The sequence below is a fragment of the Chiloscyllium plagiosum genome, unplaced genomic scaffold (assembly GCF_037043375.1).
Source record: "Chiloscyllium plagiosum isolate Xiang-an unplaced genomic scaffold, Cpla_swu_hap1 HiC_scaffold_22, whole genome shotgun sequence".
Lineage (NCBI taxonomy): Eukaryota > Metazoa > Chordata > Chondrichthyes > Orectolobiformes > Hemiscylliidae > Chiloscyllium > Chiloscyllium plagiosum.
Window position 1 is genome coordinate 62837223 of NW_028270160.1, and position 125669 is coordinate 62962891.

The following is a 125669-nucleotide window of genomic DNA, read 5'->3' on the forward strand; positions in this document are numbered from 1 at the left end:
TGTCAGTGCAGTCATTGTGTGTGTATATGTGTGTTTGTCGTGGCAGTGATTGTGTGTGTATGTATGTGTGTGTGTGTCAGTGCAGTGATTGTGTGTGTATATATGTGTGTGTCAGTGCAGTTATTGTGTGTGTATATGTGTGTTTGTCAGTGCAGTGTTTATGTGTGTATATGTGTGTGTCAGAGCAGTGATTGTGTGTGTATATATGTGTTTGTCAGTGCAGTGATTGTGTGTGTATATGTGTGTTTGTCATTGCAGTGATTGTGTGTGTACATATGTGTGTGTGTCAGTGCAGTGATTGTGTGTGTATATATGTGTGTGTCAGTGCAGTGATTGTGTGTGTATATGTGTGTTTGTCAGTGCAGTGATCGTGTGTGTATATCTGTGTGTCAGTGCAGTGATTGTGTGTGCATATATGTGTGTGTATATGTGTGTGTGTGTTTGTCAGTGCAGTGATTGTGTGTTTATATGTGTCTGTGTGTCAGTGCAGTGATTGTGTGTGTATATGTGTGTGTGTCAGTGCAGTGATTTTATGTGTTTCCATGTGTTTGTCAGTGCAGTGATTGTGAGTGTAAAATGTGTGTGACAGTGCAGTGTTTGTTTGTGTATGTGTGTGTGTCAGTGCAGTGATTGTGTGTGTATATGTGTGTGTGTCAGTGCAGTGCTTGTGTGTGTGTATATGTGTGTTTTTCAGTGCAGTGATTGAGTGTGTGTATATGTGTGTGTGTGTCAGTGCAGTGATTGTGTGTGTATATGTGTTTGTGTGACAGTGCAGTGATTGTGTGTGTATATGTGTGTGTGTGTCAGTGCAGTGATTCTGTGTGTATATGTGTCCGTGTCAGTGCAGCAATTATGTGTGTATATGTGTGTGTGTCAGTGCAGTGATTATGTGCGCATATGCGTGTTTGTCAGTGCATTGTGTGTGTGTAAATGTGTGTGTCAGTGCAGTGATTGTGTGTATATATGTATGTGTGGGTCAGAGCAGTGATTATGTGTGTATATGTGTGTTTGTCAGTGCAGTGTTTATGTGTGCAAATGTGTGTGTCAGAGCAGTGATTGTGTGTGTATATGTGTGTGTGTCAGTGCAGTGAATGCGTGTGTATGTGTCAGTGCAGTGCTTGTGTGTGTATGTGTGTGTGTCAGTGCAGTGATTGTGTGTGTATATATGTGTGTGTCAGTGCAGTGATTGTATGTTTTTCCATGTGTTTGTCAGTGCAGTGTAAAATGTGTGTGACAGTGCAGTGTTTGTTTGTGTATGTGTGTTTGTCAGTGCAGTGATTGTGTGTGTATATGTGTGTGTGTGTCAGTGCAGCAATTGTGTGTATATATGTGTGTGTGTCAGTGCAGTGATTGTGTGTGTATATATGTGTGTGTCAGTGCAGTGATTGTGTGTGTATATGTGTGTTTGTCAGTGCAGTGATTGTGTGTGTATATCTGTGTGTCAGTGCAGTGATTGCGTGTGTATATATGTGTGTGTGTCAGTGCAGTGATTGTATGTGTATATGTGTGTGTGTTTGTCAGTGCAGTACGTGTGTGTCAGTGCAGTGATTGTGTGTATATATGTGTGTGTGTGTCAGTGCAGTGATTGTGTGTGTATATGTGTGTATCAGTGCAGTGATTGTGTGTGTATATGTGTGTATCAGTGCAGTGATTGTGTGTGTATATGTGTGTGTGTGTCAGTGCAGTGATTATGTGCGCATATGTGTGTTTGTCAGTGCAGTGTTTGTGTGTGCAAATGTGAGTGTCAGAGCAGTGATTGTGTGTGTATATGTGTGTGTGTCAGTGCAGTGATTGTGTGTGTATGTGTGTGTGTGTGTCAGTTCAGCGCTTGTGTGTGTATGTGTGTATGTCAGAGCAGTGATTGTGTGTGTATATGTGTGTGTCAGTGCAGTGATTGTATGTGTTTCCATGTGTTTGTCAGTGCAGTGATTGTGAGTGTAAAATGTGTGTGACAGTGCAGTGTTTGTTTGTGTGTGTGTGTCAGTGCAGTGATTGTGTGTGTAGTGCTTTTTGTGTGTTTTTCAGTGCAGTGATTGAGTGTTTATATGTGTGTGTGTGTCAGTGCAGTGATTGTGTTTGTATATGTGTGTGTGTGTCAGTGCAGTGATTGTGTGTGTAGTGCTTATATGTGTGTTTTTCAGTGCAGTGATTGAGTGTTTATATGTGTGTGTGTGTCAGTGCAGTGATTGTGTTTGTATATGTGTGTGTGTGTCAGTGCAGTGATTGTGTGTGTATATGTGTTTGTGTGTCAGTGCAGTGATTGTGTGAGTATATTTGAGTGTGTCAGTACAGTGACTGTGTGTGTATATGTGTGTATCAGTGCAGTGATTGTGTGTGTATATGTATGAGTCATTGCAGTGATTGTGTGTGTATATGTGTGTGTATTTCAGTGCAGTTATTGTGTGTTTATGTGTGTGTTTGTCAGTGCCGTGATTGTGTGTGTATATGTATGTGTGTCAGAGCAGTGATTGTGTGTGGATATGTGTGTGCATTTCAGTGCAGTTATTGTGTGTTTATGTGTGTGTTTGTCAGTGCAGTGATTGTGTGTGTATATGTGTGTGTGTGACAGTGCAGTGATTGTGTGTGGATATGTGTGTGTCAGTGCGGTGATTGTGTGTGTATATGTGTGTATCAGTGCAGTGATTGTGTGTGCACATGAGTGTGTGTGACAGTGCAGTGATTATGTGTGTATATGTGTGTGTCAGTGCGGTGATTGTGTATGTATATGTGTGTGCCAGTGCAGTGATTGTGTGTGTTTGTCAGTGCAGTGATTGTGTGTGCATATGTGTGTGTGTCAGTGCAGTGATTGTGTGTGTATATGTGTGTGTGTCAGTGCAGTGATTGTGTGTGTATATATGTGTTTGTCAGTGCAGTGACTGTCTCTGCATATGTGTGTGTGTGTGTCAGTGCAGGGATTGTGTGTGTGTATATGTGTTTGTCAGTGCAGTGATTGTTTATGTATATGTGTGTGTGTCAGTGCAGTGATTGTGAGTGTTTTTGTGTGTGTGTCAGTGCAGTGATTGTGCGTGTATATGTGTGTTTTTCAGTGCAGTGATTGAGTGTTTATAGGTGTGTGTGTGTCAGTGCAGTGATTGTGTTGGTATATGTGTGTGTGTGTCAGTGCAGTGATTGTGTGAGTATATTTGAGTAAGTCAGTACAGTGACTGTGTGTGTATATGTGTGTATCAGTGCAGTGATTGTGTGTGTATATGTGTGTGTCATTGCAGTGATTGTGTGTGTGTATATGTGTGTGTATTTCAGTGCAGTTATTGTGTGTTTATGTGTGTGTTTGTCAGTGCAGTGATTGTGTGTGTATATGTGTGTGTGTGTCAGTGCAGTGATTCTGTGTATATGAGTGTGTCAGTGCGGTGATTGTGTGTGTATATGTGTGAATCAGTGCGATGATTGTGTGTGTATATTTGTGTGTCAGTGCAGTGATTGTGTGTGTATATGTGTGTGTCAGTGCGGTGATTTTGTGTGTATATGTGTATATGTCAGTGCAGCGATTGTGTGTGTATATGTGTGTGTGTGTCAGTGCAGTGAATGTGTGCATATATGTGTGTGTCAGTGCAGTGATTGTGTGTGTATATGTGTGTGTTTTTCAGTGCAGTGATTGTGTGTGTATATGTGTGTGTATGTCAGTGTGGTGATTGTGTGTGTATATGTGTGTGTCAGTGCAGTGATTGTGTGTATATTTGTGTGTTTCAGTGCAGTGATTGTGTATGTATATGTGTGTGTGTTAGTGCAGTGATTGTGTGTGCATATGTGTGTGTGTCAGTGCAGTGATTGTGTGTGTATATGTGTGTGTATTTCAGTGCAGTGATTGTGTGTTTATGTGTGTGTTTGTCAGTGCAGTGAATGTGTGTGTATATGTGTGTGTGTCAGTGCAGTGAATGTGTGTGTATATGTGTGTGTGTCAGTGCAGTAATTGTGTGTGTATATGTGTGTGTCAGTGCGGTGATTATGTGTGTATATGTGTATTTGTCAGTGCAATGATTGTGCCTGTATATGTGTGTGTGTCAGTGCAGTGCTTGTGTGTGTATGTATGTGTGCCAGTGCAGTGATTGTGTATGTATATGTGTATTTGTCAGTGCAGTGATTGTGTTTAAAAATGTGTGTGTGTCAGTGCAGTGATTGTGTGTGTATATGTGTGTTTGTCAGTGCAGTGATTGTGTGTGTATATGTGTGTGTGTGTGTCAGTGCAGTGATTGTGTGTGTATATATGTGTGTGTCAGTGCAGTGATTGTGTGTGTATTTGTGTGTGTCAGTGCAGTGATTGTGTGTGTATATATGTGTGTGTCAGTGCAGTCATTGTGTGTGTATATGTGTGTTTGTCGTGGCAGTGATTGTGTGTGTATGTATGTGTGTGTGTGTCAGTGCAGTGATTGTGTGTGTATATATGTGTGTGTCAGTGCAGTTATTGTGTGTGTATATGTGTGTTTGTCAGTGCAGTGTTTATGTGTGTATATGTGTGTGTCAGAGCAGTGATTGTGTGTGTATATATGTGTTTGTCAGTGCAGTGATTGTGTGTGTATATGTGTGTTTGTCATTGCAGTGATTGTGTGTGTACATATGTGTGTGTGTCAGTGCAGTGATTGTGTGTGTATATATGTGTGTGTCAGTGCAGTGATTGTGTGTGTATATGTGTGTTTGTCAGTGCAGTGATCGTGTGTGTATATCTGTGTGTCAGTGCAGTGATTGTGTGTGCATATATGTGTGTGTATATGTGTGTGTGTGTTTGTCAGTGCAGTGATTGTGTGTTTATATGTGTCTGTGTGTCAGTGCAGTGATTGTGTGTGTATATGTGTGTGTGTCAGTGCAGCAATTGTGTGTATATATGTGTGTGTGTCAGTGCAGTGATTATGTGCGCATATGTGTGTTTGTCAGTGCAGTGTTTGTGTGTGCAAATGTGTGTGTCAGAGCAGTGATTGTGTGTGTATATGTGTGTGTGTCAGTGCAGTGATTGTATGTGTTTCCATGTGTTTGTCAGTGCAGTGATTGTGAGTGTAAAATGTGTGTGACAGTGCAGTGTTTGTTTGTGTATGTGTGTGTGTCAGTGCAGTGATTGTGTGTGTATATGTGTGTGTGTCAGTGCAGTGCTTGTGTGTGTGTATATGTGTGTTTTTCAGTGCAGTGATTGAGTGTTTGTATATGTGTTTGTGTGTCAGTGCAGTGATTGTGTGAGTATATTTGAGTGTGTCAGTACAGTGACTGTGTGTGTATATGTGTGTATCAGTGCAGTGATTGTGTGTGTATATGTGTGAGTCATTGCAGTGATTGTGTGTGTATATGTGTGTGTATTTCAGTGCAGTTATTGTGTGTTTATGTGTGTGTTTGTCAGTGCCGTGATTGTGTGTGTATATGTATGTGTGTCAGAGCAGTGATTGTGTGTGGATATGTGTGTGCATTTCAGTGCAGTTATTGTGTGTTTATGTGTGTGTTTGTCAGTGCAGTGATTGTGTGTGTATATGTGTGTGTGTGACAGTGCAGTGATTGTGTGTGCATATGTGTGTGTCAGTACGGTGATTGTGTGTGTATATGTGTGTATCAGTGCAGTGATTGTGTGTGCACATGAGTGTGTGTGACAGTGCAGTGATTATGTGTGTATATGTGTGTGACAGTGCGGTGATTGTGTGTGTATATGTGTGTGCCAGTGCAGTGATTGTGTGTGTATATGTGTGTGTCAGTGCGGTGATTGTGTGTGTATATGTGTGTGTGTGTCACTGCAGTGATTGTGTGTGTATATGTGTGTGTCAGTGCAGTTATTGTGTGTGTCTATGTGTGTATTTTTCAGTGCAGTGTTTGTGTGTGTATATGTGTGTGTGTGTCAGTGTGGTGATTGTGTGTGCATATGTGTGTGTCAGTGCAGTGATTGTGTATGTATATGTGTATTTGTCAGTGCAGTGATTGTCTTTAAAAATGTGTATGTGTCAGTGCAGTGATTGTGTGTGTATATGTGTGTTTGTCTGTACAGTGACTGTGTGTGTGTGTGTGTGTGTGTCAGTGCAGCGATTGTGTGTGTATATATGTGTGTGTCAGTGCAGTGATTATGTGTGTATATGTGTGTGTCAGTGCAGTGATTGGGTGTGTATATATGTGTTTGTCAGTGCAGTGATTGTGTGTGTATATGTGTGTTTGTCATTGCAGTGATTGTGTGTGTACATATGTGTGTGTGTCAGTGCAGTGATTGTGTGTGTATATATGTGTGTGTCAGTGCAGTGATTGTATGTGTATATGTGTGTTTGTCAGTGCAGTGATTGTGTGTGTATATCTGTGTGTCAGTGCAGTGATTGTGTGTGTATATATGTGTGTGTGTCAGTGCAGTGATTGTATGTGTATATGTGTGTGTGTGTGTCAGTGCAGTGATTGTGTGTGCATATGTGTGTGTGTCAGTGCAGTGATTGTTTATGTATATGTGTGTGTGTCAGTGCAGTGATTGTGAGTGTTTTTGTGTGTGTGTCAGTGCAGTGATTGTGCGTGTATATGTGTGTTTGTCAGTGCAGTGATTGTGTGTGTGTAAATGTGTGTGTGTCAGTGCAGTGATTGTGTGTGTAGATGTGTGTGTGTCAGTATAGTGATTGTAAGTGTTTCTATGTGTTTTTCAGTGCAGTGATTTTGTGAGTAAAATGTGTGTGTCAGTGCAGTGTTAGTTTGTGTATGTGTGTGTGTCAGTGCAGTGAATGCGTGTGTATGTGTGTGTGTGTCAGTGCAGTGCTTGTGTGTGTATGTGTGTGTGTCAGTGCAGTGGTTGTGTGTGTATATATGTGTGTGTCAGTGCAGTGATTGTATGTGTTTCCATGTGTTTGTCAGTGCAGTGATTGTGAGTGTAAAATGTGTGTGACAGTGCAGCGTTTGTTTGTGTATGTGTGTTTGTCAGTGCAGTGATTGTGTGTGTATATGTGTGTGTGTCAGTGCAGTGCTTGTGTGTTTGTAAATGTGTGTTTTTCAGTGCAGTGATTGAGTGTTTATAGGTGTGTGTGTGTCAGTGCAGTGATTGTGTTGGTATATGTGTGTGTGTGTCAGTGCAGTGATTGTGTGAGTATATTTGAGTAAGTCAGTACAGTGACTGTGTGTGTATATGTGTGTATCAGTGCAGTGATTGTGTGTGTATATGTGTGTGTCATTGCAGTGATTGTGTGTGTGTATATGTGTGTGTATTTCAGTGCAGTTATTGTGTGTTTATGTGTGTGTTTGTCAGTGCAGTGATTGTGTGTGTATATGTGTGTGTGTGTCAGTGCAGTGATTCTGTGTATATGAGTGTGTCAGTGCGGTGATTGTGTGTGAATATGTGTGAATCAGTGCGATGATTGTGTGTGTATATTTGTGTGTCAGTGCAGTGATTGTGTGTGTATATGTGTGTGTCAGTGCGGTGATTTTGTGTGTATATGTGTATATGTCAGTGCAGCGATTGTGTGTGTATATGTGTGTGTGTGTCAGTGCAGTGAATGTGTGTATATATGTGTGTGTCAGTGCAGTGATTGTGTGTGTATATGTGTGTGTTTTTCAGTGCAGTGATTGTGTGTGTATATGTGTGTGTATGTCAGTGTGTTGATTGTGTGTGTATATGTGTGTGTCAGTGCAGTGATTGTGTGTATATTTGTGTGTTTCAGTGCAGTGATTGTGTATGTATATGTGTGTGTGTTAGTGCAGTGATTGTGTGTGCATATGTGTGTGTGTCAGTGCAGTGATTGTGTGTGTATATGTGTGTGTATTTCAGTGCAGTGATTGTGTGTTTATGTGTGTGTTTGTCAGTGCAGTGAATGTGTGTGTATATGTGTGTGTGTCAGTGCAGTGAATGTGTGTGTATATGTGTGTGTGTCAGTGCAGTAATTGTGTGTGTATATGTGTGTGTCAGTGCGGTGATTATGTGTGTATATGTGTATTTGTCAGTGCAATGATTGTGCCTGTATATGTGTGTGTGTCAGTGCAGTGCTTGTGTGTGTATGTATGTGTGCCAGTGCAGTGATTGTGTATGTATATGTGTATTTGTCAGTGCAGTGATTGTGTTTAAAAATGTGTGTGTGTCAGTGCAGTGATTGTGTGTGTATATGTGTGTTTGTCAGTGCAGTGATTGTGTGTGTATATGTGTGTGTGTGTGTCAGTGCAGTGATTGTGTGTGTATATATGTGTGTGTCAGTGCAGTGATTGTGTGTGTATTTGTGTGTGTCAGTGCAGTGATTGTGTGTGTATATATGTGTGTGTCAGTGCAGTCATTGTGTGTGTATATGTGTGTTTGTCGTGGCAGTGATTGTGTGTGTATGTATGTGTGTGTGTGTCAGTGCAGTGATTGTGTGTGTATATATGTGTGTGTCAGTGCAGTTATTGTGTGTGTATATGTGTGTTTTTCTGTGTAGTGATTGTTTGTTTATATGTGTGTGCATGTGTCAGTGCAGTGATTGTGTGTGTATATGTGTGTGTGTCAGTGCAGAGATTGTGTCTGTATATGTGTGTGTGTGTGTCAGTGCAGTGATTGTGTGTGTATATGTCTGTGTCAGTGTGATGATTCTGCGTGTATATGTATGTATGTTTGTCAGTGCAGTGATTGTATGTGTTTCTATGTGTTTTTCAGTGCAGTGATTGTGTGTGTAAAATGTGTGTGTCAGTGCAGTGTTAGTTTGTTTATGTGTGTGTTTCAGTGCAGTGATTGTGTGTGTGTGTCAGTGCAGAGCTTGTGTGTGTGTATATGTGTGTTTTTCTGTGTAGTGATTGTTTGTTTATATGTGTGTGCGCGTGTCAGTGCAGTGAGTGTGTGTGTATATGTGTTTGTGTGTCAGTGCAGTGATTGTGTGTGTATATATGTGTGTGTCAGTGCAGTGATTGTGTGTGTATATGTGTGTTTGTCAGTGCAGTGATTGTGTGTGTATATCTGTGTGTCAGTGCAGTGATTGTGTGTGTATATATGTGTGTGTGTGTCAGTGCAGTGATTGTGTGTGTATATGTGTGTGTGTGTTTGTCAGTGCAGTGATTGTGTGTGCATATGTGTGTGTTTGTCAGTGCAGTGATTGTGTGTGTATATGTGTGTGTGTCAGTGCAGCAATTGTGTGTGTATATGTGTGTGTGTCAGTGCAGTGATTATGTGCGCATTTGTGTGTTTGTCAGTGCAGTATGTGTGTGTAAACGTGTGTGTCAGTGCAGTTATCGTGTGTATATATGTGTGTGTGTGTCAGAGCAGTGATTGTGTGTGTATATGTGTGTTTGTCAGTGCAGTGTTTGTGTGTGCAAATGTGTGTGTCAGAGCAGTGATTGTGTGTGTATATGTGTGTGTGTCAGTGCAGTGATTGTCTGTGTATGTGTGTGTGTGTCAGTGCAGTGCTTGTGTGTGTATGTGTGTGTCAGTGCAGTGATTGTGCGTGTACATGTGTATTTGTCAGTAAAGTGATTGTATGTATATATATGTGTGTATGTCAGTACAGTGATTTTGTGTGTATATGTATGTTTGTCAGTGCAGTGATTGTGTGTGTATATGTGTGTGTGTCAGTGCAGCGATTGTGTGTGTATATTTGTGTTTGTCAGTGCAGTGATTGTGTGTGCATATATGTGTGTGTCAGTGCAGTGATTGTGTGTGTATATGTGTGTTTGTCAGTGCAGTGATTGTGTGTGTATATGTGTGTTTGTTAGTGCAGTGTTTGTGTGGGTATATATGTGTGTTTGTCAGTGCAGTAATTGTCTCTGTATATGAGTGTGTGTCAGTGCAGTGATTGTGTGTGTGTATATGTGTGTCAGTGCAGTGATTGTGTGCGTATATATGTGTGTGTCAGTGCAGTTATTGTGTGTGTATATGTGTGTTTTTCTGTGTAGTGTTTGTTTGTTTATGTGTGTGTGCGTGTGTCAATGCAGTGATTGTGTGTGTATATGTGTGTGTGTCAGTGCAGTGATTGTGTGTGTATATGTGTGTGTGTGTGTGTCAGTGCAGTGATTGTGTGTGTATATGTTTGTGTCAGTGTGGTGGTTCTGCGTGTATATGTGTGTATGTTTGTCAGTGCAGTGATTGTATGTGTTTCTATGTGTTTTTCAGTGCAGTGATTGTGTGTGCAGTGTTTGTGTGTGTATATATGTGTGTTTGTCAGTGCAGTGATTGTCTCTGTATATGAGTGTGTATATATGAGTGTGTCAGTGCAGTGATTCTTTATGTATATGTGTGTGTGTCAGTGCAGTGATTGTGAGTGTATACGTGTGTGTGTCAGTGCAGTGATTGTGTGTGTATATGTGTTTTTGTCAGTGCTGTGATTGTGTGTGTGTGTCAGTGAAGTGATTGTGTGTGTATATGTGTGTATGTCAGTGCAGTGATTGTATGTGTTTATATGTGTTTTTCAGTGCAGTGATTGTGTGTGTAAAATGTGTGTGTCGGTGCAATGTTAGTTTGTGTATATGTGAGTGTCAGTGCAGTGATTGTGTGTGTGTGTCAGTGCAGTGCTTGTGTGTGTGTATATGTGTGTTTTTCAGTGCAGTGATTGTTTGTTTAAATGTGTGTGTGTGTGTCAGTGCAGTGATTGTGTGTGTATATGTGTGTATCAGTGCAGTGATTGTGTGTGTATATGTGTGTATGTAAGTGCAGTGATTGTGTGTGTATATGTGTGTGTGTGTCAGTGCAGTGATTATGTGTGTATATGTCTGTGTCAGTGTGGTGATTCTGCGTGTATATGTATGTATGTTTGTCAGTGCAGTCATTGTGTGTTTAAATGTGTGTGTGTTTGTCAGAGCAGTAATTGTGTGTATGTGTGTGTGTGTCAGTGCAGTGATTGTGTGTGTGTATATGTGTGTGTGTGATTGCAGTGATTGTGTGTGTATATGTGTGTTTGGCAGTGCAGTGATTGTGTGTGTTAATGTGTGTGTGTCAGTGTAGTGATTGGGTGAGTATATGTGCGTTTGTCAGTGCAGTGATTGTGTGTGTTAATGTGTGTGTGTCAGTGCAGTGATTGTGTGTGTATGTGTGTGTGTGTCAGTGCAGTGCTTGTGTGTGTATATGTGTATTTGTCAGCAAAGTGATTGTCTGTATATATGTGTGTATGTCAGTACAGTGATTGTGTGTGTATATGTGTGTTTGTCAGTGCAGTGATTGTGTGTGCATATGTGTCTGTATCAGTGCAGTGATTGTGTGTGTATATTTGTGTTTGTCAGTGCAGTGATTGTGTGTGTATATATGTGTGTGTCAGTGCAGTGATTGTGTGTGTATATGTGTGTTTGTCAGTGCAGTGATTGTGTGTGTATATATGTGTTTGTCAGTGCAGTGATTGTCCCTGTATATGTGTGTGTGTGTCAGTGCAGTGATTGTGTGTGTGTATATGTGTTTGTCAGTGCATTGATTGTTTATGTATAAGTGTGTGTGTCAGTGCAGTGATTGTGAGTGTTTTTGTGTGTGTGTCAGTGCAGTGATTGTGTGTGTATATGTGTGTGTGTCAGTGCAGTGATTGTGTGTGTGTAAATGTGTGTGTGTCAGTGAAGGTTTTGTGTGTGTATATGTGTGTGTGTGTCAGTGCAGTGATTGTTTGTGTTTCTATGTGTTTTTCAGTGCAGTGATTTTGTGTGTAAAATGTGTGTGTCAGTGCAGTGTTAGTTTGTGTATGTGTGTGTGTCAGTGCAGTGATTGTGTGTGTGTGTCAGTGCAGTGCTTGTGTGTGTGTATGAGTGTTTTTCAGTGTAGTGATTGTTTGTTTGTATGTGTGTGTGTGTGTCAGTGCAGTGATTGTGTGTGTATATGTGTGTGTGTCAGTGCAGTGATTGTGAGTGTATATGTGTTTGTGTGTCAGTGCAGTGATTGTGTGTGTATATATGTGCGTGTAAGTGCAGTGATTGTGTGTGTATATGTGTGTTTGTCAGTGCAGTGATTGTGTGTGTGTATATCTGTGTGTCAGTGCAGTGATTGTGTGTGTATATATGTGTGTGTGTGTCAGTGCAGTGATTGTGTGTGTATATGTGTGTGTGTATGTCAGTGCAGTGATTGTGTGTGCATATGTGTGTGTGTGTGTCAGTGCAGTGATTGTGAGTGTATATGTGTTTGTGTGTCAGTGCAGTGATTGTGTGTGTATATACGTGTGTGTCAGTGCAGTGATTGTGTGTGTATATGTGTGTTTGTCAGTGCAGTGATTGTGTGTGTATATCTGTGTGTCAGTGCAGTGATTGTGTGTGTATATATGTGTGTGTGTGTCAGTGCAGTGATTGTGTGTGTATATGTGTGTGTGTATGTCAGTGCAGTGATTGTGTGTGCATATGTGTCTGTGTGTGTCAGTGCAGTGATTGTTTGTGTATATGTGTGTGTGTCAGTGCAGCAATTGTGTGTGTATATGTGTGTGTGTCAGTGCAGTGATTATGTGCGCATATGTGTGTTTGTCAGTGCAGTGTGTGTGTGTAAATGTGTGTGTCAGTGCAGTGATTGTGCGTAGATATGTGTGTGTGTGTTAGAGCAGTGATTGTGTGTTTATATGTGTGTTTGTCAGTGCAGTGTTTGTGTGTGCAAACGTGTGTGTCAGTGCAGTGATTGTGTGTGTATATGTGTGTGTGTCAGTGCAGTGATTGTGTGTGTATGTGTGTGTGTGTCAGTGCAGTGCTTGTGTGTGTGTGTGTCAGTGCAGTGATTGTGTGCGTATATACGTGTGTGTCAGTGCAGTGATTGTGTGTGTATATATATGTGTGTCAGTGCAGTGATTGTGTGTGTATATGTGTGTTTGTCAGTGCAGTGATTGTGTGTGTATATGTGTGTTTGTTAGTGCAGTGTTTGTGTGGGTATATATGTGTGTTTGTCAGTGCAGTGATTGTCTCTGTATATGTGTGTGTGTGTCAGTGCAGTGATTGTGTGTGTGTATATGTGTGTCAGTGCAGTGATTGTGTGCGTATATATGTGTTTGTCAATGCAGTGATTGTTTATGTATATGTGTGTGTGTCAGTGCAGTGATTGTTTGTGTGTAAATGTGTGTGTGTCAGTGCAGTGATTGTGTGTGTATATGTGTGTGTCAGTGCAGTGTTTGTTTGAGTATGTGTATGTGTCAGTGCAGTGATTGTGTGTGTGTCAGTGCAGTGCTTGTGTATGTGTATATTTTTGTGTGTCAGTGCAGTGATTGTGTGTGTATATGTGTGTATCAGTGTAGTGATTGTGTGTGTATATGTGTGTGTATTTCAGTGCAGTGATTGTGTGTTTATGTGTGTGTTTGTCAGTGCAGTGATTGTGTGTATATGTGTGTGTGTGTCAGTGCAGTGATTGTGTGTGTATATGTGTGTGTCAGTGCGGTGATTGTGTGTATATGTGTGTATCAGTGCAGTGATTGTGTGTGTATATGTGTGTGTGTATATGTGTGTGTCAGTGCAGTGATTGTGTGTGTATATATGTGTATGTCAGTGCAGTGATTGTGTGTGTATATGCGTGTTTGTCAGTGCAGTGATTGTGTGTGTGTAAATGTGTGTGTGTCAGTGATGTGATTGTGTATGTATATGTGTGTGTGTCAGTGCAGTGATTGTATGTGTTTCTATGTGTTTTTCAGTGCAGTGATTGTGTGTGTAAAATGTGTGTGTCAGTGCAGTGTTAGTTTGTGTATGTGTGTGTGTCAGTGCAGTGATTGTGTGTGTATATGTGTGTGTGTCAGTGCAGTGTTTGTTTGAGTATGTGTATGTGTCAGTGCAGTGATTGTGTGTGTTCCAGTGCAGTGCTTGTGTATGTGTATATTTGTTTGTGTGTCAGTGCAGTGATTGTGTGTGTATATGTGTGTATCAGTGTAGTGATTGTGTGTGTATATGTGTGTGTATTTCAGTGCAGTGATTGTGTGTTTATGTGTGTGTTTGTCAGTGCAGTGATTGTGTGTATATGTGTGTGTGTGTCAGTGCAGTGATTGTGTGTGTATATGTGTGTGTCAGTGCGGTGATTGTGTGTATGTGTGTGTATCAGTGCAGTGATTGTGTGTGTATATGTGTGTGTGTGTCAGTGCAGTGATTGTGTGTGTATATGTGTGTGTCAGTGCAGTGATTGTGTGTGTATATATGTGTATGTCAGTGCAGTGATTGTGTGTGTATATGCGTGTTTGTCAGTGCAGTGATTGTGTGTGTGTAAATGTGTGTGTGTCAGTGATGTGATTGTGTATGTATATGTGTGTGTGTCAGTGCAGTGATTGTATGTGTTTCTATGTGTTTTTCAGTGCAGTGATTGTGTGTGTAAAATGTGTGTGTCAATGCAGTGTTAGTTTGTGTATGTGTGTGTTTCAGTGCAGTGATTGTGTGTGTGTGTCAGTGCAGTGCATGTGTGTGTGTATATGTGTGTTTTTCAGTGTAGTGATTGTATGTGTATATATGTGTGTGTGTCAATGCAGTGATTGTGTGTGTATATGTGTGTGTGTCAGTGCAGTGATTGTGTGTGTATATATGTGTGTGTCAGTGCAGTGATTGTGTGTGTATATGTGTGTTTGTCAGTGCAGCGATTGTGTGTGTATATCTGTGTGTCAGTGCAGTGATTGTGTGTGTATATATGTGTGTGTGTGTCAGTGCAGTGATTGTGTGTTTATATGTGTGTGTGTGTCAGTGCAGTGATTGTGTGTGTATATGTGTGTGTGTCAGTGCAGCAATTGTGTGTGTATATGTGTGTGTGTCAGTGCAGTGCTTGTGTATGTGTATATTTGTTTGTGTGTCAGTGCAGTGATTGTGTGTGTATATGTGTGTATCAGTGTAGTGATTGTGTGTGTATATGTGTGTGTATTTCAGTGCAGTGATTGTGTGTTTATGTGTGTGTTTGTCAGTACAGTGATTGTGTGTATATGTGTGTGTGTGTCAGTGCAGTGATTGTGTGTATATGTGTGTATCAGTGCAGTGATTGTGTGTGTATATGTGTGCGTGTGTCAGTGCAGTGATTGTGTGTGTATATGTGTGTGTCAGTGCAGTGATTGTGTGTGTATATATGTGTATGTCAGTGCAGTGATTGTGTGTGTATATGTGTGTTTGTCAGTGCAGTGATTGTGTGTGTGTAAATGTGTGTGTGTCAGTGATGTGATTGTGTATGTATATGTGTGTGTCAGTGCAGTGATTGTATGTGTTTGTATGTGTTTTTCAGTGCAGTGATTGTGTGTGTAAAATGTGTATGTCAGTGCAGTGTTAGTTTGTGTATGTGTGTGTTTCAGTGCAATGATTGTGTGTGTGTGTCAGTGCAGTGCTTGTGTGTGTGTATATGTGTGTTTTTCAGTGTAGTGATTGTTTGTTTATATGTGTGTGTGTGTCAGTGCAGTGATTGTGTGTGTTTATGTCTGTGTGTCAGTGCAGTGATTGTTTGTGTATATATGTGTGTGTCAGTGCAGTGATTGTGTGTGTATATGTGTGTTTGTCAGTGCAGTGATTGTGTGTGTATATCTGTGTGTCAGTGCAGTGATTGTGTGTGTATATATGTGTGTGTGCCAGTGCAGTGATTGTGTGTTTATATGTGTGTGTGTGTCAGTGCAGTGATTGTGTGTCTATATGTGTGTGTGTCAGTGCAGCAGTTGTGTGTGTATATGTGTGTGTGTCAGTGCAGTGATTATGTGCGCATATGTGTGTTTGTCAGTGCAGTGTTTGTTTGTGTATGTGTGTTTGTCAGTGCAGTGATTGTGTGTGTATATGTGTGTGTGTCAGTGCAGTGCTTGTGTGTGTGTATATGTGTGTTTTTCAGTGCAGTGATTGAGTGTTGATAGGTGTGTGTGTGTCAGTGCAGTGATTGTGTGTGAATATGTGTGTGTCAGTGCAGTGATTGTGTGTGCATATGTGTGTGTATTTCAGTGCAGTGATTGTGTGTTTATGTGTGTGTTTGTCAGTGCAGTGAATGTGTGTGTATATGTGTGTGTGTCAGTGCAGTAATTGTGTGTGTATATGTGTGTGTCAGTGCGGTGATTATGTGTGTATATGTGTATTTGTCAGTGCAATGATTGTGCCTGTATATGTGTGTGTGTCAGTGCAGTGCTTGTGTGTGTATGTATGTGTGCCAGTGCAGTGATTGTGTATGTATATGTGTATTTGTCAGTGCAGTGATTGTGTTTAAAAATGTGTGTGTCAGTGCAGTGATTGTGTGTGTATACGTGTGTTTGTCAGTGCAGTGATTGTGTGTGTATATGTGTGTGTGTCAGTGCAGTGATTGTGTGTGTAGTTGTGTGTGTCAGTGCAGTGATTGTGTGTGTATATATGTGTGTGTCAGTGCAGTCATTGTGTGTGTATATGTGTGTGTATTTCAGTGCAGTTATTGTGTGTTTATGTGTGTGTTTGTCAGTGCTGTGATTGTGTGTGTATATGTGTGTGTGTGTCAGTGCAGTGATTGTGTGTGTATATGTGTGTGTCAGTGCGGTGATTGTGTGTGTATATGTGTGTATCAGTGCAGTGATTGTGTGTGTATATGTGTGTGTTAGTGCGGTGACTTTGTGTGTATATGTGTGTATGTCAGTGCAGCGATTGTGTGTGTATATGCGTGTGTGTGTCAGTGCAGTGATTGTGTGTGTATATGTGTGTGTCAGTGCGGTGATTGTGTGTGTATATGTGTGTGTATGTCAGTGTGGTGATTGTGTGTGTATATGTTTATGTCAGTGCAGTGATTGTGTGTATATTTGTGTGTGTCAGTGCAGTGATTGTGTATGTATATGTGTGTGTGAGTTAGTGCAGTGATTGTGTGTGTATATGTGAGTGTGTTTGTCAGTGCAGTGATTGTGTTTTTAAAATTTGTGTGTCAGTGCAATGATTGTGCGTGCATATGTGTGTGTGTCAGTGCAGTGATTGTGTGTATATATGTGTGTCAGTGCAGTGATTGTGTGTGTATATGTGTGTGTATTTCAGTGCAGTGATTGTGTGTTTATGTGTGTGTTTGTCAGTGCAGTGAATGTGTGTGTATATGTGTGTGTGTCAGTGCAGTAATTGTGTGTGTATATGTGTGTGTCAGTGCGGTGATTATGTGTGTATATGTGTATTTGTCAGTGCAATGATTGTGCCTGTATGTGTGTGTGTGTCAGTGCAGTGCTTGTGTGTGTATGTATGTGTGCCAGTGCAGTGATTGTGTATGTATATGTGTATTTGTCAGTGCAGTGATTGTGTTTAAAAATGTGTGTGTGTCAGTGCAGTGATTGTGTGTGTATACGTGTGTTTGTCAGTGCAGTGATTGTGTGTGTATATGTCAGTGCAGTGATTGTGTGTGTATATATGTGAGTGTCAGTGCAGTGATTGTGTGTGCATTTGTGTGTGTCAGTGCAGTGATTGTGTGTGTATATATGTGTGTGTCAGTGCAGTCATTGTGTGTGTATATGTGTGTTTGTCATGGCAGTGATTGTGTGTGTATATATGTGTGTGTGTGTCAGTGCAGTGATTGTGTGTGTATCTATGTGTGTGTCAGTGCAGTTATTGTGTGTGTATAAGTGTGTTTGTCAGTGCAGTGATTGTGTGTGTATATCTGTCTGTCAGTGGCGTGATTGTGTGTGTATATATGTGTGTGTCAGTGCAGTGATTGTGTGTGTATATGTGTGTGTGTTTGTCAGTGCAGTGATTGTGTGTGCATATGTGTGTGTGTGTCAGTGCAGTGTTTGTGTGTGTATATGTGTGTGTGTCAGTGCAGCAATTGTGTGTGTATATGTGTGTGTCAGCGCAGTGATTATGTGCGCATTTGTGTCTTTGTCAGTGCAGTGTGTGTGTGTAAATGTGTGTGTCAGTGCAGTGATTGTGTGTATATGTGTGTGTGTGTCAGAGCAATGATTGTGTGTGTATATGCGTGTTTATCAGTGCAGTGTTTGTGTGTGCAAATGTGTGTGTCAGTGCAGTGATTGTGTGTGTATATGTGTGTGTGTCAGTGCAATGATTGTGTGTGTGTGTGTCAGTGCAGTGCTTGTGTGTGTATGTGTGTGTGTCAGTGCAGTGATTGTTTGTATATGTGTATTTGTCAGTAAAGTGATTGTCTGTATATATGTGTGTATATCAGTACAGTGATTGTGTGTGTTAATGTGTGTGTGTGTCAGTGCAGTGATTGTGTTTGTATATGTGTGTGTGTCAGTGCAGTGATTGGATGTGTATATGTGTGTGTGTGTGTCAGTGCAGTGATTGTGTTTGTATGTGTGTGTGTATCAGTGTAGTGATTGTGTGTATCAGTGTAGTTATTGTGTGTGTATATGTGTGTTTGTCTTTGCAGTGATTGTGTATGTATATGTGTGTGTGTCAGTGCAGGGATTCTGTGTGTATATGTGTGTGTGTCAGTGGTATAATTGTGTGTGTATATGTGTGTGTGTCAGTTCAGTGATTGTGTGTGTATATGTGTGTGTGTCAATGCAGTGATTGTGTATGTGTGTGTGTGTGTCAGTGCAGTGATTGTGTGTGTATATGTGTGTGTGTCAGTGCAGTGATTGTGTGTGTATTTGTGTGTGTGTCACTTCAGTGATTGTGTGTGTATATGTGTGTGTGTCAGTGCAGTGATTGTGTGTGTATATTTGTGTTTGTGTCAGTGCAATTATTGTGTGTGTATGTGTGTGTGTCAGTGCAGTGATTGTGTGTGTATATGTGTGTGTGTCAGTGCAGTGACTGTGTGTGTATATGTATTTGTGTGTCAGTGCAGTGATTGTGTGTGTATATGTGTGCGTGTGTCAGTGCAGTGATTGTGTGTGTATATGTGTGTGTCAGTGCAGTGATTGTGTGTGTATATATGTGTATGTCAGTGCAGTGATTGTGTGTGTATATGCGTGTTTGTCTTTGCAGTGATTGTGTATGTATATGTGTGTGTACCAGTGCAGTGATTGTGTGCATATATATGTGTCAGTGCAGTGATTGTGTGTGTATATTTGTGTTAGACAGTGCAGTGATTGTGTGTGTATATGTGTGTCTGTGAGTGCAGTGACTATGTGTGTATATGTGTGTGTGTCAGTGCAGTGATTGTGTGTGTATATGTGTGTGTGCCAGTGCAGTGTTTGTGTGTGTATATGTGTGTGTGTCAGTGCAGTGATTGTGTGTATATGTGTGTGTGTCAGTGCAGTGATTGTGTGTGTATATGTGTGTGTCATTTCAGTGATTGTGTGTGTATATGTGTGTGTGTCAATGCAGTGATTGTGTATGTATATGTGAGTGTGTGACAGTGCAGTGATTGTGTGTGTATATGTGTGTGTGTCAGTGCAGTGATTGTGTGTGTATATGTGTGTGCGTGTCATTTCAGTTGTTGTGTGTGTATATGTGTCTGTGTCAGTGCAGTGATTGTGTGTGTATGTGTGTGTGTGTGTGACTGTGCAATTATTGTGTGTGTATATGTGTGTGTGTCAGTGCAGTGATTGTGAGTGTATATGTGTGTGTGTGTCAGTGCAGTGTTTGTGTGTATATGTGTGTGTGTATCAGTGTCGTGATTGTGTGTGTATATATGTTATTGTCTTTGCAGTGATTGTGTGTGTATATGTGTGTGTGTCAGTGCAGTGATTGTGTATGTATATGTGTGTGTGTCATTGAGTGATTCTGTGTGTATATGTGTGTGTGTCAGTGGTATAATTGTGTGTGTATATGTGTATGTGTGTCAGTGCAGTGATTTTGCGTGTATATGTGTGTGTGTCAGTGTAGTGATTGTGTGTGTATCTATGTGTGTGTCAGTGCAGTTATTGTGTGTGTATAAGTGTGTTTGTCAGTGCAGTGATTGTGTGTGTATATCTGTGTGTCAGTGCGGTGATTGTGTGTGTATATATGTGTGTGTCAGTGCAGTGATTGTGTGTGTATATGTGTGTGTGTTTGTCAGTGCAGTGATTGTGTGTGCATATGTGTGTGTGTGTCAGTGCAGTGTTTGTGTGTGTATATGTGTGTGTGTCAGTGCAGCAATTGTGTGTGTATATGTGTGTGTCAGCGCTGTGATTATGTGCGCATTTGTGTCTTTGTCAGTGCAGTGTGTGTGTGTAAATGTGTGTGTCAGTGCAGTGATTGTGTGTATATGTGTGTGTGTGTCAGAGCAATGATTGTGTGTGTATATGCGTGTTTGTCAGTGCAGTGTTTGTGTGTGCAAATGTGTGTGTCAGTGCAGTGATTGTGTGTGTATATGTGTGTGTGTCAGTGCAATGATTGTGTGTGTGTGTGTGTGTCAGTGCAGTGCTTGTGTGTGTATGTGTGTGTGTCAGTGCAGTGATTGTTTGTATATGTGTATTTGTCAGTAAAGTGATTGTCTGTATATATGTGTGTATATCAGTACAGTGATTGTGTGTGTTACTGTGTGTGTGTCAGTGCAGTGATTGTGTTTGTATATGTGTGTGTGTCAGTGCAGTGATTGTGTTTGTATGTGTGTGTGTATCAGTGTAGTGATTGTGTGTATCAGTGTAGTTATTGTGTGTGTATATGTGTGTTTGTCTTTGCAGTGATTGTGTATGTATATGTGTGTGTGTCAGTGCAGGGATTCTGTGTGTATATGTGTGTGTGTCAGTGGTATAATTGTGTGTGTATATGTGTGTGTGTCAGTTCAGTGATTGTGTGTGTATATGTGTGTGTGTCAATGCAGTTATTGTGTATGTATATGTGTGTGTGTGTGTGTGTCAGTGCAGTGATTGTGTGTGTATATGTGTGTGTGTCAGTGCAGTGATTGTGTGTGTATTTGTGTGTGTGTCACTTCAGTGATTGTGTGTGTATATGTGTGTGTGTCAGTGCAGTGATTGTGTGTGTATATTTGTGTTTGTGTCAGTGCAATTATTGTGTGTGTATGTGTGTGTGTCAGTGCAGTGATTGTGTGTGTATATGTGTGTGTGTCAGTGCAGTGACTGTGTGTGTATATGTATTTGTGTGTCAGTGCAGTGATTGTGTGTGTATATGTGTGCGTGTGTCAGTGCAGTGATTGTGTGTGTATATGTGTGTGTCAGTGCAGTGATTGTGTGTGTATATATGTGTATGTCAGTGCAGTGATTGTGTGTGTATATGCGTGTTTGTCTTTGCAGTGATTGTGTATGTATATGTGTGTGTACCAGTGCAGTGATTGTGTGCATATATATGTGTCAGTGCAGTGATTGTGTGTGTATATTTGTGTTAGACAGTGCAGTGATTGTGTGTGTATATGTGTGTCTGTGAGTGCAGTGACTATGTGTGTATATGTGTGTGTGTCAGTGCAGTGATTGTGTGTGTATATGTGTGTGTGCCAGTGCAGTGTTTGTGTGTGTATATGTGTGTGTGTCAGTGCAGTGATTGTGTGTATATGTGTGTGTGTCAGTGCAGTGATTGTGTTTGTATATGTGTGTGTCATTTCAGTGATTGTGTGTGTATATGTGTGTGTGTCAATGCAGTGATTGTGTATGTATATGTGTGTGTGTGACAGTGCAGTGATTGTGTGTGTATATGTGTGTGTGTCAGTGCAGTGATTGTGTGTGTATATGTGTGTGCGTGTCATTTCAGTTGTTGTGTGTGTATATGTGTCTGTGTCAGTGCAGTGATTGTGTGTGTATGTGTGTGTGTGTGACTGTGCAATTATTGTGTGTGTATATGTGTGTGTGTCAGTGCAGTGATTGTGTGTGTATATGTGTGTGTGTGTCAGTGCAGTGTTTGTGTGTATATGTGTGTGTGTGTCAGTGTCGTGATTGTGTGTGTATATATGTTATTGTCTTTGCAGTGATTGTGTGTGTATATGTGTGTGTGTCAGTGCAGTGATTGTGTATGTATATGTGTGTGTGTCATTGAGTGATTCTGTGTGTATATGTGTGTGTGTCAGTGGTATAATTGTGTGTGTATATGTGTATGTGTGTCAGTGCAGTGATTTTGCGTGTATATGTGTGTGTGTCAGTGTAGTGATTGTGTGTGTGTATGTGTGTTATTTGTCAGTGGAATGATTGTGTGTGTGTCAATGAAATGATTGTGTGTGTATATGTGTGTTTGCCAGTGCAGTGATTGTGTGTGTATGTGTGTGTGTGTCAGTGCAGAGATTGTGTGTGTATATGTGTATTTGTCAGTGCAGTGATTGTGAGTGAATATGTGTGTTTGGCTTTGCAGAGATTGTGTGTGTACATGTGTGTGTGTCAGTTCAGTGATTGTGTGTGTATATGTGTGTGTCAATGCAGTGATTGTCTGTGTGTATGTGTGTGTGTATCAGTGTAGTGACTGTGTGTGTATATGTGTGTGTGTCAGTTCAGTGATTGTGTGTGTATATGTGTGTGTCAATGCAGTGATTGTGTGTGTATATGTGTGTGTGTGTCAGTGCAGTGATTGTGTGTGTATATGTGTGTGTGTCAGTGCAGTGATTGTGTGTGTATATGTGTGTGCGTGTCATTTCAGTGATTGTGTGTGTATATGTGTCTGTGTCAGTGCAGTGATTGTGTGTGTATATGTGCGTGTGTGTGTCTGTGCAATTATTGTGTGTGTATATGTGTGTGTGTCAGTGCAGTGATTGTGTGTGTATATGTGTGTGTGTCAGTGCAGTGTTTGTGTGTATGTGTGTGTGTGTATCAGTGTAGTGATTGTGTTTGTATATGTGTTATTGTCTTTGCAGTGATTGTGTGTGTATATGTGTGTGTGTCAGTGCAGTGATTGTGTATGTATATGTGTGTGTGTCATTGAGTGATTCTGTGTGTATATGTGTGTGTGTCAGTGGTATAATTGTGTGTGTATATGTGTATGTGTGTCAGTGCAGTGATTTTGCGTGCATGTGTGTGTGTGTCAGTGTAGTGATAGTGTGTGTGTATGTGTGTTGTTTGTCAGTGGAATGATTGTGTGTTTGTCAGTGAAATGATTGTGTGTGTATATGTGTGTTTGTCAGTGCTGTGATTGTGTGTGTATGTGTGTGTGTGTCAGTGCAGAGATTGTGTGTGTATAGGTGTATTTGTCAGTGCAGTGATTGTGTGTGTATATGTGTGTTTGGCTTTGCAGTGATTGTGTGTGTACATGTGTGTGTGTCACTCCAGTGATCGTGTGTATATATGTGTGTGTGTCGGTGGTATGATTGTGTGTGTATATGTGTATGTGTGTCAGTGCAGTGATTTTGCGTGAATATGTGTGTGTGTCAGTGCTCTGATTGTGTATGTTTATGTGTGTTTGTCAGTGCAGTGATTGTCTGTGTGTATGTGTGTGTGTATCAGTGTAGTGATTGTGGGTGTATATGTCAGTGCAGTGATTGTGTGTGTATATGTGTGTGTGTCAGTGCAGTGATTGTGTGTGTATATGTGTGTGTGTGTCTGTGCAATTATTGTGTGTGTATAAGTGTGTGTGTCAGTGCAGTGATTGTGTATGTATATGTGTGTGTGTCATTGAGTGATTCTGTGTGTATATGTGTGTGTGTCAGTGGTATAATTGTGTGTGTATATGTGTATGTGTGTCAGTGCAGTGATTTTGCGTGTATATGTGTGTGTGTCAGTGTAGTGATTGTGTGTGTGTATGTGTGTTGTTTGTCAGTGGAATGATTGTGTGTTTGTCAGTGAAATGATTGTGTGTGTATATGTGTGTTTGTCAGTGCAGTGATTGTGTGTGTATGTGTGTGTGTATCAGTGTAGTGATTGTGCGTGTATATGTGTGTGTGTCAGTGCAGTGATTGTATGTATATATGTGTGTTTGTCAGTGCAGTGATTGTGTGTGTATATGTGTGTGTGTCAGTGCAGTGATTGTGTGTGTATACGTGTGTTTGTCAGTGCAGTGATTGTGTGTGTATATGTCAGTGCAGTGATTGTGTGTGTATATATGTGAGTGTCAGTGCAGTCATTGTGTGTGCATTTGTGTGTGTCAGTGCAGTGATTGTGTGTGTATATATGTGTGTGTCAGTGCAGTGATTGTGTGTGTATATGTGTGTTTGTCATGGCAGTGATTGTGTGTGTATATATGTGTGTGTGTGTGTCAGTGCAGTGATTGTGTGTGTATCTATGTGTGTGTCAGTGCAGTTATTGTGTGTGTATAAGTGTGTTTGTCAGTGCAGTGATTGTGTGTGTATATCTGTCTGTCAGTGCCGTGATTGTGTGTGTATATGTGTGTGTGTCAGTGCAGTGATTGTGTGTGTATATGTGTGTGTGTTTGTCAGTGCAGTGATTGTGTGTGCATATGTGTGTGTGTGTCAGTGCAGTGTTTGTGTGTGTATATGTGTGTGTGTCAGTGCAGCAATTGTGTGTGTATATGTGTGTGTCAGCGCTGTGATTATGTGCGCATTTGTGTCTTTGTCAGTGCAGTGTGTGTGTGTAAATGTGTGTGTCAGTGCAGTGATTGTGTGTATATGTGTGTGTGTGTCAGAGCAATGATTGTGTGTATATATGCGTGTTTGTCAGTGCAGTGTTTGTGTGTGCAAATGTGTGTGTCAGTGCAGTGATTGTGTGTGTATATGTGTGTGTGTCAGTGCAATGATTGTGTGTGTGTGTGTCAGTGCAGTGCTTGTGTGTGTATGTGTGTGTGTCAGTGCAGTGATTGTTTGTATATGTGTATTTGTCAGTAAAGTGATTGTCTGTATATATGTGTGTATATCAGTACAGTCATTGTGTGTGTTAATGTGTGTGTGTCAGTGCAGTGATTGTGTTTGTATATGTGTGTGTGTCAGTGCAGTGATTGGATGTGTATATGTGTGTGTGTGTGTCAGTGCAGTGATTGTGTTTGTATGTGTGTGTGTATCAGTGTAGTGATTGTGTGTATCAGTGTAGTTATTGTGTGTGTATATGTGTGTTTGTCTTTGCAGTGATTGTGTATGTATATGTGTGTGTGTCAGTGCAGGGATTCTGTGTGTATATGTGTGTGTGTCAGTGGTATAATTGTGTGTGTATATGTGTGTGTGTCAGTTCAGTGATTGTGTGTGTATATGTGTGTGTGTCAATGCAGTGATTGTGTATGTATATGTGTGTGTGTGTGTGTCAGTGCAGTGATTGTGTGTGTATATGTGTGTGTGTCAGTGCAGTGATTGTGTGTGTATTTGTGTGTGTGTCACTTCAGTGATTGTGTGTGTATATGTGTGTGTGTCAGTGCAGTGATTGTGTGTGTATATTTGTGTTTGTGTCAGTGCAATTATTGTGTGTGTATGTGTGTGTGTCAGTGCAGTGATTGTGTGTGTATATGTGTGTGTGTCAGTGCAGTGACTGTGTGTGTATATGTATTTGTGTGTCAGTGCAGTGATTGTGTGTGTATATGTGTGCGTGTGTCAGTGCAGTGATTGTGTGTGTATATGTGTGTGTCAGTGCAGTGATTGTGTGTGTATATATGTGTATGTCAGTGCAGTGATTGTGTGTGTATATGCGTGTTTGTCTTTGCAGTGATTGTGTATGTATATGTGTGTGTACCAGTGCAGTGATTGTGTGCATATATATGTGTCAGTGCAGTGATTGTGTATGTATATTTGTGTTAGACAGTGCAGTGATTGTGTGTGTATATGTGTGTCTGTGAGTGCAGTGACTATGTGTGTATATGTGTGTGTGTCAGTGCAGTGATTGTGTGTGTATATGTGTGTGTGCCAGTGCAGTGTTTGTGTGTGTATATGTGTGTGTGTCAGTGCAGTGATTGTGTGTATATGTGTGTGTGTCAGTGCAGTGATTGTGTGTGTATATGTGTGTGTCATTTCAGTGATTGTGTGTGTATATGTGTGTGTGTCAATGCAGTGATTGTGTATGTATATGTGAGTGTGTGACAGTGCAGTGATTTTGTGTGTATATGTGTGTGTGTCAGTGCAGTGATTGTGTGTGTATATGTGTGTGCGTGTCATTTCAGTTGTTGTGTGTGTATATGTGTCTGTGTCAGTGCAGTGATTGTGTGTGTATGTGTGTGTGTGTGACTGTGCAATTATTGTGTGTGTATATGTGTGTGTCAGTGCAGTGATTGTGAGTGTATATGTGTGTGTGTGTGTCAGTGCAGTGTTTGTGTGTATATGTGTGTGTGTATCAGTGTCGTGATTGTGTGTGTATATATGTTATTGTCTTTGCAGTGATTGTGTGTGTATATGTGTGTGTGTCAGTGCAGTGATTGTGTATGTATATGTGTGTGTGTCATTGAGTGATTCTGTGTATATATGTGTGTGTGTCAGTGGTATAATTGTGTGTGTATATGTGTATGTGTGTCAGTGCAGTGATTTTGCGTGTATATGTGTGTGTGTCAGTGTAGTGATTGTGTGTGTATCTATGTGTGTGTCAGTGCAGTTATTGTGTGTGTATAAGTGTGTTTGTCAGTGCAGTGATTGTGTGTGTATATCTGTGTGTCAGTGCGGTGATTGTGTGTGTATATATGTGTGTGTCAGTGCAGTGATTGTGTGTGTATATGTGTGTGTGTTTGTCAGTGCAGTGATTGTGTGTGTATATGTGTGTGTGTGTCAGTGCAGTGTTTGTGTGTATATGTGTGTGTGTATCAGTGTCGTGATTGTGTGTGTATATATGTTATTGTCTTTGCAGTGATTGTGTGTGTATATGTGTGTGTGTCAGTGCAGTGATTGTGTATGTATATGTGTGTGTGTCATTGAGTGATTCTGTGTGTATATGTGTGTGTCAGTGGTATAATTGTGTGTGTATATGTGTATGTGTGTCAGTGCAGTGATTTTGCGTGTATATGTGTGTGTGTCAGTGTAGTGATTGTGTGTGTGTATGTGTGTTATTTGTCAGTGGAATGATTGTGTGTGTGTCAATGAAATGATTGTGTGTGTATATGTGTGTTTGTCAGTGCAGTGATTGTGTGTGTATGTGTGTGTGTCAGTGCAGAGATTGTGTGTGTATATGTATATTTGTCAGTGCAGTGATTGTGTGTGTATATGTGTGTTTGGCTTTGCAGAGATTGTGTGTGTACATGTGTGTGTGTCAGTTCAGTGATTGTGTGTGTATATGTGTGTGTCAATGCAGTGATTGTCTGTGTGTATGTGTGTGTGTATCAGTGTAGTGACTGTGTGTGTATATGTGTGTGTGTCAGTTCAGTGATTGTGTGTGTATATGTGTGTGTCAATGCAGTGATTGTGTGTGTATATGTGTGTGTGTGTCAGTGCAGTGATTGTGTGTGTATATGTGTGTGTGTCAGTGCAGTGATTGTGTGTGTATATGTGTGTGCGTGTCATTTCAGTGATTGTGTGTGTATATGTGTCTGTGTCAGTGCAGTGATTGTGTGTGTATATGTGCGTGTGTGTGTCTGTGCAATTATTGTGTGTGTATATGTGTGTGTGTCAGTGCAGTGATTGTGTGTGTATATGTGTGTGTGTCAGTGCAGTGTTTGTGTGTATATGTGTGTGTGTATCAGTGTAGTGATTGTGTTTGTATATGTGTTATTGTCTTTGCAGTGATTGTGTGTGTATATGTGTGTGTGTCAGTGCAGTGATTGTGTATGTATATGTGTGTGTGTCATTGAGTGATTCTGTGTGTATATGTGTGTGTGTGAGTGGTATAATTGTGTGTGTATATGTGTATGTGTGTCAGTGCAGTGATTTTGCGTGTATGTGTGTGTGTGTCAGTGTAGTGATAGTGTGTGTGTATGTGTGTTGTTTGTCAGTGGAATGATTGTGTGTTTGTCAGTGAAATGATTGTGTGTGTATATGTGTGTTTGTCAGTGCTGTGATTGTGTGTGTATGTGTGTGTGTGTCAGTGCAGAGATTGTGTGTGTATAGGTGTATTTGTCAGTGCAGTGATTGTGTGTGTATATGTGTGTTTGGCTTTGCAGTGATTGTGTGTGTACATGTGTGTGTGTCACTCCAGTGATCGTGTGTATATATGTGTGTGTGTCGGTGGTATGATTGTGTGTGTATATGTGTATGTGTGTCAGTGCAGTGATTTTGCGTGTATATGTGTGTGTGTCAGTGCTCTGATTGTGTATGTTTATGTGTGTTTGTCAGTGCAGTGATTGTCTGTGTGTATGTGTGTGTGTATCAGTGTAGTGATTGTGCGTGTATATGTCAGTGCAGTGATTGTGTGTGTATATGTGTGTGTGTGTCTGTGCAATTATTGTGTGTGTATAAGTGTGTGTGTCAGTGCAGTGATTGTGTGTGTATATGTGTGTGTGTCAGTGCAGTGATTGTGTATGTATATGTGTGTGTGTCATTGAGTGATTCTGTGTGTATATGTGTGTGTGTCAGTGGTATAATTGTGTGTGTATATGTGTGTGTGTCAGTGCAGTGATTGTGTCTGTATATGTGTGTGTGTGTCTGTGCAATTATTGTGTGTGTATAAGTGTGTGTGTCAGTGCAGTGATTGTGTGTGTATATGTGTGTGTGTCAGTGCAGTGATTGTGTATGTATATGTGTGTGTGTCATTGAGTGATTCTGTGTGTATATGTGTGTGTGTCAGTGGTATAATTGTGTGTGTATATGTGTATGTGTGTCAGTGCAGTGATTTTGCGTGTATATGTGTGTGTGTCAGTGTAGTGATTGTGTGTGTGTATGTGTGTTGTTTGTCAGTGGAATGATTGTGTGTTTGTCAGTGAAATGATTGTGTGTGTATATGTGTGTTTGTCAGTGCAGTGATTGCGTGTGTATGTGTGTGTGTATCAGTGTAGTGATTGTGCGTGTATATGTGTGTGCGTCAGTGCAGTGATTGTGTGTATATATGTGTGTTTGTCAGTGCAGTGATTGTGTGTGTATATGTGTGTGTGTCAGTGCAGTGATTGTGTGTGTATATGTGTGTGTGTCAGTGCAATGATTGTGTTTGTATATGTGTGTTTGTCAGTGCAATGATTGTGTGTGTATATGTGTGTGTGTCAGTGCAGTGATTGTGTGTGTATATGTGTGTGTGTCAGTGCAATGATTGTGTTTGTATATGTGTGTTTGTCAGTGCAATGATTGTGAGTGTATATGTGTGTGTACCAGTGCAGTGATTGTGTGCATATATGTGTGTCAGTGCTGTGATTTTGTGTGTATGTGTTTTTGACAGTGCAGTGATTGTGTGTGTATGTGTCAGTGCAGAGATTGTGTGTGTATATGTGTGTTTGTCAGTGCAGTGATTGTGTGTGTATATCTGTGTATCAGTGCCGTGTTTGTGTGTTTATATGTGTGTTGTTTGTCAGTGGAATGATTGTGTATGTGTCAGTGAAATGATTGTGTGTGTATATGTGTGTTTGTCAGTGCAGTGATTGTGTGTGTATGTGTCAGTGCAGAGATTGTGTGTGTATATGTGTATTTGTCAGTGCAGTGATTGTGTGTGTATATGTGTGTTTGTCTTTGCAGAGATTGTGTGTGTACATGTGTGTGTGTCACTCCAGTGATTGTGTGTATATTTGTGTGTGTGTCGGTGGTATGATTGTGTGTGTATATGTGTATGTGTGTCAGTGCAGTGATTTTGTGTGTATATGTGTGTGTCAGTGCTCTGATTGTGTATGTATATGTGTGTTTGTCAGTGCAGTGATTGTCTGTGTGCATGTGTGTGTGTATCAGTGCAGTGATTGTGTGTGTATGTCAGTGCAGTGATTGTGTGTGCATGTGTGTGTATGTCAGTGCAGTGATTGTGTGTGTATATGTGTGTTTGTCAGTGCAGTGATTGTGTGTGTATATGTGTGTGTGTCAGTGCAGTGATTGTGTGTATATGTGTGTGTGTGTCAGTGCAGTGATTGTGTTTGTATATGTGTGTTTTTCAGTGCAGTGATTGTGTGTGTATATGTGTGTGTACCAGTGCAGTGATTGTGTGCATATATGTGTGTCAGTGCAGTGATTGTGTGTGTATATGTGTGTTTCACAGTGCAGTGATTGTGTGTGTATATTTGTGTCTGTCAGTGTGTGTGTATATGTGTGTTTGTCAGTGCAGTGAGTGTGTGTATATGTGTGTATCAGTGCCGTGTTTGTGTGTTTATATGTGTGTGTGTCAGTGCAGTGATTGTGCATGTATATGTCAGTGCAGTGATTGTGTGTGTATATGTGTGTGTGTGTCAGTTCAGTGATTGTGTGTGTATATGTATGTGTGTCAATGCAGTGATTGTGTGTGTGTCAGTGCAGTCATTGTGTGTGTATATGTGTGTTTGTCAGTGCATTGATTGTGTGTGCATATTTGTGTGTCAGTGCAGTGATTGTGTGTGTATATGTGTGTGTCAGTGCAGTGATTGTGTATGTATATGTGTGTTTGTCAGTGCAGTGATTGTGTGTGTATATGTGTGTGTCAGTGCAGTGATTGTGTGTGTATATGTGTGTTGTGTGTCAGTGCAGTGATTGTGTGTGTGTATATGTTGTTTGTCAGTGCTGTAAGGGTGTGTGTGAGTGCGTGAGAGACAGAGAATCAGTGCATTAAGTGTCTGCGTCAGTGCGGTAAAAACCTGTGTCTGACTGTCAGTGTGGTATGTTTGTGTGTGAAAGAGAGCGTGTTTGCTGCATGTGTGTGTGTGTCAGTGCAGTAAAGTGTCAGTGCAGTACGTCAATAGTATGGCAGTTTATCAAGTACCTGTTGGAAGTGCATATTCACCACATCGTCTGCCTGACCATTGTCAACCCTCTCCTTTACCTCATCAGAGTACTCAGTTACACAGAATTTACTTTTAACAAATGCACACTGTCTTTTTTACATTTGTCTGAATGACTGCTCCTGGTGTCTCAAATTACCATTTCCAGATGCTTCCCCATTTTGATGACTGCTTTGTACTTGCTGGACTTAATACTTCTTTGAAGAGGAGTGTAGCGTTTGTAGCTCTCCAACCCTCTGGCACCATGCCGAAGTCTGAAAAAGGACTAAACGATCAGTGTCACTGCAAATTCCCTTTCACTTCCCTCAGTAACTGATGTTTATGTTTATCAACTTGAAGTAAAGTCAACCTCTTTATCAATTTTTATTCCATCTATAGTCTCAATTATTTCCTTTCTACTATGGCCTAGGTTGCAGCTTCTTCCTGCTGATTGCAGTCACTTATGCCCTTTAGGGAGCGAAATCTGATAGCCTCACCTGGTCTGGCCTACACGTGACTCCAGACCCACAGCACTATGGTTGACTCTCAATTACCCTCTGAAATGGGCTAGCTTAGGGGATGCTGGTAGGTGAGGAAGTGGGGACAGTGGATTGAACTTTATTTGTTCCATTGTAAAGAGACTTGAAGCTGAGTTCGCTAACCATAAGCACAGGTGTGGGATTTTGAATTTTCTTCCCGACACTGAATGCACTCAGGGATGTATTGGTTTTGTTGACCTTTATGCATCTGCTCCTGTTGCCTCTCAGCCTGAACAGCTTCCTGAGGGAAGAAGATTTCACATCTCCTAAATCATCTTTCTCTCTCTCTCTCTCTCTTTACTTCCTACTTAGACGTTCTTCTTTAAGTGGTTCCAGAACTGCTGCAGCCAGAAAGCACCTTCCTCTTCATGTGGCGTGAGTCTCACATGAACCTGAATTGGAATGTGCAGTTATACGCCAGTGTGGGGTGTACTGAACCCTGAGCTCCTCTCATCTATGTTCACTGGCAGCCCAAGGTATACCCACCGTGACTCCTGCATCTATTTCTGGGCCTCATCCAAACTTTATGATCCCTTTATGATCCCAGAATACTTTAAATACCCATCCCAAGGGGCAGCACGGTGGTTCAGTGATTCACACTGCTGACTCACAGTGCCAGGGACCTGGGTTCAATTCCAGCCTCGGGTGACTGTGTGGAGTTTGCACATTCTCCCTGTATCCGCGTGGGTTTCCTCCGGGTGCTCCGGTTTCCTCCCACAGTCCAAAGATGTGCAAAAAAAGATGCGTAGGTTAGGTGGATTGGCCATGTTTAATTGCCTAAAGTGTCCAGGGGTGTATAGATGAGGTGGATTGGCCATGGTAAAAGTGAGGTTACAGGGATAGTGTAGATCTGGGGTGAGATGCTCTTTGCAGGATGACTGCAGACTCGACGGGCCAAATGGCCTGCTTCCACACTGTGATTTGGTAAGCAGAGAAATAAGTGTCTGAATCTGTTGGCAGGAGGAATTGACAATGACAAACTATCCTGTCAGACCTCAGTCACTGGAGATATAACAACATATACAATGATGAATAGGCAATGAGGGCAGAGGGATATTGTGAAAATAGAGTTACTCTTAATGAATTCACAAAAGGTCAGAAAAATCACCTTAAGAAGCAGTTTGTTGATGTGTTGTGGGTATAATGGAGAGTTGGCAATGGCAGTATTGAATTCCATTAGGTATGCACTTTGAATACATCCAGCATTGTGACCTGTGTGAGGTGATAAGGTGTTGTGACAAGATGCACAGTGTGGGGAAATGACAATGACTGGTGTAATGGAGTTTGGCACACATGGAGTGCACATTCTATTACATTCTATTTATGGACCAACATGATGCACTGAAACACAGATCACAGCAGATCAGATGTCAAAGTCTTTCTTACTCTAAGAACAGGAGAACTTGCAGTTTTCAGGAAGGCATTCCTTTCTATCAGGCCTGTGTAAACTTCCAATTTTCACATGGCATTATCAATTGCCTCCCATTTTCATAACAATACCTCTTTTCCTTTCATATTCTTCCCTTTCAAATGATTACAATTCTTTTCTAAAGTATATTATTGCATGACTCTATATTCCCCAGTCTCCTGCCTTGAGCCAGATGGTGACATAGTGATAATGTCACAGACTAATTAATGCACTGAGGCCATGGGTTCAAATCCTACAAAATCAGCTGGTGGCATTTAAATTCAAATAATAAATCTGCATTCAGGAATAACATAACAATTGTTATCAATTGTAGTCAAAAAAAAATTAACCTATCTGGCTTGCTTTAGGGAATTATGGCTGACATGTGACTCTAGACCAACAGTAATGTGTTTGATTACCAAGAAAGTCACTCTATACAAGGGTAATTAGGGGTGGGCAACAATACCTTGTCAGCAATGCCCATATGACATGGAGTCATAGAGATCTACAGCATGGAAACAGACCCTTTGTTCCAACTCGTCCATGCCGATCTAATATCCTAAATTAATCTCGTCCTATTTGCCAGCAGTTGGCCCAAATCCCTCTAAACACTTCTTATTCATATACCCATCCAGATGCCTTTTAAATGTTATAATTGTACCAGCCTCCACCAATTCCTCTGGCAGCTCATTCCATATACACACCACCCTCTGCGAGAAACATTTGCCCCTAGGTCCCTTCTAAATCTTTTCCCTCTCACCTTAAACCTATGCCCTCTAGTTTTGGACTGCCTTACCTTGGGGAAAGGACCATGTCTATTTATCCTATCCCTGCCTCTCATGATTTGACAAATTTCTATAAGATCACCCCTTAGCCTCTGACACTCCAGGGAAACTAGCCCCACACTATTCAGCCTCTCCTTATAGCTGAAGCCCTTCAACATCCTTTTATACCTGTTCTGAACCCTTTGAAGTTTCACAACACCCTTCCTCTAGTTGAGAGACCAAAATTGAACGCAGTACTCCAAAAGTGGGCTAATCAATGTCGTACATAGTCGCAACATGACCTCCCAACTCCTAATCTCAATGCACTAACCATTAAAGTTAAGCATACCAAATGCCTTCTTCATTATCCTGTCTACCTGTGATTCAACTTTTAAGGAATTATGAACCTGTACTCCAAGGTCTCTTTGTTTAGCAACACTCCACAGTTGCCAGTAAGTCGTGCTTTGATTTGCCTTTCTAAAATGCAGTACCTCACAGATATCTAAATTAAACTCCATCTGCCACTCCTATTGGCCCATCTGATCAAGGCCCCATTGTACTCTGAGATAACCTTCTTCCCTGTCCACTACACCCCCAATTTTGGTGTCATCTGCAAACTTACTACTATCCCTCCTGTGTTCACATCCAAATCATCTCTATAAATGATGAAAAGCAGTGGACCCAGCACCGATCCTTGTGGAACATCGCTGGTCACAGGCCTCCAGTCCGAAAAGCAACTCTCCACCACTACCCTCTGTCTCCTACCTTTGAGCCAGTTCTGTATCCAAATGGCTAGTGCTCCCTGTATTCCATGTGATTTAACTTTTTTCACCAGTCAAACACCTTACTGAAGACAGCATCCAATGCTCTGCCCTCATCAATCGTTTTCGTCACTTCTTCAAAAAACTCAATCAAGTTAGTGAGACATAACTTTCCATACACAAAGCTATGTTGACCATCTCTAATCACTCTTTGAAAGTACTGAATTGGCCATGGAGCATATCGGGATGTTGTGAATTAAATGATAGAATCGCAAACCTCCCATTCTCACTTACTTTGATACAACTACATTTTGCTGTCCATTAGGACAAAGGGCCGAGTGAACAGATATATTCAGGGCTATCTACAGACAATGCCAAAATCTGACCAAGACTTACAAAGCACACTGTGGAGGAAATGTTATTTCCTGTGATAAATGAAATTCAAAACAATTTTGGCTCCTGGCATGAACTCTGACCTATCCCACTGCTTTTATAAACAAACAGAAGATGGATCTGCTACAAAAAGGCTGAAGCTGACTCTTGGATTATCAAATGTAAAAATGAAAGTCACTAGAGTCCCAGAGCACCTTAAACTGCGCTCTCATTAGAGAGAAGTAACTGGTGGGGGGTTTGACCTGAGAATCACCACACTTCATGCCTCAGTTGAGGTTGAGAAGGTGTCAATGTCAAAATTGAGGCTTTCTTTCAGAGGCATCATAACATCAGGTTATGCCAAAGGATGTCCAGGCAAATGCAGTACTATTGATGTGCAGAGTGTGTAAACTGTGATGGCAGCACACACAGGGAGCAACAGAGGGAGTCAATAATATAATGGTGATGATATGGAACTAGTAACCCAGTGACCCAGACTTATGCTCTGGGTCATGTGTTTGAATCTTACCATAACAGGTCTTGGAAATTAGATAGAATTAATAAATCTAGAACTGAAAACTAGGCTCAGTGATGAGCTCAGAAAACTACCACCAATTCTCAAAAAAAAACCTATCTGGTTCCCAGCCTGAAGGAAGAATAGAGGAGCTGAATGTTATTTAAATGTGAAAGTCTGCAGAAAGCTGCAACAGAGGGGGATTGGGAGTCCATGTGCATGAATCACAAAAATCTAGCAAATATTCAGCAGGTAAAATGGAATGTTGTCCTTTATTTCAAAGGGAATGAAGTATAAATATAGGGGAGGCCTTGATTAAACTATACAAGGTGCTAGGCAAAAGTGAGGACTGCAGATGCTGGAGATTAGAGTCACAAGTGTGATGCTGGAAAAGCACAGCAGGTCAGGCAGCATCCGAGGAGCAGGAGAATTGACATTTCAGGCAAAAGCCCTTCATCAGGAAAGAGGTTGTGAGCCAAGGGGGTGGTGAGTTAAATGGGAAGGAGGTGGGGCTGGAGGTGCTGAGTTGGAAGGTTGGAACTGGGATAAGGTGGAGGGAGGGGAAATGAGGAAACTGGTGAAATCCACATTGATGCCATAGGGTTGGAGGGTCCTGAGGCAGAAGGTGAGGCGTTCTTCCTCCAGCCATCAGGTGGTAAGGGAGTGGCGATGTAGGAGGCCCAGGACCTGCGTGTCTTTGGTGGAATGGGAGGGGGAGTTGAAGTGTTCGGCCACAGGGTGGGTTTGGTTGGTGCAGTGTCCCAAAGATGTTCTCTGAAGCTCTCTGCAAGTAGGCATCCTGCCTCCCCAATGTAGAGGAGGCCACATCAGGAGCAACAAATACATGTGTGGAAGTGAAGGTGAAACTTTGATGGATATGGAAGGCTCCTTTGGGAGCTTGGACGAAGGTGTGGTCGCAGGTTTTGCAATTCCTGCGGTGGCAGGGAAGGTGCCGAGAGGAGAGGGTGGGTTGGTGAGGGGTGTGGACTGGAGGGGTGAGGGAGTCACGGAGGGAATGGTTTTTACGGAAAGCGGATAGGGGTGGGGAGAGAAATATACCTCTGGTGGTGGAAATGGCGGAGGATAATGTGAGGTATATGGATGTTGGTGGGCTGATGCGAGGTACTATACAAGGTACTAGTCAGACCAACTGGAATGCAGTGAACAGTTTTGGGCTCTTTAACTAAGAAAGCATTGGAGGCAGTCCAGAGAATATTCATTAGATTGATACCAGGTATGGAGGAGCTGTCTTATGAGAAGAGATTGTGTAGATTGAGCCCTGTACTCATTGGGATATAGAAGAATGAGAAGTGACTGTATTGAAACATACAAGATTCTTGGCTTGACAGGATAGATGTGGAGAGATTGTTGGTCTTTATGGAAGAGTCGAGGACCAGCAGGCATCATCTCTCAGAGGCCCATAACTAAGAGATACAAAATGGCTGACGGCTAGCTCCCTCCAGCCATGCAGAAAATGGCTGACATAATTAAAAACTTAGGAAAAGGCATTTGTTAAAGGCAGCCTCCTCAAGAAGGACAATAGAAAGTCCAAGTTACTGAGCTCAGATAGTAGGTGTAGCTGCAAAACAACAGATAAGAACATTTTACAGTAGTTAGTATTTTCTAACTATTCATAATATTAGTTAACGATAGTTTTAGTTAGCGATACTTCAGATAATCACGGAGATAGATTATAGTATTTATAGATACTCATGCGTACAAAATCCAAAAATCACTAAAAGCATTAGAGGAAAAATTCAAATAAAAATATGAAAGTTAACCAGACTCAAATAGTAAAATGGCCCCTCCTTATCATTAAAGGAGAGTCTGGTACACATACTAAGAAGCAAATTGCTCACAATTCAAGAGCTAAAGAATTATAACAGTAGGAGTAGACATAAATCTTTACATATAACTAACTTTATAGTAGAGTTAGCATTATGAATTTTATAGCAGTTAGTAAGAGGTAACTTCTTTTGAATCTCTTGTAATTAGGGCCATCAGAAATATAAAATGAATAATAGAATTTGAGCAACCCTTAGAGATAAGGAAGTTTACAATGATTTAATTTGGATCAGAAATTGGCTGGCTGAAAGAAGACAAAGGTGGTGGTTGATGGGAAATATTCATCCTGGAGTTCAGTTACTAGTGGTGTACACAAGGATCAGTTTTGAGTCCACTGTTGTTTGTCATTTTTATAAATGACCTGGATGAGGGCATAGAAGGATGGGTTAGTAAATTTGCGGATGATACTAAGGTTGGTAGAGGTGTGGATAGTGCTGAAGGATGTTGAAGTTACAGAGGGACATAGATAATCTGCAGAGCTGGGCTGAGAGGTGGCAAATGGAGTTTAATGCGGAAAAGTGTGAGGTGATTCACTTTGGAAGGAGTAACAGGAATAGAGATTATTGGGCTAATGGTAAGATTCTTGGTAGTGTAACTGAGCAGAGAGATCTATGTACATAGATCCCTGAAAGTTTCCACTGGGTTGAATGGGTTGTTAAGAAGGCCTTCGGTGTGTTAGCTTTTATTGGTAGAGGGATTGAGTTTTGGAAACATGAGGTCATGCTGCAGCTGTAGAAAACTCTGGTGTGGCCACACTTGGAGTATTGCATACAGTTCTGGTCTATAGGAAGGATGTGGAAGCTTTGGAAAGGGTTCAGAGGAGATTTACCAGGATATTGCCTAGTATGGAGGGAAGAGCTGAAAATGTGATGCTGGAAAAGCGCAGCAGGTCAGGCAGCATCCAAGGAGCAGGAGAATTGACGTTTCATGAATGAGCCCTTCTTCAGGAATGAGGAAAGTGTGCCCAGCAGGCTAAGATAAAAGGTAGGGAGGAGGGACTTGGGGGAGGGGCGTTGGAAATGCGATAGGTGGAAGGAGGTTAAGGTGAGGGTGATAGGCCGGAGTGGGGGTGGGGGCGGAGAGGTCAGGAAGAAGATTGCAAGTTAGGAAGGTGGTGCTGAGTTCGAGGGTTGGGACTGAGACAAGGTGGGGGGAGGGGAAATGAGGAAACTGGAGAAATCTGAGTTCATCCCTTGTGGTTGGAGGGTTCCTAGGTGGAAGATGAGGCGCTCTTCCTCCAGCCGTCGTGTTGCTATGGTCTGGCGATGGAGGAATCCAAGGACCTGCATGTCCTTGGTGGAGTGGGAGGGGGAGTTGAGGTGTTGAGCCACGGGCTGGTTGGGTTGGTCCAGCATCTGCAGTCCTCACTTTCTCCTGGTATGGAGGGAAGGTCTTACAAGGAAAGACTAAGCAAATTGAGTCTGTTTTTGTTACAGAGAAGAAGGTTGAGAGGTGACATAGTTGAGACATACAAGATGATCCGAGGGTTAGATAGGGTTGACAGCAAGAGCCTTTTTCCTCGGATGGTGATGGCTAGCATGAGGGGCCTAGCTTTAAATTGAGGGTGAAAGATATAGGGCAGATGTCAGAGATAGTTTCTTTACTCAGAGAGTAGTAGGAGTGTGGAATACACTGCCTGCAACAGTAATAGACTAACCAGCTTTAAGGGCATTTAAATGTCATTGGACAGGCAAATGGACGAGAATGGTGTAGGATAGATGGGCTTCAGATTGGTTTCACAGGTCAGCAGAACATCGAGGGCTGAAGGGCCTATATGGCACTGTAATGTCCTATGTTCTATGAGGTAATGGGATGCATCACAAGATCCCAAGGCCTAGTGATCACAATGTCTGGTAAACATTATTGAGGTCATGCTGTCCATAGGAGTGTCCATCATTGATTAGGTGTTTCATGGGATTGGCTTAATAGATTAAGGGGGAAGGCACAATGACCATTTTGTATGTGATTATTGTAACATGGAATGTATAAAAATATTGTATCTCAAAATCAGAGCATCATTGACCTATCTTCCATTCTGAACCAAAGATTAAAGGAGTAATTGAGCCCTCGCATTGAGGCTGGATTTGGAGTGGTCTTTGGCTGCTCTCTGCAATTGCTTGAATAAACTGCCATGTGCCTGAATCCTGCCTCCTCCTGAATCTTTGTCTCCAGTCTGGGTGTTCGCTGCAAAAATCACAGGTGGTCTCCTTAAGACAGAGTTAAGGAGGAATTTCTTCTCAGAGGGTAATGAATCTAGAGTCCCTACAGTGTGGGGACGGGCCCTTCAGCCCAACAAGTCCACACCGACCCTCCAAAGAGTATCCCACCCAGATCCATTCCCATACATTTACCCTTGACTAATGCAACTAGCCTACACATCCCTGAACACTATGGGCAACTTAGCACAGCCAATTCACCTAACCTGCATATCTTTGGACTGTGGGATGAAACCCACGCAGACACAGGGAGAACATGCAAACTCCAAACAGACAGTCACCCAAAGCTAGATTAGAACGTGGGCCCCTGACACTGTAAGGCAGCAGTGCTAACCACTGAGCCACCATGCCTCACTTCTCTGTGAAGCTGTATACTCTGGCAGAGGGCTGTGGAGGCTGGATGGTTACGTATGTTCAAAGCTGAGATAGGTGGATTTGTAATCTGTAAGGAAATCAGAGCAGACTCAATGGGCTGAATGGCCTGCCTCTGCTAACCCAGTGGATTGCTGTGGATCACACTATCACATGAAGATAAAAGTAGCAGTATTCCTTTCTTAACGGACATGAGTAAAGCAGATGAGTTTTTAATGTCTGAAAAGTGATTGTTTCATAATCACCATCACTGAGATTAGATTCAATTCGAACGTATTTCTTAGTCGAATGTAAATAGTGCAGTAATGACATCACTTAATATCCAGCCTTACATTTCACTGGGCCAGGGATGACAGATCATTCAGTGAACCTGAGCTGACTACATAGAATATGTGAGAGTCGATGTTGTAAATCCATCTGCTAGTAAACACACGATCAGGAACAGAGGGTTTGCTCCAATCTGCTATTTTTAATGAAACCTCTCTGTTGTTAAAGGCTGAATCTGTGGATTGCTGTCAACAGACCCTCTCACAACAGATACAACAGATCTGGGTCCCTCCAGCAAACTAATGGACTGTTTTCTTCCTTCCCCAGCGGGAAGATTTACAGTTACATTTTCAGACAGTATAAATACTTCCCATCACATTATTTTATATTGTGGCATTGCTGTGAAGTTCATTTAATCTGACAAGGCTACTCCTGGGAACTCACAGTTTCCTGAAGACCTTAATTTATGTATTAGAAACTGGACAGAAATAATGGCATTCAGGCTGTTCAGTTAGGATTAACTTGTTTGTTACACTTTCCAATTTACATTGGGATCTTAAAACATCACCATTTGCACTGACATCCATTTTAAATATCAAAATCGCAATGTCCTATTAGACTGAATGCAACTATAGTCATTAGTACGTTCTAGAGTTTAAACAGTAAGGCAAAGCCATCAGTCTGGTATCTCTGGCTGAGGGGTCAAGTACAAAAGATGCTTTTTGGCCCATCAAGTGTGTACCACCAAAAATACACTACTACTAACATTAGTTTCACATCCTTGCAAATCTTTTTTGCACCCTTTCCAGTTTAATAACATCCTTCCTATAGCAGGGTGACCAGAATTGTACACGGTACTCCAAATGTGGCCTTACCAATGTCTTGTACAGCCGTAACATGACATCCCAACTCTTGTACACAAAACCTCTTCACTACTTGTCTATCTGCGATGCCACCTTCAAGGAACTATGTACCTGCACCCCTAGGTCTCTCTGTACAACATTCTCCAGGGCCTTACCACTAACTGTGTAAGTCCTGCCCTGGTTTGTCTTATCAAAATGCAACACCTCACGTTTATCTAAATTAGACTCCATCTGCCATTCCTCAGTCCATTGGCCCAGTTGATCAAGATCCTATTGGATAACCTTCTTCACTGTCCATTATACCATCGATTTTGGTGTCATCCACAAACTTACTAACCCATGTGTCTTATATTCTCATTTCTACAGATGAACAACAGTGCACCCAGCACCAATCCATGCAGCACAACCCTCTACCATTACCCTCTGTCTCCTACTGTCAAGCCAATTTTGTATCCAATTGGCTAGCTCTCCCTGAATCCCACATGACATAACTTTGCTAACCAGTCTATCGTACAGAACCTTATTGAAGACATTCTAAACTCCACGCAGACAAGGTCTACCACTCTGCCATCATCGATCTTCTTGGTCACCTCTTCAAAAGTTCAGTCATGTTTGAGAGACACAATTTCCCATCCACAAAGCTATATTGACAATCCCTAATCAGTCCTTGCCTTTCCAAGATGTAGATCCTGTCTCTCAGAGTCATCTCGATGAACTTACCCACCCCTGATGTCAGACTCACCAGACTCTCGTTGCCCATTAGGCCACTCTTTACAGTCTTTCTTAAATGATGGCACAGCATCAGCTAACCTTTAGTCTTCCAGGACCTCACCCCTGGCTGTAGATGATACAAATATCTCTGCTAGGAGCTTTTCAATCTCTTCCCTAGCTTCTCACAATGTCCTGGGTTACACTTGATTAGATCCTGAGGGTTTATCTACCTTTATGCATTTTAAGACTTCCAGCATCTCCTCTTCTATACTATCAACTCTTTTCAAGACATCACTATTTATCTCCCTGCATTCCCTAGCCTCCATTTTTTTCTCCACTGTAAACACTGACACACAGCATTTGTTTAGTATCTCACTCATCTCCTGCGGTTCCACACATAGATAGACTCATTTTTCTTTAACGGGTCCTATTCTCTCCATAGTTACTCTTTTGCCCTTGCAATATACTTGTAGAATTCCTTTGGATTCTCCTTAACCTTATCTGCCAAAACTATCTCATGTCCCCTTTTAGTCCTCCTGATTTCACTCTTGAGTACACTCCTACTGCCCTTATACTCCTCAGGGGATTCAATCCCAGCTGTCCATACCCTACATATGCCTCCTTCGTTTTCTTCATCAGAATCTCAATATCTCTGGTCATCCAGTGTTCCTTATTTCTTGCCAGCTTTTCCCTTCACACTGATAGGAACATGCTGGTCCTGAACTCCCATTGTCTCACTTTTGAACGCCTCTCATTTGCCAGACATCTGTGTCTGGCAAATTTATCTGTGAACAGCCTCCCCGAGGCAACGTTGGAAAGTTTCTAATATTATCAAAATTGGTCTGACTGTAATTGTGGACTTTGACTTGTGGACCAGGTTTATCCTTTTCCATAACTATTTTAAAACTAAGCGAATTATGTCACTGGTCCCAAAATACTCCCTCACTAACACACTTGCCCTGCCTTATTTCCCAAGAGGATGTTGAGTTTTGCTCCTTCCATAGAAAGGCCATCTATATATTGATTGAGAAAGTTTTCATGAACACACTGAATAAATTCCTCCCCATCCAAGCCTTAACATTATTGCAGTCCCAGTCTGTGTTTGGAAAGTTAAAATCCCTTACTATTACAACCAAATTATTCTTATTGCTACCTGCAATCTCTCTACATATTTGCTCCTCAATTTCTCATTGACTGCTGGTGGGCTTAAAGTATAATTTCATCAAAGTGACCACACCCTTCTTATTTCTCAGTTCCATCTATAATAGTTTCACTGGATGCTCCTCAGGAAAATTCTCTCAAAGCACTGTCGTGATCTTTTCCCCTGATCAGTAATTGCCACTCCCTCTCCTCTCTTGTCTCTCCTTCTATCATTCTGATAGCCTCTGTACCCGTAATGTTGAGCTGCTAGTCCTGTCCCTCCCTCAGCTATTTTTCTGTAACAGCTGTGATACCCCAGTCCCATGTTCTCATCCATGCCCTAAGTTCATCTGCCTTATCTGTCAAGCCTTTTGCATTGAAGTAAATGCAGTTTAATTTATTAGCCTTCCCTTTCTCCCTGCTGTGCTCTTGCCTTCCTTGTCTATTTAACTTGCTCTCTTAAACTTCTGCACCTGCCTCAACCTTCTCTCTTTGCCTCACTTCAGCTTTTTAAACAAGAAAGGTTATTGAGGGATTTGAGTAAAGTACTGTGGATGCTGAAAATCTCAAACACAAACACTCAAAGAACAGTTATATTGAACTGAAACATTCAATCTGTTTCTCTTCACAGACACTGAAAGGCTTGCAGAGTTTTGCCAGTCTGTTTTGCTTATGTTGGTTGAGGATTAAGAACTGGCCGCAATGCTAGGCAGACTGTCCTGTAGTTTTCTCCTGACAGTTTGTTGCAGAAAGTAGCATTGTAGAACCGAGAGACCTAGGGGTTCAGGTACATAATTGTTTAGCACACTCGCCTTTGTTGCTCAGACTCAGGTTATGAGTTGGGGTTGAGGTTGTATAGGACAGTGGTGAGGCTTCTTCTGGAGTATTGTATCCAGTTCTGGTCGCCCTGTTATAAGGAAGATTATTATTAAACTAGAGAGGATTCAGAAAATTTTTACCAAGATGTTGCCAGGAATGGAAGGTTTGATTTAAAAGGAAATGTTGGAAAGGCTGGGACTTTTTTCACTGGAGGGTAAGAGATTGAGGGGTGACCTTATAGACATTTTAAAATCATGAGGGGTATAGATAAGGTGAGTGACAGGTGTCTCCTCCCTAGGGTGGGGGATTGCAAGACTAGGGTCATCATTTTAAGGTGAGAGAAGAAAGACACCAAGGGCAATGTTTTTATGTAGACATTTGTGTGTGGAATGAACTTCCAGAGGATAGGGATACAGTTACAACATTTAATGGCCATTTGGATATGTGCATGAATAGGATAGGTTTGCAGGGACATGGACCAAGTGCAGGGTAGGCCAGAACAATGACTGCAGATGCTGGAAACCAGATTCTGGATCAGTGGTGCTGGAAGAGCACTGCAATTCAGGCAGCATCCGACGAGCAGCAAAATCGACGTTTCGGGCAAAAGCCCTTCATCAGGAATAAAGGCAGAGAGCCTGAAGCGTGGAGAGATAAACTAGAGGAGGGTGGGGGTGGGGATAGAGTAGCATAGAGTACAATAGGTGAGTGGGGGAGGAGATGAAGGTGATAGGTCAGGGAGGAGAGGGTGGAGTGGATAGGTGGAAAAGGAGCTAGGCAGGTAGAACAAGTCAAGGGGACAGTGCGGAGCTGGAAGTTTGAAACTAGGATGAGGTGGGGGAAGGGGAAATGAGGAAGCTGTTGAAGTCCACATTGATGCCCGGGGGTTGAAGTGTTCCGAGGCGGAAGATGAGGCGTTCTTCCTCCAGGCGTCTAGTGGTGAGGGAGCGGCGGTGAAGGAGGCCCAGGACCTCCATGTCCTCGGCAGAGTGGGAGGGGGAGTTGAAATGTTGGGCCACAGGGCGGTTTGGTTGATTGGTGCAGGTGTCTCGGAGATGTTCCCTAAAGCGCTCTGCTAGGAGGCGCCCAGTCTCCCCAATGTAGAGGAGACCACATCGGGAGCAACGGATACAATAAATGATATTGATGGATGTGCAGGTAAAACTTTGATGGATGCGGAAGGCTCCTTTAGGGCCTTGAATAGAAGGTAGGGTGCAGCTGATCAGTCACCCTGGTGTGATACTGGAGCCAGGTTCCCCTGAAGCAGCCAGCAGCACTGAGCTCCACAGTCCCCTGTGCCTGGGCTGCCCTACTCTGTCAGAATGCTCTCCTGTTCCCATTCAGGACATGGAGAAGAACTTCTTGTCTCTCCTGGACAGCCTTCAGGAGAGCCGCTAGTCAGGCCTCGCTCCTGCTTTATCCCCCAGTCCCTGCCATCTCCAGGGATGGCCTGAGGCTGATGGCCTGAGGTGGGTGATGCTCCTGGGTTGAGGAGAATGATCAGTCTTTTGAATTTATATCCACCTCAATATCAGGAGGTCTTGGAGGAGGTAGCCCATTCCACATCCCACCCACTCTTTGTGTCAAAGCTTTACCTCTCGTCACTTCTGAATTTTTCACTGGCAAGTAACTGAAAAGGAGTTTAATCTGAGTCATCTCATGATCAATCCTTCAGCCAATGGAGACAGTATCCATAGATTCAGTCTAGACCCTTCCTAATTTTATACACCTCCATTAAATCCCCCAGGACTCTTGGCCCATCACCTTTCTGCAATCCATCAATCCTGATAAAATTCCAGCAAATCTTTTCTGAATCCTTTGTAAATCCTTTGTGTCCTTCAGCTGCCCAGGATTAGAAACCATTGTCACAATGAGGTTGAACTGTTTTTGATCAGCTCAGGAAAATAAACTTCTTCACTGTTGTGCTTGCTGCTTCTAGTAAGCCGCAGAGACAGTGACAGAGCGAGAGAGAGAGAGAGAGAGACAGACACCAATAGTGCAATAGAGAGACAGAGAAAGAGAGAGGGAGAGAGAGAGAGAGAGAGAGAGACAGAGATGAAAAAAAAGAGACAGCAACAGCTCGATAGAAAAGAGACAGCAACAGTGGCAGCAGTACAGTGAAGGGACTCAGGCTTGGCCAGTAGCAGAGCATTTAGTAAGAAGGACTGTGAAGTTTAACAATGTTCTTTTATTCTTCTGCTTTTATATTCCTTTTTTTAGATTCCCTACAGTGTGGAAACAGGCCCTACGGCCCAACAAACCCACACCAACCCTCCAAAGAGTAACCCACCCAGACCCATTCCCCTACCATATATTTACCTCTGACTAGTGCACCTAATACTCAGGGCAATTTAGCATGACAAATTCACCTGGCCTGCACATGTTTGGATTGTGGGAGGAAACCGGAGCATACCCATGCAGACATGGGGAAAATGTGCAAACTCCACACAGACAATCACCCGAGGCAGGAATCAAACCTGGGTTCTTGGCACTGTGAGGCAGCAGTGCTAACCACTGAGCCACTGTGCTGTCCATTTTGGTTTATGTTTCTGTGTTTTAAGATATCGATGGAGAGTGGCATTGCGACACAACACTTTTCACTGTATATTGCAACAAAATACTCATGACAATAAATAAATAAATAAATGCATACATACATAGATCTTATCAAAAGCTCACTTTTCAGTCTGGTACTTTACAACAACAGCTTGATCAGAGAATTTACACACAACTTGATCGTTCATATTATGCAAACAGCTCCGTTTCTTTGAATCTAGCCCTCAGTCAAAATCATTTTTGTTTGGTCATTTCTTAGATTACTTCAATCACAACTTTAATGTTTCCAGAGGTTACCTTTTCATTCTCAATACCTTCTTTATTCGTTGATGCAGTCAGATTGTAACAATACCTTATGTGTTGAAATTAATATCAACTCACACAGAATTAGAAAAAATCAATCATATCCTCAATTATCAACTCTCAAAGAAACTTAAAGCCACAATACACAGGGAAAGTGCAATTCCCAGGACACCACGGTCTTTTTAATTAGCATGAGACCATGGGCATTACGTAGCAACAAAGGAGGTTGTGATGAAACGATGGATCAAATGGCCATTTTCTGTACTGTGAAATTCTGTGATTCTATATTATTGTTACATTACTCCAAAATGATTTAGGAACCACATTGCAATGTATATCCAGAGAGCCGCATCAGTCACTATTACTGGGTCAGTGCATCGAGGCAACAGTCTTTTTACCATATCACATGCTAAAACCTGGATGAATACCATAAGATCATGAGACATAGGAGGAAAAGTAGGCTATTTAGCCCATTGAGCCTGCTCTGCTGTTCAATGAAATCATAGCTGATCTAATAATCTACAGCTCTCCTTCTTCCCATAATCATTGTTTCCCTTCCCGATTAAAAACCTGTCTTGAGTATACTTAGTGACCCAGCCTTGATAGCCCTCTGTGCATAGAGTCACTGCCCTCTGACAGAAGAAATTCCTCTTCATCCCTGTCTTAACCATGCAGCCTCTTACTCTGAGATGATGCCCTCCATTCCTAGACTCTCCCACAATAGGAAACAACCTTTCACTATCTACCCTCCCAAGCTCCCATAAGGATCTTGTGCATTTCAATAAGTTCATCTCTCATTCTTCTAAATTCAGACACGTAAAGGCCCAATCTCCTCGAGCCCTCCTTATAAAGATGTGCCCTCCATACCCGGAATCAGCCGAGAACTGTCTCCAGTGCCAAGATAGCTTTCTGTACATGAGGGGAACTAACTGTTCACAGTATTTTCAATCTAGTGCCTTGTATGATTATAGCACAACTTCATTATTTGCTGCAACTTTAGAAAATGTCACAGTTATATTCCTTTGCACGTCCTTCACATCTCAGTTCCGATTGTAACAGGGAGACAAATCATTAAATGTGACTGTAAAGCACTTAGATCAAATTCTGAAAACCAATAGAATCAAAAGTATGAGTCTTCATTCACTGGAAAAGCTAATGTTCCCCCAAAGACAGGCTGAAAGCTGAGAGTAGAGTGAGTGTGGGTAGTCTGTTTAATGGAGAGGGATGGTATAGGCTGGAGATCAACATCTTCCCAGTGACGTCCAGTGGGTATGACCATAAGCTCCTCCAACAAGGGTCAATCGTGGGACCCATCTGCAAGAATGAAGGCACCCTAGGAAAGATAGCTGCCCCACCCCCAACATTGACAACGAGCTCCCTCCCCTTGCCTCCATCACCACAGGCTCTCGGTTTGACCTTCTCCCCTTCCTCCGTCGACCCCACACTGCTCCTCCTGGTCCCGGGGCTCCGATGGGAATCAGACTCGGTGCAACACCAGGAGTGCCCACCAGTCTCAGGCATGGTTGGCACTGGAGGAAGGTCGGCCTCTGATTGGACAGCAGTTCTCAGGGGGTGGGACATCAGCCCATGCTGGGAACCGAACAGCAGCAAGGTGGGTGGCCCAAGCAGTGGGGTGCCTGTAAATGATCCTCACAGAGACTGGTTCTGCCACAGCCACTACATTCCACCCAGTAACTCTGTTTCTCTCCCCATAGACAGGGCCAGACCAACTGAGTACTATCAACATTTTGTTAAAAGGAAACTATAATTTGAAATGAATTCCTGTTCTGATGAGTGCAGGATGAAAAGTCATAACTTCCCACTTCCTGTTAACAATATTCTGGCATGTTCTGATTCTTTTATATTTATAATAACAAGGGCATTGTTACCAATTCATCCTGATATAGTGACCTTGGTGATCAGGTTTTGCACAGGCCTCAGTTAATTGGTTAGATTGTTAACCGTTTACTTTAAATCAGTTATTCTATGTTTGTACTGCACTGTAATAACATTCTAAGTTCTATGTGTCGTTCAGCACATTAACCATTTAGTTTTCCAATGCAACATTGAAGCCAGCCTGCATCTCAATTACCTCGGTAAAAACAATGACTGCAGATGCTGGAAACCAGATTCTGGATTAGTGGTGCTGGAAGAGCACAGCAGTTCAGGCAGCATCCGAGGAGCAGTAAAATTGATGTTTTGGGCAAAAGCCCTTCAACTCCTCGGATGCTGCCTGAACTGCTGTGCTCTTCCAGCACCACTAATCCAGAATTCATGCATCCCAATTACCTTTTAGCTTCAACTGCCCCCTGCTGCTCATTTTATGATTTACTCCTCATACAAATCAACTTGCCAAACAAAATTAACCAAGGAATACTTGAGTGCTTCTCAAACACATTTCAGGGAATTTGGACTGTCGAGATGAAAAAAATAAATAACATTTCAAGAATTTAAAAGTAGCCTCACTGTAAAATCTGCTATGTGCAGGTAAAGGCTATTCAGCCTATCGAGTCTACATCAGCCCTTGGTAGAGCATTCCACCTTATCCCTATACGTTACATTTATCACAGCCAACTCTCCTAACCTACACATCCCTAGACATTATGGGCAATTTAGCATGGTCAATCCACCTCATCTGCACAGCTTTGGACTGCAGGAGAAAACCAGAGCAAACCCACGTAGACCCAGAGAGAACATGCAAACCCAACACAGACAGTCACCCAAGGCTGGGATCATACCCAGGTCCGTGATGTTATAAGGCAGTAGTGCTAACCACTGGGGCACCATACATGCCTACAAACCCAAATTGGAACATGATCATGGCAGGGGACATCCAGGAGGACAATGGAAATGCTTGAGGGATCTCTTTGAAATGCACCCAAAGAGATCAAACCAAGATACAGCATCCCTGGCCTGTGACCAACCAGAGTGGGGTAGTTTCATTCTGAAACCTGAGGACTAGAGTGTTGGAGAGAGTACGAGCGTCAACCTTTAGGTTCCACCAGCCCCACAGGGGGCAGAAACTGCAGCTCACACATGGGATTTATCAGCCGTCCCTGAACTCGGACAGCCGGAGCAGGAACAAGTCACCCTCAATCACTGAGAATTGCTTTCTTCTGGATCACCATAACCATAGCAAGCTGAAGATTCCAGCTCCAGCGCTGAAAGGGCTGTCATTCCATTGAATGGCTTGGGCTTGGACTCGTTGAGTTCAGAAGAATGGGGGGGGTTTGGGGGGCTCTGATTGAGGTATATAAAATGTAAAAGTGATTGATAAGGACACTGAACAGACATACCTCCTTGTGAGGCAATCTCAAACAAGAGGGTATGGATACAGAGTGAGAGGAGGTAGGTTCAAAACTGAGATGAGATGGAACTATTTCTCTCAGGGGGTTGTGAATCTGTGGAACTCATTCCCCAGAGTGCAGTGGTAGCAGAGTCAACCAACAGATTCAAAAAAGAAATAGATACATTTCTGATGACAAGTAGGATAAAGGGCAATGGGGAGCAGACAGGAGAGTAGAGTTGAGACCGGGATAAGATCATAATAAACGATGGAGTCAAAGGGCTGAATTGCCTACTCCTGCTTCTAATTTGTATGCTCCTATGTCCCAATAAATATGCAGATAGAGATTGTCCATCAGTATATTGCGAAGAGAACATTCTGAATGCTGTGTAAACCTTCAATCAAATCCAGCGTCATGGGGTTACAGTGAGATGAGAAATATTCCATATTGTTCACTCAGGATGTTCCAAAATACTTCACATCTAAATCACGTTAGAAATGCAATCACTTGTTGCTATGTCACCAAACACAGGAGCCATGTTGTGCACAGCAAGACCCCAGCACAGAAATGAATGAGCAGTCAGTCTGTTTTCTGATGTTGTTGATAGAGGGGATGAGTATAACATTAGGAGAAGTTGGAACCAGTATTGTACAGAACAATGGGATCTTTACCACCAATCTGAGTAGGTATTGGTTTGTCTACTCCTCCCCATCTGATAGTTTGTGTCTCTCTCATAGCAACCTATCACCAATTTCATGAAACCACGTCATTTTAACGGACTCTATTCCTCTTGCAACAGTCTCACCACACTCCCTATAAACCCAGCCTGCATCCTCCTTAAGCAGAAGCTAAAGGTCTTGATGTTTTCTCTTCCTTCAGGGAGGTTCCTACAACAGTCCTCAAGAATTCACATCAAAGCAATCTAATCTGTTCTAAACCACTTTAAGAAACCTTCAAGTCAGAACTGGATTTAGATTCCATCTTATACAGAAAACCTTGCTTGTGTCATCTGATGGGCTTAGGGGAAGCAATGATAAATTACTGAGGAGCTGAACTAGTGGGTAGCAGGGATCATTTAACATGGGCAAATCTAAAGAGATCTAATTGGAAAAAACTGCCTAACCTTGGTAATATAAATGGTGCTGTCACAGAGGATGTGACACAGAGAGGGATTGACTGCATCGATCAAAGCTGCTGTCAGCATCGGCCAGAGAAAATCAGATCTACAGGAGCATATATCTTAGGAACCAATTCTGAGTTTATACAAGATGCTCATCTTGTACTCACCTAGAACACTGTATAATTCTGCTCACTGTACAAGACAGATATCCAGTAGCGAAGAGGGTGCAGCAGAGGTCACTTGAAGATAGATGAGATTAACCAGCTGATTCCATGAGGCCACGCTGTGGGAGGTGATGGCTGGCTCTGCTGGGGAAGTGAAAGCTCTGAATAGATTCTGTTGAGACCAGCACCATGTAATTTTCCATAAAGCACGTGCCAACCTTTGAAAGGTGCTATAAATGTGTGTCCTTCTTCTTAAGGTAAATTACATCTGCAGTACAAATTTTTTACATACTTGTAAATGAGAAAAAACACCAGTGCAGTGGTGAATCTCTTAAGAGTCACAGAGTCATAGAGATGTGCAGCATGGAAACAGACAGTTCAGTCCAACCTGTCCATGCCGCCCAGATATCCCAACCCAATCTAGTCGCACCTGCCAGCATTTGGCCCATATCCCTCTAAACCCTTCCTATTCATATACCCATCCAGATGCCTTTTAAATGTTGTAATTGCACCAGCCTCCTCCACTTCCTCTGGCAGCTCATTCCATACACCCACCACCCTCTGGGTGAAAACATTTCACCTTCAGCTCCTTCTAAATCTTTTCCCCCTCATCTTAAACCAAATCCTCTAGTTTTGGATTCACCTACCCTGGTGAAAAGATCTTGGTTATTCACTCTATCCATGCCCTCATGATTTTATAAACTTCTATAAGGTCACCACTCAGCCTTTGGTGCTGCAGGGAAAATGGACTCAGTCTAGTCAGCCTCTGCCTATAGCTCAAATCTTCCAATCCTGGCAATATCCTTGTAAATGTTTTTTGAACCCTTCCAAGTTTCACAACATTCTTTCTATTGTCAGATCATTGTTTCTTCTGATTGGCTGTTGCTAATTATTCTCTGAACCAAAGCAAAGTACTAGAATTTTGCGCAATAGGTCAGGCAAGTTGAGCTGGACTGGAGATTGTGAATCCAATACCAATCTGGTTCAAACAATAGCTGTCCTGCCAACTGCATTAACCAGTCCTCCAAGTATGTAAAGAAATGACAGATTTCATAGTTGTTTTCTTTGTTGTGTGGTACAAAACATTTGCAGTTTAGACACCTGCTTCGCATTTAAATGAGTTACAGCAATATCTTGCAGTAAATTGCAATATAGTCTTTTTCATGTCAAGATATTCATGGTTGACTCGGCAGCAGAGGGAGAAAATGTGTAAGCAGCTAGAGAAAGAGGAAGGCTACATCAAATTAACAAGGAAAACACAACTTAGTTACAATCCTATCTGTATGTATAACAACATGCATACTTAACAGTTGGGAAAAAATACAACATTGGATTACTGCCAAGGCTGGAAATGGGAAATAAAAACAGAAAATGCAGGAAATACTCAGCAGCTGTGGAGGTGGTGACAGAAACAGAGTCAATGGTTATGACAGATCATAAGGGTTCATAGAAATCCCTCAGTAATGGTCAGTTTGACAGGGCTCGGCCAACATACAGGACTTACAAACACACAAAACAGGAGCAGGTTTAGGCCATTTGGCCCCTCATACCTCTCCCACCATTCAGTTAGATTATGGCTGTTCTGATTCCTCCACATTTCAGCCTATTTCTGATAACATTTCACACACACCTCATTCCTTAACAAGAGTCCATCCAACACTGATTTAACAATGTTCAAAAGCTCCGCTTCCACCACCTTTTAAGGAAGACAGTTCTGCCAGGAACCTGGATTCAATTCCACCCTTGGGCAACTGTCTGCCTGGACCCCGAATCTGTGTGGGTCTTCTCCGGGTGCTCCAGTTTCCTCCCTCAGTCCAAAGATTTTCAGGCTAGGTGGATTGGCACTGCAAAGTTGTCCTACAGTGTCCTGGGATGTGCAGGCTGGATGAATTATAAAGTCGTAGAGTTATAGAGATGTACAGTGCAGAAACAGAACCATCAATTCACCTGCCCAAGCCAACCAGAAATCTTAAATTAATCTAGTCCCATTTGCCAACATTTGTCCCATATCCCTCCAAACCCTTCCTATTCATATGCCCATCCAGAAGCCTTTTAAATGTTGTAATTGTACCAGCCGCCACCACCTCCTCTGACAGCTCATTCCATACATTAAATCCTCAGCATGAAAAACTTGCCCCTTAGGTCCTTTTTAAATCTTTCCCCTCTCATCTTAGACTGATGCCCTCTAGTTTTGAGCTCCCCACCATGGGGAACAAACCTCAGCTATTCATCCTATATATGCCCCTCATGATTTTATAAATCTCTTTAAGGTCATCTCAATGCTCCAGGGAAAACTAGCCCCACACTATTCAGCCTCTCCCTGTAGCTCAAACCCTCCAACCCTGGCAACATCCTTGTAACTCTTTTCTGAACCCTTTCAAGTTTCATAACATCCTTCCGATAGGAAGGAGACTAGAATTGCCTTTCCAAATACATGTAAATCCTGTACCTCAGGATTCCCTCCAACAACGTGTCCAATAGCGATATAGTTCAAGAAGGCAGTTCAGCAGCATCTTCCCCAGGGCGGTTTGGGATGGAGCTGGAGTAGATGCAAACCTGGACAGTGACAGTCATTTTTTACAAAGGTAAACAGATGAACTCAAACAACCTGGGACTGTATCAGCGTTAAGGAGCAAATCCAGCCTGGCTCACCTGACACTCTCTCCCTCAGCCAGTTCCAACCTCTCTCCCACTGAAAGGTCACAATTTAAAATCCTTCCACGTATTCACAAATCCGTGCAGAACAATCGACTCTCCAAGTGCTCTGCTCCACATTTCCTCAGTTCTCGAACTCATGTTACCCGTGGATACACCTAAACCCACAGCCTCTACATCCACTGCTCCCTGGGGATGCCAAGCCCTCAGTCACTCACTCGTACCTCAAATATTTTTTAAAACCTTTCCAAATTCTCTCCTTTCATCAGTCTCTTGTCCCTCACAATGGACACAGCATGTTTCTGCAGCATTTTGTTATATTGCTGCCACAGTGCATCTTCATGTAACCAGGGCTGTTCATTTGAAAAGCAGACCATGACTGAGAGGGTGACATCAAAGAGCCATTGGGCACATTAACATCCAGCTGCTCACCTCACTGTTTTCATTAATAATAGTGAACATATTTAAAACTACACGACAGCAACATCACTGTGACTTGCATACACCTTGAGATGGGGCGAATGTGTGCAGTTAATCCATGGTAACTGTGTGAAGGGGTACAGCTTATTTACAGTAACTGGGTGAAGGGGTGCAGTTTATCGACAGTAACTGTGTGAAGGGGTACAGCTTATCTACAGTAACTATGTGAAGGGGTGCAAGTTTATCTACAGTAACTGGGTGAAGGGGGTACAGCTTATCCACACTAACTGTGTGAAGGGGTGCAGCTTATCTACAGCAACTGTGTGAAGGGGTACAGTTTATCCACAGTAACTGGGTAAAGGGGTACAGATTATCCACAGTAACTGTGTGAATGGGTGCAGTTTATCCACAGTAACTATGTGAAGGGTTGCAAGTTTATCTACAGTAACTGGGTGAAGGGGTGCAGTTTATCTACACTAACTGTGTGAAAGGGTGCAGTTTATCCACAGTAACTGTGTGAAGGGGTGCAGTTTATCCACAGTAACTGTGTGAAGGGGTGTAGATTATCCACAGTAACTGGGTAAAGGGGTACAGTTTATCCACAGTAACTGGGTAAAGGGATACAGTTTATCCACAGTAACTGTGTGAAGGAGTGCAGTTTGTCCACAGTAACTGGGTAAAGGTGTGGACAGGGTGTCTGGCTCAGATGCTCTGGGTTGCAGCCCCCAGCTGCAGTGGACTCTGCAGGAGACTGTGAACAGCGAACTGGAAGCGTGAGATGCAGCAGCCTCCAGCACAGTGCTGCCATGCCTGGTGAAATCCTTCCTCTGTCACTTTACTCACGTAGCAGCGATGGCCGAGTGGTTAAGGCGTTGGACTTGAAATCCAATGGGGTCTCCCCGCGCAGGTTCGAACCCTGCTCGCTGCGGTCTGGTATTTTATTTTCTACATTTTGAAATAAGAAAATTCGAGTCGCAAACTCTCTTGCTCGGCAGCGCTGGCGAAACGTGAATCTCAGTCTCAGTTCCTGCTACAGATTTATTGCACGGCCGCCCGCAACGTTTGCCTAACTCCGGGGTTGTTGAAATTAATTCCTAACTTGACTCCAGTCCAGCTGCACACAACTTCAATCCGGTTCACAACTTCAATGTGTATCCCGATAATTTCAGGACAATATTAGCTCCCAGTTTATTTGAGGAGATAATGCACCCCGTCAGTTTAAGTCTCTGCCAAATGCACATTGCACATTCACAATTGGAGTCACTCTCTAGGACATTGCATTGTGCATTTATAGGGTCCTTGTACTGATCAGGGCAACAGGAATGTTTACACCCTGTCTGTGTTAGTGTTTGCTCGCCTCTCAACAACATTTCTCGCTGTGAAATACCTTTTAAACTCGGAGACAGCCCAGATCAGAGCTCAGTGCAAATCCAGGACTAGACAACTCGAGCCGAATGGACTCCGGCTTCCGCACCTCACACTCCAATCATTGGTTACTTCTCATGTCCATCATGGCACCGCCCCCACCCCTGCACCAATCGATATTCCTCCCGTTACCTGATTGGATGATTCTTGGCCGTCAATCAAACAGCCAAATAAACTGCAGCGAAGACAATGCAGAGCATGATTTGAAATGAAAACTAGCAATTCCATTCCCGTCTAAATGGAGTGATGAGGGTTGTAGTTGCTAAGGGAAGGATAGTGAAGTGAGGACTGCAGATGCTGGAGATCAGAGTCAGGATTAGAGTGGTGCTGGAAAAACACAGCATCCGAGGAGCAGGAAAATCGACATTTCGGGCAAAAGCCCTTCATTAGGAATAGAGGCAGAGAGCCTGAAGGTTGAAGAGATAAATGAGAGGGGTGTGGGGCTGGGGAGTAGGTAGCAAAGAGTACAATAGGTGGATGGAGGTGACAGGTCAGAGAGGAGGGTGGAGCGGATTGTGGGAAGGGAGATTGACAGGTAGGACAAGTCATGGGGACAGTGCTGAGCTGGAAGATTGGAACTGGAGTGAGGTGGGGGGAAGGGGAAATGAGGAAACTGGTGAAGTCCACATTGATGCCCTGGGGTTGAAGTGTTCCGAGGCGGAAGATGAGGTGTTCTTCCTCCAGGCGTCTGGTGGTGAGGGAGCAGCGGTGAAGGAGGCCCAGGACCTGCATGTCCTCGGCAGAGTGGGAGGGAGAATTGAAATGTTGGGCCACGGGGCGGTGGGGTTGATTGGTGCAGGTGTCCCAGAGATGTTCCCTAAAGCGCTCTGCGAGGAGCCGTCCAGTCTCCCCAATGTAGGGGCTATTTTCTCTTGAGCGTCTGAAGCTGAGGAGTGACTTTGCAGAGGGTTACAATAGGATTAGGGGCATAGAGAGAGTGAATAACCAAAGTCCTTTCCCCAGGATAGGAGAGTTCAAATTCAGAGGACACAGGTTTAAGGTGAGAGATATAAAAGGGACCTGGGGGTGGGCAACTTTTTCACACAGGGAATGGTGCGTGTATGGAATGAACTGCCAGAGGAAGTGGTGGAGGCTAGTACAATTAGCAACATTTAAAAGGCATCTGGAAGGGTATATAAATAGGAAGGAGAAAGTGAGGACTGCAGATGCTGGAGATCAGAGCTGAAAATGTGTTGCTGGAAAAGCGCAGAAGGTCAGGCAGCATCCAAGGAGCAGGAGAATCGACGTTTCGGGCATGAGCCCTTCTTCAGGAATGTGTAGAAGGCCTGAAGAAGGGCTTATGACAGAAACGTCGATTTCCCTGCTCCTTGGATGCTGCCTGACCTGCTGCGCTTTTCCAGCAACACATTTTCAGTATATAAATAGGAAGTATGGGTTAAATGGGACTAGATTAATTTACGAGGAGAAAGTGAGGTCTGCAGATGCTGGAGATCAAAGTTGAAACTTTATTGCTGGAACAGCACAGCAGGTCAGGCAGCATCCAGGGAACAGGAGATTCGACGTTTCGGGCACAGGCCCTTCTTCAGGAATGAGCAGAGAGTGTTCAGCAGGAGAAGATAAAAGGTAGGGAGGAGGGACTTGGAGGAGGGGCGTTGGAAATGTGATAGGTCCAACGCCCCTCCTCCAAGTCCCTCCTCCCTACCTTTTATCTTCTCCTGCTGAACACTCTCTGCTCATTCCTGAAGAAGGGCCTGTGCCCGAAACGTCGAATCTCCTGTTCCCTGGATGCTGCCTGACCTGCTGTGCTGTTCCAGCAATAAAGTTTCAACTAGATTAATTTAGTCTGGATGAGTTGGAAGGAAGGGTCTGTTTTTTGATTAGATTCCCTAAAGTGTGGAAACAGGCCCTTCAGCTCAACAAGTACACACTGACCCTCCAAAGACTAATCCACCCAGACCCATTTCCCTACCCTATATTTACCCTTGACTAATGCACCTAACACTATGGGCAATTTAGCATGGCCAATTCATCCAACCTACACATCTTTGGACTGTGGGAGGAAACCTGCATAAACACAGGAAGAGTGTTCAAACTCCACACAGACAATCCGCCCAAGGCTGGAATCAAACCTGGGTCCCTGCTGATGTGAGGCAGCAGTGCTAACCACTGAGCCACTGTAATTATGCTCAAAAAAAGGAAATTGCTGGAAAAGCTGAGCAAGTCTGATTTCTCATTTTGGGTTCAGTGACCCTCAGAATTTTGTTTCTGATTTCCAGCATCTGCAGTTATTTCAGTTTTTACTCAGCAATTTAATTCAATGCTCTGAGCTCCTCCCATTGTAGTAGTGTGGTTAGTTCTGATGTTCAACATATTAAATGGGTCAACTGAAAAGGAGCTAAATTCAGTATGGCTGACTTTTAATTGCCCTTTAGGGATGCTGGCCCAGCCAGTGATGCCCATAACCTGTGAATGAATAAAAGAAATTCTGGAATTGGTCACACGTAGGCCCACAGCAGAGACTCACAACCCTGAGGAGATGTGAGTAAATTCTGAAGGTTGCAGTTGCTAAGGGAAAGATAGTGAATTAGTCATTCACTGACAGGTTTCAAGGTATAGGGAAAGGCTGAATAGGCTGGGGCTATTCACTGGACTGGAGAAATGGGCAATGGCAACATTGATGATGAGTAAATCCTTGGAATTACCCCTGCCCAGCATGAACCTTGGTCACACAATGGAAGTTTAAACACAGTGCTAACATGTCACGTCACAGATAAGCTGTAGTGGACTGGGATCGCTCCCCCATATAATCCTCAGTCATCTTCCACAGTGACTTTGTTTCCTGTGCTCTATTTCCATATTCTACGATTCATTTGTGCCCAGAAATAAATTGTTCTGTGTTTTGAAAATCCACAAGACTGAGGATCCACAGCTCTCTTGGGTGGCAATTCCGAAGATCCACCTGGATGATGAAGACATTTCTCCTCATGTCAGTTCAAAAGGGCTGATCCTATATTGTGAGACGGTGCCCCCTGGTTGTAGATGCTACGGTCACCAAAATCTAGCCATGAAAGAGAGTAGGATGAGGAACTGTTCCAAGAACAAAAATAGGCATTGATGTGATAACATCGTACATAGGGTGTGTGATGGCGAGAGATAGAGTGATAGACCCACAGAGTTGTACAGCACAGAAACAGACCTTTTAGTCCAACTTGTCCAATCCAACCAGCTATCCTAAATTAATCTAGTCCCATTTGCCAGCATTTGGCCCATATTCCTCTAAACACTTTCCTTTTATGCCCTTTAAATGGTGTAATTGTATCAACCTCCACCACTTCCTCTTGGTAGCTCATTCCAAACACGCACCAGCCTCTGCATGAAAACTTTGCCTCTTAGGTCGCTTTTAAATTTTTCCCTCTCATCTCAAAGCTTTGCCCTGTACTGTTGGACTCCTCAACCCTGGCAAAAGACCTTGGCTATTCACCATATCCATGCCCGTCATGATTTTATGAACTTCTTTAAGGTCACCCCCTCAGCCTCCGACACTCCAGGGAAAATAGCCCCAGCCTATTCAGCCTCTCCCTGTAACTCAAACTCTCCAAACCCAGCAACTTCCTTGTAAATGTTTTCTGAACCCTTTTAAGTTTAACAACAACCTTCCTGTAGCTGGGAGACCAGAATTAAATGCAATATTCCAACAGTGGCCTAACCAATGACCTGTGTAGCTGCGACATGACTTCCCAAGGGATTGAGAGAGTGAATGCTAATTCTCACAGTTTGGTGCATCAGTTTCATGGGGATTAATAGATTTGCTTGTATTGGTTGAACCATAACAGGGAAAGTTTCTGCATGCAAATCACTATGGAATGCAACACCACAAGTAGCTATTGAGGCCAGCATTTTGAGGGAAGTAATGAATTTTCTCTATGGTGTAACCAGCAGCTGAACCCAAAAAACGTTCTTGTTTCCATGGCTATTTTTTTCAATATCAAGTAATGCCCGAAAGGCAATGGGAGGAGAGCACTTGCAAATGAGGAATAATCAAATGTGTACCCCTGGAAGATTGCAGGATTCTGGGACAAAACTAATCGTATGGATTTGGAACAGAACATGATCAATTTTATGATCAACTGAGATATTTCATCTTGAATTGGTGAGCTCTCTTCTACTCTTGTTCTCATTTAATTTCTGTTCTTGAAGCACCAAGAGTTAGCCTCTGACCACTGAGCAACTGACCGAGTCATTTGAGTGATTTGGTTGGTAGCTTTGATGGTGGTTGGCAGCTTTACAGTCTTCCTGGTGAATAAAATGTAGCTGAAAAAAAAGTTAAGGTTCCTCACTAAGAGCAAGTCATGTTGGGGCTTGGTGGAGTGAGTCTCACTGGAAGGTGAGTGGGCTTTTCTCATTGCGGTGACATGTCACAGTGGCTCAGCGGTTAGCACAGCTGTCTCACAGTACCAGGAACATGGGTTCGAACCTATCCTCGGGCAACTGTATGAAGTTTGCACATTCTCCTCATGTCTGTGTGGGTTTGCTCTGGGTGCTCGGGTTCCCCCCCACCTCCCGATTCCAAAGATGTGCAGGTTACATGGATTGGCCCTGCTAAATTGCCCATGGTGACCAGAGATGTATAGGCTAGGTGGGTTGGCCATGGGAAATGTAGGGTTATGGAACCAAGTAGTGCGGTTGGTCCAGGTGGGATGATCTTCAGAGGACTCAAGGTGATCCTCGCCAGGAGGGACTTGGTGCAAGTACACAGGCAGCAGCGACAGTAGCTGCTCGGGTGTTTGGTAGGCACTGGCCTTCAAATGCTGAGAAGCTGGGGCTGATTCACTGTCTGTCATTGCTGAAACACTGTATCTGTCTGCCTCGATACCTGGGTTGGCATCTGCCAGGGAAAGCCACGCCCTGCACCTATTGCCCTGATGATGGAGGGCTGGATGAGAATGGGTCCTGGTCCTCCCCCCTCACAAGGAGAGGTACTGAGCCAGATGTGGAAGTCACACACAGCTCCCTCGACTACCTCCACATTGCCTAGCCTCTCTCCAACGTTTGGAAGTTCATCACAGGGGCTTGGCTGTTGGTATGGACAACATCTAATAGGCTGGAGGACAATGTGAACGTCCAGTGAATGGTAAGTGCTGTAATTGTGAATGTCAATTGAGAACTTGTAGTTCCCTGACCCAAGGGAGGGAGTTATGATGAGGTGATCAATGCTGTGATGACTGTCTTGCCACCCGATTCCTGACCTTGGGTGGCATGGTGGCTCAGTGGTTAGCACTGCTGCCTCACAGCACCAGGGACCCAGGTTCGATTCCAGCCTCGGGCAATTGTCTGCGTGGCATTTGCACATTCTCCCCGTGTCTGCGTGGGTTACCTCCCACGATCTAAAGATGTGTAGGTTAGGTAAATTTGCCATGCTAAATTGTGCATAGTGTTCAGGGATGTGTAACTCAGGTGCATTAGCCTGGGGTAACTGCAGAGTAGTAGGGGAATGGGTGTGGGTGGGTTACTCTTTGGAGGGTCGCTCTGTTTCCACATGTAGGGATTCTATGATTCTTGTAAACTCATGGTAAGATTCCACTCTTTGTGAATGGAGAATTTAGGTCAATTATCACAATTCGTTTGAAAGGTGGCTGGGAGGAGGCCTGAGAAGGTGCAGGGGATATTTACCAGAATGCTTCCAGGGATATGAAGCACTTTAGCTATGAGGTAAGCTTAGAGGATTTGACTTTTCACATTACAGTATAGAGTCAAAGTTAAAATCAGATCAGCTATTACCTTATTGAGTAGTGGAGTAGGCTTTAAGGGCCAAGTGATTCACTCTTGTTCTTATGTTTGTTCTGCAGCAGGTGGGCAGGAAGCAGGAGTACCTCTGTTGGAGGTCTCTATGCCTTCTGGGGGGAATACCCCCAAGTTGATACCACCCTCTGTGTTTCCCTCCATCCCCCTCTCCAACCGCAGTTGGGTCTCCAGTTGTGGTTAATCTGAAGTCCCAGGATTTATTTCACAGAGGTATCCATTTTCACTTCCACCTCGAACTGCCAGTTATCCTGGCTGTCTATGGCAGGGCTTCCTAGCCCTGTGGGGCTGAAAGCCTATACTCATCCCATTTATTCTGCTGCCAGTCTACTATTAGAACATAGAACAGTATAGGCCCTTCAGCCCTTGATGTTGTTCTGACCTTTTATCCTACTCTAAGATCAGACTAACCTACATACCCTTCATTATACTATCTTCAAGAGTCAGTTAAATGTCCCTAATGTCACTGACTCTACTACCACTGCTGGCAGTGCATTCCACGCACCTATCACTCTCTGTGTAAAGAACCGACCTCTGACATCACCCCTAAATCTTCCTCCAAATTGTGTCTCCATGTGATAGACTTTTCCACCCAGGGAAAATGTCATTGTTGGAGGGCAGCCAGCTTTCACGTTGGCAAGGCAGTGGTTAAACAGTCCCGTTGTAAAATCTACCCAAACAGTTCCTTGTTTACTCTGGACACTGCTGCATCTCATAATGATCAACCTCTGGGGTATTTGCTGCTGGTGTGGTCGAAAGTAATTTCAAATCTTGGTATAATGACTTCAGTATTGATTTGAATTGATCAAAACTGTGGTCTTCTTGTTTGTAGTCTCAGTGGACATGTCAGGTCAGCCCTGTGAGGGTGCACTGTGGAATGTCATCTGGGAGACTGAAAGCGGCAGTTGTCAACTTTGATATTACAATTCATTTCCTGTTAGCTGTATAAATGGCATATTATAAGTTCATCAGGGTCAAGGATTCACTCGGAAAGCTGTAGTCATTTGGAAGGACAGAACTTAAGTGAAGGATTTCAAAAAGGTGTGTTTTTTTCAGCAATATTCAGAAATTAATCTTATATTCCACAGTTATCCTGCCCTTCAGTAATATTTGTCAGTTCCCCTTGATCTGTAACCCGGTATCTCCACAAATCGATTACAGATCGATTCCTGATCATTGATTTCTTCAGCTTTCTGAATTTAAGGAAAATCCTTTGCCTTTCGCAAGCTCAGTTCAGCAGCTAATTGCAAGCAGCTCGCAAACATTTTCGTTAATACTTTTAACGTTACCTCGTTCATCAAAGTTAAAATCATTCGAAACTTTCTGAAGCCAAAAGAGAAAAAGGCAGGAGATTAGTCCGTAACTACTTGTAGAAAAGTGAAAGTATCGACTTCTTTTTTCATTGTCCGATTGCAAAAATGTTAATGCGTATTTATTGTCCATCCATCCAATCTTGTAACATTACCAGCGACTTAACAATGGACAGAAGTCTTAATAATACCCACATATGATGATGATAGCCATTTTCCTGTGTTAATGTTCAAATTTATGTAGGTTTATCGATGCTTTGCTTTTCATTCCTGGAACTGCACTTCCTATACATTTAATCAGGACACTATCTGCTGGTGTCTTAGCAGTTTCCCCACTGTAGCTGAGATATCGCTGTTCTATGCACTCAGATTTTCTGCTCCTGTGCTAGGGCAAGTTATTCATAGAACATTACAGCGCAGTACAGGCCCTTTGGGCCTCGATGTTGCGCTGACCTGTGAAATTAATCTGATGCCCATCTAACCTAATTAACCATAAGTACATCCAGGGTCCATTAAACTAATACATCGCAGCAAGCAGGATTTGAACCTGTGCAGGGAAACCCCACGGGATTTTAAGTCCAACACCCTAACCACTCAGCCATTGCTGCTATCTCTTTAAAAAGCCAGGCTCTCTAGATTTAAAGGCTATGCAAAGTGTAGGGAAATTGTTGCAGAATGTTTTGCCTGCTGATCGATTCCACCTGTAATATAGCAACCCCTTGATTTTGCAAGTTGCATATGTGGAGACCAAAATGAGCAATCATCCCAGACAGTTACTGAAGAAATTACTTGGGTCTGGCCATCAATAAAGATCAGAACTGTTTTTATACCATCCCACAGCAAAGCTGAACAACTAATGCAGAGTGAATCCGCCCAGACATTCCAGCAGTCTCCTACATTTGCCAAATCTTAATGCACACATCCACACTTACTAGTCTTCCTCAAGAGTGGACCACAAGATGTAGGAGCAGAATTAGTGATTTATCTGGACTTCAGTAAGGCATTTGACAAGGCCTCTCAAGGCAGCCGCAAGCAAGGTTAGCTCACGTGGAACACAGGGAGTACTAGCCAGTTGGATACAAAACTGCCTCAAAGGTAGAAATTCAATACCCATGAGGATGGACTCAACCGGATCCTGGGTTCATGTCACACTACAGGTGACCCCACTACACTATAGACTCTTACACATACACATAAACCCTTAGATATTCACACAGACCCTCTCTCATACATATGTTCTCTTTCAGTCACAAGCTTATACTCTACCATATGTGCGCGCACACAGACTTGCTCTCTCTCCCACACATGCTTGTACATATAAGTCTATGGGGTGCATTTGCAGATATGTTCTATTTTGCTCAAAAAGCACAAACAATCTGCAGGTAGTCAATCCATGTGACATTTTATAAATTTCTGATGAAGGGCATATGCCCGAAAAGTTGATTCTCCTTGGATGCTGCCTGACCTGCTGTGCTTTTCCAGCACTACACTGGACATTTTATAACTTCCTACTTTGGAAATAGAACCAGTCTGACTCAAGATTGGGATACAGACAGACTCTAACCTCACACCTTTAATACATTGTCTGAGCTGAGACGTCACCTTTTTTAAATAAAACCTTGAGTTATCTCAGGAATGTGACTTGAAAGGAGATCTGGGATTACATATTAAAGAAACCTGCAATCCATTCTAAAAGATGAAAAATGTAACAGCAATCTAGGTTTGTTCAATATATCATATCAGTTGCATGACACTATGATCTTGCGTCTTATGATCCTACTCCACTAGCTACCTGACCAAGGAGCAGTGGTCCAAAAGCTAGTGCTTCCTGTTGGACTATAACCTGGTGTTGTGGAATTTTTAACATTATCCAAGGTAGAAGACAGTGGAAAGGCTTTTCAGACTGGAGGTCTGTGACCAGCGGTGTGCCACAAGGACCAGTGCTGGGTCCACTGCTTTTCATCATTTATATAAATTATTTGGATGTGAACATAGGAGGTTTGTTAGTAAGCTTGCAGATGACACCAAAATTGGAAGTGTAGTGGACAGCAAAGAAGGTTACCTCAGATTCCAATGGGGTCGTGATCAGACCGGCCAATGGGCCGGTTTAATTTAGATAAATGTGAGGTGCAGCATTTTGGAAAGGCAAATTAGGGCAGGACTTATACACTTAATGGTAAGGTCCTGGGGAGTGTTGCTGAACAAAGAAACCTTGGAGTGTAGGTTCATAGTTCCTTTAAAGTAGAGTCGCAAGTCGATAGGATAGTGAAGAAGGTGTTTGATATGCTTTCCTTTGTTCGTCAGAGTATTGAGTACAGGAGCTGGGAGGTCATGTTGTGGCTGTACAGGACATTGGTTAGGCCACTTTTGGAATATTGCGTATAGTTCTGGTCTCCTTCCTATCGGAGAGATGTTGTGAAACTTGAAAGGGTTCAGAAAAGATTTACAAGGATGTTGCCAGGGTTGGAGAATTTGATCTATAGGGAGAGGTTGAATAGGCTGGGGCTGTTTTCCCTGGAGCATCGGAGGCTGAGGGGTGACCTTAAAGAGGTTTACAAAATCACGAGGGACATGGATAGGATAAATAGACAAGTTCTTTTCCCTGGGGTGGGGGGAGTCCAGAACTAGAGGGCATAAGTTTTAGGTGAGAGGGAGAAGATGTAAAAGGGACCTAAGGGGTGACATTTTACACAGAGGGTGGTGCGAGGATGGAATGAGCTGCCAGAGGAAGTGGTGGAGGCTGGTACAATTATAGCATTTAAAAGGCATCTGGATGGGTATGTGAATAGGGAGGGTTTGGAGGGATATGGGCCAAGTGCTGGCAAATGAGACTAGTTTAGGATATCTGGTCGGCATGGACGAGTTGAACTGAAGGGCCTGTTTCCGTGCTGTACATCTCAATGGCTTTATGTCTCTAGTTCCTTCAGCCCATCAAATCTGTTCTGCAATTTAGTGAGATCATAATCCTCAACTACACCCTCCTTCCCCATAGCCCTCGATTCCCTGACTGATTTACATACTGATTGAGTTCCATTCTTGATTTTTGGTAGACATGTAGGTGAACTGCTAGCTATCACAATGCCGTCCTCCCAGTAACAGGAGATAGGGACAGTCTTCAGTGTGGAGCAGTGTAAAGGCATCCATTGATGGTCTTGCACCAGGACCTTGACCACTATGATCATGTAGTCTTTGCTGATGGGGACACTCTCTTCCTGCCTGTCTCTTAGCTCTTGGCCAGACATAGTCATTGGGTGAGGAATATCAGCCACAACAGGAACAACTTGCATTTATAGAGTGCTCCTAAGTGATAGAACATGCTACGGTAGTTCACTGGAGTGAGATTAAACAGAATTTGACACTTTGCCACACAAAAGGCAATATTACAAGAAGTGACCAAAAGCTTTATTAAAGAATTAGGTTCTGAGGAGCATCTTAGAGAAGGTGAAAGATGCAGCTTGCAGGATAATCTCTTCAAAAAACCTGCAATCATGTGAAACAAAGCTGATGTTTCAGCTAATATTTGTGTCCCATTCAAAATCCATGAATGTAAATCAGGTGCAGCCTCTGGGTCAAATATAAGAATTTGGGTGCCTTTCTAAATTAAACACTTTGTGCAGAAGGAGATCAAGCATCACCAAAATATTTCCAACCCCTGCAACACCACACTCTTCTCTTTAGCCCTAAGTGAGGAATTTCTAACCAAAGGCATCTAATGGTTGACAATGAATTCCTGCCTGTATCATTCTATTGTTAATATAATTTGCGCAGTAGGTCATTCAACATCTATCACCTCAATAACATCCAACAAAATTGTCCATCAGATTAGTTTGTTCAGATATTTAGATATACTTTTATATACTTTTTTATATATAGGATATACTTTTTTATTTCAGTTATATTGAGATGTTTGTTTGTACGTGTTTAGATTTTTACGTTGTACCTGAGATTCTCTGTACTGCTGTATTAGCAGTCTCTTATAGGGAGAGGACACACAGGGTATGGACCATTTTGACAAGCAGCACCTAACTATTGCAATTTATTTTGCCTATTCCTGGTGGACTATCCCCATAGATTTGAGATTTGTCCACATGATGGCAGTATTGTAACATTCACTTGAATTCAGACTTGTAATTTAGATTAGATTAGATTCCCTACGTTAAGATTTTCATTAAACGGGAGGGGAAGGGGGTTAAAAAAAGAGGCTTGGATCGATAGCACAAATCGATAATGAACTAAGATCAGTGGTAAACCATTGTTTTGTCAAATTAATTATGAAAAGTGCACAAACAACTCCACTGAATGGGAGGTTGCACAGACAATGGGTACAATACCCTAACATGGCAAGAGTAACGGTTGACTCAGACTTGGCAATCACAAAGCTGACAGTCTTCACCATCATTCCCCAGGGTACATCTGGCAGTACCGTCTGGTGTCCACAATTACACAGCTGAACCCAGAGATCCAGGAGTAATGTCAGTGTTTGCTGTTCATCCACATGGTGCAATGTTAAAGGTGCCCTCAGATTAAATCACTTGAACCAATGAGAATTTGCTTCAGTGTCAAAACATTGAAAATGTTATCCCTTTGTTGAATGAGGAATAGCCAGGTCTTTAACAGACTAAATTCTTCATTATAGAGTCATAAAGTCTTACATTACAGAAACAGACCACTCAACCTCACCAACCAGACATCGCAATCTGACCAAGCCCTGTTTGCCAACATTTGGCCCATATCCCTCTAAACCCTTCCTTTCATATACCCACTCCTGTGGTGGAAACTACATTTAAAAAGCATCTGGGTGGGTATATGGATAGGAAGAGCCAAATGATGGCAAATGGGACTGGGTCAGATTGGGGTGTCTGGTTGGCATGGACGAGTTGGAACGAAGGATCTGTTTCCATGCCTTATGACTCTATGACTCCAGTGCCAGGAATTGGCCTTGACTGGTGTTGCAGACTGGCACATTCCAAGGTGGAGGACTAATTGCTGAGGAAGAGGCTTAGTGCGGAAAGGTCACTGTCTATAGCCTGCCTATAAACACTGAGGGGCTGGACACGGAAGAACTCCTAGGTTCTATGCTTTACAAAGAACTTACATTGTGAATGAAGACATGAAAAAACATTGTGAGGAGCCTCAGAAGTGTAGGTTCTGTTGGACTGAAGAAAACAGAAGTGCACAGCAAGCTCTCAAAAACAACAGTACGATAACCGCCTGATCATCTGTTCAAGCGATATTGCTCAATTATAAATGTTAGCTCAGGAGACTGAAGATAAGTAACCTGTTCTTCTCGAGAATTGTTGAGCATTTTCCCAATCACTAAAAGAAAATACTTTGTGAAGAGATTACAAGACATTGAGCATGTCTTAACATACTGAGAGTTAACAAACTGAGAGCTAGTGCAGGATTGATGCATGCAATGTGAAACTTTTAAATTAAAATCCTCCACTAGATTCTGGTGGCTGACTATCAGGTGGCAATCTCAGTAATGCCAAGGATTTGTTTTGCATTTTGACAAAACATTTACAGCTACTAACAGTAAAGTCATAAAATACAGGAAATTAAACATTGTTCCCAGCATGGTCTGTGAATGGAAGTATCAAAGAAATAAGGCAATTCATCTGGAATTCAGTTTTCCACTAGATTTAATAATAAATCAAATAAATAATAAGACTTTGCAGCATACACTTCAATATCACTGGATACAGTGCCATGAACTATTGTTTACATACAGAAAGAGGAATTACAGGAACTATTTGCCAGATGAAGGTAAGGCTTTAAAATTGTAGGTTACATCTACAACAACTTTCTTTTATACTGTGTCTTTAACATAACGAAACATTGCAAAGTGCTTCAAAGGAAATATTAGGGAAATTGATACAGAGACAAAGAGAGACATATGTTGTTTAAATTGTTAATGAGACATGGGCATCACTGGCTGAGCCATTCCCAGTTCTTCTTGAGAAGGTGGTGATAACATGTGCTGTAGGTTGACCCACATTGCCCTTAGGAAGAGAATTCCAGGATTTTGATCCAGCGACAGTGAAGGAACATGATATTTCTAAGTCAGGATGTTAAGTGAGATGGACTTAAGTGAGATGGACAGGATATAGGTGGTGGTGTTCTCACATCGAACAATTCTTCTGCCGCCTTCGCCTACTTCTTCAACCCCAGGACTCTCGCCCACCCTCTGACAACCCCTTCTCCTGCCTCCAACACACCCCATCCACCTGGACACCCTGTGCTGGCCTCTTACCCGCCCTCGATCTTTTCATAGCCAACTGCAGCCGCGACATTAACCGCCTCAACTTCTCCACCCCCCCTCTCACCCACTCCAACCTCTCACCCTCGGAACGTGCAGCCCTCCACTCCCTCCGTTCCAACCCCTACCTCACTATCAAACCGGCAGACAAGGGAGGTGCGGTAGTAGTTTGGCGCACCGACCTTTACACCGGTGAGGCTAAACGCCAGCTCGCGGACACCTCCTCCTACTGCCCCCTTGACCATGACCCCACCTCCCACCACCAAACCATCATCTCCCAGACCATCCAGAACCTCATCACCTCAGGGGATCTCCCATCCACCGCCTCCAACCTCATAGTCCCACAACCCTGCACCGCCCGCTTCTACCTCCTGCCCAATATCCACAAACCTGACTGCCCCGGCCGACCCATTGTCTCAGCCTGCTCCTGCCCCACCGAACTCATCTCGGCATACCTCGAGACGGTCCTGTCCCCCTTAGTCCAAGAACTCCCCACCTACGTTCGGGACACCACCCACGCCCTCCACCTCCTCCATGATTTTCGCATCCCTGGTCCCCAACGCCTTGTCTTCACCATGGACATCCAGTCCCTGTACACCTCCATTCCCCCATCATGAAGGACTCAAAGCCCTCCGCTTCTTCCTTTCCCGCCGTACCAACCAGTACCATTCCACTGACACTCTCCTCTGAATGACTGAACTGGTCCTCATCCTGAACAACTTCTCTTTCCAATCCTCCCACTTCCTCCAAACCAAAGGAGTAGCCATGGGCACCCGCATGGGCCCCAGCTACGCCTGTCTCTTCGTAGGATATGTGGAACAGTCCATCTTCCGCAGCTACAGTGGCACCACCCCCCACCTTTTCCTCTGCTACATCGATGACTGTATCGGCGCTGCCTCGTGCTCCCACGAGGAGGTTGAACAGTTCATCCACTTTACCAACACCTTCCACCCCGACCTCAAATTCACCTGGACCGTCTCAGACTCCTCCCTCCCCTTCCTAGACCTTTCCATTTCTATCTCGGGCAACCGAATCAACACGGACATTTACTATAAACCGACCAACTCCCACAGCTACCTAGACTACACCTCCTCCCAACCTGCCCCCTGTAAAAACGCCATCCCATATTCCCAATTCCTTCGTCTCTGCCGCATCTGCTCCCAGGAGGACCAGTTCCAAATCCGTACAACCCAGATGGCCTCCTTCTTCAAGGACCGCAATTTCCCCCCAGATGTGGTCGACGATGCCCTCCACCGCATCTCTTCCACTTCCCGCTTCTCCGCACTTGAGCCCCGCCCCTCCAACCGCCACCAGGACAGAACCCCACTGGTCCTCACCATCACCCCACAAACCTCCATATACATCGTATCATCCGCCGTCATTTCCGCCACCTCCAAAAGGATCCCACCACGAGGGATATATTTCCCTCCCCTTCCCTAACAGCGTTCCGAAAAGAGCACTCCCTCCGTGACTCCCTCATCAGGTCCACACCTCCCACCAACCCAACCTCCACTCCCGGCACCTTCCCCTGCAACCGCAAGAAATGCAAAACATGCGCCCACACCTCCCCCCTTACTTCCCTCCAAGGCCCCAAGGGATACTTCCATATCTGCCACAAATTCACCTGCACCTCCACACACATCATCTATTGCATCCGCTGCACCCGATGTGGCCTCCTCTATATTGGGGAGACAGGCCGCCTACTTGCGGAACGTTTCAGAGAACACCTCTGGGACACCCGGACCAACCAACCCAACCACCCCGTGGCTCAACACTTCAACTCTCCCTCCCACTCCATCAAGGACATGCAGGTCCTTGGACTCCTCCATCGCCAGACCATCCCTCATTCCTGAAGAAGGGCTTATGCCCGAAACGTCAATTCTCCTGCTCCTTGGATGTTGCCTGACCTGCTGCGCTTTTCCAGCAACACATTTTCAGTTCTCACGAATCTGCTTCTAGATGAAAGTGATCGTGAGTTTGGAAGGTGCTGTCGAAGGAGCCTTGGTGAATTTCTGCAGTGCATCTTGTAAACAATAAACATTGCTCTCCTGAGCATCAGTAGTCGAGGGAGTGGATGCTTGTGGCTGTGATGCCAATCAAGTGGGCTGCTTTGTCCTGGATGTTGTTGGAGCTGCACCCATCCAGGCAAGTGGGAGTACTTCATCACACTCCTGACTTGTGCCTTGTAGATGGTGAACAGGCTTTGGGGAGTCAGGAATTGAGTTACTTCCCACAGTATTCTTAGCCTCTATCAAAAAGCGTGGTGCTGGAAAATCACAGCCAGTCAGGCAGCATCCAAGGAGCAGGAGAGTTGATGTTTCAAGCAAAAGCTTTCCATCAGGATAGCACTGTTGATGACAGTTCCCATCACTTTAATAGATTGATAGGGTGATAATTGGCCAGGTTGGATTTGCCTTGCTTTTGTGTACAGGACATACCTAGGCTTTTTCCACATTGTGGGGTAGATGCCAGTGTTGGAGCTGGACTGGGAAATCTTGGCTAGGGGAGCAGCAAATCTTCAGTCCTATTGGCAGTATGTTGTCAGGGCCCATAAACTTTGCACTATCCAACAGTTTCTTGACGTGGAGCGAATCAAAGTGGCTAACACTTGATCTGTGATGCTGGGGACCTACGACGCTGAGTGGCATAGACTAAGGACAGGAATAATGCAGATAGAATTCAGAATCTTTCACCGCCCAATGGAGCACGGACTGTAGCATCCTTTAGGAAGGAAGAATTTCAAAGGACACATATATAAAGAGGGTTTCAATTAAAAACTCAGTTTGAAGGGCTAGTTTCACAAGACTGATGGGCTGAAAGGCCTTCCTCATTACTGTGATTGTCATGATCTGGTGGTCACATGGGCAATCAACCAAGTATTGTTGATTATCAGGGACCGTGGAAGTGACTTCTAAAAATAATGGCTGTGGAGTATTATGACATAAATACAATTGAATAATTTAACTGAAGGAAAATATTCTTTAAATAAATTAAGATGGCGTAACACAAAATTTTTATTTGCTATTTAAAATGGTATTTGGAGATCACATATAGCTCCACACATATCTACAACAGTCCCACATTAAATAACATTAATGTTCAATGATCAAGGGTAAACGGGGGCAGCAATTTTGTCATTATCTAACCACTGGTCCCATCTCCCTCCCTCTCTCACACTCTCTTGCAGGGATTACTGCAGGTGTTTGCACAGAATAACACAGCAAGAAGACTCTGCACAACATCAACAGTCAGAGAAGGAACTTATCTCACTGCAAGACATTTTAACGAAAAGACTGAGAAATTCGGTGACGCCTCTGGGTCTGAACCGGCCTCAGATTTCATAGTTCCTGAATTTCCGGAGCAGTTCTGAAGGAGAGTCTGCTGACCAGCGGAAATAGTCATGATAATCATTCACATTTAAAAAGCCTGCAAGAAAATAGAGATCAAACAGGTCAGAATGTGGCCCTCCTGTATTATCATTCATAACGAGTCACCGTATATTCAATAGAGAAGGCTGCACCCAGTTAGTATCTGTGCTGCATACATTATATTACATGAAAGACTTTAATGTTTACAGTCCAGACTCAATATCGAGTTCAATAACTTTAGAGCTTGAGTTCTCCCATATCCTTACTCCTACCCACAAACACCTGGCCTTGTTATCACATAGTCTGCTATTACACACAATCCATTGTCAGCCATTTTCAGTCCCATTAATAGCTATTCACCCTTCTAGACAGATCACTATCCACACCTTTGTCTGTCCAGTTGTTCTCTCTCTTTGGGCTGTATCCCCACCTATCATTTACTCCTTATTCCCTCCCTCCACCCTATCTTCAGTATATAAACCAACACTTTCCTAGCTAGCATCATTTCTGAGGAAGGGTCACTGAGGAAATGTTAACTCTGATTTCTCTCCACAGATGCTGCCAGACCTGCTGAGGTTTTCCAGCAATTTCTGTTTATGTTTTTGATTTACAGCATTCGGCTTTCCACTCAAAATTACTCTGCTCCAATGAAACATTTGTATCTGGATTAGAGCACAATTCATATTGAAATAACTTGACAGATCCCATCACTTATACTGACCATCCTTAGCTGTTGCCAGTCAGCCGTTTACAATGACTATTAACTGAGTGAGCCACGTGATTCTGTAAATTCCATGAATTTTTCACCACACGACTGTGCTTAATCCTGAAATATAATGGTCCCCTGATTGCAGATGTATTGAAGGTATTTTCCTTCCAGTGAATATTGTTATGTTGGTCTGTAGAACTGGTTGTTTCAGTTTTGCACCCCTTAATATCAGGAACACGCTGAAATATTGATATTCCTCATTTTTACTTCATGTCTCCCGCTCCTGTTTTAGTTGCCATTTCCACAGCATTTACATCCTGCTTAATCTTTAAAAATCAGTCTTTCATACTCACGTGGAGAGCTGGGGCTTTCTGAACAACTCGGGTCATCACTAGTCATTATTTTCTCTTTGGTCCCGGCACCGTCCTGATCAGCCTGTTCCTCATTGCCCTTAGACACTGGAGTCCATTCCTCCTCTGCTGGTTCTCTCTGTTCCCTTGTCTTTGCATAACCCTCTGAATGTACAGTAGGAGCCTCCAACATTGGCTCTTTCTTACCCCTCACAGCCCAGTGCATGGACTAGGAAACACAGGAAATGACAAGGTCATAATGTTTTGCCGTTATTTGCTCAGTTCACATCTTTTACATTTATTTCCCTGATATAAGATTTTTGCAACTTTACAGATCTTGTTATGATGAATAGAACTGAACTCTGAAAACTGTCCGACAATGCAGGCAACCCCCATATCCATGGGTCCTGTTTCAGTTACCTGCAGTTTACCACGGCCCCAACATATTATAGGGAACATTCCAGAACCATGGACCAGGAGGCTGCTGGGAAGGGATGTTTCCCATATAAATGAATGGGTTTGCACCTATCTGCGGTTTTGGGCATCTATGGTAGGCTTTGGAACATATCCCTCGCGGATTCGGGGAGGGGGGACTACTGTAGGAATGATCAGCCATGATTATATTGAATGGCGGTGCAGGCTCGAAGGGCTGAATGGCCTACTCCTGCACCTATTGTCTATTATCTATTGTCTACTGTATTTGAAATGTGGGTTAGATGTGATGAATTGTCACAGAGATGTGGTCTTTCACACAACTTTCATTGACAGATCTGGGTGGTGGATAATGTTCCATTTGTAATCAATTCCAACTTTCCACAGAAATACAAACATATCTTAAGGAGCTGGATGTAGGTTTTCTCGCTGAGCTGGAAGGTTCATTTCCAGCTGTTTCACCACCCTACTTGGTAACATATGGACTTCAGTAAGGCATTCAACAAGGTTCCCCATGGGAGACTGATTAGCAAAGTTAGATCTCATGGAATACAGGGAGAACTAGCCATTTGGATACAGAACTGGCTCAAAGGTAGAAGACAGAGGGTGGTGGTGGAGGGTTGTTTTTCAGACTGGAGGCCTGTGACCAGTGGAGTGCCACAAGGATCGGTGCTGGGTCCACTACTTTTTGTCATTTACATAAATGATTTGGATGCGAGCATAAGAGGTACAATTAGTACGTTTGCAGATGACACCAAAATTGGAGGTGTACTGGACAGCGAAGAGGATTACCTCAGATTACAACAGGATCTTGATCAGATAGGCCAATGGGCTGAGAAGTGGCAGATGGAGTTTAATTCAGATAAATGCGAGGTGGTGCATTTTTGGGAAAGCAAATCTTAGCAGGACTTATTCACTTAATGGTAAGGTCCTAGGGAGTGTTGCTGAACAAAGAGACCTTGGAGTACAGGTTCATAGCTCCTTGAAAGTGGATACGCAGGTAGAAAGGATAGTGAAGAAGGCGTTTGGTATGTTTTCCTTTATTGGTCAGAGTATTGAGTACAGGATTTGGGAGGTCATGTTGCAGCTGTACAGGACATTGGTTAGGCCAATGTTGGAATATTGCGTGCAATTCTGGTCTCCTTCCTATCAGAAAGATGTTGTGAAACCTGAAAGGGTTCAGAAAAGATTACAAGGATGTTGCCAGGGTTGGAGGATTTGAGCTATAGGGAGAGGCTGAACAGGCTGTGCCTGTCTTCCCTGGAGCGTTGGAGGCTGAGAGGTGACCTTATAGAGGTTAACAAAATTATGAGGGGCATGGATAGGGTAAATAGACAAAGTCTTTTCCCTGGGTTGGGGGAGTCCAGAACTAGAGGGCATAGGTTTAGGATGAGAGGGGAAAGATATAAAGAGACCTAAGGGGCAATGTTTTCACACAGACGGTTGTACGTGTATGGAATGAGCTGCCAGAGGAAGTGGTGGAGGCTGGTACAATTGCAACATTTAAGAGGCATTTGGATGGGTATATGAATAGGAAGGGTTTGGAGGGATACGGGCCAGGTACTGGCAGGTGGGACTAGATTGGGTTGGGATATCTGGTCAGCATGGACGGGTTGGACCGAAGGGTCTGTTTCCATGCTGTACATCTCTATGACTATCTTCAGTGGACCTCCAGGCAAAGCACTACTGATGATTCCTGCTTTCTATTTATATGTTTGGGTTTCAACGACATGACCCGCTCTCACTAGTATTCTTACATACAGATAAGGAAGGACACCACTTTGACTGGGAAAACACATCCATCTTAGGACAAGCCAAACAGAGACATGCATGAGAATTCTGAGAAACATGGCATTCCAACTGGAACATATCAACAAACACATCGGGTTAGACCCCATCTACCACCCCCTGAGAAAAAGAACAGGAAATTACATCACCACAGGAAATGACATCACCAACCCAAAGAAACTCAAACATATAAAGTAGAAAGCAGGAATTATCAGCAGTGCTTCACCCAGAGGCTCACTGAAGATGTTACCTAGTAGGGTGTCAAAACGTCTGGAAATGAACCTTCTAGCTCAGCGAGCAAACCTTCATCCAGAACCTCAACCTGAGCTACAAATCTTCTCAAAACCTGCTAATATCTTAAGGGGGAATATATTAAATCTGAATGCTAGATCCACTTCTAAGTTAAAATTTCCCACATTTGAATTTTTGCTTTGTTAGCCTTGAGCAGTTATACATTCTGGGTTTATCTGTCAGAGGTGATCACACTCACTGCTGGTACATTAGAAATGATCAGTTATTTCATGAGTGTCCTGTGTTTACTGCTGGTGGCAAAGGTCCAGATGCATACTCAGGTTATTGGTCTCACAAAGAATAGAAATGCTGATGGATTTCCCACACAAGGATGAGTCCGGTACATGTTAAAGACACATTTACATTGACACCTGTCAATATCACATATAGTAAACTCAATCAGCAACCCAGGACTCCATCTCACTCACACCAAAACACATCATCATACTCACACCAACACATATCAACTTACACCAACACACTCACATCATCATACACCAACACACACCAAAACACACACACACCCACCATCACAGACAAACACACTCACACCGCCACATTCAGATCATCACACTCACTCACTCTCTCACACACACACACAAAACACCACACCACCACCACACTCACACCATCACTCATTCCTTGGCAACCCTCAGTCTCCCAGCTCCCAGATTGGACAGATCCTGTTCTCTCTCCTCCTCCTTATGCAGTCGCACGCTGATGTTCTGGCCATCCACATCCTGCTGCTGGACACTGGAGCTGGGAACTTCCATTCCAGTCTGGGTGTGGTATTGTGGGCACATACAGCATGCACACACACAGATACATACATAATACGTTAATACATGAATGCAGCCATGAAATATATATTTCAGACCTTAAAACAGTTTGGTGGGCGTCACAGAACTGTTACAGTGCTGAAGGAGCCATTTGGCCCATCATAAATGCATTGGTTCTATCAGCTAGAGCCAATCACCTACTTTTTCCCTATATCCCTGCACACCATTACCATCCAAATAACCAGCCAATGCCCCTCTTGAATGCCTCCGTTAAAACTGCCTCCACCACATTTCTAGGCGGTGTATTCCACATCCTAACTACTCCCTCAGTGAAAAAGATTATTTTCACATCAGCCTTGCTTTGTTTGTCCATCACTTTAATTCAATGTCTCTCTTGTTCTCATTCCTTTTACAAGCAGGGGACAGTTTCTCCTGTTTACTTTCCCCAGCCCACTCATGATTTTGAAAACCACCAAATCTCCTCTCAGCCTTCTCCTCTCCAAGGAGAACACTCCCAATTTCTTTAATCTATCCACAGAACTGAAGTTCCTTATCCCTGAAACCATTCTTGTAAATTGTTTCTGCACTCTCTCCAGTGAATTCACATCTTTCTTGTGATGTCGTGTTTACAACTATACACAATACTCAAGCTGAGATCCAACAAGTGTCTTATAGACGTTCAACCTCACCTCCCTGCTCTTGTACTTCATGTCCATTACAGAATAGATTAGATTAGATTAGATTTGTCAGAGAGATTTATTTTACCTTGACCCACGTTAAATTTCATTAAGTTTACGGTAGTATCGCCACACTCAAAAGCATTGCAAAAGAGAGTTATTCTAAGTGTGGTCAAGTCAATGCCCCAAACCCTTATCCAATACCTTTTGATCACTGTTACAGACTTTGACTCAATAACCATTTATTGTGTAAAATTTCACCTTTCAAAGGCCTTGTGCTGTTATCTCATTCACCCAGTATTTTTAATTTATAACATTTGTTCTGATTTCCAGTTTTGGTTCTGCAGGAATATGGACTGATAGTAAATTATTGAACTTTTTATTTTATTCCTTAATTTTTCTAGTTTATTTTCAGAAGGACTTCAATGTTAACTTTTGGCTTATTTATTTATTTTCTACATATTCTATGAAGGTAACACTTAACCTTTTTTAACTTTGTTTACTTTACTACTTTGTACCTATGTTTACTACCTAGGTAACTTTGTACCATGTGTGGCGACATTATACATTTTTCACTGTACTCCTGTACTTGAGTACATTTGATAGTAAAATCTAAGTCTAAATTAGGATTGGGGGAACAAAGATGTTGAAGAAACAAACTGAAAGATATAACACTTTCCTGCAGTATTCTCCGTTCATTCTCTTTGCAGTTCCATTGTAAGAAACAGAAGGAATAATGCTCAGAGGAGTCTTGATGTAAATCTTTTTGAGGAGAAGGGATATCACTTGCTGTCACATTGCCGAAATAAATGCTTTTCCAGTCTCCAAATTCATTATCACTGAGAGCATAAGATTTCACCCTGACTTCTACATTGCTGTATTGCCTGAGAATAGTGAAGTATGACTGTGCGAAACAGACACAGACACACACAGACACACACACAGGCACAGACACACCTTGCAAAAGGAAATGAACTTGGATATTAATCTGACTATGTTATGCTTAAGATGAATGTATATTCCAGTAGACCAAAAACACCAGCCATTCACAAGGGACAGAAGATGTGTATAAAGAGCCCAAATCAATGACAGGGCAAAGCAAGCTCTCAAAACAAACACAGCTTTTAAATGGAAGGTCCATTTAAAAGAGGTGTCTGACCAAATATTGAAGTTCAAAGTCCTGGCTGCAAATAATAAAATAAACAGCAGGTTATGCTAGACTAGGTATTAACAGGACTAATTAATTAATTACCTCAAAGTAAAGGCACCTCGAGGCAGCAGTGACCACATTATGATTGAATATAATATCAAGTTATACTGAAATTAGGGCCACGATTTGGGCAGGGGTGCTGAGCTGGCTGAAAGGACGTGGCACACTTGGCCAAGAGATAGATCAATAGGAAGCAGAGGCAGAGGTTTAAGGCAATACTTCAGAATTCTCAGAATAAATACATTCCTAATGTAAAGAAAGATTCTAAGGGAGCACACATCATTCGGGATTAACCGAAGGAGTTAGGGAAAGCATCAAAGTTAAGAAAGAATGCGTACAATTGTGCAAAGGTGTGAGGCATTTCAGACAAACAGAATATAAAGAATGGCAGAGAATGATGAAAAGATTAATTGGGGAAATAAATCAGAGTATGAGATGAAACTAGCAAGGAAATTAAAAACATTCAGCAACTATACCTACAGGCATTTTGAAATAAAAATAGTAAATATAATGTGTGTTGGAATCTCCAGAGAATGAGAATGGAGAGGTAATTACAAATAATAAGGAAATAGTGGATGGAATTAACAAATACTTTGCTTTTGTCTTCACCATGGAGAATACAAAAAGCATTCTAGTGATGGCTGCAAATCAGGAAGTGGAAAGGAGAGAGGAATTTGGTAAAATAACAATCTCAAGGGAAGTGGAACTGAACAAACCGATGGAGACGTGAGCCAACATGTCTCAGAGTCATGAGAGACTTCACTCTAGGGTCTTAAAACCGGTGGCTCATTATGTAGTAGATGCTTTGGTGTTAATTTTCTAAAATTCACTAGATTCTGGACAGATTGCATCAGACTAGGAAGCAGCAAATTTAACCAAATGCAAGTAGCAAATTTAACAAGAGAATTCTTGAATTCTGATGTGGGAAACATATTGGAATTGATCATTAAGGAGGTTATAACTGTGTACTTTGAACATCTCAAGGGAATCGAAAAGAATCAACACTGTTTTGTGTTAGGTAAATTGTATTTAACCAACCTTCTGGTGTTCCTGAAGGAGCAGCATGCTCTGTGGATAAAGGGACGGCTGTAGATATATTGTGCTTGGATTTCCAGAAGGAAATTTGACAAAATACCAAATAAAAAAAAGTTATTACACAAAGTAGGAGCTCAGGACTCAGTGGGTAATATATTAGCATGGACTGAGTATTGACTGACTGGGAGAAAACAGAGAGTTTGACTGATCGACAGGATATGACGAGGTGAGTCCTACTGGAGACTCTGCTGGAGCCTCAATCATTTACTAGTTATATCACCGACTTAGATGAAGGGAGCAATAGCATGGTAACTAAATTTGCAGACGACATAAAGATAGGTGGGAACATTTGTTGCTAAAAGAACATATGGAGGTTGTGGGTAGATATAGACAGGTTGGGTGAGTAGGTCAAAATGTTGCAGATGAATTACAATGTATAAAAAGTGAAGTTGTCCACATTAACAGGAACAAAATAGAAAAGACAGTGTTACTTAAAGAGGGAATGACTGCAGAATTCTGAGATGCAAGTATTCTAGTGCCTGAGTCATTAAACGTTAGTATGCAGATACAGCAAGTGACTATGAAGGCTAATGGATGCTAAACTTTATTAGGTGAGGAACTGTATGTAAAAGTAAGCACATTGTGCTTCAGATATGCAGGGCAATGGTGGCACCACATCTCGAACATTGTGTGCAATTTTGGTCTCTTCACTTTAGGAAAGCGTAAAATGTGTTGGAGGAGGTTTTCTAGGTTGAGACCTGGAATGAATGGCTTGTCCAATGGGGATAGATTGCACAGATTGGGTTTGTTTCCATTGGGGTTCAGACAGGGCTATCTTGATTGAAGTGTACTAGATCTAATATGGTCTTGACAAGATAGATGTGAAAAGGATCTTTCTTTTTGTGGGCCAGTCCAGGACTAGGTGATAATGTTAAAAATTAGAAGTCACCTTTTTACGACAAAGTTTAAGAGTTACCTAAGGGGCAACTTTTTCATGCAGAGGGTGGGGAGTGTATGGAATGAGTCGCCAGGGGAAGTGGTGGAGGCTGGTACAATTGCAACATTTAAAAAGCATCTGGATGGGTATATGAATAGGAAGGGTTTAAGAGGGATATGGGACAAATTGCTGGTAAATGGGACAAGATTAATTCAGAATATCTGGCTGGCATAGATAAATTGGACTGAAGGGTCAGTTTCCATGCTGTACAGCTTTGTAACTCTATGACTCTATGATAGAAAAGGAGACATTGAGTATTTTTAAGACAGAGCCAATTGATTCTTGTTAAGCAGGAGGTCAAGGTTTGTCAGGGGCCGGTGGGAATGAATTTGAAATACAATCAGATCTGCCATAATGTTACTGAATGATGGAAATAATTTAAGGGATTTCTACTCCTAATTTAAATCTTTGTATAACCATTGTAATGAGGTCAGCAGGTGGTCCTCATAGAATATGAGTTCCCTGGTTGGGGCTGTTAATCTGGACCAATCAGGGAGCCCTGGCTGTCAGGTAAGTTCATGCATGTCAGGCATCCTGTTCACTCTAACAGCTGGCTCTGAGGGAGCAGGATCAGTGTCAAGGACTCCCTACATGTAAACATAGGGTAACTTGGTGACAGGATAACGGTCAATGAGGAGTTATTTCATCCATAAGTTTTTTATTATCTCAACCCAGATCAGTTTTAGTGGAACAAAGTTAACCTGTTTGCGAGACTGAATAAAAATTGTCTGACTAGTCCTTTATGATCACAGCACACAAACAGTTAAGAGCACACATTAAATTGACAAAGACATTTTTCTCCAAAATAATAGAAAAATCTGCAGAGAGAAAGCAGAGTTAATGTTTCAGAATGAAGAAGGATCACTGGATTTGAAATGTTAACTCTGCTTCGTCTCCACAGATCCTGCCAAATCCGCTGAACTTTTCCAGCAATTTCACTTTTGTTTCTAATTTTCTGCAGTTTTTTTTTCAAAACAGTAAGTTGTGGTGAAAATGAGGAGGGAGAAAGAGGAGAGATCTTTGTCTCCTTCTCATCTGGTCCAAACAATTTGCATCACTAAACTTTATATTAATTGTGCACAAGTAACAGCCATTAGGTTAAGACAGGCAAGAGGTGTCCTACTCATTCATTCAATGTAAAAGCTAACAGTCTAGTTACTGAATGGACAAGAGATGGACTTTTATGATTTGACAGGGATGAACACTTTCAGTATGGAATAAACCACACGAACTACAAATTTGCCCATAATGAACCTATAAAATGAGCACACAACAATTTCCAGATCAATATATACGGCTGTACATTTCAAATGGAAGGTCAGAGTTGAGCCCCCACCATTTTAACAGTGTCACTCAGTGCCTCCCACTGCTGAAATGGAATTGCAATCCTGCTGCGATACCATTGGTCATAGCGGGAGCGCCTCTCTTCATTGGTCAAGATCTCTTTCGCTTGCTGCAGCTTCTGAAATTGTTCCACTAGATTGGGGAGAAAGAGAAAACAAAGTTCACTTAATAAAGCTGGCAGAGTGTGGAACTCCAATCTGTATGGTGCACACACATTCATTGCTCACTGAGAAACCATTCCCCTGCACTATTCACTGATAGGATCAGAACTCACTTCTAGCTGTAGCTTGCTGAAGGGTCTGGATGTGAACTTTGATGTTAATTCACCATCCTGACTTGGAAATATATCGCTGTTCCTTCTGTGGCAGTGAGTCAAAATCCTGGAACTCCCTCCCTAAGAGCATTGTGGGTCGATGGACTGCAGCTGTTCAAGAAGGCAACTCACCACCACCTTCTCAAGGGCAACCACAGATGGGCAATGAATACTGGCTCAGCCAATGGTGCCCACATTCCTTAAGTGAATTAAAAAACCCTACCAATACTGATTTGGACAAGTCAATAAGGTTCACTATGAACACCACTTAACCAAGCATCACAAAAACTGAAAGACAGATACAGCAGGAGCAGGACATTTGGTCCATCAAAAACTATCAAAGTTTTGCCTCTGTTATTCTGGCTTGTCCAGAACACCATACAATGTGTTACGAAGATTCGGTGTACTGTACCTTTAAGAGAGTTAAAAACTCACAAAAACTACCTGACAGCACCAAGTGTTCTGAAAAAGATACAATGTAACATGTACTCCAGCTACTAGAGTAGCTGGTTGCCTGAAAATGACAAAACAGATTCGAATTAGGCCAATCAGTTTAAATTACACCCTGAAAAACACCAAACTCCACCATGTTTGAATTTAGTATATTGACAATCCGAAGGTTTGGTGGTATAAGACTGGGGAAAATTGAACAGTTGGGAGAACTGCCATGCTACCAGCATGTGAAGACTCTCTGAAAAATAGCTCTCTTAAAGGTACCTTTATCGATCAGTAACCTGTGAAGCAGAACCTAAAACAGACAGGAATACAGAGAAAACTGAAAGCTGCCTGGTTTTGAGATAAGAAGCTTTGTTTTGTAAATCTTAATTGGGAGTTTTATTGGACTAGTATTATAGAAGAGGAAGGTAAAAGATAGGTTAGAGGAAGCAGTTGTAAATAGTTGTTATTTATTCTCTGTTATACTTTAAGAAATAAAGTTGTTAATTTTTACTTTAAATAGTGCTTGGCATCTCGAATTTTCACAGATTACTGCACAGGATAAATCCTTTCTCTGTTTTAAATTAGCAGAGGGGTTTACCTCGTGTCATAACAAAAATGTGGATCACTCTTTGCCTGAAGCTGTCCATAAGTTTCCTTTCACTAGTCCTGACCCTGGGTCACCTGAGTTAATGAGTTGACTAATACCGGGGATGAGTACCTGATACACCATGAAGTAATGCGTTATGAGAAGCACAGAAAGCAGGACGCATTTGACTCTTCAAGTCTGAATTGACTTTCAACATGATCATGGTTGACCCTCTAGCTCATTCCCCATTCCCCTTGATGCCTTTAAAAATCCAAAAGTCTATCTCCATCTCTCATGAATGCATTCAATGACTTGCCCTCAACAACTGTCTGTGGTAGAGAATACCACTAAACTTTGCGTGAATAATTTTTTCTTATCTCAGTCCTAAGCAGTCTCCCCTATATCTTAAGACTATGTCCAGTGAGTGTAGACTGGCCCAGCCAACGATGCCCACATTCCTTGAGTGAATGAAAAAAAAAAAATCTCTATCAATACTAAATTAGACAAGTCAATGAGGTTCATGAAGGAACCAACCAGGGAAAGCATTTGCCCTCTATCTAGTCCTGCAGCCGTTAGAATTTTATTTCAATTAGATCTCCTCTCACCCTTCAAAACTTTAATGAATTCAAGTCAAACCAATCTCTCCTCAGAGGACAGTCCTGCCATCACTGGTATCACCGGACTGATCTTCCACTACACAACCCGAACAGTCTTTCTTAGGCAGGGAGACCAAAATTGCATGCAATAGTCCAGGTGTGGACTCACCAAGACCCTACACAACTGCAGTATTTCTAACCTCCATAATTAGCTCTACCTTTTAATACCTTTCTACAAGACCCTCTCTCTCTATTGTGTCTTTTCAAAGGTAAGGAGCCTCCTAACCGCCCAATTCTAACATAGAGTGAAAGATTGGATTTGAGTGAGTTACAATACAACCTCTCATTTTCTGATCACTCGATGTCACAGATCAAGCCTTGTGGTCCCTGGGTTTGAATGATTCCAACAGAACTTTGTGATTAAAGCTGAAAGAGAAATCTTCAAGCTCTGATCTCAGCAAGGTTCGATGGATCATTGGAGTAACAATTGGGATAGTTAGAGTAACACTAGGGATAGTTAGAGTAACAGCTGAGATGGTTAGAGTAACAATTGGGATGGTCAGAATGACACTTGAGGAGAAAGCAAAGAAGTGCTGGCCATTCAGCCCCTTGACCTGGCCCCACTGTTCAATTAACTTGGAGAAGACCTTTAGCTCAACTCCAATCAGCTGCCTTTGTTCTATTTCCCTATATTCCCTAAACTAATGAAAATCTCAGTTGAATCCCATGTTTTGGGAGAAGGTAAACAGGCACATCTTCTAAGCTGCTCTTGGGTCCAAAATATCTCCATCCATTTTGAGGGTAGGTTTAACAAAAGGTCCCTTTGCGAGGACTAAATATGGTGCATAGCCCTTCAGTATGCCCTTACCATCCTCTCGCCAGCTCTTAGCTGGCCACAGTTTCATGGACACATCACAACAGCAGCGATTGTCAGGGAGTTTGGGAAATGCAGCGTATTTGCTCAGATGGATTGAGGGCGTGGACAGAGGCATCACACTCTCTAGTTAAAAGGTAGCCATCCCAAAAAAAAGAGAACAGAATCTTCACAGCACAAGATCTACCCCAACTCCCAGACACCACATGACAGGATTTAAAGGGTAAGCATTAAACTAAGCCGAAGCACCATATTTTGTCACATACACCTGTTTTCAATATGATGTTGCTTATCGTTTGAATATTCAAAGAAATGAATTCTGACTGACACACATGCCTGTACTATTATCTTTCTTTTGATGCCAAAGTGTATGCAGACAGTTAGACACACACACAAGCTAAATATATGATTTTACCTTAGCTTTCATTCTCCTGAATCTAATGGTTGCTCGGTGGTTAGCTCTGCTGCCTTACAGCGTCAGGGACACAGGTCCGATTCCAGCCTTGGAGCGATTGTCTGTGTGGAGTTTGCAATTCTACTTGAGTCTGCGTGGGTTTTCATGTGGGTGTTCTGCTGTCTTCCCACAGTCCAAAGATGTGCAGGTTATGTGGTGTGACCACGCTAAATTGCCCATGGGATCCAGACATGTGTAGGCTAGGTGCATTAGCTGTGGCTAGTACGCGGTTGGGGTGAGAAGCTCTTTGGAGGGTCAGTTCCAACTCAATGGGCCAAATGGCCTCTCTGCACTGTAGGGATTTTATGAGTCTATTCTGTATATATGATATTTTGCCTTTTCTCTCCTTCGACCAAGTTTCGAAAATTGATATTGTTGAAAGATCTGTTCAGCTGAACAGTCACAAATATTTGATTTAATGCATGTCGTATTTATAAATTTCATAGTGGATTTCTAGTTCCAGACAGAAACATGTAGATTCTAACAGCCATTTCCTGTTACTGACTATTGTCAGGTTTCCTGAATGAATGTTTTCTTCAAATATAAGAATGAAAGGTTACTGAGTGACTGAAATTTCCACTTTGATTAAAGCAAACAGGAGCAACCATTTCATCATCATTTCTGGTCAACAAACTCCAGGAGCAAACACAACTGCCGAGTGTGTGACTTCAGTAAAACTGGCTGCACAATCAAGTGGCGCCAAAGCATGGTAACTCTTTATGAACTCTCTACATCAGATCTTATTCTTTCATATCTTACAATTGTTAACATTGTATTCTTTCCCCTGTTCTATTACCCTAATGCGCTTTATGTAGTATGATCTGCCTGTACTGCATGCAGAACAAAACCTTTCACTGTATCCAGGTACATGTGACAACAATAAATCAAATCAAACAATCCATGACATGCCCTGGTAACCCACTTCAGGAAATTTCTGGCAGCATGGATCATTGAATTATCCTTTCATAGTTTTTATTTTATTCTTTGGATATGGACAAATTTTATTGTCCATTCCAATGACCCTTGAATTGAGTGGCTTGCTACTCCATTTCACAGGGCAGGCAACCCCATTTGCTTTGGATCTAGAGTCATGTGGAGGCCAGACCAGGTAAGGACATCAAATTTCCTTCCCTAGAGGGCATCTTTACAACAATGATTTCACAGTCATCATTTAAATTTAACTAATTCCAGATTTCTATTGAATTCAAATCCTACCAAGGTGGGATCCAGCTACAATACCACTGTACCATCACCTCTCAAAGTGTGGAAAAGTGAGTCAATCAGTTGTCTTCGCAAATGTGACTCAATGAGAAAGGTTCTACAGTACTCTGATGGTTGCCCCTTCATCCAATTGCTACCCATTGTTGCTTGACTTGCCTGTCTTAGCCTTATTGGCCAGTGTTAGTATTCCTTCAACTGTGACATTTTCAGTGTCAGCACGTTCGCTGTGACATTTTCAGTGTCAGCACGTTCACTGTGACATTTTCAGTGTCAGCACGTTCACTGTGACATTTTCAGTGTCAGCATGTTCACTGTGACAGTTTCAGTGTCAGCACATTCACTGTGACAGTTTCAGTGTCAGCACGTTCACTGTGACAGTTTCAGTGTCAGCACGTTCACTGTGATCTTTGCAGCCATTGACAGAGACAGGTTGCTCATTCCAGTTGCACCAAGCAGGGCTGGAGTGGCGAGATTCCTCAACACAGAGCTCTCAGTAGGTGACCTCAAGTCAATCAACAGCACCCACTATGGAGACTTCATGCTCGCACTGAGCCCAGGTCAAATGTGTCATTTAACCCCACCACTGAGGAATGCACAATTCAGCACCAACACTGCCATGGGACACAAAGCTGAACCATTATATCAACTCAAACTCTGTCAGGGAGGTGCAGAGGTTGGGAATTCTGCAATTGAAAGGCTTCAGCAGCTTCAGCAGCAACATGCGGAGTGTGTGGGAATACAAGTCTTCACTCAGGAGACTGCAGTCACAGCAGCACTGCAGTGCAGAGCTCATTATCATCCGGAGCTAATCAGTCTGCTTGAGTGATGGCACTACCTCTAGACTCAATTGAGATCCTAGTCTGCATAATTTACAAAATACACTACAGCAACCTACTAAGACAACTTTAAAAGCACTCCCCAGCACTGTGATCTTGTGTACCTGAAAATCAAAAGAAGCAAGGTGAGATATGTCAAGATCTCCAACTCACTCGCCATCCTGACTTATACATACACCACTGTTTAGCAGCAGACACCAGGCTTGTGTTCAATTGAATAGGGAAGATTAAGGTGATCTAATACAGTGGTAGAAGATGATTAAGGGATTGGATAGGCTGGACAAAGAGAATCTGTTCCCATTGCTCTAGATTCCACAACCAATGAAGTATAAAACATAAAATTAGAGCAAAGTGGTTGAGGGGTGATGTCAGGGAGTACATTTCAGGGTGGCATGGTGGATCAGTGGTTAGCACTGCTGTCAAACATCACCAGGAACCAAGTTCAATCACACCCTTGGGCAACTGTCTATGTGGAGTGTGCACATTCTCCTCGTGTCTATGTGGGTTTCTTCCAGGTACTCCGATTTCCTCCCACAATTCAAAGATTGCTGAGATATTTGCATAATTGATAGTCACAGGTAAGGTGCTGGAAGACTGGAGGTTGGCTAAAGTGGTGCCACTATTTAAGAAAGATGGTAAGGACAAGCCAGAGAACTATAGACCAGTGAGCCGGAGGTCAGTAGTGGGCAAGTTGTTGGAGGGAATCCTGAGGGACAGGGTGTACATGTATTTAGAAAGGCAAGGACTGATTCGGGATAGTCAACATGGCTTTGTGCGTGGGAAATCATGTCTCACAAACTTGATTGAGTTTTTTGAAGAAGTAACAAAGAGAATTTATGGAAGCAGAGCGGTGGACGTGATCTATATGGACTTCAGTAAGGCGTTTGACAAGATTGGAGGATTTAAGATATAGGGAGAGGTTGATAGGCTGGGGCTATTTTTCCTGGAGCGTTGGAGGCTAAGGGGTGACCTGATAGAGGCTTATAAAATCATGAAGGGCATGGATAGGATAAATAGACAAAGTCTCTTCCCTGGGGTGGGGGAGTCCAGAACCAGAGGGCATAGGTTTAGGGTGAGAGGGGAAAGATATAAAAGAGACTTGAGGGGCAACTTTTTCACACAGAGGGTGGTACATGTATGGAATGATCTGCCAGAGAAAGTGGTGGAGGCTGGTACAATTGCAACATTTAAAAGGCATCTGGATGGCTATATGAATAGGAAGGGTTTGGAGGGATGTGGGCTGGGTGCTGGCAGATGGGACTAGATTGGATGGGATATCTGGTTGGCATGGACGAGTTGGATCGAAGGGTCCATGCTGTACATCTCTATGAATGCTGTACATCTCTATGATTCTATGTTCAGGTTAGGTGGATTGACTATGCTAAATTGTTCCATAGTGTCCAGGGATGTGTCGACTAGGAAGATGAGGGGGTTAGATCTGGGTGAGATGCTCTTCAGAGGGTTAGTGCAGACTTGATGGGCAGATTGGCCTGCTTTCACACTGTAGGGATTCTATGATTTTAAATCTGTTACTCTTTTCCATCAGACAAATTGAAAATTTGGGAACAGTTGAAAATATCAAAACTGCTAGGCGAGAGACTTAAAGAATATGGAATCAGACTGAGTGCACAGAGTTAGGGTAAAGATGAGCTACGGTAGAGTTAATCGTGGTGAAACGGTGAGTGAAAAGGAACTGACTGGTCTACCTCTGTTCCTTCACTGTTGCTGGCTCAGTATCCTGGAACTCATTACAAAGCTCACTGAGGAAGTAGCTTCAAGTTCTTTGAAGAAAAGGTTCAGCATCTTATCAGGGAACTCAGCTCCAAAAAAAAAGATGCATTTTCACCAGAATCACCCTCAATCTAAGGGCAATTAAAGAAAATGGAAAGCGAGGAGCCATGCACCCCATTAATCTGCACCAAATTCAACCCTAGAGGTGAAAAGGCCAGTGTCCCACCCATTCCAAAACCTCCAAACATGCTGCACCATATTGAAGGCCAAAGGGATGGAAAATTAAAGAGGTCAAAAGATCGGAGGAAATAAGAGCAGAGCAGGCTGTTCGGCCCATCAAAATCAAGTGCTCAATGGAGCTTGAAGCTGCAAACTCTTGACTATGAGTCAAGAAATGCTGGCATTCAGCCAAAGTGACACCATCTGAACTATAACCTGGTGTCATGTGACTTCTAACCCTGAATAATGAGGTTTTGGGACAAGAATACAATCATCAGACTTTCAAAGCTTCATCGAAAATGGAAACCCGCTGTATACAGGTTACCCATAGCAACACATAGCTAATGTACTTTCCATCAGATGTTTGCAGAATAAACATACCCCATGTCATCCGCCCCCAAACGGTCTATTGCTGATGAGATTCTGTTTAGCTGCACTGCTTTTCTATCGTTTTCAAGGCCATTGTGAGACGGGGACAAAGAAATGTATCTATGAAAAATTGGGACCATTGTGTCCAGGTTTAATATAACTCAGTCTGGCAAACACCAGCATAAAACACAACACTTAGACTCCATGACTCATGCATCAGTGACGTGGCTGACATTACATTCATCTCATGACAATCAATCGGAGCGTATTATGCAAATATCTGATCAGGCCTCTCCTTTAAACTTGTGTCTTTGGCACAAGAACAAACGGGTATCTCTTGCTTAGACTTTTATTTTATATTGCTACACAGAATCTGCACTCGGAAGATTGCTGGATAGCTCACAACATGTTCCCCGAAAGATACTGCAATGAACAGTGGACATATTTAATGGTCAAAACAACTATTTTTATCGTCAGACGTGCCTTTTTCAAATGACCATCTGTAAATGTGCAATGTGGTACCTGGGGATACATTCAGCAGCAGTTAGCATTCAAAGGGAGATGGTGTCTGGCTTGACAGAGTTTCAAAAGGATCCCTTTGGGCAGCACAGTGGCTCAGTGGTTAGCACTGTAACCTCACAGCGCCAGGGACCCGGGTTCGATTCCAGCCTTGGCTGACTATCTGTGTGGAGTTTGCACATTCTCTCCGTGTCTGCGTGGGTTACCTCGGGGTGCTGTGGTTTGCTCCCACAATCCAAAGATGTACAGGTTAGGTGAATTGGCCATGCTCAATTGCCCATCATGTTAGGTGCATTAGAGGGTCAGTGTGGACTTGTTGGGCCGAAGGGCCTGTTTCCATACTGTAGGGAATCTAATCTAATCAAATAGTTTAGTGGCAATTTGCTTCTCATTCAGACCATATTGTTGTCCATCTACCTCAACTACCAACAAAACCATTAGCAAGAAAACAAGCGCACCGAGAGGGTAAGATTTCAGAAAAGAAAACTTTCTCCCTGTAATCCTGCTTAGTACACAGCTTTAGAATTCCAAAATACCAAATATCATAGTAATTCACCAGCAATATCAGGAAGTATTTGCATATAGAATCTTCTCTGCATTTGAAATTTCTCCCAAAGTTCTGGCCCCCATGTTAAGCAACCTACCTGTTTCATTCCAAAGGCATGTTCCAACATACCCTGATATAACATTACCCACTGGTATAAGTGTTCATATTGAGGAATGCCTTTAGCACCACCCACTATGATAGTGTCAGATGGATCTAGTGGGAGAAGACTTTAGGACTGCAAAAGACTAAGACCTATTTTTCAGAGCCTCCTCATGGTCTCTGAAATATCTCTATTACATTTTGGTAGGGCAAATCAGGGCAGGACGTGTTCACTTAATGGTAAGGTTCTGGGAAGTGTTGCTGAACAAGGAGACCTTGGAGAGCAGGTTCATAGTTCCTTGAAAGTAGACAGAGTAATGAGGAAGGCATTTGGTGTGCTTGCCTTTATTGGTCGGTGCTTAAAAATGTGTTGCTGGAAAAGTGCAGCAGGTCAGGCAAAATCAAAGGAACAGGAGAATCGACGTTTTGGGCATAAGCCCTTCTTCAGCCCGAAACATCGATTCTCCTGCTTTGATGCTGCCTGACCTGCTGCGCTTTTCCAGCAACACATTTTTAAGCTCTGATCTCCAGCATCTGCAGCCCTCACTTTCTCCCTTTATTGGTCGGTGGCACTGAGTATAGGAGCTGGGAAGTCATCTTGCAACTGTACACGATATTGGCTAGGCCACCTTTGGTAGACTGTATTCAATTCTGGTCTCCCTGCTTATAGGAAAGATGCTGGTAAAATATTTACATGGATGTTGCCAGGGTTGCAGGGTTTGGGCTATAGGGTGCGGCTGAATAGTCTGGGGCTATTGTTGCTGGAGCGTCAGAGATGGATGGGTGACCTTATAAAATCATGAGGGGCATGGATATGGTGAATAGTCAAGGTCTTTTTCCCAGGGTAAGGGAATACAAATCTAGATGGTATAGGTTTAAGATGAGAGAGGAAGGATTTAAAAGGGACCTGGGGGCAACCTTTTCAAGCAGAGGGTGGTTGTATAAGAATTGAAGTGCCAGAGGAAATGGTTGAGGCTGGTACAATTAGAACATTTAAAAGGCATCTGGATGGGTATATGAATAGGATGGGTTTAGAGGGATACGGACCAAATATTGGGAAATGGGACTAAATTAATTTAGGATATCTGGTCAGCACGGACAAGTTGAACTGAAGGATCTGTTTCTGTGTTGTACATCTCTGTGACTCTACAACTTGTACATTGTTACTATCATACAATAAATTGCATCGTGTTAAAGAACAAGAGACCTCTTCTCATTAAATCACCTGGTGGGTTCAATCTATCACACCACGTCAAATAGGCCCTACCAGGAAAGAGGATGGTGCCAATAAATCCACCGCATTGCACAGTGAGCACTGGTGAAGATTCATCTTATGTAAGATAAAGGTAAAGTCACCATGGTCCTACTGGACCAGAGGACAGCTCTCTCATTACAGAGACAGACAACTGGTGCTGAATAAACCTGGGATTCACTACACCTCAAGCAAGCGGATACATTGAGAAGGACAGTCCTTTATGGTGACCTCAGCCAGTGCAAGAATTGCACCCACACTGTTGGAAACACCCTGCACTACAAACCAGCCATCCTACCAACTGAGTAACCAAGCATCAAAGGAGGCATTAAGTGAAAGTCAATAATATTAGAAACAGGTGACAATATTAATAAAGAACAAAGAAAATTATAGCACAGGAACAGGTCCTTTGGCCCTCCAAGCATGCACCAATCCAGATTCTCTATCTAAACCTGTCACCTATTATCCAAGGATATGTATCCCTCTGTTCCCTGCCCATTCATGTACCTGTCCAGATACACCTTAAATGACACTATCATGCCCACTTCTACTATCTCCGCTGGCAATGCATTCCAGCCACTCACCACCCTCTGCATAAAGAACTTTCCACGCATATCTCCCTTAAACTTTTCCACTCTCCCACATTGATCTGCACATTGAAAACATGAGAGCATGAACGGTCAATCAGAAATGCAAATTACATTACCTATTGACCTAGTTAAAATGCTTCATGGACAGAAAAGGGTAAGAGAGAAAATAGGAGCATTCAGCCCTTTGAGGCTGCTCAGCCATCCTTTATTCCTGATGAAGGGCTTTTGCCCGAAACGTCGATTTTGCCTGTCCTCGGATGCTGCCTGAATTGCTGTGCTCTTCCAGCACCACTGATCCAGAATCTGGTTTCCAGCATCTGCAGTCATTGTTTTTACACCATTCTAGATCATGGCTGATCTTCCACCTCAAAGACTTTTCCCTCACTATCCCTCTGCTCCTTAATATCTTCAATATCTAGAAATCTATTGTCCTCTGTCCTGAATACAACTACTGAGCGTCCAAATGAAAGATAATCATTTAGGTCAGACGGGAGGATGAGATTTGAAAGCAAACCTCTCACCACTGAATCAAACTGTGAATTCAATCCTTCATCATGAACATAAATAAAGTCATAACGCTGCTGGGTCTGCCAACTCAGGCTGGAGGCATTCCTGGAGATTTGATCATGACCACATAATGTCCGAACACATGATGTCTTGTTACATTATATATGAACACATGATATCTACTGTATGTGCGTCATAAGAGGTAATTTTGCTGTATTGGCATGGTTACATCCTGGCTTTTTATTTTGTTCAAAGGTTTGGTTCAAGTGGCAAGGATCAGGAATGTATCTAGAAGAAATGCATAAACTGAGGGTGTGGAAGAGATGTAACCCAAGTGCGGGAGTAACCAATGATGGCAACGTGGAGAAATGAACGGTGGAGATATGGGCTGGTGAGGGCAGTAGAGGAAACCAACAATAGAGAGGGGGGAGACTCAGTCTCACTGAATGGATGCTGCTTCTCCTGGTCACGCTGAAAATATTCCTTTTCTCATCTAACTATTCGTCAGTCTCCCTCTATACATTTGTTAAATTCCCTCTCCCCCTTCTCCTCAGTTTCCTTCCCCGCTTTTACTCAGTCACCCTTTCCCCATGCTCGCTCTTCCAGACGTTATCAAGATTCAGGCTCAAGGGCAGATGAGGCCTTGTTAGATATCAGTCGGTGAATCGCTAATTTCAGTGCAGCATTGCCAATGCACAGCACGCAGTTTCTCAGAACACACACTTGCCTGCTTTCGGGTTGTGTGGATGCTTGTCAGGATGGCATGTCAGCGCCTTTGCTTTAAACTCTGCAACGATCTGCTCTGTCTGGCAAAATAAAAGTTCAATCAGTAAACAATGTGCAACACAAGAGATAAACCTTACATCACCAATACCACCTGAAAAGCAATTATTCATCCTATCTGGTGCAATGAATCAGCCACTCCTTTTGTGCATTCATTGCTTCCGTTGGGTCGGTTTATTTTGCGTTCAGGAAATTGGTAGCTTGCTTTGATGTAATACGTTCACCATGGTAACAACTGGCCTTAGGCTTTCTACATGCACAGCAGTCATTACTGCGAACTGCTCATTAAACACAATTGAGGTTTATAATTTTTCAGTTCGTAACTCTGACCTGTGAGCTAAATGTAATGATTCAGTAAGATGACGTAGAAGAGGAATGATCTTTAAATATTTGAGTTTGAGTGGATTTTCCAAATACAATGTGTATTTTCTGTGAGATTAGAGTTGTGTTATTCAAACTCAGGTGACAACCACACTCACACACGCACACACACACAGCCTGGAAACTTCCATTTCTTGTGCAACTCAGAGTCGAACAGCACAGAAACATACTTTTTGGTCCGACCAGTCCATGCCGACCAGAATCCCAAACTAAACTAGTCCCACCTGTCTGCTCCTGGCCCATATCCCTCCAAACATTTCCTATTGATGTATTTATCCAAATGTATTTTAAATGTTGTAACTGAACCCGCGTCCACCACATCCTCTGGAAGGTCATCCCACACACGAACCACTCTCTCCGTAAAAACTCTTAACTCTTTCTCATCTCACCTTAAAAATATGGCCCCTAGTTCTGAAATCTCCCACCCTAGGGAAAAGACACCTGCCATTCACCTTATGTATACCCCTCATGATTTTATAATCCTCTATAAGGTAGCCCCTCAACCTCCTACGCTCCATTGAAGAAAGTCCCAGCCTATCCAGTCTATTTTTATAATTCAATTTCCAGCAACATTCTGGGTAAATCTTTTCTGAAACCCCTCCAACTTAATAACATCCTCTTGATAATAGAGTAATCAGAACTACACAGTACTCCAGAAGAGGCTTCACTAATATTCTGTACAACGTCAACGTGACATCCCAACTCCAATATGCAGATCAATGAAGGCAAGTGTGCTAAATTCCTTCTTAACCATCCTCTATATGTGACGCAAACTTCAAAGAATTATGTACTTGAACCCCTAGGTCTCTCTGTTCTACAACATAATGCCAGTTTAAACTGTTATAATTGCTCAGGCTCCCGAATGTAACAAAAATGCCCTTATATTGAGCACCTGACATGTAGCCACAGTCTGTAGTCTGCACCCCCTAGACCTTCAGATTACTGTCCTTCCTCAACTTGTCCTTGTCAATCTGTCCCAGGTCTGTAATGTCACACTCTGCTTGCGATCTTGCACTGTCCTGGGAGATATTGCTCAAGCAGGGAACAGCTGGAGAAACTCTGCAGGTCTAGCAGTATCCGTGGAGAGAGAAACAGTGTTATGTCCAATATGACTCTTCTTCAGAATTTTGACATTTTCAATACCTGACAATGTTTTCACACCATCAGGGAAGATCTCTCCATTTGAGTCGATAAAGAGTATTGTACTCTAAGGTCAAATTTATTCAAGAAAACAATCAATCAATATACAGTACATGCTGGCTAGGCCAGCAAATCTTGCCTCATTGCAAATTGTCCTGGAGAAGGTGGTGGTGAGTTGCCTTCTTGAACTTTGATTTTGTCAAATAGTTTGGGAGGCATGAATGACATGGGACATTGTGCAGGGAGTTTGGAATCGTAAGCAATCTGGAGGCAACCAACGGATTGAGGAGGGTTTCATAGAGGTGGTGAGGTGAGTGGATGTTTGGTAGCTGGGGTCATTGCATTACAGGCTCATCCCAGAGTCAGTTAGGGAGTGGAGGTTGCTTCCAGTCTCCTTCACTCTGAGGATGTCAGTGGCAAGGGAGCCAGGCCTTGTGATGGGAGCTAAAGGTGACTGATTTCCCCAAGTTTCAATGGTGGAGATGTTGACTCACTAGGGATTGGGAGTTGATAGGCAATCTGACAACATTCTGGAGGAATCCAACTGAATGCCAGTCAGCATCAATGTGGAGACTGATGTGCTTTTCATAGAATCACTACAGTGTGAAAGCTAGCCATTCAGCCCATCAAGTCTACACTGTGCCTCCAAACGGCATCCCACCCAGATCCACCCTATTTCCCATTTCCACTTAGCCTGCACATCCCTGGACATTATGGGCAATTCAGCATGGCTAATTCACCGAATCTGCACATCTTTGGACTGTGGGAGGAGGCCAGGGCACCCAGAGAAAACACACACAGACATGGGGAGAATGTGCAAACTCCATACAGACAGTGGCCCATGTCTGGGATCAAACCGAGGTCCCTGGCGCTGTGAGGCTGCAGTGCTAACCACTGAGCCACTGTGCCGCCATTTAGAATCAGTTTGCCAGAAAAAAAAAAACAGGGAGATGAGCAACAGAAGCAACTGCAACATAAATCTGAGGAATATTTGGGTGAATAGCATGGAGGTGGAAAGAGACAGAGACATTCTTGTGGGAAACTATCAGGGGGTAAATGTGGATATATAGGAGTGGAGCAGAGGTATGGAGAATGGTGGAGAGGATTGTTGTAATCAACCATGTCAAAAGCTGTGTACAGGTAAAGAACATTGTAACAGGATACTGTGTCATGGTCACAATCACAAGGAAAGTGATTGTAACCTTGTGAAAAACTGGTCTAGACATGTGGCAGGGCAAAACCCTGACTCCAGGAGTTCAACAATGGAATTGTGTGAATAGAAAGGAAAAGTTCTGTACCTGACAAAAGGGAACCATTTCCAACATCAGCGAGTTTGGGGCCAGGAAGGGATGGTGGGTGATCAGTAATTTAGAGGGAACCAGGTCAAGTAAACACAAGGTAGATCTCATGGACAAAATGAGCTCAGAATGTGGATCTGAGAGGATAGGAGAGAACCTACAGGCTAGTTCAAGGCTAAGTCAGAGACAATGATGGGTGAAGCTTGGCCCAGTGAGTTAACCAGGACAGCAACATGGCTAAGGCTAGTCTCAGACCATTTCAAACTTAATGAAAGGCTCATGGGTTCTCTATACTTTCTTTCCAGGTGAAGGTGGAACATGCAGGAGGCAAGGGCTTACAAAGATAGTTGGGTAGAGAAAAGAAACAGGGAGGATCTTCACATTCCAGAGTGATCGTGGAGGAGACAGCAGAGTTTAGGCAGGATCTAACAGTGCTGGAAGAAGTAAAATGGATACAACACAATTCATAACTGAGCCATATAGTCCAAAAGGTTCTACGTTTGATTACCAAATGTGCCCTACAATTGGCTATAGCTCCCAGGATGGGGTACCTGAGAATGTTAGAGAGCATTCCTGCCCCTGCCCTGTTACTTGTTTGAAAGTGTGTACAGTACCTATCTGGTTAAGACAGGATAGGTTGGATTGGTTGCGAATTGCAATAGCTTCATCTTTCATTGGGCTCTGCCCAGGGAGAATGGCTGCTTACGTGGGGTATCAAAAGTCAACATTCTCAATTAAAACCTCAATCCAAAAGATCAGAAGAGAGATGGGCAGAATATGCAAGTCAGTCGCAATGAATCACAGAAAATAAGTACACAAGTACAGCAGGTAATAAGGAAGTCAAAAGTAATTTTGGTATTTATTGCTTAAAGAATACTGTATAAAAGTAGGGAAATGTTGCTGTAACTGCACTGGGCATTAGTGAGACCACACTTGGACTATTGTGTACAGTTTTAGTCTGCTTACCTGAGGAGGGATGTAGTTGTATTTAAGGCAGTTCAGAGGAGATTCACTAGATCGATTCCAGAAATGAGGGACTTGTCTTATGAAGTGAGATTCAGCAATTTAGACCCATACTGTCTGGAGTTGAGAATAATGAGAGGAAATCAAACTGAAGTATAAAAGAAGCTAAAGAGGATTGATAAGGTAGATGTTGAGAAGATGTGACCTCATGTGGAACAATCTAGAACAAGAGGTCAAAGTTTTAGGATAAAAGGTTTAAAACCAGAGATGAGGAGAAATAACTTCTCTCAAAAGGCTCATGAATCTGTGGAATTCACCAACTGAGAATGTGGTGGATGCCAGTATATTGAGTAAATTTAAGGAGGAGATAAACAGAAGAGTATGGACAGCAGGCAGGAAAGTGAAGTTAAGGCTGAGATGAGATCAGCCATGATCGTATTAAACAATGGGGCAGGCTCGAGGGGCTGAATTTTTCACTCCTGCTTTTAGTTATAGTGCGCTTATGTTTAGTGAGAAAGTCACCAAGTACATTGAATTTGGGTGACACGGTGGCTCAGTGGTTAGTACTGCTGCCTGACAGCACTACAGACCTCCAGGTTCAATTCCACCCTCGGGTGACTGTTTGTGTGGAGTTTACATATTCTCCCTGTGTCTGTGCGGATTTCCTCCAGCTTCCTCCCACAGTCCAAAGCTGTGCAAGATAGGTGGATTGGCCATGTTAAATTACTCATAGTGTCCAGGGATGTGTAGGTTGGGTGTATTAACCATGGAAAATGTGGGGTTATTGGGACAGTGTATTGGTGGGGGGGGGGGGGGGGGGGGGGGGGGCGTGGGGGTCTGGGTAGGATGCTCTTCAGTAGGTCAGTGTGGACTTGATGGGCCAAATAGTCTGCTTCCACACTGCAAGGATTCTATGGAACTGCATTTCATTGCATGCTTAAACTACTGTACTGAAATCTTACGAAAAAAACAGAAGTGATCATGTTCCTGAAATTGTATCTGCAATGGAATGACAGAGTCTAAAATACAGGGACAGGCCATTCAGCTGAGCTGTATATGTTCTACACATGTGCAAATCCCCAACCCTCACCATCTCACTCACCCACACAATCTACAATTCCTTTCTCCCTTATGTACTTTTCTAACTTCTCCTTTAACTTTTCCCTGTTCTTAACTATTCTTTGCTTAGTGATTATCACATTTTTACCATCCTTTGGGTGGAAATCTTGCTCTTCAATTAAATTTTGGATTTGTTAGTAGCAATCTTATTTTTATGTTTCCTAGTTTTGATCTTCTCCACAATTTCATTTACCTTATCAAACTCCTTCATAACCTCAACATACTAGGTCAGTCCTTAGCTATCTCTTCAACTGATATTACACTTGCAAATCAGTTTTTGACCCTCTCCAATATTTTTTATCTTTCATATAACTTGGTGCTAGAACTGTGCAGTGTGCTCCAAGAGTGATCTAACCAAGGCTGGAGATAACACTGCCTTTCAATGTTATCTCTCCAAAACTAATGTCCAGTTCCTTATTTCCTTTTCCTGGCCTTATTAATCAGTGGTGTTACTTATAGTGATTTGTTTACCTGTAGAGTCATACAATCATAGTCATTTCACAACATGGAAACAGACCCTTCAGTCCAATCAGTCCATGCCGAACATAATCCCAAACAAGATAGTTCCACCTGCTGCGTTGGCTCATATCCTACTAATCATTCAGTTCTGACGAAGAGTTATCTAGACTCGAAGTGTTAGCTTGTTCTCTCTCCATGGATGCTACCTGACCTGCTGCGATCTCCAGCATTTGGTGTTTTTAAGTACAGATTCCAGCACCTGCAGTAATTTGCTTCTTTCAAACATTTCTTATTCAGGTATTTATCCAACTGTCATATGAACATTGTAACTGTATGGAGGAGAAAGTGAGGACTGCAGATGCTGGAGATCAGAGCTGAAAATGTGTTGCTGGAAAAGCGCAGCAGGTCAGGCAGCATCCAGGGAACAGGAGAATCGACGTTTCGGGCATAATCCCTTCTTCATTCCTGAAGAAGGGATTATGCCCGAAACGTCGATTCTCCTGTTCCCTGGATGCTGCCTGACCTGCTGCGCTTTTCCAGCAACACATTTTCTGCATTGTAACTGTATCCACAACCATCACTTCCTCTGGAAGTTCATTTCACACACTAACCATTTCCTGTGTAAAGAGGTTGCCCTTCATGTCCTTTTTAAATCTTTCTCCTCTAGATCTCCTATCTCCTGCACCCCATTTTACTTTTTTTAAAATCCCAACAGTACATGTCCTCCTTATTCTAATTCCCAAAATGCAATACCTCAAACCTATCCATTCTAAAGTTAATTTGCCACTGGCATATTCATTCTATAAGTTATTCATGGCCTCCTGTATTGTGTTGCAGTTTTCCTCAGCTGAAAAATGTGTTGCTGGAAAAGCACAGCAGGTCAGGCAGCATCCTAGGAGCAGGAGAATTGTCATTTCGAGCATAAGCCCTTCTTCAGGCTTAATATGTAATTTAATGTAATCTAATCTAATGTAAAAATCTTTCAACAGAGTGCCACCTGAAAATTTCAAAACTGAACTTCCAATTCCTGATCCCAAATTATTAAATTATAAACAACTGTGGTCCTTTTGGAACACAGTTTCCCATCCTTTACCAATCTAAATATCTTTAAAGCCTATTCTGTGTTTAGGTTACTTTTCTCCTGAATAAATAAAAGTAAAATCCTGCAGGTGCTGTAAATCTGAAAGAAACACAAAAAATACTGGAGAAACTCAGGTCTGGCCACATCAATGGAGAGAGAAACTCAGCCCCATGCTCTGACTTTAGTCTGGAGTCTACTTGGCGGTCAAAGGACTGGTGATCTGGGCTACTAATAGAAATGAACTGAAATCTCATGAAGCCACATAGCTTTAGGTCAAACAGACGTCCTGCAGATATATTCTCCATGGACTGATAAACCAGCACTTGTGCATGATAGAGAAGCACTGGGGAGGATAAAAAAGGGCAAAAATATACTCTGAGGCGGTACTCTGATTGGCATCAGCATGAATGGCTTGGTAACACCACTTCTGACAAGGCTGGCTAAGTCTTGAAGCCAGACTAGGCCTGTGGCAGGTAGCGAGAGAACCAACACAAGAGAAAGACTCAAATGACTTCATCCCTGTAAATTTACACTTCCCTGATGCACAATAGTCAGTAATATAAAGTAAAATGGATCCAGCAGCTCAAAACTGAGCATCTGTGGGACTATCAACTACAGCAGCTGAACTGTATTTAACTATACTCTGTAATCTCATGGTTTAGCACACTTCACATTCTACGGTGTGAATGCTCATTATATATTAACATTATTATTTATAAACTTGGATATTAAAATTGAAAAATAATGTATAGCTTTCAGTTTGATTTCTAGATCTTAGCTATGTGTGTTAGGAAGGAAAAGACAAAGTTTTAAGACTCTTTTTAGAGCTTTGTGATGGTACAAGTTTATCTGGAAGCTTGTCAGAATAGGCATCTTTAATTAATGTTTATGGCCATGAATTTGAACTTACAGTGAACACTTCAGTGCATTAGGAACGAAGGTAGAAAAGAACGCTGCTGTTTCTTCATGAAAGGGTCCAGTATCTCAAAAGGAACAGAATCATCCTGAAGGTCAGGGACTGTATGTAGGTTCAGTCAGTGCAAAAAGATGATACTGGCATAAAATAGTTAGGACTCGGGAAAAAGGAAACCTCAGAGGCAGGAAACTGTTGAAAGCCCAGGACATGGAAAACTATGCTCTGAGGGTCAGTGAGAAGAAACTCCTCAAACTGACTTTAGCCATGCCAACTGAAGAGGAAGTCTGAGGTGGAAACCTTTTACTGAAGTTTATCCTCACCAACGAGTATCTATCTCGTTGGTGAGGATAAAAAGGTTAAATCTTTATTTCTGATATTCATAACAAGAGTGTTCAAATTGTTCTTGTATAATGTAAAACAGTTTGTGTTATCTTTCCTTTTTTTGTGTCATAAACGTTTATGCTCTTTTGTTCAAAGTGCATTGGCAGGTTCTTGTGAATATGTTCAGTGACTGACTGCCAAGGGAAATAAAAGCAGAAATAACACATACAGTCATACAGTCATAATCCTTATTCAACACAGGATTAACAGCAGAAGCAGCAAAATGTTAGACAGGGCTAAGCAATCTCAAAACCAATGGATCAGATCAAAGCTGTTGTCATGCTCATCCAGCTCCACAAATAACCCTATCCTCATAGATGGGGGAGCTCAACACATCAGTGCTAAAGGCTGTACATTTGTCTCCATTTTCAGCCAGAACTGCTGAGTGGATGCTTCATCCATCTCTACCTCCATGTGACACCCCCACCATCAGAGATGCCAGTCTTCAGCCAATTCAATTCATTCCATGTAATATCAGCAAACAGTTGGAGGCATTGGAAACTGCAAAGGCAATGGGCCCCAACAACATTCTGGAAATAGTATTGAAGAATTCTGCTCCAGAACATGCCACATCCCAGCAAAACTGTTCCACTATAGCTACAACGAACGCTGGCATTTTTAAATTCATTTATGGGAGGAGGGTCAAAGAGTCATAGAGATGTGCAGCACCGAAACAGACCCTTCAGTCCAACTGACCAGATATCCTAAACTAATCTAGTTCCATTTGCCAGCACTTAGCGCATATCCCTCTTAACTCTTCCTATTCATATAACCTTCCAGGTGCCTTTTATATGTTCTAATTGTACCAGCTTCCACCACTTCCTATGGCAGCTCATTCCATACATGCACCACTCTCTGTGTGAAAAAGTTGTCTCTTAGGTCCCTTTTAAATTTTTCCCCTCTCACCCTAAACCTATGCTCTCTAGTTCTGGACTCCCCACCCCAGGAAAAAGACCCTGTCCATTTACCCTATGATTTTATAAACCCTCAGCCTCTGACACTCCAGGGAGGCTCACTCTGTAATTCATTGCTGGCTGGGCCAGAATTAATTGCCAATCCCTAACTGGCCAGAGGTCAGTTAAGAGTCAACCACATTGCTGCAAGTCTGGAGTCACATGCAGGCCAGATTAGGTCAGGATGGCAGTTTCCTTCCCTGAAGGGCATTAGTGAGCCAGATGGGTATTCTCCCCAGCACTCAACAATGGATTCACAGTCATTGTTTGGCTTTTTAATTCCAGATTTTTATTGAATTTAAATTCCATCATCTGCCTTGGCCGGATTTTAACCCAAGTTCCCAGAATATTACCTGGGTTTCTGGATTAATACCACTAGGCCATCACCTCCCCATCTACCTGACCACATGGAAAATTGTCCTGGTATGTCCTATGCACACAGAGCAGGACAAATCCAACCTAACAATTACTGCTCCATTAGTCAATTCTCAGTCAAAGTTCATTAATGCCCTTTAAGAAAGGAAATCTGCCATTCTTACAGTGACCCCAGCCCGAAAGCAACATGATTGATTTTTACCTGCCAGGCATGCTCAATAAATGCTGACCGAGCCACTGGTTCCCATATCTCATGACAAAACTCTGCACCTGATGAACAGCTGTGGTTCAGAAGCAGTTCTGCACTGCCTTCCCCAGGGCATTTAATGATGGGTAATAAATGCTGGCCTAGCCACAAATTATTAAAAATACACTGTTTTTTTGACTATTGGTCACTGGTGGACCAGTTTTAAATTTTGTATCCTTAAACCCCTCCATAGCCTCACTTCTTTTTATCTGTGTAACCTCTACCAGCCCTCTCCAAGATCTCTGCATTTCTTTATATGCAGCCATATGCACATGCCCCCAGTTCCCCATAACTGGTGGATCTGCTATTAGCTGCTGAGACCCGAAACACTGGAATTCCCTCCTTAAATTTCTCTGCCTTTCGATTGCCTCTGCTTCTTTAAGATTCTCTTAAAAAAATCTACTTAACACAAAGTACGGTCAACTAGCCAATTGCCTCCTTCTTTGGTTTACTCTCAGATTCTATCTGACTACGCTGATGAGAAGTGCTTTGGTACATTCTATTACAGTAAAGGTGCTATATAAATGTAAATGTTGTTGGTCCTTTGGTTTAAATAATGCAAACCACAAATCTCACTCAATATGGTATTGTACAATTGCACAAGGAATCTCACTGACTCCTGACTTTGGAATATTGAAGGAGTCGCTCTATTTAATATTGAAGGGATAAAGGGTCACATGAGGACTTATTGTTAAAGGTTGAGCTTGGAGGTATGCATGTACTATCACACTGCAACCATATAAAATTCTTTCAGAATGCACATGAACTTTAAAAAGCATCAAAATCCTGTATTTGAAAACTGCAAATCAATCACCAATTATAACAATATCAGATGAAGTCAATGGCATTGAGAATCAGTGTCTTCTTGGCTCACTGGTTAGCACTGCATGGTCACATCACCAGGGACCCGGGTTCAATTCCACTCTCGGGTGACTATCTGCATGGAGTTTGCACATTCTCCCTGTGCTGAAAAATGTGTTGCTGGAAAAGCGCAGCAGGTCAGGCAGCATCCAAGGAGCAGGAGAATCGACATTTCGAGTATAAGCCCTTCTTCAGGAATAAGAAGGGCTTATGCCAGAAACGTTGATTTTCCTGCTCCTTGGATGCTGCCTGACCTGCTGCGCTTTTCCAGCAACATATTTTTCAGCTCTGATCTCCAGCATCTGCAGTCCTCACTTTCTCCTACATTCTCCCTGTGTCTGTGTGGGCTTCCTCCAGGCACTCTGGATTCCTCTTGTTGTCTAAATGGGAGGTTAGGTGGATTGGCCATATTAAATTGCCCTTAGTGTCCAGGGATGTGTACATTAGGTGGATTAACCTTGAGAAATGTAGGGTTACAGGGACAGAGTAGGGGGTTGGGTCTGAGTGTGATGCTCTTCAGAGGGTCAGTATGGACTTGGTGGGCCCAATGGCCTGCTCCGCACTGTAGGAATTCTATGACTTCTATAAAATGTAGGGACCACAAACCCAACAACTACACGGAGTCCTAGCAAAACAAATGACCTCTGCATGGCCTGAATTTATTGAAACCATTTTGCACACATGTACCCCAGGGGAGATATAAAGGACTTACCATCTACAACTGCTTAGATGTCTATAATATTTCTCACGTGTACCACATCACTATGATTAATGCATTCACTAGTTATGTGTTTCCTGCAAAAAAATGTCTTCATCACTGCTGTGTAATTCACTCAATGATATGCACAGATTGCAGCATGAAGGCAAAACAAGGTCAGCACTAGCTCCAAACTGAGCAAAAGAAACAAAAATAATAGAGTTGCATAGCTGTTGCACATTCAACAAATCAGGGATAGCCCATGGCATTTTCAGACAGGAAGGTACCTCCAAATGTAAGAAATGTGGCAACCAAATTGTGTATAGCATGCTCCTGTGGATAGCAATGTGATAAGGTGCAGCTGAAGTATTATTTCCTGGCATCTTTAAGGACAAATATTGGCCATGACACCTTTCAAAAGATAACACCCTTTCAAACCTCCAAAATACAGCCAGGTACACTTACTATCACTGTCTCATCCAAATCACAAACACTGACTACAATGAAGACTATCTTCAGAAACACATGTTAAATATGGCACGTCACCCACAAACTTAGCAGGTAGATACACTGAACATTGAAAAGAAATGTAGATTGGTGTAAAACCAATCTGCTCAACAACAAACTAAAGACTAGTCAACGCAACACTAAAAACTGACCAATACCAAACCAGAAACCGATCAACACCAAGTTACAAGTTGACCCACACCAAACTACAACCTGGTTAGTGTTGATTCCAAAGCGTTGCTCTGAGTCAGTTTAATACTGAGATGAATGAAAGAACGGGATCTCTCACCGTGGACAGCTCGTCACAGCCCAGCAGTTGGTAATAATCCTCGGCATCCTGAGCGCTGCGGTTCAGTATGCCGTCCATCTGGAACGATGTTCCTCAGCCCAGCTCCGGTGTCTGGCTGCTCGACTAGCTCCTTATACACGGCGGAGAGTCCTGCCCAGCGGATATACCTCCCACTGGCTGTGTTTGCTGCTAATCTCACACATGCACACAGTGAGAGGCATGGCCAGCCTCCTGGGACATATAGTTTTGAACAGCCACAGGTGGACAGTCTCGGTTATTGCTCTCTGCAAGATTAGACAAACACACGTCTCACTTAAAACTATCACAAAATGGACAAGAAGGCGAGGAATTGAATTCCAAAACAATACCACATTGCATTGATATAGCGCTTTTAAAGGGACAATTTGTCCTTGCGCACTTTACAGTGTTCAGATAAAATGTGACGCTGAGCTGTAGCAGCAGGTATCAAGTGCAAACCAAAAGCTTGTTCAAAGAAATTGGTCTAAAGAGCACACTAGAGCTGATAGATATTGAGGCAAGAATGGCAGTAGCGCGGAAATCCCAGCAGGTTGCAGGTCAGAAGGTCATTCTAGAACAGTGATTTCCATCCAGCATTTGTCAGAGACCAGTTGACTGTGGTCCATATGGTCTAGATTAGAGTGGTGCTGGAAAAGCACAGCAGGTCAGGCAACATCCGAGGAGCAGGAAAATCGACGTTTCGGGCAAAAGCCCTTCATCAGGAATAGAGGCATGGTGCCTGCAGAGTGGAGAGATAAATAAGAGGGGTGTGGGTGTGGGTGTGGGGGTAGGGGTGTGGGTGGGGAGAAAGTAGCATAGAGTACAATAGGTGAATGGGGGTGGGGATGGAGGTGATAGGTCAGAGAGGAGGGTGGGAGAAGATAGCAAAGAGTACAATAGGTGTGTGGGGGTGGGGATGGAGGTGACAGGTCAGAGAGGAGGGTGGAGTGGATAGGTGGAAAGGAAGATAGGCAGGTAGGACAGGTCATGGGGACGGTGCTGAGCTGGAAGGTTGGAACTAGGGTGAGGTGAGGTGAGGTGGGGGAGGGGGAAATGAGGAAACTGGTGAAGTCCACATTGATGCCCTGGGGTTGAAGTGTTCTGAGGTGGAAGATGAGGCGTTCTTCCTCCGGGCGTCAGGTGGCGAGTGAGTGAGCGGCAGTGGAGGAGGCCCAGGACCTGCATGTCCTTGGCTGAGTGGAAGGGGGGAGTTGAAATGTTGGACCACAGGGCGGTGTGGTTGATTGGTGTGAGTGTCCCGGAGATGTTCCCTAAAGTGCTCTGCTAGGAGGCGTCCAGTCTCCCCAATGTAGAGGAGACCACACAATGCTTCAACATTTAGATACCTTAGGTTATTTTTTGATTTCTTATTTTGTGTACGACACTTCAATTCTGTGGTTAGAGAAAATTGGCAGCATTTTGTGAATATGTCTTAGTGACAGGTCACTAAATATGATCTATCAAGTCAGGTTTCTTTCTGAAATTTGACATATTGGGATCATAAAGTGGTCCATTTCAACTTCTGGTCAATGGTAACCCAAGGATGCTGATACTAGGGATTCAGCAACAATAATTCCACTGAAGGTCAAGGGATGATGATCGGATTCCAGTAAATATGTGAGATCTATTTTTGTTGCACCTGCAATGTAATCAGTAACTGATAGTTAAAAAAAAATCTGCATGTTGAAACTTGTTACAATCTCCCAGGCAGGTGAGATTTGAACATAGACATTTTGACCCCTATGTACAGGCACTGCCACTGTGCTACAAGACTACTATCTGGTCTCTAGGTTACACTGACTATACTCATCTATTAATTTATATTAATGTTCCTTTGATTGTTAAAGCAAAAATTGTAAGCAGCAAAATCTTAACAATGGTGTATCTTTGGGCCTGTTTACTAAATTCAGTTATTTTGGTTTGTTGGTCTCCAAAGGGATCATACATAAGATAAACCATTTTCTGGAAACTCATCATAAGATATTGAATTTGATTCTTGCAATTCTGCAAAGAGCATCCCATCCAGAGCCACCCAATCCTTGCATTTCCTATGACCAATCCACCTAGTTTGCACATTCCTTGATGCTACAGGACAATTTGCAATGGCTAATCCACCTAAACTGCACATCTTTGGACAGTGGGAGGAAACAGGTGCACCCGGAGGAAAACCAAGCAGACACGGGGAGAACATGCATACTCCACGCAGACAGTCACCCAAGGGTGGCACTGCGAGGCAACTGAGCCATCGTGCTACCAAATATTCCATGGAGATGGAGTAAAACAGCTGCTTATTTTCACCAATAAGACCCAGTTCCAGCTTTCTGGGTTTTAAGATGACGCCGGATGATTGGATTCATTTTCCCAAATTAACCGGTAGCTTATTCCCAAAAGAAAACAAACGGTGGTACCAGTTTTAACTCTTCCTGCCTGGTAGAAACTGGGAAATAGGGAATTTGAGCTGAGTATGCTCATACTGGCTTAGACCTTGGTCCTTTCCTAAGACATGCCCCTTATACTGTATTAGGCTGGGGGGGGGGGGGGGGGCGGGGGCGAGGTTACACAAATTGTAATTCTAATATACCTATTTTACAACTCTTTAAAACAAACTATGGATAACTTGGGATGTCCTGACTTTGTGAAAGACAATATATCAATGTATGCTGAAAATGTGTTGTTGGAAAAGCGCAGCAGGTCAGGCAGCATCCAAGGAGCAGGAGAATCGAAGTTTCGAGCATGAGCCCTTCTTCAGGAATCTTTCCTGAAGAAGGGCTCATGCCCGAAACATCAATTCTCCTGCTCCTTGGATGCTGCCTGACCTGCTGCGCTTTTCCAGCAACACATTTTCAGCTCTGATCTCCAGCATCTGCAGTCCTCACTTTCTCCTAATATATCAATGTATATCAAAGCAAATCTCCTTTTTATCTGAGATGGTAATTGTTATAAATTGACACAACCAAAGCATTGGAACACAAATTGTAAATGGCGACTAGAGTTGTTCAGGAAATTTGATTGCTTCAAAGGCATGATAGCCAGTTTAAGGGATGCATTGAAAATGTTGGATGAAGCCAGGGATTGTGGGCAACAATGAACCACCTTGGGAGAAATTACTTATTTCAAAAAGGTCATGAATCTACGGAATTCATTACCCCAGAGTGCAGTGGATGCTGGGACATTGAGTAAACTTAAAGAGGGATGGACAGATTTTATATTAATGATGGTTAAAGGGTTTAGGGGATGCTGGCAGGAAAGTGGAGTTGAGGTTAAGATGAGATCATGATCATTTCAATTGGTGGAGCAGACTGAAGGGACTACCTCTGCTCCTAGTTCTAAGTTCTTATAAATTGACCAGAATGAAGAGATGAAACATCAAGCACAGCAAATTGACAAGCAGATCCAGACAGAAAATCGCCAAAAGGCAAGGGACTGAAATTCCTGGAAGGAAAATGAGGTAGCCCAATACAAGTGAGTTCCTGAAGGAACACATTAGCAGAAGTTCAGAACAAGGGGGCAAATAATGCAGAGAGAGTCAGCATGAAACATATAAGCTTTTGAGGTTGAAATCATTTGGACCAGGTTTGTCCAATCTCCTGAGGGAGGAGATGTAGATGACCAAATTTCAGAAAGCTCTGATTTGCCACTACAGTAAACATGAATTTCAATGGGTTTGATTTGATTGTCACTTTCAGTAGGATATGGTGAAATGTATTGTTTTGCATGCTAACCAGACACATCATACCTTACATAGGTACATCAAAGTAATAGAACAGAATGCAAAAGGGTAGGAAGGTGGAGAAGAGAAGGGAAGGGTCAGTGCCAAACCAACATCCCCTCTCCCACATTGTTCCTATAGTCAATTCAGTCACTCCCCCAAGTTCTGGGGGTTTGCTGGTTAATATTACTGTGGAGTGGTCCCCACATCTGTGATGGTAGCATATCCTTGGTATCCCAGATTGACCAATTGGTGAGTCCTGATTGGTCATTCAGGATCACTGCAGAGATAACCAACCAGGGTAGTGAAAAGCTATTCAATGATAAAGGTTTTCAGGGAAAGCTTTAATAAACTTTCACTGTTTGCAGAAGTTCGTGTGCGAAAGCTCGGGAAAGGAACCGAACACCCCCATCCCAGTGCACATTATCACCACTGCCTCCCCCTTTAACCACTATTCACTTTATTCCCTCTATCAATCCTCTGCCATTTAATTCCTCTCACCACTTTACATGCCTACTCCTCCTTTAAATGTCTTGATCCTCACATTAACCCCACTCACTCACTTTACCCCATCTCTCCACCTCTTCACTTCACCCCCTTCCTCTGTACCCTCCTCCCCGATACAATTCACCCCCTTCCACTCTGTCCCCACCCACCCAGTTCTCTCCCGTCTTCACTACCTCCCCCACTCAATTCACCTCCTTCCTCACTATTACCCCCACTCAATTCACCCCGTTCCTCACTACCATCCCCACTCAATTCACCCCCTTCCTCACTACCTCCACACTCAATTCACTCCCTCACTACCTTCCCCACTCAATTCACCCCCTTCTTCACTATCTCCCCCACTCAATTCACCCCTTCCTCACTATTTCCCTGACTCAAGCTCCCCTTCCTCACTACCTCCGCCACTCAATTCACCCCCTTCCTCACTACCTTCCCCACTCAATTCATCCCCGTCCTCACTACCTTCCCCACTCAATTCACCCCGTTCCTCACTATCTCCCCACTCAATTCTCCCCTTCCTCACTGTCTCCCCACTCAATTCACCCCTTCCTCACTATCTCCCCACTCAATTCACCCCATCCTCACTACCTTCCCCACTCAATTCACCCCCTTCCTCACTACCTTCCCCACTCAATTCACCCCCTTCCTCACTACCTTCCCCACTCAATTCACCCCTTCCTCACTACCTTCCCCACACAATTCACCCCATTCCTCTCCACCTCCCCCACTCAATTCACCCCTTTCCTCACTACCTTCCACACTCAATTCACCCCCTTCCATACTACCTTCCCCACTCAATTCACCCCTTCCTCACTATCTCCCCACTCAATTCACCTCCTTCCTCACTACCTTCCCCACTCAATTCACCTCCTTCCTCACTACCTTCCCCACTCAATTCACCCCCTTCCTCACTACCTTCCCCACTCAATTCACCCCCTTCCTCACTATCTCCCCACTCAATTCACCCACTTCCTCACTACCTTCCCCACTCAATTCACCCCCTTCCTCACTACCTCCCCCACTCAATTCACCCCTTCCTCATTAACTCCCCAACTCAATTCTCTCCCTTCCTCATTAACTCCCCAACTCAATTCTCTCCCTTCCTCATTACCTCCCCCACTCAATTCACCCCCTTCCTCACTACCACCCCCACTCAATTCACCCCCTTCCTCACTACCTCCCCCACTCAATTCACCCCTTCCGCTCTACCTCCCACACTCAATTCACCACTTCCTCTCTACCTCCCACACTCAATTCACCCGTTCCTCACTATCGCCCCACTCAATTCACCCCTTCCTCACTACCTTCCCCACACAATTCACCCCCTTCCTCACTACCTCCCCCACTCAATTCACCCCTTCCTCACTACCTTCCCCACTAAATTCACCCCTTCCTCACTACCTTCCCCACTAAATTCACCCCTTCCTCACTATCTCCCCCACTCAATTCACCCCTTCCTCACTATCTCCCCCACTCAATTCACTCCCTTCTTCTCAACCCCCCGCCACTCTTCACCCGGTTCCTCTCTACCTCCTCCACTCAATTCACCTCCTTCCTACCAACCCCACGCAATTCACCCCCTTCCTCTCCATCTCCCCCACTCAATTCACCCCTTTCCTCACTACCTTCCCCACTCAATTCACCCCTTCCTCACTACCTTCCCCACTCAATTCACCCCTTCCTCACTATCTCCCCCACTCAATTTACCCCTTCCTCACTATTTCCCTGACTCAATTCACCCCTTCCTCACTACCTCCGCCACTCAATTCACCCCCTTCCTCACTACCTTCCCCACTCAATTCATCCCCGTCCTCACCACCTTCCCTACTCAATTCACCCCGTTCCTCACTACCTTCCCCACTCAATTCACCCCGTTCCTCACTATCTCCCCACTCAATTCTCCCCTTCCTCACTGTCTCCCCACTCAATTCACCCCTTCCTCACTATCTCCCCACTCAATTCACCCCTTCCTCACTACCTTCCCCACTCAATTCACCCCCTTCCTCACTACCTTCCCCACTCAATTCACCCCTTCCTCACTACCTTCCCCACACAATTCACCCCATTCCTCTCCACCTCCCCCACTCAATTCACCCCTTTCCTCACTACCTCCCCACTCAATTACCCCGTTCCTCACTACCTTCCACACTCAATTCACCCCCTTCCATACTACCTTCCCCACTCAATTCACCCCCTTCCTCACTATCTCCCCACTCAATTCTCCCCTTCCTCACTGTCTCCCCACACAATTCACCCCTTCCTCACTATCTCCCCACTTAATTCACCTCCTTCCTCACTACCTTCCCCACTCAATTCACCTCCTTCCTCACTACCTTCCCCACTCAATTCACCCTCTTCCTCACTACCTTCCCCACTCAATTCACCCCCTTCCTCACTATCTCCCCCTCAATTCACCCCTTCCTCACTAACTCCCCGACTCAATTCTCTCCCTTCCTCATTACCTCCCCCACTCAATTCACCCCCTTCCTCACTACCTCCCACACTCAATTCACCCGTTCCTCACTATCGCCCCACTCATTTCACCCCTTCCTCACTACCTTCCCCTCACAATTCACCCCATTCCTCTCCACCTCCCCCACTCAATTCACCCCTTTCCTCACTACCTTCCACACTCAATTCACCCCCTTCCATACTACCTTCCCCACTCAATTCACCCCCTTCCTCACTATCTCCCCACTCAATTCTCCCCTTCCTCACTGTCTCCCCAAACAATTCACCCCTTCCTCACTATCTCCCCACTCAATTCACCTCCTTCCTCACTACCTTCCCCACTCAATTCACCTCCTTCCTCACTACCTTCCCCACTCAATTCACCCCCTTCCTCACTACCTTCCCCACTCAATTCACCCCCTTCCTCACTATCTCCCCACTCAATTCACCCACTTCCTCACTACCTTCCCCAAACAATTCACCCCTTCCTCACTATCTCCCCACTCAATTCACCTCCTTCCTCACTACCTTCCCCACTCAATTCACCTCCTTCCTCACTACCTTCCCCACTCAATTCACCCCCTTCCTCACTACCTTCCCCACTCAATTCACCCACTTCCTCACTACCTTCCCCACTCAATTCACCCCTTCCTCATTAACTCCCCAACTCAATTCTCTCCCTTCCTCATTACCTCCCCCACTCAATTCACCCCCTTCCTCACTACCACCCCCACTCAATTCACCCCCTTCCTCACTACCTCCCCCACTCAATTCACCCCTTCCGCTCTACCTCCCACACTCAATTCACCACTTCCTCTCTACCTCCCACACTCAATTCACCCGTTCCTCACTATCGCCCCACTCATTTCACCCCTTCCTCACTACCTTCCCCACACAATTCACCCCCTTCCTCACTACCTCCCCCACTCAATTCACCCCTTCCTCACTACCTTCCCCACTAAATTCACCCCTTCCTCACTACCTTCCCCACTCAATTCACCTCCTTCCTCACTACCTTCCCCACTCAATTCACCCCCTTCCTCACTACCTTCCCCACTCAATTCACCCCCTTCCTCACTATCTCCCCACTCAATTCACCCACTTCCTCACTACCTTCCCCAAACAATTCACCCCTTCCTCACTATCTCCCCACTCAATTCACCTCCTTCCTCACTACCTTCCCCACTCAATTCACCTCCTTCCTCACTACCTTCCCCACTCAATTCACCCCCTTCCTCACTACCTTCCCCACTCAATTCACCCCCTTCCTCACTATCTCCCCACTCAATTCACCCCCTTCCTCACTACCTCCCCCACTCAATTCACCCCTTCCTCATTAACTCCCCAACTCAATTCTCTCCCTTCCTCATTACCTCCCCCACTCAGTTCACCCCCTTCCTCACTACCACCCCCACTCAATTCACCCCCTTCCTCACTACCTCCCCCACTCAATTCACCCCTTCCGCTCTACCTCCCACACTCAATTCACCACTTCCTCTCTACCTCCCACACTCAATTCACCCGTTCCTCACTATCGCCCCACTCAATTCACCCCTTCCTCACTACCTTCCCCACACAATTCACCCCCTTCCTCACTACCTCCCCCACTCAATTCACCCCTTCCTCACTACCTTCCCCACTAAATTCACCCCTTCCTCACTACCTTCCCCACTAAATTCACCCCTTCCTCACTATCTCCCCCACTCAATTCACCCCTTCCTCACTATCTCCCCCACTCAATTCACTCCCTTCTTCTCAACCCCCCGCCACTCTTCACCCGCTTCCTCTCTACCTCCTCCACTCAATTCACCTCCTTCCTACCAACCCCACGCAATTCACCCCCTTCCTCTCCATCTCCCCCACTCAATTCACCCCTTTCCTCACTACCTTCCCCACTCAATTCACCCCTTCCTCACTACCTTCCCCACTCAATTCACCCCTTCCTCACTATCTCCCCCACTCAATTTACCCCTTCCTCACTATTTCCCTGACTCAATTCACCCCTTCCTCACTACCTCCGCCACTCAATTCACCCCCTTCCTCACTATCTCCCCCTCAATTCACCCCTTCCTCACTAACTCCCCGACTCAATTCTCTCCCTTCCTCATTACCTCCCCCACTCAATTCACCCCCTTCCTCACTACCTCCCACACTCAATTCACCCGTTCCTCACTATCGCCCCACTCATTTCACCCCTTCCTCACTACCTTCCCCTCACAATTCACCCCATTCCTCTCCACCTCCCCCACTCAATTCACCCCTTTCCTCACTACCTTCCACACTCAATTCACCCCCTTCCATACTACCTTCCCCACTCAATTCACCCCCTTCCTCACTATCTCCCCACTCAATTCTCCCCTTCCTCACTGTCTCCCCAAACAATTCACCCCTTCCTCACTATCTCCCCACTCAATTCACCTCCTTCCTCACTACCTTCCCCACTCAATTCACCTCCTTCCTCACTACCTTCCCCACTCAATTCACCCCCTTCCTCACTACCTTCCCCACTCAATTCACCCCCTTCCTCACTATCTCCCCACTCAATTCACCCACTTCCTCACTACCTTCCCCAAACAATTCACCCCTTCCTCACTATCTCCCCACTCAATTCACCTCCTTCCTCACTACCTTCCCCACTCAATTCACCTCCTTCCTCACTACCTTCCCCACTCAATTCACCCCCTTCCTCACTACCTTCCCCACTCAATTCACCCACTTCCTCACTACCTTCCCCACTCAATTCACCCCTTCCTCATTAACTCCCCAACTCAATTCTCTCCCTTCCTCATTACCTCCCCCACTCAATTCACCCCCTTCCTCACTACCACCCCCACTCAATTCACCCCCTTCCTCACTACCTCCCCCACTCAATTCACCCCTTCCGCTCTACCTCCCACACTCAATTCACCACTTCCTCTCTACCTCCCACACTCAATTCACCCGTTCCTCACTATCGCCCCACTCATTTCACCCCTTCCTCACTACCTTCCCCACACAATTCACCCCCTTCCTCACTACCTCCCCCACTCAATTCACCCCTTCCTCACTACCTTCCCCACTAAATTCACCCCTTCCTCACTACCTTCCCCACTCAATTCACCTCCTTCCTCACTACCTTCCCCACTCAATTCACCCCCTTCCTCACTACCTTCCCCACTCAATTCACCCCCTTCCTCACTATCTCCCCACTCAATTCACCCACTTCCTCACTACCTTCCCCAAACAATTCACCCCTTCCTCACTATCTCCCCACTCAATTCACCTCCTTCCTCACTACCTTCCCCACTCAATTCACCTCCTTCCTCACTACCTTCCCCACTCAATTCACCCCCTTCCTCACTACCTTCCCCACTCAATTCACCCCCTTCCTCACTATCTCCCCACTCAATTCACCCCCTTCCTCACTACCTCCCCCACTCAATTCACCCCTTCCTCATTAACTCCCCAACTCAATTCTCTCCCTTCCTCATTACCTCCCCCACTCAGTTCACCCCCTTCCTCACTACCACCCCCACTCAATTCACCCCCTTCCTCACTACCTCCCCCACTCAATTCACCCCTTCCGCTCTACCTCCCACACTCAATTCACCACTTCCTCTCTACCTCCCACACTCAATTCACCCGTTCCTCACTATCGCCCCACTCAATTCACCCCTTCCTCACTACCTTCCCCACACAATTCACCCCCTTCCTCACTACCTCCCCCACTCAATTCACCCCTTCCTCACTACCTTCCCCACTAAATTCACCCCTTCCTCACTACCTTCCCCACTAAATTCACCCCTTCCTCACTATCTCCCCCACTCAATTCACCCCTTCCTCACTATCTCCCCCACTCAATTCACTCCCTTCTTCTCAACCCCCCGCCACTCTTCACCCGCTTCCTCTCTACCTCCTCCACTCAATTCACCTCCTTCCTACCAACCCCACGCAATTCACCCCCTTCCTCTCCATCTCCCCCACTCAATTCACCCCTTTCCTCACTACCTTCCCCACTCAATTCACCCCTTCCTCACTACCTTCCCCACTCAATTCACCCCTTCCTCACTATCTCCCCCACTCAATTTACCCCTTCCTCACTATTTCCCTGACTCAATTCACCCCTTCCTCACTACCTCCGCCACTCAATTCACCCCCTTCCTCACTACCTTCCCCACTCAATTCATCCCCGTCCTCACGACCTTCCCCACTCAATTCACCCCGTTCCTCACTACCTTCCCCACTCAATTCACCCCGTTCCTCACTATCTTCCCACTCAATTCTCCCCTTCCTCACTGTCTCCCCACTCAATTCACCCCTTCCTCACTATCTCCCCACTCAATTCACCCCTTCCTCACTACCTTCCCCACTCAATTCACCCCCTTCCTCACTACCTTCCCCACTCAATTCACCCCTTCCTCACTACCTTCCCCACACAATTCACCCCATTCCTCTCCACCTCCCCCACTCAATTCACCCCTTTCCTCACTACCTCCCCACTCAATTACCCCGTTCCTCACTACCTTCCACACTCAATTCACCCCCTTCCATACTACCTTCCCCACTCAATTCACCCCCTTCCTCACTATCTCCCCACTCAATTCTCCCCTTCCTCACTGTCTCCCCACACAATTCACCCCTTCCTCACTATCTCCCCACTTAATTCACCTCCTTCCTCACTACCTTCCCCACTCAATTCACCTCCTTCCTCACTACCTTCCCCACTCAATTCACCCTCTTCCTCACTACCTTCCCCACTCAATTCACCCCCTTCCTCACTACCTCCCCCTCAATTCACCCCTTCCTCACTAACTCCCCGACTCAATTCTCTCCCTTCCTCATTACCTCCCCCACTCAATTCACCCCCTTCCTCACTACCTCCCACACTCAATTCACCCGTTCCTCACTATCGCCCCACTCAATTCACCCCTTCCTCACTGTCTCCCCACTCAATTCACCCCTTCCTCACTATCTCCCCACTCAATTCACCCCTTCCTCACTACCTTCCCCACTCAATTCACCTCCTTCCTCACTACCTTCCCCACTCAATTCACCCTCTTCCTCACTACCTTCCCCACTCAATTCACCCCCTTCCTCACTACCTCCCCCTCAATTCACCCCTTCCTCACTAACTCCCCGACTCAATTCTCTCCCTTCCTCATTACCTCCCCCACTCAATTCACCCCCTTCCTCACTACCTCCCACACTCAATTCACCCGTTCCTCACTATCGCCCCACTCAATTCACCCCTTCCTCACTACCTTCCCCTCACAATTCACCCCCTTCCTCACTACCTCCCCCACACAATTCACCCCCTTCCTCACTACCTTCCCCACTCAATTCACCCCTTCCTCACTATCTACCCCACTCAATTCACCCCTTCCTCACTATCTCCCCCACTCTATTCACTCCCTTCTTCTCGACCCCCCCCGCCAATCTTCACCCGCTTCCTCTCTACCTCCTCCACTCAATTCACCTCCTTCCTACCGACCCCACTCAATTCACCCCCTTCCTCTCCATCTCCCCCACTCAATACACCCCCTTCCTCACTACCTTCCACACTCAATTCACCCCCTTCCACACTACCTTCCCCACTCAATTCACCCCTTCCTCACTACCTCCGCCACTCAATTCACCCCCTTCCTCACTACCTTCCCCACTCAATTCATCCCCGTCCTCACTACCTTCCCCACTCAATTCACCCCGTTCCTCACTATCTCCCCACTCAATTCTCCCCTTACTCACTGTCTCCCCACTCAATTCACCCCTTCCTCACTATTTCCCCACTCAATTCACCTCCTTCCTACCAACCCGACTCAATTCACCCCCTTCCTCACTACCTTCCCCACTCAATTCACCCCTTCCTCACTACCTTCCCCACTAAATTCACCCCTTCCTCACTATCTCCCCACTCAATTCACCCCTTCCTCACTCAATTCACCCCTTCCTCACTATCCCCCCCACTCAATTCACCCCTTCCTCACTATCCCCCCCACTCAATTCACCCCTTCCTCACTATCTCCCCCACTCAATTCACTCCCTTCTTCTCAACCCACCCGCCACTCTTCACCCGCTTCCTCTCTACCTCCTCCACTCAATTCACCTCCTTCCTACCAACCCTACGCAATTCACCCCCTTCCTCTCCATCTCCCCCACTCTATTCACCCCTTTCCTCACTACCTTCCCCACTCAATTCACCCCTTCCTCACTACCTTCCCCACTCAATTCACCCCTTCCTCACTATTTCCCTGACTCAATTCACCCCTTCCTCACTACCTCCGCCACTCAATTCACCCCCTTCCTCACTACCTTCCCCACTCAATTCATCCCCGACCTCACTACCTACCCCACTCCATTCACCCCGTTCCTCACTATCTCCCCACTCAATTCTCCCCTTCCTCACTCTCTCCCGACTCAATTCACCCCTTCCTCACTGTCTCCCCACTCAATTCACCCCTTCCTCACTGTCTCCCCACTCAATTCACCCCTTCCTCACTACCTTCCCCACTCAATTCACCCCTACCTCACTACCTTCCCCACTCAATTCACCCCTTCCTCACTATCTCCCCCACTCAATTCACCCCTTCCTCACTATCTCCCCCACTCAATTCACTCCCTTCTTCTCGACCCTCCCGCCACTCTTCACCCGCTTCCTCTCTACCTCCTCCACTCAATTCACTTCCTTCCTACCAACCCCACTCAATTCACCCCCTTCCTCTCCATCTCCCCCACTCAATACACCCCCTTCCTCACTACCTCCGCCACTCAATTCACCCCCTTCCTCACTACCTTCCCCACTCAATTCATCCCCGTTCTCACTACCTTCCCCACTCAATTCACCCCCTTCCTCACTACCTTCCCCACTCAATTCACCCCGTTCCTCACTATCTCCCCACTCAATTCACCCCGTTCCTCACTGTCTCCCCACTCAATTCACCCCTTCCTCACTATCTCCCCACTCAATTCACCCCTTCCTCACTATCTCCCCACTCAATTCACCCCTTCCTCACTACCTTCCCCACTCAATTCATCCCCGTCCTCACTACCTTCCCCACTCAATTCATCCCCGTCCCCACTACCTTCCCCACTCAATTCACCCCGTTCCTCACTACCTTCCCCACTCAATTCACCCCGTTCCTCACTATCTCCCCACTCAATTCTCCCCTTCCTCACTGTCTCCCCACTCAATTCACCCCTTCCTCACTATCTCCCCACTCAATTCACCCCTTCCTCACTACCTTCCCCACTCAATTCACCCCCTTCCTCACTACCTTCCCCACACAATTCACCCCATTCCTCTCCACCTCCCCCACTCAATTCACCCCTTTCCTCACTACCTCCCCATTCAATTACCCCGTTCCTCACGACCTTCCACACTCAATTCACCCCCTTCCATACTACCTTCCCCACTCAATTCACCCCCTTCCTCACTATCTCCCCACTCAATTCTCCCCTTCCTCACTATCTCCCCACTCAATTCACCCCTTCCTCACTACCTTCCCCACTCAATTCATCCCCGTCCTCACTACCTTCCCCACTCAATTCACCCCGTTCCTCACTACCTTCCCCACTCAATTCACCCCGTTCCTCACTATCTCCCCACTCAATTCTCCCCTTCCTCACTGTCTCCCCACTCAATTCACCCCTTCCTCACTATCTCCCCACTCAATTCACCCCTTCCTCACTACCTTCCCCACTCAATTCACCCCCTTCCTCACTACCTTCCCCACTCAATTCACCCCTTCCTCACTACCTTCCCCACACAATTCACCCCATTCCTCTCCACCTCCCCCACTCAATTCACCCCTTTCCTCACTACCTCCCCATTCAATTACCCCGTTCCTCACGACCTTCCACACTCAATTCACCCCCTTCCATACTACCTTCCCCACTCAATTCACCCCCTTCCTCACTAACTCCCCGACTCAATTCTCTCCCTTCCTCACTACCACCCCCACTCAATTCACCCCTTCCGCTCTACCTCCCACACTCAATTCACCCCTTCCTCTCTACCTCCCACACTCAATTCACCCGTTCCTCACTATCGCCCCACTCAATTCACCCCTTCCTCACTACCTTCCCCTCACAATTCACCCCCTTCCTCACTACCTCCCCCACACAATTCACCCCCTTCCTCACTACCTCCCCCACACAATTCACCCCTTCCTCTCTACCTCCCACACTCAATTCACCCCTTCCTCACTATCTCCCCCACTCAATTCATCCCTTCCTCACTATCTCCCCCACTCAATTCACTCCCTTCTTCTCGACCCCCCCGCCACTCTTCACCCGCTTCCTCTCTACCTCCTCCACTCAATTCACCTCCTTCCTACCAACCCCACTCAATTCACCCCCTTCCTCTCCATCTCCCCCACTCAATACACCCCCTTCCTCACTACCTTCCACACTCAATTCACCCCCTTCCACACTACCTTCCCCACTCAATTCACCCCCTTCCTCACTACCTTCCCCACTCAATTCACCCCCTTCCTCACTACCTTCCCCACTCAATTCTCCCCTTCCTCACTGTCTCCCCACACAATTCACCCCGTCCTCACTATCTCCCCACTCAATTCACCCCCTTCCTCACTATCTCCCCACTCAATTCACCCCCTTCCTCACTATCTCCCCACTCAATTCACCCTCTTCCTCACTACCTTCCCCACTCAATTCACCCCCTTCCTCACTACCTCCCCCACTCAATTCACCCCCTTCCTCACTAACTCCCCGACTCAATTCTCTCCCTTCCTCATTACCACCCCCACTCAATTCACCCCTTCCTCTCTACCTCCCACACTCAATTCACCCCTTCCTCACTACCAACCCCACTCAATTCACCCCTTCCTCACTACCTCCACGACTCAATTCACCCCTACCTCACTATCTTCCCCACTCAATTCAGCCCCTTCCTCACTACCACCCCCACTCAATTCACCCTCTTCCTATGTACCACCCCCACTTAATACACCCCCTTTCTCTCTATCCACTGCCCCCACTCAATACACTCCCTTACTCTCTAACTCCTCACTCAATTCACCTCCTTCCTATCTACGTCCCCAACTAATTCACCTCTTTTCTACCTCCCCCACTGATTTCACCCTCTCTATACCCCACAGAATTCACACCCTTCCTCTCTACCCCCCCACTCAATTCACCCCCTTCATATCTATCTCCCCACTTGTTTCACCCCCTTCCTCTCGACACCCCCTCCCTCACACATTTCATCCCCTTCCTATCTACCTCCCCCATTGGATTCACCCCCTTTCTATGAGTAACTGTGCTACTCAATGCAGTCTTCCTATCCACCACCCCCACTCAATACACCCCCTTCCTCTCGATCCCCTCTCCCCTACTCAATTCACCCTTTCCTCTTGACCCACCCTCCCCCATACATTTCACCCCCTTCCTCTCTAACACCTCCACTCAATTCACCCCATTCCTCTCTACCTCCCCCACTTGATTCACTCCGTTCCTACCTCAGTCCCACACTGAATTCACCCCTTTCCTACCTCACTCCCCCACTCGATTCTCCAACCCTTCCTCTATCAGCCGCCCCACTCAATTCACCCGCTTCCTTTGACCCCTCCCCCATTCAATTCACTCCTTCTTCTCGACCCCCCCGCCACTCTTCACCCGCTTCCTCTCTACCTCCCCCACTCAATTCACCCCTTTCCTCACTACCTCCCCATTCAATTCACCCTCTTCCTCACTACCTTCCCCACTCAATTCACCCCCTTCCTCACTACCTTCCCCACTCAATTCACCCCTTTCTCACTATCTCCCCACTCAATTCACCTCCTTCCACACAAACTTCCCCACTCAATTCACCCCCTTCCTCACTATCTCCCACTCAATTCACCCTCTTCTTCACTACCTTCCCCACTCAATTCACCCCCTTCCTCACTACCTCCCCCACTCAATTCACCCCCTTCCTCACTATCACCCCCACTCAATTCACCCCTTCCTCTCTACCTCCCACACTCAATTCACCCCTTCCTCTCTACCTTCCCCACTCAATTCACCCCCTTTCTCACTACCACCCCCACTCAATTCACCCCTTCCTCAATACCTCCCCCACTCAATTCACCCCTTCCTCAATACCTCCCCGACTCAATTCACCCCTTCCTCACTACCTTCCCCACTCAATTCACCCCCTTCTTCACTATCTCCCCACTCAATTCACCCTCTTCCTATGTACCACCCCCACTCAATTCACCCCTTCCTCACTATCTCCCCCACTGAATTCACCCTTTCCTCACTATCTCCCCCACTCAATTCACCCTTTCCTCACTATCTCCCCCACTCAATTCACCCTTTCCTCACTATCTCCCCCACTCAATTCACCCTTTCCTCACTATCTCCCCCACTCAATTCACCCTTTCCTCACTATCTCCCCCACTCAATTCACCCTTTCCTCACTATCTCCCCCACTCAATTCACCCTTTCCTCACTATCTCCCCCACTCAATTCACCCTTTCCTCACTATCTCCCCACTCAATTCACCCCTTCCTCTCTACCTCCCCACTCAATTCACCCCTTCCTCTCTACCTCCCCCACTCAATTCACCCCTTCCTCTCTACCTCCCCCACTCAATTCACCCCTTCCTCTCTACCTCCCCCACTCAATTCACCCCTTCCTCACTATCACCCCCACTCAATTCACCCCTTCCTCACTATCGCCCCACTCAATTCACCCCCTTCCTCACTATCTCCCCATTCAATTCACCCCTTCCTCACTATCTCCCCCACTCAATTCACCCTTTCCTCACTATCTCCCCACTCAAGTCACCCCTTCCTCTCTACCTCCCCCACTCAATTCACACCTTCCTCACTATCACCCCCACTCAATTCTCCCCTTCCTCACTATCTCCCCACTCAATTCACCCCCTTCCTCACTATCGCCCCACTCAATTCACCCCCTTTCTCACTACCTTCCCCACTCAATTCACCCCCTTCCTCTCCACCTCCACCATTCAATTCACCCCTTCCTCACTACCTCCCCACTCAATTCACCCCCTTCCTCACTACCTTCCCCACACAATTCACTCCCTTTCTCACTACCTCCCCCACTCAATTCACCCCTTCCTCACTACCTCCCCCACACAATTCACCCCTTCCTCAATACCTCCCCGACTCAATTCACCCCTTCCTCACTACCTTCCCCACTCAATTCACCCCCTTCCTCACTACCACCCCCACTCAATTCACCCTCTTCCTATGTACCACCCCCACTTAATACACCCCCTTCCTCTCTATCCACTGTCCCCACTCAATACACTCCCTTATTCTCTAACTCCTCACTCAATTCACCTCCTTCCTATCTACGTCCCCCACTAATTCATCTCTTTTCTATCTACCTCCCCCACAGATTTCACCCTCTCTATACACCACAGAATTCACACCCTTCCTCTCTAATCCCCCAACACAATTCACCCCCTTCCTCTCTACCCCCCCACTCAATTCACCCCCCTCCATATCAACCTCCCCACTCGTTTCACCCCCTTCCTCTCGACACCCCCTCCCTCACACATTTCATCCCCTTCCTATCTACCTCCCCCATTGGATTCACCCCCTTTCTATGAGTAACTGTGCTACTCAATTCAGTCTTCCTATCCACCTCCCCCACTCAATACACCCCCTTCCTCTCGATCCCCCCTCCCCTACTCAATTCACCCTTTCCCCTTGACCCACCCTCCCCCATACATTTCACCCCCTTCCTCTCTAACACCTCCACTCAATTCACCCCATTCCTCTCTACCTCCCCCACTTGATTCACTCCGTTCCTACCTCAGTCCCACACTGAATTCACCCCTTTCCTACCTCACTCCCCCACTCGATTCTCCCCCCCCTTCCTCTATCAGCCGCCCCACTCAATTCACTCCCTTCTTCTCGACCCCCCCCGCCACTCTTCACCCGCTTCCTCTCTATCTCCTCCACTCAATTCACCTCCTTCCTACCACCTCCACTCAATTCACCCCTTCCTCTCTACCACCCCTGTACAATTCAGCCCTTCCTCCCCCACTGAATTCACCCCCTTCCTCTTGATCCCCACAGAATACACCCCCTTCCTCTCTACCCCCCTCATTTTACCCCCTTCCTCTCTCCCGTCCACTCACTTTACCACTCCCCCACTCACCTCTACCCCTTTCCCTCCCTCACTCACCTCTACCCTGCCCCACTCACCTCTGCCCCTTCCCCTCTCCCACTCACCTCTACCCCTTCCCCTCTACACCCCTCCCCCTCTCATTTCACTCCGTTATTCTCTACATCCCCCACTAATTTCATTTCTTCCTCTCCATCCCTTACTTTACACCCGCCTCCCACCCCCACTCATATTGCCCCGCCTTCCCATCATTTTGCCCCCTCCCCACCCTCATTTCAACCCACCGCCCTTCCCCTCATTTCGCACCCCCTCCCCTCAGTTTGCCCCCTTCCCTCAGTTTGCCCCCTCCCCTCATTCCCAAATCCCCTCCCCTCATTCCCCCCTCCCCTCCCCTCCTTCCCCCATCCACTCCCCTCATTCCCCCCATCCCATCCGCTCATTGCCCCTCCCTTCTCATTTCCCCCTCCCTTCTCCTCATTCCCCCTCTCCTCCCCTCAATCCCCCTCCCCTCCCCTCAATCCCCCACCCCTCATTGCCCCCTCCCCTCATCACTCCTCCCCTCATTCCCCCTCCCCTCATTCGCCCCTCTCCTCATTCCCCCTCCCCTCCCCTCCCTTCCCCCTCCCCTAATTCCCCCTCTCCCCTCGCCTCATTCCCCCATGCCCCTCCCTCATTCCCTCTTCCCCTCCCCTCCCCACATTCCCTCCTCCCCTCACCTCATTTCCCCTTCCCTCATTCCCCCTCCCCTCCCCTCTTTTCCCCTTCCCCTCCCCTCATTTCCCTCTCCCCTCATTCCCCACTCCCCTCATTCCCCCCACCCATCATTCCCCACTCCCCTCATTCCCCCCACCCATCATTCCCCCCCTCTCCTCCCCTCATTCCACCCTCTCCTCCCCACCCATCATTCCACCCCTCCCCTCAATCCCCCCTCTCCTCCCCTCATTCCGCCCCTCCTCCCCTCATTCCCCGCTCCCCTCATCTCCAGTCATTCCCCCACTCCCCTCATTCCCCCCTCCCCTCATTTCCCTTCCCTCAATCCCCCTCCCCTCCCCTCATTTCCCCCTCCCTTCCCTCAATTCCCCCTCCCCTCCCCTCATTCCCCCCTCTCCTTCCCACCCCTCATTCCCCCACCCCTCATTCCTTCCTCTCCTCCCCTCATTCCTCCCTCTCCTCATTCCCCCTATCCTTCCCTCATTCGCCCCTATCCTCCCCTCATTCCCCCCTCCTCCCCACATTCCTCCCTCTCCTCCCCTCATTCCTCCCTCTCCTCCCCTCATTCCTCCCTCTCCTCCCCACCCATCATTCCACCCCTCCCCTCAATCCCCCCTCTCCTCCCCTCATTCCGCCCCTCCTCCCCTCATTCCCCGCTCCCCTCATCTCCGGTCATTCCCCCACTCCCCTCATTCCCCCCTCCCCTCATTTCCCTTCCCACAATCCCCCTCCCCTCCCCTCATTTCCCCCTCCCCTCACCTCCCTTCCCTCAATTCCCCCTCCCCTCCCCTCATTCCCCCCTCTCCTCCCCACCCCTCATTCCCCTCTCTCCTTCCCACCCCTCATTCCCCCCCTCCTCCCCTCATTCCCCCCTCCTCCCCTCATTCCCCCACCCCTCATTCCTTCCTCTCCTCCCCTCATTCCTCCCTCTCCTCATTCCCCCTATCCTCCCCACATTCCTCCCTCTCCTCCCCTCATTCCCCCTCCTCCCCTCATTCCTCCCTCTCCTCCCCTCATTCCTCCCTCTCCTCCCCTCATTCCCCCCTCCTCACCTCATTCCCCCATCTCCCCCCTCATTCCTCCATCTCACCCCTCATTCCTCCATCTCACCCCTCATTCCTCCATCTCACCCCTCATTCCTCCATCTCACCCCTCATTCCATCTCCTCCCCACCTCATTCCCCCATCTCCCCCCTCATTCCCCCATCTCCCCCCTCATTCCCCCATCTCCCCCCTCATTCCCCCATCTCCCCCTCATTCCCCCATCTCCCCCCTCATTCCCCCATCTCCCCCTCATTCCCCCATCTCCCCCTCATTCCCCATCTCCGCCTCATTCCCCCATCTCCTCCCCACATTCCGCCCTCTCATCCACTCATTCTCCCCTCCCATCCACTCATTCCCCCTCCCCTCATCCTCCCCCTCCCCTCCCCTCATCTCCTCCCCTCATTCCCCCCATCTCCTCCCCTCATTCCCCCCATCTCCTCCCCTCATTCCCCCCATCTCCTCCCCTCATTCCATCTCCTCCCCTCATTCCCCCATCTCCCCACCTCATTCCCCCATCTCCCCCCTCATTCCCCCATCTCCC

The 125669-nt window shown here is 44.3% G+C and overlaps 1 protein-coding gene and 2 non-coding genes across 4 annotated transcripts; 1 reads left to right on the plus strand and 2 right to left on the minus strand.

The window, feature by feature from the left end:
* The first annotated feature begins 54119 nt into the window (after positions 1–54119).
* On the plus strand, positions 54120–54201 carry trnas-uga (transfer RNA serine (anticodon UGA)). Its single transcript has one exon. It is a non-coding gene; the product is annotated as a tRNA-Ser (tRNA).
* Positions 54202–62294: 8093 nt separating this feature from the next.
* On the minus strand, positions 62295–62376 carry trnal-uaa (transfer RNA leucine (anticodon UAA)). Its single transcript has one exon. It is a non-coding gene; the product is annotated as a tRNA-Leu (tRNA).
* Positions 62377–67392: 5016 nt separating this feature from the next.
* On the minus strand, positions 67393–105034 carry dnajc12 (DnaJ (Hsp40) homolog, subfamily C, member 12). Of its 2 annotated transcripts, XM_043712269.2 has the most exons (5): positions 104609–105034; positions 92886–92964; positions 81000–81139; positions 72458–72683; positions 67393–71453 (listed from the first exon to the last, which is right to left on the minus strand). In XM_043712269.2, exons 1-5 carry the CDS (start codon positions 104684–104686, stop codon positions 71359–71361), a joined length of 618 nt encoding a protein of 205 aa, XP_043568204.1. In that variant the 5' UTR covers positions 104687–105034; the 3' UTR covers positions 67393–71358. The 2 variants fall into 2 exon arrangements, with proteins under 2 accessions (XP_043568204.1, XP_043568203.1); XM_043712268.2 differs by lacking the exon at positions 104609–105034 and having other exon boundaries at positions 92886–93203.
* Between the last annotated feature and the right edge of the window lie 20635 nt (positions 105035–125669).

Excerpts from the sequence above, each read along its gene's own strand:
- dnajc12 (XM_043712268.2), bottom strand. The coding sequence starts at position 93,054 with ATGAATAATTGCTTTTCAGGTGGTATTGGTGATGTAAGGTTTATCTCT. Across the intron at positions 81,140-92,885 it reads TCCACACAACCCGAAAGCAG|TGGAACAATTTCAGAAGCTG; the intron begins GCAAGTGTGTGT and ends TCCCCAATCTAG. Across the intron at positions 72,684-80,999 it reads TGAGTGACACTGTTAAAATG|TCCATGCACTGGGCTGTGAG; the intron begins GTGGGGGCTCAA and ends TGTGTTTCCTAG.